At 44.4% G+C, this 144,179-nt stretch overlaps 3 protein-coding genes across 4 annotated transcripts in view; 2 read left to right on the top strand and 1 right to left on the bottom strand.

The window, feature by feature from the left end:
• Positions 1-9,669: 9,669 nt before the first annotated feature.
• On the top strand, positions 9,670-12,519 carry TMEM271 (transmembrane protein 271). Its single transcript, XM_063108486.1, has 5 exons — positions 9,670-10,630; positions 10,705-10,937; positions 11,700-11,752; positions 12,214-12,216; positions 12,342-12,519. The coding sequence occupies exons 1-5, from the start codon at positions 9,670-9,672 to the stop codon at positions 12,517-12,519; spliced, it is 1,428 nt and encodes a 475-aa protein (XP_062964556.1).
• Positions 12,520-41,761: 29,242 nt separating this feature from the next.
• Positions 41,762-91,835, bottom strand: PIGG (phosphatidylinositol glycan anchor biosynthesis class G (EMM blood group)). Of its 2 annotated transcripts, none has more exons than XM_063107993.1 (13): positions 91,616-91,835; positions 90,794-90,999; positions 84,858-85,067; positions 83,171-83,359; positions 82,826-82,967; positions 69,674-69,886; positions 65,660-65,877; positions 64,915-65,196; positions 62,468-62,922; positions 61,343-61,534; positions 50,417-50,726; positions 47,213-47,376; positions 41,762-42,279 (listed from the first exon to the last, which is right to left on the bottom strand). In XM_063107993.1, exons 1-13 carry the CDS (start codon positions 91,767-91,769, stop codon positions 42,063-42,065), a joined length of 2,952 nt encoding a protein of 983 aa, XP_062964063.1. In that variant the 5' UTR covers positions 91,770-91,835; the 3' UTR covers positions 41,762-42,062. The 2 variants fall into 2 exon arrangements, with proteins under 2 accessions (XP_062964063.1, XP_062964064.1); XM_063107994.1 differs by lacking the exon at positions 91,616-91,835 and adding an exon at positions 91,391-91,470.
• Positions 91,836-128,834: 36,999 nt separating this feature from the next.
• The window catches only part of LOC134386359 (zinc finger protein 420-like), a 19,575-nt gene continuing 4,230 nt past the window's right edge, over positions 128,835-144,179 (top strand). The window contains 4 exon segments of the mRNA XM_063108485.1: positions 128,835-128,965; positions 132,575-132,747; positions 134,917-134,975; positions 142,978-143,104. Coding sequence (XP_062964555.1) covers positions 128,835-128,965; positions 132,575-132,747; positions 134,917-134,975; positions 142,978-143,104 — 490 coding nt within the window.

The following is a 144,179-nucleotide window of genomic DNA, read 5'->3' as shown; positions in this document are numbered from 1 at the left end:
AAATGGATAAATTTCTGGACACACATAAGCTCCCAAAACTGAGCTATGAAGACGTAGAAAATCAGAACAGACTAATAACAATAAAGGAGATTGAAGCTGTTATCAGAAGGCTCCCAACAAAGAAAAGCCCAGGACCAGATGGATTCACAGCAGAATTTTACCAAACATTCAAAGAGGAATTGACACCGATTCTTTACAAACTATTCCAAAAGATCGAAACGGACGCAAATCTCCCAAACTCATTCTATGAAGCAAACATCATCCTGATACCAAAACCAGGTAAAGATATAACCAAAAAAGAAAACTACAGGCCGATATCCTTGATGAATATAGATGCAAAAATCCTCACTAAAATACTAGCAAACAGAATACAGCAACACATACGTAAAATTATTCACCACGATCAAGTGGGATTCATCCCAGGGATGCAAGGTTGGTTCAACATACGCAAATCAATAAATGTGATACACCATATTAATAAGGTCAAACACAAGGACCATATGATCATCTCTATAGATGCTGAAAAAGCATTTGATAAAGTTCAGCACTCGTTCATGACAAAGACCCTCTATAAGTTAGGTATAGAGGGAAAGTATCTCAACATAATTAAAGCCATATATGACAAACCCACTGCCAATATCATCCTGAATGGGGAAAAGCTGAAAGCTTTTCCTTTAAGAACAGGAACTAGACAAGGATGCCCACTCTAACCACTCCTATTCAACATAGTGTTGGAAGTCCTAGCCAGAGCAATCAGAGAAGAGAAGGAAATAAAGGGCATCCAGATTGGAAAAGATGAAGTCAAACTGTCCCTGTTTCCAGATGACATGATCCTATATATCGAACAGCCTAAAGCCTCTACCAAAAAACTCTTGGAGTTGATAAATGATTTCAGCACAATAGCAGGATACAAAATCAACACACAAAAATCAGTAGCATTTCTATTTGTCAATAGTGAACATGCAGAAAGAGAAATTAAGAAAGCCTGCCCATTTACAATAGCCACCAAAAAAATAAAATACTTCGGAATTGAGTTAACCAAGGATGTGAAAAACCTCTATAATGAGAACTACAAACCACTGCTGAGAGAAATTAGAAAGGATACAAGAAGATGGAAAGATATCCCATGCTCTTGGATTGGAAGAATCAACATAGTGAAAATGTCCATACTACCCAAAGTGATATATAAATTCAATGCAATCCCCATCAAAATTCCAATGACATTTTTCTCAGAAATGGAAAGAACTATCCAGACATTTATATGGAATAACAAAAGACCATGCTTAGCCAAAGCAATTCTGAGCAAAAAAAAAAAAAAAAAAAAGCTGGAGTCATAACACTACCTGACTTTAAACTATACTACAAAGCTATAATAACCAAAACAGCATGGTACTAGCATTAAATACAGACACACTGATCAATGGAATAGAATAGAGAATCCAGAAATCAACCCACACACCTACAGCCATCTGATCTTTGACAAAGGCTCCAAGTTTACACACTGGAGAAGAGACTGCTTCTTCAGCAAATGGTGCTGGGATAACTGAATATAAACATGCAGGAGAATGAAATTAGACCCATACCTCTCACCATATACCAAAATCAATTCAAAATGAATTAAAGAATTAAATATACATCCTGAAACAATAAAACTTCTTAAAGAAAACATAGGAGAAACACTTCAGGAAGTAGGACTGGACACAGACTTCATGAATATGAACCCAAAAGCATGGGCAACCAAAGTAAAAATAAACAAATGGGATTATATCAAACTAAAGAGGTTCTGCACAGCAAAAGAAACAATTAACAGAGTTAAAAGACAACCAACAGAGTGGGAGAAACTATTTGCAAAATATACATCTGACAAAGGATTAATATCCAGAATATACAAGGAACTCAACTTTACAGCAAAAAAGCAAATAAGCCAATTAAAAAATGGGCAAAGAGCTAAATAGGCATTTCTCAAAGGAAGATATACAAATGGCCAACAGACACATGAAAAAATGCTCAACATCACTCAGCATTCGGGAAATGCAAATCAAAACCACACTGAGATACCATCTCACCCCAGTGAGGATGGCTAAAATCCAAAAGACTCTGAATGATAAATGCTGGTGAGGTTGCGGAGAAAAAGGAACTCTCATACATTGTTGATGGGACTGCAAAATGGTGCAGCCTCTATGGAAAATGGAATGAAGGTTTCTCAGACAATTGCAGATAGATCTACCATACGACCCAGCTATCCCACTGCTGGGAATATACCCAGAGGAATGGAAATCATCAAGTCGAAGGTATACCTGTTCCCCAATGCTCATCGTAGCACTCTTTACAATAACCAAGAGTTGGAACCAGCCCAAATGTCCATCATCAGATGAGTGGATATGGAAAATGTGGTACATCTACACAATGGAATACTACTCAGCTATAAAAACGAATGAAATACTGCCATTTGCAACAACATGGATGGACCTTGAGAGAATTATATTAAGTGAAACAAGTCAGGCACAGAAAGAGAAATACCACATGTTCTCACTTATTGGTGGGAGCTAAAAATAAATAAATAAATTCACACACACACACACACACACACACACACACACAAAAAAAAAATCAGGCGGGGGGGAAGAAGACATAACAACTACAATTCCTTGAATTTGATATGACAAGTAAACAGAAAGGACATTGTAGGGTGGGAGGGAGGAGAGGGAGGAGGGAGGGAGGTTTCGGTGAGGGGCAACAATAATCAACCACAATGTATATCGTCAAAATAAAATTTAAAAAAAAGGGGGGGGGGCAAATGAGCCGAATAGACATTTCTCAAAAGAAGACATAGAAATGGTCAACAGGTACATGAGAAAGTGCTCAGTGCCCACTAACCATCAGGGAAATGCAAATCCAAACCACGAGTATCATCTCACCGGTTAGACTGGCTATTGTCAAAAAGAGAAAAAATCGCAAATGCTGGTGAGGATGCAGAGAAAGGGGAAAACTTATACATTGTTGGTGGGAATGTAAATTAGAACAGCCTTTATGGGAAACAGTATGGAGGTTTCTAAAACATTTACAAATGGAAGCAGCATATGATCCAGCAATCCCACTACTAGGTATATTTCCAAAGGACAGGAAATCAACCAGTTGTAGAGATGCTCGCACTCCCGTGTTTATCACAGCTATGTTCACAACAGCCAAAATTTGGAACCAACCTAAATGCCCATCAGTGGATGCCTGGATAAAGAAACTGTGGTATACATACGCAATGGAATACTACTCGGCCATAAAAAAGATGGAAATTTGCCACTTGCAGCAACACAGATGAGCTTGGAGAAAATTATGTAAGTGAAATAGCCAGGCACAGAGACAGAAATACCACATGTTCTCACTCTTATGTGGAAGCTAAAAAAGTTGATCTCATAGAAGTAGAGAGTAGAATGTGGGTACTGAAGGCTGGTAAGGAGAGGGAAGGGGAGATGGGGAGAGGGTGGTCAATGAATACAAACTTGTAGAGACATGAAGAATAAGATCAGGTGTTCTATAGGAATAAAGGGAGACTACAGTCAACAACAATTTACTGTGTAACTGCAAGTAGCTGGTTGAGAGGATGTAGAATGTTCCCAACAGAAAGAGGTGACAAATGTCTGAGGTGATAGATTCCTAAATACCCTGATATGATCATTGCACATTGGTATAAGTGTACCCAAATAGCAGATAGGACTCCAGAAATATATACAATTATCTGGATGGATTAAGAAAACGAAAAAGAAAAAATTTCAGAGTCAGAAGGAGATTAGTGGTTAACGGGAATTGGGGGCGGGGGAATAGCAAGAAGTTGCTGTTCCGTGGGTGCAGAGTCTGTGTTTAGTGTGGCAACAACGCTACAGATACAGACGTCGAAGTCACACAGCACTGTGAGTGTAATTAATTAAATGCAACTGTATGTTTAATAATGCTTAAATGGCAATCCTTATGTTACATGTTTCACAATTAAAAAAATGCCAACATTAACAATTGCTTGCAAGTAAGTCACAGTAAAAGCTGAGTAAACATTTCTCAGAAAGACAAATGTCACAGGATCCGCAGGACTGGCATGGGGTATGGGGGTGGGGTACCAAGTTTCTGTGATAGGTCTCCGAGGGGGTGGGGTGGCTGGCAGCCTTGCCTTGGATGAGCCACTGCCGGTGGTGTTGGGCATCCTCACTGCCCGCCCCCAGGAGAGGGCATAAAAGGTCCAGACTCGGGCCGGCCCGTGGTGCACTCGGGAGAGTGCGGCGCTTGGGAGCACAGCGGCGCTCCCGCTGCGTGTTCGGATCCTATATAGGGATGGCCGGTGCACTCACTGGCTGAGTGCGGTGCAGACGACACCAAGCCAAGGGTTGTGATCCCCTTACCAGTCACACACACAAAAAGACCAAAAAAAAAAAAAAAAAAAAAAAGGTCCAGACTCATCTGCCTCTCCAAGCAGAAACCTTGTAGGAAAATCCCTCTTCACTCCCCTCCACAAATTTTGGTGGAATTCTACTCAGCAATAAAAACAAATGATCCATTGATTCATGCAACAAAACATCATGTCAAGAGAAAGAAGCCAGACATAAAAGACTACAAAGTGTATGAGTCTAGTACATGAAATTCTGTACTAAAACTATAGTGACAGAAAGCAGATTAACATGGAGGGAAAGGACACTGAAAAGGGGAACTTTGGGGGAAGGAGGAACAGTCTTGTACCATGACAGTGACGGTGACATACTGATGTTTACAGTTGTCTAAAATCACTGAATTGCACACTTAATATTAGTGACCGTCACTGTACATAAGTTGTGTCTCAATACAAAAGGGCACAAAAAGCTAAGGTAGGTATTACTCATGACCCAGCAATTTCACTCTTAAGTACACCCCCCGCCCAAATGCATGCCAAGTGCATCAGGGCACACAGATAAAAAGGCTCACAATTTATTCGTAATATTCTCAAACTAGAAACAACCAGATATTTCTCATCAGCAAAATGGATGCATAGTTGTGGCACATTCACACAACGGATTAATACCCAGTGATGAATGAACTACAGTTACATACAACAACATGGATACATTTCAGACTTAAAGTTGAGTGAAAGGCGCCAGACATGTAAGAATCACGCTCTATGACTCTCTTTGTATCAGTTCAAAGAACAGGCAAAACCAAATTATAATGGTTAGGGATGCATGTCAGGGTGATAGAAGTATAAATAATTGCAAAGAAGAGATTTCATATGAAGTCAGCAGACCTCTGGCCGGAGAGAGGCTGTAGCTGGGTACAATCTTGTACTCGGGTCCTGCAATATTCTGTTTCTTGGGTGGCAGGTGTACAGACACTCATAAGTCATTGAGATATTACATGTATATTTTATGTTTTCTTCCTGTGGGTCTATTATATTTCACAAGACAAAAGCTTTTAAAATAATAATTAAGGTGCATTATTGAGTCTTTGAGAACTCACTGGCTGTGGTTTTACGAGAGTAAGTTCCTTAGATTGACCATCAGCTGAGCGCACATGGCACCTGTAAGAGAAAAATCAATAGTGATTGTTCTCGGGAAAGAAGGGTGTGAAGATTAATAATAAAAGAAACTTCTGAGTATTTAGCCAAAAGATAAAGTTAAAAAAGATAAAGGGTAAAAACACCAAAAAGTTAAGTGATAAACAAATTTTTAAAAAATGTTTAGAATCAGCCAAATTAATTGAAGTCACTAAGAGATTGAATTTTAAATGTTAATAAATATGTAAATATTGAAATAAGATTTAATGGTGATAGGCAAATATTCTTCAATCAACTCATGGTTACTGTTATAATCAGATAAAAACATATGATTGTTTTTCATATGTTACCTCTGGACTTCGGGTTCCTTGTCTTTAGAGTGGGACGGTGCTGTCCTAGCACAGAGGGGTCCACCGGGGTGGCACCCAGTGCTTGTGTGGACTTGCTTGGGTTCTGTGATTTTTAAAATAACTCTCTTTTCCTGACAACCTGGAGCAATGCCATTTCTCACTAGCATGGGCACCTCCCTCCCTGACCCCTGTCCCCCCAAATCACCCTACTGGACTGCAGCTGCTCCAGGGTCCCCGCTGTGGCCATACTGAGGAAAGGCAGGGGACAAATGATGCAGGGTGGTGGGGAGGGAAGAGGTTTCACTGGTGAGCCTGGCAGGGTCTTGGGGGAAAGGATTTCTGCCAGAAAGCAGTTGAATCTGCTTTCCAAACGTGTATGGGTTTGTTCTAATTTCCACGTCTGGTTTTAGGTGTCAGAAATCAGCGCAAGAGCAGAGGCCGTCACTGTGAGTGAGGGGCGGCTGAAGTCTGTGTGAGCTCAACAGACACCCTAAAAGGAAGCTCTGTATGACCAGGACCACAGAGTACCCTTTCCTCTCTCTGCCAACCCAGTGTCCTTCGTTCACTCAGAAGGACCTCTGACCATCTGCTGAGTGCCAGGCAGCGACCAGGGAGGGGTGGGGGAGGCAGGCACATCTGTGGCTACAGCACCTGTGATGCACACCACGCTGGGGCAGGGACCCCTCCAGCTCGCAGACCAGGCTCCAGTGGCAGCGCTCCTAAACACACACCAGGGCATCCTCCTGCAGCTCTCAGTTCTCCCTTATCCTCAGGATCAAGTCTGATTCCTGGCAGGACTCAAAGACCCTTCTCGATAGGGCACCTGCTGCCTTATCGTCTCATGCTCTCTCTGCCCTCCAACCACCGGGACTTGTCTGTGACTGAGTTCCGAGCCCTCTCTTCAGGGGCCTTTGCTCTTGCTGCAAGCCCCTTCCCTACCCCAACATGGAGGTGTCACCTCTCCTGCACCTGGCCTGCCCTGTGTCACATGGCCTTGTGCTCCTCATAAGCAGAGCCAGACTGACATTTGTATTCTGCCATAGGACAGAGTGACCCACTCACTCATTCCATGCAGCTGGGGGGTGGGGGGGGCATGTCCTGACGGGGAGGGAAGGGGGCCTAGTAGGACAGGACCCTTCTTGCACTGAGCTCCAAGACAGACCTCTGGACCAGAGGGAAATCCTGGCTGTTATGGGGGACTGTCTGCCAGGGGCTGGGGGTGGCAGGGGGATGGGGGCAGAGAGGCAGTGCACAGAGCCTGGCTCTCCAGTCACTGACTTATTTAGGATAAGGGGGCCCCTGCCTCAGGGCTTGTTGCAAGGACTGAACAAAAAAGTCATGGAAAGAACTCGGTATAGCGTCTAGGTGACAGAAGGCACCCAACGAAACTGAGTTACTACTAAGGGAGGTGAAGCTAAGATCTGAGAAATGAGAAGGCAGATGCCAGGTGAGGACGTGGGGAGGGAACATACCCCAGGAAGAGGGGACAGCGTGTGCACAGGCCTTGTGGCAGGAAGAGGCGGGTGAAGGGGCATGGAAGTGTCCAGTGCCAGGCAGGGACAAGCTGGAGGCGGAGGAAGGAGAAATGCTTCCTCCAGGACTTCTGATGCCAGCCGCTGCCCGCGCAGCCCTGCCCAGCTCGGTCTTCCCGGGCCTAGGAGGGCACAGCCCGGCCCTCCAAGGGCGGGGGGAGGAGCGACGTCACTCACTTCCTCCCCCTAAGCCCCTCAATCTGGCTGCGGCGTCACCGCACGCGAGAGGCGGCCGAAACCCTCGTTTCCCTGGAAACCGAAGAATCATTGGCAGTCGGCGCATGGCAACTCCGTTCGCGCGTGGGTGCCACGGTTACCACACGAGCCCCATCACACGCCGTCCTTCTAAAACCTGTGCGCCACGAAAGCGAGGGCAGGGTCCCCGTCCCCACCTACGGGCAGGTCTCCACGCACGAGGCGCAGCGCCGTCCCGCTGATGCTCTCAAATCTGCGCTCGCTGCTAAAAATACAGAGGAACACGCTCGCTGTCCTCGCAACTGTCGCAGTTGCCTTCACGCGTGTTCACGCTGGGCGGACGGTGTCCGGGAGACGTGGGCGAGGGTCCCCTGCGCGCGCGGCCCTGAGCATGTGGCGCCCACATGCCTTCTGCAGACGCGGGGTCTCTGGGGTCTTCTGCGCCCGCTCACCGGGCCCAGGGGACACCTGTGCCCTTTAGGGGCGCGCAGCTGCACCCGCTGGGTGACGTCTGCACAGAGCAGAACTTGCTAAGGTGGGTGACAGGAACGCAGGTGCGTTCTCAACGCTCCCCTGCACACACCCCACCCCGCCCCCACCCCAGAGCGCCCTCGCTGGCTGCAGCCACCGAATCCAGCTCAAAGTCATTTAATGCAGCAATTAGCTGGCGGGTGAGTCAGGCGGCTCCCGGGGCCTCAGTGCTGCAGCAGAGACCAAGTGCAAGGACCAGGGCGCAGGCCCAGCCGCTCCGCCCGGGGGACCTCAGGGGCCTTCCGGGGACGCGCCCCACCCCCGCGGGTCTCCCTGGGGCCGAGGAAGAGGGAGCCCAGGGAGGCCTGGGGGAAGGCGACCCTGCCCGCCCGCCCCCTGCTGCGTCTTCCTGTCACCCACCTGGGGTCCTCCCGGTCGGAGTGAGGCGATTTGCCGCCCCCACGCCCCGTTCCCTCGGCCGTGAACCGCCTTCTGATGGATTAATTCACGTGCGCACGCGTCTGGGGGAAATTCCGGTGTGACCTTGCAGAAGGGCTTTTTAACCACGACCCACACGACACTCGTCCAAGCTTCTGCCCAAGGCTTCACCTCCAGCTCGGTTCACATCGCTGGTCCTAAGGGTCAGCCCCTGTCCCCAATGCGCACACCCTCGTATGCCACGCACAGGTGCACGCAGCACAGGTGCACGCAGCACAGGTGCACGCAGCACAGGTGCACGCAGCACAGGTGCACGCAGCACAGGTGCACGCAGCACAGGTGCACGCAGCACAGGTGCACGCAGCACAGGTGCACGCAGCACAGGTGCACGCAGCACAGGTGCACGCAGCACAGGTGCACGCAGCACAGGTGCACGCAGCACAGGTGCACGCAGCACAGGTGCACGCAGCACAGGTGCACGCAGCACAGGTGCACGCAGCACAGGTGCACGCAGCACAGGTGCACGCAGCACAGGTGCACGCAGCACAGGTGCACGCAGCACAGGTGCACGCAGCACGCGCGCGCGTGAGCCCTTCTCAGCGACCCAGACTCCGTCGCCCTACCCCCCCCCCCGGGCCTCCCGTCCCCCTCGCCCCGCACCCTCAGCGCGCTTCTCCGGGTTTCCCGGCCGCCGGGACCCTGCTGAGAGCTAAGCGCAGACACCGGGGCACCGGGAGGAAGGAGGTGCTGGGGGTGGGGCCCGGGGGTCCGGGAGGGAGCGCCCGGGGGTGGGGCGGGGCCGGGCGGGGGTGGCGTTCCCAAGGCGGCCGGCGCTGGATCGGGGACCCACCGGGAGGAAGGCGGGGAGACGCGCCGCGCCGAGGGGGCCCCTCTCCTGGGGAGGCGGCGCCAGGGCGGGGGTGGCCGAGCGTCCTGGGAGGGGCGCCGCGGGCTGGGCAGGGGGCGCGCGCCCTGCGGTCCCCGGCGCGGGGTCGCGGCGGCGGCGGCGGGAGGCGGAGGATGCGGGCTCCGGCGGCGGCGCGGGCCCGGCAGGACGCGGGAGGATGAGGAGGAGGCCGCGGGTCCGGCCGCGCGGCGCCGGGAGGAGGCGCAGGCGGCGGGGGCGGCGGCGGGCGGCGGCGGGCGCGCGGGGCGCGGGCCGGCTCGGGCGCGGAGGATGAAGTGGAGCGTCCGCGGGGCCTGCGCCGCGCTCTGCTCCTGCCTCCTGCTCGCCTGCGCGCTCAGCGCCGCCGCCGTCGGCCTCAAGTGCTTCTCGCTGGGCGCGGAGCTGCGCGGGGAGCCGTTCCGCCTGGGGGCCGCGGCCGGCGCCTTCTACTCGGGGCTGCTGCTGGCCGCCGGCCTCTCGCTGCTCGGCGCCGCCCTGCTGTGCTGCGGGCCGCGGGCCGCTCGGCTCGCGGGCCCGGGCGCGGGGGCTCCGGAGGCCGCTGCGGGCGAGCCGGGCGCCGCGGCCGGGCCCCCGGGGCCGGCGCGCAGCCAGAACCTGCTGCTGCTCGGCGTCCTGGTCTTCATGCTCGGGGTGCTGAGCGCCTTCGCGGGCGCGGTCATCGACGGCGACACCGTGGCCCTGGTGGAGCGCAAGTACTCGCACTTCTGCCTGCCCCCGCGCGCCCCGGACGGCGCCTCGGCCGCGGGCTGCCGCCGGCTCAAGGACTACCAGCGCGGCCTGGTGCTGTCCACCGTCTTCAACGCGCTCGAGTGCCTGCTGGGCCTGCTCAGCCTCCTGCTGGTCAAGAGCTACCGCTCGTCGCAGGCCCGGCGCGGCCGGCGCGCCCGGCGGAGGGGAGGCCGGGCCCCGGCGCGGCCCCGCGGCGGCCCCGGGCTCCGGGCGCGGCGGGGCCGGCGGGGCCGGCGCGGGCGAAGGCTGCAGCCGCGGCCGAGCGAGGCCCCCATCCTGTCCCCGGAGGAGGCCGACCTCGCGGGCCCGGGGGACTGCGCGGGGCTCGCGGCGCTCCAGGCCGTCTCCTACATCAACGTGGGCGGCTTCGGCGCGCTGGACGAGGCGGGCGCCGAGGTGCGCTGCGGCGGGCACCCGTCGGTGGAGCTGCCGGGCTACGCGCCCTCGGACCCCGACCTCGACGCCTCCTACCCCTACTGCTGCCGGCCGCCCTGGGAGCCGAGCCGGGGCCGCTGAGCCCCGGGCCCGAGTGGCCGCAGGACGGGTCCCCGCTGCCACCGAGTCTGCGTCCGGGAGGTTTCTGTCCCGCGTCGTTCGTGCCCGGGCTCCGCTTCAAGTTCACGGCCAGTGTTTGGGGCCGGCCGCCCCCTCCGCACCTCGCCCGGGCGAGCCCCATCGCTGGGGCCGCGCTCGCGACGGTCCGGTCCGAGGCGGGCGACCGCACGCGAAGGACAGAAACACAAAGCGGCTGGCACTTCGGGAATGACAGACTCGGGGACACAGCCAGCTGCGACACTTGGCCCGCGGATGTGCCTGCTTTTGTTGGTACCTTTTTACTGTAAAGCTCTCCATAAACAGTGAAAGTGTTTGGTAAATTTATTGCAATTTAAAGTCGGTGAGTTCTTTTGCTAAGTTAATGGCTGTGTTATCGGAGAATATTCATCACGTTGGAATTAGAGGACGTCCACACACAGCCACTTGGGGGCAAGTGGTCGAACGTGGCCAGACGAATGCCAAGCGCGCACAGTTGTGCCCCGCCAGCTAGTCCGCCCGGCCCAGCCTCTTCTGAAGCTGACTGTGTGTGTGTAGAGACACTGACGCCAGGTCCCCTACCTTTCTTTCTTTTGAAACTGGCTGCGTGGTTTCTACTGCAAAGCAGAGCTTATTTTTGGTTATACATATGAACAGTCTAATCCTATTTTGGAAAATCACAGTCATAGTTTTTCTGGCAAAGATCATTTTCCTGTTGATTAATTCATTAATCTGGTAATTTTGAATATTATAGCACTTCACTTAAAATATACCCTTAAATAGCCTTAACTGATGTGAGGATCATAATTGTAAACCATCAGGATGTGTGTGCATGTTTACACACAGTGTGACACGAGTTCCCTACAATGGTGCAGTGTGTTTCCATCTGCCTGGTGGGCCGGCTGGGAGCCGGGCAGGCTCCGAGTCTTGGGAAAATGTGATCTGATTCCCATGTGCCTGGAATCGTGGTGCCGGGCATGTAGCTGGTGACTCTGGACAGCGGGGGCCCCACCTGGCTGAAAGGTGTGTACCTCCTGTAGATGGATGTGGGGACGCGGTCAGAGCTCTGCCAGGGTGAGCGCAAGTACTTGAGGTGAGAGAAGCTATAGAAATCGTGTGCAATGCCTGTATAGTGTAGAGGAGTTCGCTTCTCACTGTGAAAAAGTACCCAAATTGAGGGATGGGAGCGTAGTTTCCAGGTGCAGGCTCTGGGGTGAGACTTATCCTCAGTCCCCAGGTGTCCAGACCAAAGCCAGAGCTTCCCTGCACCCCAGAGACCTGGCCAGGCTGCCCTAGAGCAGCAGAGGCCAGTGGAGGGGAAGTGAGACCTGTCACCAGCCAGTGGGCTGATCTGTGGAGGTGCGAACCCGTCCCTGCTGGTGGCTCGGACAATCACTATGAAACTCGGGAGTCTCATCAGAGCAATGGGCCATTGTCCTCTCCCTGCTGTGTGGGTGCCGCCCAAAGAAAAAGAATCAGCATGGCCAATGTGCTAGGTTCTCATCCACGGGCCTCCTCAGACACTGGTCCATATTGGGCCTTCGCTCTCCCCAGGCGGTGAGGTCCTTATGGCCCCACCCCTCCTGCCCCAGGACAGCCAGCCTGCTGACCACCAACCTGAGCGGAAATGTGGTAAGAGGCAGCACAAAGTGACTGTTAAAACACTTTCCTTGTCCACCTAGATCCAACCGTGTGGCATTGCCAGGGGCTTCCTGCTCCCTGGGCAGAGACCTCAGTGGCGGCTGCAAGACTGACCTCCCAGAGCCGCACAGCAGGGGCGGCCTGGCCGGTCTGAACGGGGTGAACACGGGCAGCAGAGTTGCAAGCATTCCAACCTCCCGTGTGCTTTTTGTTCTCTGAGGTGTTTAGTCTTACACATTTTGTACAGCTTAAAAGTGTAGATGCCTTATGAGTCTTTCAAATTTGTGATCAAAATCAGTGACCTCTCTAAACTTCCAGGCTTTTCTTGGACTAGATCAGAAGGCAGAACTGGGTGGGGGTGGGTCATCTGTGTGAGGCAGGGAGAATCTGGAGGTGCCCCAGGCAGCTGCTGTGCCCCCAGCCCCAGTCGGGGTGAACAAGCCTCTTCTAAGCCCAACAAACTGGAGAATTTGTTTGAAAGTCCAGTGTTCCTTACTCCACGCACACTGTCACCTCTGCTTTTGTAGAGGTCGATATAATGATGTGGGACACCAGGGTTTAAATTTTTAGGTTTACTAGAGGAAATAGAATCCCACGTATCCCTAAACTCAGATTGTTCCAAAGACCAGTTCTCAGGGAAACGAGTGGAGGGTCCTGAAGGTGCCAGCCTCCCTCCCTGGGGGAGTGACGGGGACTGACTGCCTATATACCACTACAGTTCCAAACTTCATGTCATCCAACCCATGGCAGCAATTTTTTGTCATGCTCATTCTACTTTTTTGAAACTTTAAGCTTGTTCAGAACTCATTCTTTGTGCTATTTGGAAAATAATGCCAGTCCCTGGGCCTTTCTAAAGCTGGGCCTCACCCTGCTTCCCTGCCACGAGTTTATTCAATGCTGAGGCAAAACTGAGCTGCACCCATTTCCCATTTTTACACGGGTTCGCTATCATTTTAAACAGGAAGGTGTGACTTGGCTCAGCAGTACGAGCTCGCTGCTCACATGGCTGGGTGTTTGCTTTTGAGGGAATGATGTGATAAGGATAACGTGTGATGCTGTGTACAGAATTGGGCGGTGTAGTCGCCAAACAAGCCACGTCCCCTTAGCGTTGATAAGCGGGTGCTCCAGGGCCCCAGAGGTCTGGGTGTTCACATCTTTCCTTAGCCAGAGGGAGTGCTCTGTCCTTGGCAACAAGAATCTGAACCACACAACTGAGCTTTTGACTGAAAAGTCAATTAAACAATTGTTTAACTTTTAAAAATCAGTCAGATGGTTATTTGCTGTGAAGATCAAATTGCTGGTGACTGAAGTTTTTACTCCTGGCTGGTGTTCTGATGCAATGCAGGAGGAAGCCTTGAGTGTGTGCGCACACATGCACAAATGTGCACATGAACATGCACATGTGTGCACACAGGTACACACGTGCACAACCTACATACCTGCACACACATGCACATACACTCGTGTGCATGTACTACACACCTGCATACATATGCACATGTGCACACACACGGCCTCCAGCAGCCCTGCCTGGGGTACTCAGGATCCAGGTGGAACCCATCGGGGCATCATGGCCTAGCTATGTAGCTGGGCTGCCCTGACCTGGCCATCCCTTTGCTGCAGCATTGTGGGACAAGCACGCAGGACGCATGCCCCCAGGAGGGCAGCTTGTTAGCACTGAGCTGCATGTAGGCCCTGAGCGCCGTGTCACACCTGGGTGGGGCAGGCTGGTGGGGCTGCCTGTCTGCAAGTCGGCAAGCTCAGGGAGCCATGTGGGAGGTGTTCAGGGGTCCGAGAGAGTGGTGGGTTCCAGGTTGAGTTCCCGGGCTCCGAGGCAGGTCTGCGTGGCTCAATCTTGCCATGGCTGGACTCTGGCATGGACCTGCTGGGCACCCTCCTGTGTCTCCCATGGCCCGGCTCCTCTGCTGAGTGGTGGCAGCCAGCTTCCCACCATCAAAGTCATTATCACCCCAAAGTATTTTTTTTCTCGTTAAGATATGAGAGAAAATTAATACATGACAGAGACCTTAGAACATGAATTCTGGCCTATAAACTGGTTGTCTCTATACCTGCGTGCCTGTCTTTTTATATGGGACAGGCAGCAGCTAAGGTCAGCGTTTGATTTCCTGATGATCCAGTCCCTTTGCTTAACTTGCTGCCTTTCAGTACTGCACCTGACGGAAAACACTAGCAAAGTGGAAAAAGAAAATAAATTTAGGAAAATAGTATACAGATATCGTTATATCGCCAAATTTGAACTCTCCTAAGGACTTCGTGGGGTGGCAGGGGAAAGCCTGGTGGTCCCCATGACAGAGCTGTGTCTACAGTTTTCTTAAACTCTCCGTGTATAGGAGGGAATCGACTCACACATGTGGGCTTCACCTAGAGAAGCCCCAATCCTTATAATCTCTATTTTTGCCTTTTATCTGCCATTGATACTCAACGGAATGTCACTTTCGGGTCAATAAAATCTGTTTTAAAATACACGGTACTCCACAAAACAATCCTTTGCTCCCCATCTGGGTGGCCACCGTCCTGTTTCTGGCACACTGTGTGGCAGGAGTGGCCGGATCGGCCAGGGGCTGAGGGCAGGGCGGCTGCTCGTGGTGAGTGGAGGCTGCGCTGGGTGCTTCGCTCTCCCTGGGCTCGACAGTGGCGCCCAGGCTGTCGTTTCCATGGTGCCTGGAGGGGCCACCCACCTCCTCTGGCCTCTTCCCGGCGCCAGGGCCCCGGATTTGGCCCTTGTGCCCCCTGCACGGCCCTACCAGGGAACACTCTTCCCTTTTCCTCTATTTCTAGGTTGTCAGCCTGATCTCTTCATCTCCTCTCCTGATGCAACATTTTCCTAAAATACAGGCTCATGTTATCCTACTCAGAAATGTTCAAGAGCTGCTGTTTTTATGAAGAAAGAAAAACTAAAACCACATGGGCCCCTGGGCTGATCCTTCAGCCCTCACTGTGGAGGAGCCAGCAAGGGGCTCCCATCTGGGGGGCTGTGGAAGAGGGGACCCCAACAGCAGGGCGTGGGTGCAGCATTGGGGGAGCTGAGGGATGAAGCCAGACAGGTGGACCAGGATGGAGGTGTCACTGAGGGTGAGGCCAAGACCACATGGCATTTTCAGGTGATTGTTCTGTCTTTCTCTGTGAGAGGCATGGGTTGGAGGCAGAGAGACTGATTGGGAGGTGAAGGCAGCTATGCAGGGAGAAGGGACGCCGCGGTCTCAGGGCAGGCGGGGCCTGTGGGGATGACTGAGCAACAATTCTAGTAGCAGCAGCAGCGGACGGACCCACCACTCTGGGTGCTTCACCATGTACCCCGTCTACCCTCACAAGGGCTCCAGAGGCAGACCTGGCTACTGCCCCCTTTGTAGATGAGAAGATAGAGTAGTTAAGGGACCAGCCCTGCTGGGCACCAGGCACAGACAACCGCAGCAGAAGCGGGACCACGATGCCCCAGCAATGTCTCCACCTGGTTGTGCATTTTTGTAAACTTTGCAACAGTAGGACACTTTTGACTCTGCTTCTTAGAGGATCCTCCAGGCCCATCCTCCCTGGCTCCCCACCCCCTGGAATCACACAGAGGACCGGCCCCCCACATCTCACCCTAGCTCCCAGACTCTGCAGTGCAGCCCCTAAGCCCTCCCAGGCTGTTCCCTTGGCTCAGAGCCCCCTCCCCTCCCTTGTTGTCAGGCACACCAACATTGTACTCACAGTAGGGCCTGCGAGTACCTCCCGCAGAGACTTGTGGTCCCCGTATCCATGTGTTCATCTGCACCTCAGCCTGTGGCGATTGTAGCTGTCACTCTTTGACAGGGAGAACTGGCTGATACCCTTGCCTGGCACCAGAGCAGCCCCCGAACCTCTGAGAACAGGACTGAACCCCCCCTTACCTTTGTAGCAATAGCACCAACCACGCAGAGGCTAGGATGCCTGTGAAAAGAACTAGCGCTTAGGATGCAGGTGCTGGGACGTATGTGGTAGGTGCAGGTGTGGCTGTAGGTGGTGGGTGCAGCTGTGGCTGTAGGTGGTGGGTGCAGGTGGTCCAGCACAGGAGATACACATCTGTCCCCACCACTGTGAGAATGGCTGATAGGATGGCGGGTGTGGGAGGCCCCAGGGAGGGCAGGGCTCCCTGCAGGGAGGAGCAGCACACACATCTGGAGGGTTCTAGAGCCCGTGAAAGCTTGAAGGGAGAGAGGATCCCTGGAGAAAGGCAGAGAGAGCCTCTGAGGGGCTTTGGAGCCTTCAAAGGTCACTGCAGCCACAGGGAGGAGAGGGAGATAGACTCCCAGAGACACGTAGGAGCAAAACCACTGCTGCTGACTAGGCAAGGAGGAGGAGGGAAAAGGAGCGAGGACATGCTGGGCATCCTGGCAACACGACGGGCTGGAAGCAAGGATCCAGACTGCCCCAGGGGCTTGGACTACCTACCTCAGCGGCCTGGACATTATAGGAGCTTGTAGTTGTTTCCTAAGGCTGCCATAACAAAGTACCACAAACTGGGTGGCTTAAGACAGCAAACATTATACCCTTGCAGTTCTGGAGGCCAGAAGTCTGAGATCAGGGTGTTGGCAGGGCTGGTTCCTCCGGGGCCCTGAGGAGGAACCGGTCCCAGGCCTCTCTCCCGCTCTGGGTGGCTGCAGACAGGCTCTGCATTCCTTGGCTTGTAGACTCACCACTCCAGCATCTGCCCACCTGTGTCTCCTGCATCCTTTGATGCTTCTTATAAGGAGACTCTTGTTTGGGTTTAGGTCTGCAAAGACCCTGTTTCCAAACAAGACCCCATTCTGAGGTTCTGGGAGACAAAGCTTTGGGGGGCAATATTGAATGCAGCTGAGAGCTCAGCCGTGGCTCTGGTTTGGCTGGTCCTTTCTCTGGGACAAACTCCCTCCTTTCTGTGGTGTGTGCACCGAGGCCATTAGGTAACAGGTGAGAGGCAGCCATCCCTGATGGTGACAAGGCCAGTTGCACAGGAGTCCACGGACCTGAATAGATCTGTCAGATGAATATTCTCTAAAAAAGCTGAAACTTTAAAATTAATTGCCCAAGGGAAAAACTTTTTGAAAATAAAGTACATTTGACTTATTTGCAAATATTTTCAGATAACTGAGTTGTTTTGCAAATCCCGACTGGGGCATGTCACTCTCCTCTGTGTGGCTGCCCCGTGCAGCTGGGCAGAAGGCCTCAGGGCACTGAGCTCCTCTGAGGGACTGTCTCCCTCTGGTGGCCGAGCCCGCTCATTTTGGGAGCTTTTCTCTCCTGCTCTCTCCCCCCAGCCTCCCAGCCTTGGTCCGGCTGCTCCTTCCTTCCTGGCCCAGGCGGAGGTCCCCTCTGCCAGAGCCTCCCTGGAACTCCCCCAGGACAGGTCTGTTCTGCGTGGTGCTTCCCACACCTTTCCGGGCCCTCCTGGCCCCTGTACCACCCCCAGGCCCCTTTTGGGACAGAATGACCCCTGGAGAAGGGTCTGCGAGGGCCAGCCTGTGACAGCCCCTCCTGCCTTTTTAAGCGTAACTCAGGTTATTTTTTCCCTTAAATGAGTGATTTGGTGCCGTAGGGCAGCCACTGCGTGCCCGCCGTGGGGAGGGCGGGAGCCTCGTGCCCCCCATCCCGCTGCTCCCCCATCTTCAAGGCTCAGCTAGGAAAAGGCTCTGAGGCCTTGACAGGCTGCAGGTGGCCACACCCTTTGGTGCTTGTCACCTGGTAAAGGTGACGAGAGCACATTCAACAAGGATCTGTGGAGGTCGCTGCCTGAGCCCCTGGGATTCTGAGCTGGACAGTGCTGCCCCCACCCACCCCCAACCTTTACTGGCATCAGCACCACCTCACCAAGGCTAATTTGTCTTGAGGGTGTGTCATGTGCCAGGCCCTGTATGCCAAGTGCTTTAGGTTCTCTGCCTCGCTTATCCTGAAAACAGTCACAAGTGGGAAGGCGGCTTAGGAAGTTCTGCATGCAAGGATGGAGCCCGCTCAGATGCTGGGCTGCAAGCCCGGGGAAGCTCAGTCACTCTCCTGGGGTCTGGGACCCCTGCCACATTCCAGCCGCAAGGCTGGACCAATATTCTGTTGCTCAGCGTCATTTGTGGGAGTTTTATAAGCCCGGGCATCAGGTGGGCAGCGTGACAACCTCAGCCTCCCTCCAGACCTCCGGGCATTGATGTCTGTCTGGCTAGGGCAATTGTCAGAATCCCGCCAACATAGCCGATTGTATTGTCGGGTTAGGGCCCACAGACCCTTAAAACTCGTGGTACGGACTAGGTCATGGTCCCCTCACATGCCAGGCTGGGTCGCCAGACCCCTCAGATGCAGGTCCATGGCTAGGTAATTGGCAAAGATCCTGAGAACTCTCGGCAGACGACACGAGCTCAGTCCTCAGCTCCCTCAGCAGCAGCCTCCAGCAGCAGTAGTGGCCTCCCTATGGCCCCCCGGGGCATCCTGGGGACAGGGGGCCCTATGGATCAGAGCTATTCATCCTTTATACTCAAGTCCGATAACCCAGGACACCCCAGTGCAAGTCAGACAACCAAAGAACACCTGGGCGCACATGCGCAGTTACATTAGAGACTAAGCAGGGAACTCCTGGGCACACACACGTACTTACATCAAATGCCTGGCAAGACTCCGAACATCTGAGGGGCCCTGACCATTTCCCTATATTTTCTCCACAATGTCCAACACCTGCTCAGCAGCCCTTCAGGGGCCCGCAAGACCCTGGACTCAGCGTTTATCTCAAACTTGACATCTTCCCTTTTTTGGGTGGGTGGATCCCTCTCTGTCCACCAAGCCCCAATCCTGTGCCACATGTCCCACACACCTGTCCCTATACAACTGTCCGATGGGTCAGGCACTGCCAGGTGCTGGGAATACTAGAGTCTGCCCATCTGCTCAGCCCCCACCGCTGGCCCTAATGCAAGCCCTGTGCTGACTCTTTGGCAGAAGTGGGACAGAGATTCTACATCCTTTTTCCATACTAAGTCTGGAAATCTGGTTGTAGTTACACTTAGAGCACATCTCAGTATGGACCGACCACACTTCAGACGCGCAAAGCCGCATGTGGCTAGTGATCAGGTCTGACTTAGAACAGCCTCTTTCCCTACATGCTTCTTTTATTTTGAATTAGGAAAATTGTTAAGTACCAAGTACCACATCATACAGCACGTGTGTATTTACCACTGAGATTCAGTTTGCATGGTCATCAAAATTGAAACAAAAATTTTAATTTTAACACTTTAAAATTAAAAATTAAAAAAATTTTTAATTAAAGAAATTAAAAAAATTTTTTTTCCATACTTGGCCCACAGTTCTCTCTTATTTTTAAAGACATAAACTTACAGGAATAGCAGAGCTTCCCCCTCACCCTTCCCTGGCCCTTTGGGGCACACATGACGTTGTATTGTTTTGTGCATTTTAAAATGGTGCATAAATCCTCCTGCGATGTGCTTTCTTGCACTCATTCTGTTTGTGGTGACGGTGTTAATCTAACTGATAAACTATTCCGCTGTGCAGACAAGCCGGTCTGCTCAGCCTTCCCCCGCTGAGGTGCTCCCAGCTTATCTCCTTTTCCGCTGCGGTGCTCAGCGCTGCCTTCCTGCTCCCAGACCTCGTCCAGGCCCCGCGTGCAGGCCTGGGTGAGGGGCACGCACACTGCAGCAGCACAGCAGCCGTCCTCCCGGCCTCGCAGGGCTGGGTGTCCCCTGTCTCAGGAATTTTGTCATTTTGTGGGTTGCCGTGAAGTGGCTCCTGGTCCCCGTCTGCTTTTCCACAACCACTGGTGAGGCTCCTTTACTGATCGTTGAGCGTTCCTATTCTCCAGCTTTCAAAGAAACTGCTTGTGTTTTTACTTTTTGATTGATGTTGGGAGTTCAGTGCACTTACTCCTCCTCCAGGTTTGCAAATACATTTTCCTGGACTGTTGTTGTCTTTCCTCCCGAGAAAAGTAAACCACATTTGTTAATCTTTTCCTTTAAGGCGTGTGCCTCCTGTTTCTGGCTTTCAAAACCTTCCCCTCTCCTGATGTTTCTCTTTCTTGTAAAAGTTTCATGGTTTTGCTTTTATATTTAGGTCTTTAATCCATCTGGGAGGAGTTATTTTTTGGTTTTTGTTTGTTTTTTAATAATGTGAGTTAGGGATCTAATTTCATCCTTCTGTATTAACATGCACGTGAGTGCGTCTGTATCTCGATCTACAGCTGTCCATGTATCTTTTATACCTTTCTCCTTTACTGTAAGGAGAGCCAATTATCCAAGCACCTTTTCTTTTTATCATATGTTGAGCTGATTATTTCAGTGCCTACATTTTTTATTTTAGTTTTTTGAAAGAGACTGACTTTTACTAAGGATGCCACCAAGTTAGAAGCAATCAAATAGCATCCCCACACAGTTAAACTATTTACATGTACCCAATTACTTTTTTAGTGTTTTTCAACTTTTCTTTTATCGCACTTCTAAATTGTGTAACACTGAGGCTTTGTAATCTTAAAATGTGAGATTATGTGATACTTAATATCTCAAACTTTTTTTTGATTTAAAAAACATATAGTCATTGTAGAACACTTTTTAAAAACACAGAAACATACGAAAAAGAAAATAAAACCCATTCATAATCCCATCCCCTGTTTATGGTACCTGTTTTTCAAAAAAATTTAAATGTATATTTAAATTTAATTGAAACGTATTGACTATACATATTTATGGGATACAGAGTTATATTTCATTACATGTATACAATGTGTAATGATCAAATCAAGGTAGTTAGCAAATGTATCATCAAGAAAAATGATCATTTCTTTGTGATGAGAACATTTAAGCTCCTGTCTTTTAGCCACTTGACAACATACAAGTAAATTACTGGTGGCTGCAGATGCCTAGCACCACTGCACACCAGTAGAACCTACTTTTCCCGTCCACCTGTAATTCGTGTCCACAAACCAACCTCTCATTACCCCCCTCCCCACTTCCAGTAAACACAGTTCCACTCTCTACTTCTAAAAGTTAAACATTATTATTATTATTATTTATTTTCAGCTCCCACGTATGAGTGAGAACATGTGGTATTTCTCTTTCTGTACCTGGCTTAGTTTGCTTAACATAAGTTTCTCCAAGCTCATCCACGTTGCTGCAAATGGCAGAATTTCATTCTTTTTCATGGCTGAGTAGTATTCCATCGTGTAGATGCACCACAGTTTCTGTATCCAGTCATCTGTCAATGGACATTCAGGCTGGTTCCAAATCTTGGCTGTTGTGAATAGAGCTGTCAGCGCCATTATTAAATCTGTTATTTCTAAGCTGTTTGTGATATCACCTCCCACATATGCCAATATTCCATATTCACACTATTGTTTCTGTTCCTCGTTTTCTTCTGTTGATGGCCCATGTCATCCTTCAGAACGTTCTCAGCTGCTCCAAGCACTTTCCATGTGCATTTAGATACAACCTTCACGTGCCCTCCAGGGCCCAGACTGGAACTGCACTGGGTTTGCAGATTCATTTGAGTGGGATTCCATCTCAACAATTTTGAGTCCTTCTATCTTTGAACAGGTCTCTCCCTCCACTTACTTAGGTCTTCTTTTATGTTTTTCAATGGAGTTTAATACTTTTCTCTGTAAAGGCCTTGCATGACTTTTGTTAGATGTTCCCTGAGATGCATTCTAGTTGTAAATGTTGTCTTTTTGTATTTTTGTTGTCTTTCGTAAAAGCAATTACATTTTGTGTTTGCTTGTCGCTGACCTGGTATACTGATTTTGTACCCAGCAACATCGCTAAAATTTCTTCTCAGTTCTAATAATTTGTATTTCTGATTTCCAGTATCATCCGTGGCTAATGACAGTTTTGTTTCTTGCTTTGCAAACCCCCTCTGTGTTTTCTGGTCTAATCTTCTTGCTGGGATCTCCAGCAAAACTTTGAGCAGAGGTGGGGATGCTTCCGAGCTTGTTCATTAGGACGAGTTTACTGGGGATCTTGGTACCTGCCTTTTAACAGATTAAGGAAGTTTTCTTCAATTTTTAGCTTGATGAGTTTTTTGTTACTCAGAAATGGGTATCGATTTTCTTAATATTTCTTTTTTTAAGTCTGTTGGTAAGATAATTTGTTTTCTCTCTGTTAATCTGTTAATGTGGTAAATTACACTAACACGTATTTTGATTTTAAATCAGGCTAATAATACATACGGCTTAAAAGTCAACTGTACTGTTGTTTCACTTTTCTCATTCCTTCTTTCCACCCTCATAAGCAACCAGTTTCTTTGGGAATGTGCCTCCATGTTTACAGAAAAGATGATGATATTGCTATTCTGGTTATTTCCATTTTAGGCATGTTTACTGATTTCTTACTATTGAGCCTCTTATACTCCTAGCTCAACACAGCACCTTCTCTCCCATCCTCCCAGTACAGTTATGGCGTATATATATATATACACACACTTGTCAAATGAGTGTTCAGTGTGTATTATGATTATAAACACCGTCCACAGGTGCGGTATATAGTGTTCCCTGACTATATTTTCTTTCTTAGACACCTCCTATTTTCCTCAAAATTAACAACTGACTGATTTTTCCTATGGACCTGTTAAGTCATCCCAAATTTTTGACAGAAGCTAGAACATTGTCTCAGTGTTCAAAGGTGCCAGGTGGTCCAGGATTTCTTTCCTCACAGACCTCCCTCCTGAGCCCTCATCCCCTCCAGATGTGCACTCCGTGGCCTCTGCACAGTCAGTCCTGGGAGGCCTCCTTTTGCTCCTTTCAGGTTCCTGCACACAGCTGTCCACTGTGTCCCAAGATGTGGGCTGAGACAGCCTTGCCAGCGACACTCCCTGGACCGTGTCTGCCCTCAGCAACGTAGAACTGCAGCGTGTCCTCCCCACAGCGATGTCCTCTGCCCTCCCGGCCACTTTCCTGCACCTGCCTAGAGGAGGCGGCCACCTGAGGTGTGAGAGCTGCTGTGTCCCTCCTGTGCTGGGTCTGGCTGCCTGGACCGTCCCTCTTTCTGCTTGTGGATCACGTCCTTGGTGTGAGAAAGGCACGCTGGGAGATCCTGCTTGTCTGCAAATGATTCTCTACTCTTAGACTTGATTTTGACTGGGTTGTGTCAAAGCCAAGTAAAAATACAGAGATGAATCTCTAAACCAAATGTTTTGTTTGGGAGAACAGAATTGCAACTCAGGGCATACACACAGACTGGGGTGGTCTCTGGTATGTCTGAACAAAGAAAGGGATAGCAGTTTTATTAGAGAGAGAAATGCTGTTTTATTTTGAGAGAAAGCTTGTTGGCACTAGTGACATTTTTTGGAGTTGGCAGGCTCTGATTGGTGAGAGTGACCGTGGCAGGTAAAACTAGTGTTTGAGTCATGGCCGTCTGTTTCAGCAGCTTCGAGGTAAAACTGGTCTTAGGGTTACAGCAGCCTGTCTCGGCAGCTGGGCTCACAGAAAATTCTTCTTGGAGCAGGTGCTATGTGCCCTGAGTATTTTTCGCCCAGCCCCTCGACTCTGATTTAGTTTGGGTACAACAAGAATGACCCAATTTGTATAACCAACTTTCATGGTTGCAAAGTATTTTTCCTTGGAATGTAGAGCTTGCTGTTCCTTTGACTTGCAGCGTTCAGTTCTGCTGTTGAGAATTCTAATGACATGTTGAGTCCTCCTCCTTCGTGAGCTTTTCCTTTCTCTTGATGTTTGTGGGGTGTGTGTTTAATTCATTTAAATGGGCATTCCATGAACCCTGTCAACCTGGAAACTTGCAGGCTTCAGTTCTGGGAATGTTCCCATTTTATTTCTTTGACAGTTCTTTCCCCTGTTTTCTCTGTTCTACGCTCTGGGAACTCCTGTTTTGGGATGTGGAAGCTTGTGGTCTCAACCTAGTTTCCTTTTTTCCTCTCTCCTATTTTCCTTATATTGATCTTTTTTTTTCTATTTTGTAGGATATTTTCACAGCTTTATATTCCAATCCATTTGTTAATTTAAAAAATTCCTGCTTTCATATTTTTAAGTAACAATTAACAAATTCTTGTTCTCTAAATGTTCTAAAAATAAAGCACCTCATTCTTTTTTTTTTAATTTAATTTTATTTTGTCAACATACAATGTGGTTGATTATTGTGGCCCATTACCAAAACCTCCCTCCCAACAACCTCATATCTGTTCGCTTGTGTCAACTTCAAGGAATTGTCATTGTTCTGTCTTCTTCCCTCCCCCCCCAGGTTTTTGTGCATTTATTTACTTATTTTTAGCTCCCACAAATAAGTGAGAACATGTGATATTTCTCTTTCTGTGCCTGACTCATTTCACTTAATGCAATTCTCTCTAGGTCCATCCATGTTGTTGAAAATGGCAGTATTTCATTCGTTTTTATAGCTGAGTAGTATTCCCTTGTGTAGATGTACCACATTTTCCGGATCCACTCATCTGATGATGGACGTTTGGGCTGGTTCCAACTCTTGGCTATTGTAAAGAGTGCTGCGATGAACATTGGGGGAACAGGTATACCTTCGACTTGATGATTTCCATTCCTCTGGGTATATTCCCAGCAGTGGGATAGCTGGGTCATAAGGTAGGTCTATCTGCAATTGTCTGAGGAACCTCCATACCATTTTCCATAGAGGCTGCACCATTTTGCAGTCCCACCAACAATGTATGAGAGTTCCTTTTTCTCTACAGCCTCACCAGCATTTATCGTTCAGAGTCTTTTGGATTTTAGCCATCCTAACTGGGATGAGATGGTATCTCAGTGTGGTTTTGATTTGCATTTCCCGAATGTTGAGTGATGTTGAGCATTTTTTCATGTGTCTGTTGGCCATTCGTATATCTTCCTTTGAGAAATGCCTATTTAGCTCTTTTGCCCATTTTTTAATTGGCTTATTTGCTTTTTTGCTGTAAAGTTGAGTTCCTTGTATATTCTGGATATTAATCCTTTGTCAGATGTATATTTTGCAAATAGTTTCTCCCACTCTGTTGGTTGTCTTTTAACTCTGTTAATTGTTTCTTTTGCTGTGCAGAAGCTTTTTAGTTTGATATAATCCCATTTGTTTATTTTTCCTTTGGTTGCCCATGCTTTTGGGTTCGTATTCATGAAGTCTGTGTCCAGTCCTATTTCCTGAAGTGTTTCTCCTATGTTTTCTTTAAGAAGTTTTATTGTTTCAGGATGTATATTTAATTCTTTAATTCATTTTGAATTGATTTTGGTACATGGTGAGAGGTATGGGTCTAGTTTCACTCTCCTGCATGTGTATATTCAGTTATCTCAGCACCATTTGCTGAAGAGGCAGTCTCTTCTCCAGTGTGTAAACTTGGGGCCTTTGTCAAAGATCAGATGGCTGTAGGTGTGTGGGTTGATTTCTGGATTCTCTATTCTATTCCATTGATCAGTGTGTCTGTATTTAATGCCAGTACCATGCTGTTTTGGTAATTATAGCTTTGTAGTATAGTTTAAAGTCAGGTAGTGTTATGACTCCAGCTTTATTTTTTTTTTTTTGCTCAGAATTGCTTTGGCTAAGCATGGTCTTTTGTTATTCCATATAAATGTCTGGATAGTTCTTTCCATTTCTGAGAAAAATGTCATTGGAATTTTGATGGGGATTGCATTGAATTTGTATATCACTTTGGGTAGTATGGACATTTTCACTATGTTAATTCTTCCAATCCAAGAGCATGGGATATCTTTCCATCTTCTTGTACCCTTTCTAATTTCTCTCAGCAGTGGTTTGTAGTTCTCATTATAGAGATTTTTCACATCCTTGGTTAACTCTATTCCTAAGTATTTTATTTTTTTGGTAGCTATTGTAATTGGGCAGGCTTTCTTAATTTCTCTTTCTGCATGTTCACTATTGACAAATAGAAATGCTACTGATTTTTGTGTGTTGATTTTGTATCCTGCTACTTTGCTGAAATCATTTATCAACTCCAAGAGTTTTTTGGTAGAGGCTTTAGGCTGTTTGATATATAGGATCATGTCATCTGCAAACAGGGACAGTTTGACTTCATCTTTTCCAATCTGGATGCCCTTTATTTCCTTCTCTTCTCTGATTGCTCTGGCTAGGACTTCCAACACTATGTTGAATAGGAGTGGTGAGAGTGGGCATCCTTGTCTAGTTCCTGTTCTTAAATGAAAAGCTTTCAGGTTTTCCCCATTCAGGATGATATTGGCAGTGGGTTTATCATATATGGCTTTAATTATGTTGAGGTACTTTCCATCTATACCTAACTTGTAGAGAGTCTTTATCATGAATGAGTGTTGAATTTTATCAAACGCTTTTTCAGCATCTATTGAGATGACCATATGGTCCTTGTGTTTGATTTTATTAATATGGTGTATCACATTTATTGATTTGCATATGTTGAACCAACCTTGCATCCCTGGGATGAATCCACTTGATCATGGTGTATAATTTTGCATATGCATTGCTGTATTCTGTTAGCTAGTATTTTATTGAGGATTTTTGCATCTATATTCATCAAGATGTTGGCCTGTAGTTTTCTATTTTAAGTTGTATCTTTACCTGGTTTTGGTATCAGGGTGATGTTTGTTTCATACAATGAGTTTGAGAGAATTGCCTCTGTTTCGATCTTTTGGAATAGTTTGTAGAGAATTGGTGTCTATTCCTCTTTGAGTGTTTGGTAGAATTCTGCTGTGAATCCATCCAGTCCTGGGCTTTTTTTTGTTGGGAGCCTTCTAATAACAGCTTCAATCTCTGTTGCTGTTATTGGTCTGTTCAGATTTTCTACATCATATTGGCTCAGTTTTGGTAGATTTTGTGTGTCCAGAAATTTATCCATTTCCTCTAGATTTTCAAATTTGTTGGCATATAGTTGTTTATAGTAGTCACTAATGATCTTGTATTTCTGAGGTATCAGTTGTAATATCACCTTTTTCATTTCTAATTTTTGTTATTTGGGTCTTCTCTTTTTTTAGTTAGCCATGCTAATGGTTTGTCAATTTTATTTATCTTTTCAAAAAACCAACTTTTTGATTCATTGATCTTTTGTATTGTTTTTTGGGTTTCAATTTCATTAAGTTCTGCTCTGATCTTAATGATTTCTTTCCATCTGCTAACTTTAGGTTTGGATTGTTCTTGTTTTTCTAGTTCTTTAAGGTGAAGTGCTAGGTTGTTCACTTGCCATCTTTCCATTCTTCTGAAGTAAGCATTTAATACAATAAATTTCCCTGTTAGTATTGCTTTTGCAGTATCCCACATGTTTTGGTATGATGTATCACTGTTTTTATTAGTTTCAATAAATTTTTTGACTTCCTGTTTGATTTCTTCTTGGACCCATATGTCATTAAGTAGAATGCTGTTTAATTTCCATGTGTTTGTATAGTTTCCAGAATTTCGTTTGTTACTGATTTCTAATTTTAATCCATTGTAGTCTGAAAAAATGCATGTGATAATTCCAATTTTTTTGAATTTGTTGAGACTTGATTTGTGACCTAACATGTGATCTATCCTGAAGAATTATTCATGTGCTGATGAGAAGAATGAATATTCTGAGGTTGTTGGATGGAATGTTCTGTAGATATCTGCCAAGTCCAATTGGTCTAGAGTGTTGTTTAGATCTTGTGTTTCTCTGCTGATTCTTTGCCTACATGATCTGTCCAATATTGATAGTGGGGTGTTCAGGTCCCCTTCTATTATGGTATTAGTGTCTATTTCCTTCTTTAGGTCTAATAGAGTTTGCTTTATAAATCTGGCTGCTCCAACATTGGGTGCATATATATTTATGACTGTTATGTCTTCTTGATGTATGAATCCTTTTATCATTATGTCGTGGCCCTCATTATCTCTTTATGGTTTTTAGTTTAAAGTCTATTTTATCAGATATAAGAATAGCTACTCCAGCTCATTTTTCATTTCTGTTTTCATGGTAAATCTTTTTCCATCCTTTCACTCTTAGTCTATGTGAGTCTTTATAGGTGAAGTGGGTCTCTTGAAGGCAGCATATAGTTGGGTCCTCCTTTTTAATCCAGTCAGCCAGTCTGTATCTTTTGATTGGGGAATTTAATCATTTTACATTAAGAGTTGTTATTGAAAAGTGTTGATTTACTCCTAGCATTTTATTGATTTTTTTTGGATGTCTTAAGTGTCTTTTGTTCCTTTCTTTCTGATTTACTGTTTATCTTCTGTATTTGTTGGTTCTTTGGGTTGTAGATTAACTTTTTTTTCTCTTCATTGTTGGCATTTTTATTTTTCTAGTGGGTTTTGATTTTTCTTGGGTTTTTATGGCAGTGGTAGTTATTTTTCAGGTACTAAACCCAGTACTGCCTTGAGAATATCTTGTAAGGGTGGTCGTGTGGTAGTGAACTCCTGCAGTTTTTGTTTGAGAAATATACTATTTGCCCTTCATTTCGGAAGGATAGCCTTGTGGGGTAGAGTATTCTTGGGTGGAAATCTCTGTCTTTTAGTATTTTGAATATATCATCCCATTCTTTTCTGGCTTTTAGGGTTTGTGATGAAAAGTCTGATGTTAGTCTGATTGGGGCTCCCTTATAGGTGATTTGATGCTTCTCTCTTGTAGCTTTTAAGATTCTCTCTTTATCTTTGAATTTTGCCAGTTCGACTATAACATGTCTTGGAGAAAACCTTTTTGGGTTGAATACATTTGGGGATCTTAGAGCTTCCTGAATCTGAAGATCTGTGTCTTTTCCTATACCTGGGACGTTTTCTGGCACTATTTTGTTGAATATATTTTCAGTGCAATCTCCTCCCCCCCCCTTTCTGGAATACCCATGACTTGGATATTTGAGTGCTTAAGGTTGTCTGATATCTCTGTCAGATTTTCTTCAATGTTTTTAATTCTTTTTTCTTTTCCTTTCTTTCTTTTCTTTCTTTCTTTCTTTCTTTTTTTTTTTTTTTTTTTGCCTGACTGTGTTATTTCAAACAGCCCATCTTCAAGGTCAGAAGTTCTCTCTTCTGTTCTGCAAGCTTGCTGGTTAAAGTCTCTGTTGTGTTTTTTATTTCGTTGAATGAATTCTTCAGCTTGGCAAGCTCTGCTGCATTCTTTTTCAGGGCATTGGTTTCCTTGTACATTTCCTCTTTCAGGTCCTGTATACTTTTTCTCATTTCGTCATGTTGTCTAGCTGAGTTTTCTTGTATCTCATTTAGTTTCCTTTGAATTATCACTCAAAATTTCTTGTCAGACATTTCAAGGGCTGCTTGTTTTATAGGATCTAGAGCTTGAGAGTTATTACCCTTTGGTGGTGTACTTTCTTGATTTTTCATATTTCTGGTATCTTTTCTTTGATGTTTAGTCATTGTGGCAAGGGATTTCATGGTCACTGGTTTGACACTATTGTCTCCCTAGGATCCTGCCAGGGCTACCAATTTGGCACAGCTGCCTCAGTGTCTGTTTGGTTGCCCGCTGGTGTCTCAGGTTCATGGTCTCCACAGGACTTGGGCCTCTCTGGCGGGGTGTCTCTCTGGTCAGCGTGCACTTGGCCAGGCTCAAGCACCTCATTCTTTTGATGTCTCTGATGATATTTATGTTGTTTTGCCTCCCATGGATTTGTCACCCCTTCTCCCCTGCATGACAGAGCTGTAAAAGATTATTCAAAGCCCATCTCTTTTGAGCAATGAGAAACCCCAAAAGGGGTTAATCTCCCAGAACCCTCAAGAGAGAGGCATTTCTTCCATTTGGGAAATTAACCCCGAATTGTGTAGGAAACTACTTCAATATATGGCCTCAATAAAAGCCATATATGAAAAACCCATAGTGAACATCATATTCAATGGTGAAAGACTGGAAGCTTTTCTTCTAAGATCAGGAAAAAAATCAAGGATGACTACTTTCACTATTACTATTCAATATAGTACTGGAAGTTCTAGACAGAGCAATTAGACAAGAAAAACCAATAAAAGGCATCCAAATCAGAAAGGAAAGAGTAAAATTATCTTTGCATATAATATGATTTTATACGCAAAAAACTCTAAAGAGTCCACAAGAAAAAAACACTGTTAGAACTAATAACTGGATTCAGCAAAGTAGCAGGATACGATGTCTACACACAAAAATGTTACATTTATATATATTAACAATGAATAATCTGAAAAGGAAATTATAAAAACAATTCCTTTACAATAGCATCAAAAAGAATAAAATACTTTGAATTAACCAAAGAAGTGAAAAATTTGTACAATAAAAACTAAAAAACATTGCTAGAAGAAATTAAGAAAGACACAAATGGAAGCATATCCACATTCACAGATTAAAAGATTTAATATTGTTAAGATGTCAATAGTACCCCAAAGTGATCTACAGATTCAATACAATCACTGTCAAGTCTCAAAGTCTTTTTCTTTGCAGAAATAGAAAAAATTCATATGGTGTACTAATCCATTTTTGTGCTGCTGTAACAGAATACCTGAGACTGGGTAATTTATAAAGAAAAGGGGTTTAGTTGGCTCATGATTCTAGGACAGCTGCATCTGACATGGGCCTCAGGCTGTTTCTACTCATGGCAGAAAGTGGCAGGCAGTTGGTGGGTATAAGATCACGTGGTGAGAGGAAGAGAGAGAGAGAGGAGAGGTGCCAGGATCCTTTTAAACAACCAGCTCTCATGGGAGCGAATAGAGCAAGAACTCACTCACTTACCCCTCCCCCCCAGGAAGGTATTAATCTATTCATGAAGGATCCAGACCCCCAACTCAAACACCTCCCAACACTGCCACACTGGGAATCAGATTTTGACATGAGATTTGGGGGGACAACACATCCATACTCTATCATATGGAATCTCAAGGGACCCTGAATAGCCAAAACAATCTTGAAAATAAACAAAGATGAAGGAGTAGTACTTCTCGATTTCAAAACTTACAACAAAGCCACAGTAATCAAAAGAGTGTGGTACTGGCACAAAGACAGACATATCGACACGTGGAATAGAATAGAGAGCTCACAAATAAACCCTCACATATATGATCAAATGATTTTCACAAGGGTTCCAAGACCATTCAGTGCAGAAAAAACAGTCTTTTCAAAAAATGGTTTGGGAAAAATTGGATATCCACATGCAAAAGAATAAAGTTGGACCTTTACCTAACACCACACTCAAAAATTAACTCAAAATGAACCAAAGGCCTAAATGTAAGACCTAAAACTCAATGCTGATAAAGACATATAACTCTCAAAAGAAAACATAGGGCAAAAGCTTCATGACATTGGATTTGGCAATAATTTCTTGGATATGACACCAAAGGCACAGGCAACCAAAGAAAAAATAGAAAAATTGGGCTTCCTGAAAATTAAAATTTTTGTTCATCAAAAGAAAATATCAACAGAGTGAAAAGGCAAAGCATAAACTGGGAGAAAATATTTGCAAATCATGTGTCTAGTAAGGGATTAATATCTAGCACATACAGAAAACTCCTAAAACTCAACAACAAAAAAACCACAACCCAATTTAAAAATGCACAAAGGACTGGAACAGACATTTCTCCGAAGAAGATATACAAATGGCCAGTAAGCACATAAAAAGATGCTCAACATCACTAATCATTAAAGAAATGCAAATCAAAACCACAATGAGATACCACCTAATACCCATTATGATGCCTACTATAAAAAAAAAAAAACAGAAAATAATGTGTTGGTGAAGATGTGGATAAATTGTAGCCCTTGTGCACTGTTGTTGGGAACGTAGAATGGTACAGCTGCTGTGGAAAACAGTATGGCAGTTCCTCCAAAAATTAAAAGTTGAATTACCATATGATTCAGCAATTCCACTTCTGAGTATATACCCAAAAGAACTGAAAGCAGAATCTACAAGAGATATTTGTACACCCGTGTTCTTAGCAGCATTACTCACAACAGCCGAGATGAGGAAGCAACACACGTCCAATGCAAGTGTCCATCAGCAGATGAACGGATAAACAAAATGTAGTGTGTCCACACAGTGGAACATTACTCAGCCTGAAGAGAGAAGGGAATTCTGCCATGTGCTCCAACATGGATAAGCTTGAGCACATTATGCTAAGTGAAGTAGACCAGTCACAAAGAAACAAATGCTGTGTGATTCCACTAATATGAGGTACTTAGCACAGTCAAAATCATGGAGACAGACAGTAGTATGGTGTCTTCCAGGGGCTGGGAGGAGGGGGAAATGGGGAGGTGTTTAATAGAAGCAGAGTTCCAGCTTTACAATATAAGAAGAGTCATGGAGGTGAATGGTGGACATGGCTGCACAACATTATGAATGTATCTAATACCACTAAACTGAACACTTAAAAATGGTTACAGTGGTAAATGTTATGTCATGTGTATTTTAATACACAAAAAATTGAGAGAAAAAAATTCCAGCAAGCTCTTATTTGGATATTGACAAACTGATCCTAAAGTTTATATTGAAAGGCAAAAGACCCAGAATTATCAGCTCAATATTGAAGGTAAAGAATAGAGCTGGGAGACTGATACCACCAGGCTTCAAAACTTAATATAAAGCAACAATAATCAAGACAGTGTGGTATTAGCCAAAGAAAAGACAAACAAGTCAATGCAACAGAATAAAGAACACAGAAAAAGACTCAAATACAATCAACTGATGTTTGACAAAAGATTAAAGGCAATTCGACAAGATGTTCTTTTCAACAAATGGTATTGAAAAACTGGTCACCTGCACATTAAAAAAAATGACTCTAGACTCAGACCTTACATCTTTCACAGAAATTAACTCAAAATGGATCAAAGACCCAAATGTAAATCTCAAATGTAACACTGCTACAAGATAACATAGAAGAAAACCTAGATGGCCTTGGGTTTGGTGATGACACCAAAAGCCAGATCCATGAAAGAAAGAGTTAATGAGCTGGACTTTATTAAAATTAAAAACTTCTGCTCTGTAAAAGATACTGTCAAGAGAATGAAAAGACAAGTGACAGACTGGGAGAAAGTATTTGCAAATCACACATCTGACAAAGGACTAGTGTCCAAACTATGCAAGGAAATCTTAACACCCAACAATGACAACATAACCCAGTTATAAAATGGGTAAAGATCTGAACAGAGAGCCCTCAGAGAAGATACACTGATGGCAAATAAGCATGAGAAAAGATGATCAAAATCGTCATTAGGGAACCATAAATTAAAACAACAATGAGATGCCACTACAAACCTATTACAATGGCTAAAAATCAAAACGTGGAAAACACCAAGTGCTGGCAAGGATGTGGAGCAGCAGGAGCTCTCATTCACTGCTGGTGGGATACAAAATGGCACAGCCACTTCGGAAGACAGTTTGGTAGTTTCTTACAAAACTAAACATACTCTTACCATATGATCCAGCAATTGTGTTCCTTGGTATTTACCCAAATATCAAGTTCAAAGGAGTGGAAACTTATGTCCACACAATAACCTACACACAGATGTTAACAGAAGCTTTATTCATAATTGCCAAAATGTGGAAGCAACCAATTATGTCCTTTAGGAGGTGAATAGATAAACAAACTGGTGTACATTCAGACAATGGAATACTATCAGTGCTAAAAAGAAATGAGCTATCAAGCCATGAAAGGACATGGAAAAACCTTAAATATATATTGCTGAGTGAAAGAAGCAAATCTGAAAAGGCTACAGACTATGATTCCAATGACATGATATTCTGGAAAAGGCAAAACTGTAGAGACAATAAAAAGGTCAGTGGTTGCCAGGGGTTCAGTGGATGTAGGGGGAGGGATGAATAGGTGGAGCACAGGGGATTTTTAGGGTAGTGAAACTATTCTGTATGATACTGTAATGGTGGACAGGTTCATTACACATTTCTCAAAATCCATAGGATGCACAACAGAAAGAGTGAACCCTAGAGTAAACTGGATTTTGGTTAATAATAATATACCATTTGGCTCATCGATTGTAACACGTGTACCACTCTAACGCAAAATGTTAATAATTGCGAAAACTGTGCAGGGGGCTGAAGGTGGGTATACAAGAATTCTTTATGCATTTTACAATTTTTCTGTAAACCTAAAACTTCTCTAAAAAATAAAGTCTATTTACTAAAAAGACATTGGCAAGGATAAAATGGAATAGTACAAAATTATTAAAGTAACCCAAAGAAGGCAAGAAAGGAGGTACAGATGAACAACAATGACAAAAATGAGACAAATAGGAAAAACAGTAGCTCAGCTGGCTGGAGTGTGGTGCTTGTACCACCAAGGCCAGGGTTCCATTCCTGTACTGGCCAGCTGCCAAATAATACAAAAATAAAAATAAAAATAATAATTACATTAAATGTAAACGAACGAAATACTTCAACTAGAGGGTAGAAATTGTCAGACTTGTAAAAAGTAGGAACCAAGTATGTAAAGTTACAAGACTCATACTCTAAATATAAAGATACAGTAGGTTGAAATTAAAAGGGTGGAAAGAGATATATCATGCAAACAGATATGCAAGTTGATGTGGCTGTTTTAATACCAGACAAATCGACTTTATGACAAGGAGTATTACCAGAGACAAAGAGGGATATTTTATAATGATAGAAATTCAGTATATCAGAAAGATAAAGCAAACATCAAGGTATATGTGGTCTAATAGAGTTTTGCAATACACAAAGCAAAAACTAACATATCTAAGAGTGAAACACATAAATCCACAATCGTAGTTGGAAATTTTAGCAACTCTTAGTAAAATAAAGATAAGTAGACAAAGAAAATCAGTAAGGGTACAGAAGATCTGGTTGACATCAACTATTTTGGTCAAATTGATAGTTACAGAACATCACACCAAAGAAGTACTGAATCTACTTTTTTTTCCTGTTGCACGTGGAATGCTCACCAAGATAGACCAAATGCTGGGCCATAAAATATCAGGAAATATTTTAAACTGAATGATAATAAAAATGCAGCACATGAAATCTGTAAATGCAGTGAAAAAATCCTTACAAGATATGGTACAATATGAATTATGTTTGGTCTTTGTTCCCAGTTACTGTCAGGCAGCTCCTAAAATCGTTGAGAGTTCCATAGCGATGGGATTGTCTTTGGTTTCAAGCCCTTTCAATCACACCTGACTTTATGCTAATGAGATGACTTGGTGTGGCCCCCACATAGCCTCAGCATGGCGCTGATCCCAAGAAAGACCCAGTGATTAGAGGGTTGTGGCTTTCAGCTCAGCCCTGCCCACTGGCCTCTGGGAAAGAGGAGAGGCTGGAGATCAAGTTCTACAAAAACTCTTGAACAAGATGTGACAGGCTTCTGGGCTGCTGAACCTGTGCAAGTGCTGTGAGGGTGTTGTGCCAGAGAGGGCACGGAAGATCTGTGCCCCCCACACCTCACCCTACCGATCTCTTCTTCTGGCTGTTCATCTGTATCCTTTATAACATCCTTTATCATAAACTATTAACTGTAAGTAAAGTGCTCTAGCAAATTATCAAACCCAAGGAGGTGGGGTCATGAAAATCCTGAATTTTAGCTGGTCAGTCAGAAGCACAGGTCACAACCTGGGACTTGTGATTGGCGTCTGAAGTGGGGCCAGTCCTGTGGAATTGAGCACTTAACCTGTGGCATCTGACACTGTCTCTAGGTAGAGAGGGTCAGTATTGAATTGAATTAGAAGATGCCCAGTTGGTGTCCAGTAGACAATTGCTTGATGTGTGGGGAACCCCCCCCACATCTGGTTACAGAAGTGTACTGTGTTGTGACAGGACAGCAAAAAGGAAAAAGCAGGTTTCCCCCCTCATACAGGGAAATTTATAGCTCTGAATGCTTACATGGAAAGAAAAAAAGGCTTAAAATGGATCTGTTTCTATTTTAAGAAGCTAGAAAAAACAAGTTGATTAAAATCAAAGTAAGGAGAAAACAGGAACTTATATACGGTTAATAGCAGAAATTAGTGAGATGGAAATGAGCAATGGAGGGGACAGGGACGTTGACTTGGGTCCAGTCCAGGCACCTAGAACAGAGCTGAGCGTCAGGCACGTCCTGACTGAGACCTCTGAGACCCTGCACCCACCTGTGTGCGGCCGTCCTGGACGAACAGCTGCCACCATCTGTCGATCACTATTTTCTGCTACTTCCTACCAAACCGGAAGGTCCCTGACTAAAGCCTGCTTCAAGTAACCATTAGGACCAGCCTGATGGACAAGGCTGCTTGACCAGTGCAGGACCGGCCACAGCTGCAACTGCCACTCCTTCCCGCCGGCTTTCCCCTCCAAATGCCCTTTAAAATCCCTCCGGGCCGCAGTCCTAAGGAGCTCTCAGACACTCTTTGCTCTGTACCTGGGCTGGGCGGTTAATTTACTTTCCTTGACAGAGGAAAGTTGATTCTTTGAAAAGGTTAACTCCTAGAAAAACCAGTAAAGATGAAAGAGAGACAGAAATACCAAAATGAAGATGAAAGAGAAGGTATTACAGATCCTAGAGATAACATCGAAAAGATAACGAGATATTATGAACAAATCGATGCCAATTTGGATGAAATGGAAAAAACTCTTGAAAAATACAACTCACTAAAATGGGCACAAGATAAAATAGAAAATCTTAATACAGTAGCTATCAAATACCAAAATTGTTATTAAAAACGTCCCCACAAAGAAAACTCCAGGTCCAGATGGTTTCACAAGTAAATTGTATCAAATATATTGGAAAAAACGAAATTTACTTAAACTCTGTCAGAAAACAGAGAAGCAAATGTTTCTTTATGATGCCAGAATAACTCTCATGCCAAACATTTTAAGGGATTGAAGACATCACAAGAAAGGAAAACTATAAAAAAAAAAAAGAAAAAAAAAAAAAAAAAAAAAAGGAAAACTATAGACCAATATCCCTCATGAATATGCAAAAATTCTTAAGTAAATATTAGTGAGTCAAATCCATCAATATATAAAAAAGATAATACATCCCAACCATGTGAGGTTTATTCTAGGAATTCAGGTTCTTTAAAAATTTTTAAAAATCAAAGTAATTTACCGTATTAACAGAACAAAGGAGAACTATCATGTGATCAACTTAATGACAGTAGGAAAAAACATTTGACAAAAATCTAATAATGACTCATGATAAAAACAAATCAAAACTCTGGGGCCAGCCCGTGGCTCACTTGGGAGAGCGTGGTGCTGACAACACCACCTCAAGGGTTAAGATCCCCTTACCGGTCATCTTTTTTTTTTTTAAGAAAAACCAACAACAAAAAAACAAAACTCTCAGCAAACTAGGAACAGAATGGAGCTTTCTTAATCTGATAAACCAAGGTCATATTTACTGGTGAGATACCTAACACTTTTGCCCCAAGACTGGGAATAAGGCTGGAATGTCTATTCTCGACACCTGCACTCACCACTGTACTGGAGGTTTTGCCCAGTACAATAAGGCAATAAATAAATAAATAAATAAACAAAAGGCATAAAGGAAGGAGTAAAACTGTTCTATTCAGAGACGATATGATTGTTTATGTAGAAAATCCAAAGGAATCATCAAAACTATTAGTGAAACCATAAGTGAGTTTAGTAAGGTCTCGGGATACAAGGCCAACATATACAAAAATCAGCTGTTTTTGGATTCAGTCAACAAACTATTGGAAAACAAAAGTAAAAAGACAACTGCATTTACAACAGCATGAAATACCAGAAAAAATGCCACGAATAAATTTAACATAGGACCTTGTTTTAGTCCGTTTTGTGTTGCTATAACAGAATACCTGAAACTGGGTAATTTATAAAGAAGAGAGGTTTATTTGTCTTACGATTCTGGGACAGCTGCATCTGGCACGGGCCTCAGGCTGCTTCTACTCATGGCGGAAAGTGTCAGGCAGCCGGCGGGTAAAAGCAGATCACATGGCGAGAGGAAGCAAGAGAGAGAGAGAGAGAAAGAGGAGGTGACAGGGTCCTATAAACAATCAGGTCTCACGGGAACTAACAGAGCAAGAACTCAGTCATTAATCCCCCTTCCCCCAGGGAGAGCATTAATCCGTTCATGAGGGATCCACCCCCATAACTCAATCAGTTTCCAACACTGCCACATTGGAGGTCAAATTTCCACATGAGTTTTGGAGGGGACAGCACACCCAAACTCCATCAGACCTGCAAATATCTGGGCTGAAAACTATAAAACATTATTGAGAGGAATTACCAAAGACCTACATAACTTGAGAAATATATCATGTTCATAGACTGAAAGACTATATTGAGAATCTGTTCTTTCCAAATTTATCTATGGATTTAATGTAATCCCAGTCATAATACAGCAGGTTAAAAAAAACTGATAAACCGATTGTAAAATATATATGGAAATTCAAAGGACTGAGAATAGCCAAAACAATCCTGAAAAAGAATAAAGCTGGAGAACTTGTACTATTTAAGAACTAATGTAAAGTGACAGTAATGAGAATAGTCTGGTCCTGCCATAAAGACAGAAAAAAAGATCCATGGAACAGACTGGAGTCCAGAAGAAGACCCCACACATACTAGATCAACCGATTTTTTTTTTTTAAGTTTATTATTTTTTTTACATGCTAAGATGTTGTTGCGGAGCAGTTGGGGGGAGGTTGCATTTACTACAGAACCAAAACTGACCAACTATGTAAATTACAGAACAAAATATACATGTTACAAATCATGATAATTCTATAGAAAATTTGGTAAGTGGGGGAAGGAAAAATGTGTGATAACTTTGTCATCTTTTATATTACAGAGTCAACAGATAGGAACTAAAATAAAAAATAGTTAATTTTCAAAAACCAGCATTACTCCAGTCTTTCAACCTTTTTAATAAACTTTTTTCTTAATTTTATAGGAATATTTTATAAACTAATATTTCTTGTAGTGAAAAAACATTTATCAAAAATTCAGCATTTTCTTTGGTTTCACTTTAATTTCTTTTCCTGTTAAATTCAGAGTAACTGCAGTAGATACTTTTTATATCCTCATACAGAATGGCCCTCACGCATGCACCTTTCTATCCACGCAGCTTCCATCCCTCTCTCCCTCCTCCTTCCACCCAGAATGTCATGAGCTGTATTTAATGGCTGTTGCTTCTCCATGGTGAGATTTTAAATGTTTGAGTTTAATTTCCTAATTCCTGACACAGCTGCAGCATCCGCTGAGGTGAGCCAAGACCTGCGTGGTCCTGGGGGCTCAGTCTTAGGCACTGGAGGGAAGTGCCCACAGGCCCAGCAGGTCCTGAGGTGAGCTGGGACCCGCGTGGCACCAGGTCTCACTCTAAGGCCTTGGAGGGAAGCACTCACAGGCCCAGCAGGAGCCAAGGTGAGCCAAGACCCATGCCACACCAGGGACTCAGTCTATGGCCATGGACAGTTGGAACAGGAGCCAAGGTGGTGTAATATAGACACCATCATACCTTCTGTCACCACAAGGACAGTTCACCACCACAGCCGCAGCCAGGGCCACTCTATAGGCAACCAGACTCTCATCTGACTACACTGATATGAGAAGTCGCCAGTGGAGCCTGCAAATAGAGAAAGAAATCTTTATCCTCATAGCCAACCCCAGAGAAATAGAAGAAGCAAGTCCTTTACCAGATGACCAAACATCAATGAAAAAATACTAGAACTACAAAAAAACAAGAAGAAAGATATGACACCACAAATTTCAGACCCCATTGAACAGGGAATCCTTGAAATGTCTGAAAAGGAATTCCGAGCAATGATCTTAAGAAAACTCAAAGAAATAAAAGACTCAATTAGAGAACACAAGGAAACCAGAAAAAATATCCAGAACACGAAGGAGGATATTTACAAAGAGATTAATACCTTAAAAAAAGACTGTAGCAGAACTCCTAGAAATGACAGATTCACTCAATGAAATAAAAAACACAACAGAGAGTTTGAGCAGCAGGGTAGAGCAAGCAGAAGAACTTCAGATTTTGAAGATGGTCTTTTTGAAGTAACCCAGGCAGACAAAAAACAAAAAAGGAAAAAAGAATTAAAAGTAATGAAGAAAATCTAAGAGAGACAGCAGACAACCTCGAGTGCTCTAACATCTGAATTGTGGGTATTCCAGGAGGGGAGGAGAAAGGGAAAGGTATTAAAAACCTACTCAAGGAAATAATAACAGAAAACTTCCCATGTGTACAGAGAGATGCAGACCTTCAGATCCAGGAAGCTCGAAGGTCCCCAAACAGATTCAATCCGAGAAGATGCTCCCCAGGACACGCTATAGTCAAATTTGCAAAGCTCAAAGACAAATTTCCTAATTCCTTTTAGATTACATTATTTTTCTGAATCAGAAGTTTTAAAGGCAAAGGCAGGGAGGCTGTCTCCAGGACGAGGGCTCGTGGGAGCTGGGCTGAATCAGCCCTTGGCCAATGAGTGCCATTTGTACCGGAAAGAATGATAAACTGCATATTTGGATGTGCGTAATTGGCAGACATTTCCTTCAAAATGAACAAACAGACAATTCAAGGGAAAAAACACTATGTGCTGTTAACCATAAAATTAAAATTTAATTAATTAAATTAAAGTTTTGGGAAACTTGTATCTCCCACTGTGCGAGTCCCCATATTTAAAGACTTTTCTGATGAGACTGGTGTGATATAACAAGTGATTTTTGGTATTGCATAATTTATTATGTCAACATTGGGACAGCCATACAGCTCAGTGAACTGTTATTTTCCAAACAATAAAGGAGATGTTACAGAATAACATCTGGATGAAAGATCCATTCAGAGTGCAAGACAGATCAATGAGTTTTAACATAACAGCATGAAAGTTCACTGATACAGTTTCAGATCCCATATTACAACTATTCTTTTTATTTTTAAAATAACTTTTATTTTGACATAGCTTAAGACTTTCAAGAAGTTGAAAAAACAGTACAGATTTCTTGTACCCCTCACCCAGCTTCCCCCAAAGACAGCATCTTCTGAAGCCACACCCATTGTCAAAACCAGGAAAACAACATGGGTACATCCTATGAACTCAGGCACAGACCACAGTAGGATTTCACCAGTTTTTACTGTACTCATTTCTTTTCTTTTTGTCCAACTAACTTTTAAGAAATGACCATTTGTCAAGTTTTGGTGCTGGTATCAAAAAAAGAACATCCACAATGATCAGAAAAAGGTTATTAAATTACTCCTCCCTTTTCCAAATGTGTGAGGTTGGATTTTCTTCTTACACACCAAGCAGAGACACAGATAGCAATAGATGGAGCTTAGAACTCAACTGCCTTCAATTAAGCCAGACATTAAGGAGATTTGCAAAAATGTAAAACAACCCCATCCTTCTCACTAAGTATTTTTGTTTTGGAAACATAGTTATTTTTCTTAAAAATGTTATATTAATCTGCAACAGATTATTTTTAAATGAATAAATTTTTGAAAGGTCTTAGTTTTCATTTCAAATGCCACAGACGCTGGTACATGTCATCCAGATAAAACAAAGTTCCCTGGGGCCCTCTGTGGATTTTAGGATTGCTAGAGAGCTGAGCTCCATGAGATCTATCCTGGAAGCTGAGGCACCTGCTCCCACGGGGCTTCTGGGTTCTCTGAAATTCATACACACCAAGACAGAGGTCGGAACTTTTTATTCATCACTTTAAACACACATATTTGGGTCATATCATAACTTATCCAGAGGAAAAGTTCAAAAGCTTCTGGAGTGATTGTCAATATGGAAAATATGATACATACTGTAAGTATTTTACAGTGACCTTGTATTAAAGTACTTACTATTTAATCTAAATTCAAATACAGTTGTCAAAGAAATTAAAGCCATTCATCAACTCTGTAGAAATCACATGATTTTAGAATCTTGCATTTAAACAGATTTTTCAATACTCAAACCCACAAAGTAAACAGCAGACTTAAAAAATATATTATTTTTCCAGTGTCCAACTTAATCTAAGACTTTGTGAGGCTTGTTTGGTCCATGGCTGTGAAGAATGCACAGATAGCAGCTGTAATGAGGAGATGCATTCCCTCATAGAGAAGTTTTGGAGAAAATACACTCCATATAAACAAATGATAACGCAGGGATGTTACCAGAATGATATATGTTGAAACTGGAATAGAACAAATCAGTGCGTAGCAGAAGCAAGCGTGACTCAGCGCTGAACTGCTGTTAATAACAAAGAAAATGTGTATTAGCAAAGTCACTTATGCATCATGTAGAGCAAGTCACTTATAAGTGACTACGTAATCCTCGCTCCTGGACTAGAGGGTGGTGCATTTTTTTCCCATACACTTACTCGCAGTCACTACAATACTACGCCAGCTAGTGCTAGCATTCCTCCACATGCCCCGGGGAAGGGAAAACCACTCCCTGCTCCCAGGCAGCCTAGGTTCCAGTGAAGACAAGAAAATCAGACGAATATGTAATATGCCAGGAAGTGATAAATTCTATGAAGAAAAATAAAGCAGAGTAAACAGTGCTGGGTGAGGGCTACCATTTTCCATTCATGTGCCTGAGCTCTCTAGAAATTCTTCTGAAACTTCACTAGGTGAAATTGACCTATGTGTTTAAAAAAATGTCACTCTGGGACCCCTCTCCCACAGATATCCGAACCTGCGGGTCTGAGACGTGTAGGCGTCTGCCTTCCTAACAGGCACAGAAGTGCCCAGAGGAGACAGAAGCAGTGAGCCACCACAATCTGTGAAATATTTTCGAAAAATGCCGTCACCAAATTTTGCATAAATATTTATTTAAAAATTATATGCATGTCCTATTAGATCAAATATATTATAAAATATAAACACTGAATAGAAAATCACAAAAAGATGAGAGACAAGTAAATATAACTACAAGTTTGAACTTCTCTTCCTACTGTCCAGTGGAGCACCTTGTCAGTCTGGTCTGGGGACACTGGCCCCACAGCATTTGCTGAGCTTATGAACAGCAAAGAACAGCATTCTTGAGATAAGAACCATTGTCAAAGCACGTTTATGTCCTCCCTTAACACAACCATTAGGTAAATCTGACCTGTTCCTTAAAGCTCCTTCCCGTGAGTCCGTGATTATTTCAGAACCACAAGTTCTGCCATCCAGGCTTCTTCCATGCCTCACCGGTGACCTCTGATCCATCATGAGTCCTATCTGAAAGGGCCCATGGGGCACTTTGCGAATGCTCAGAGGTCAGGCTTTGTCTCCTCACCTTGAGCACTGTGATGAACTTTTAGCTGGCTGGTCTGTGGTCTTGCCACTTTGGCCAGTCCACATCCCTTGTCCCTGCTGCCTGGCCTCCCTAACGCAGGGACTCCATCACTCATGGGGCAACCTTCTCTTGCTGTGCACGCACTCCTGTGAGCACTGTGGTGTACAGAGATCTGGATGGGGACTCCTGACATGAAGTGAGGCACTTCCAGCTCAGAGCGGGGTGGGTGTGAGCAGCTCCAGGACAGGGTGGCTCCTCTGGCTCAGAAGTGTTCATGCTGTGAAGGACCTGCACATGGGAAGTGAGCAGGAAGGTGCTCTTCGTAGGGATAGAAAAGGTTCAGAGCAGAGCAGCAAGGCATGTGTCCACATGGGAAGTGAGCAGGAAGGTGCTCTTCGTAGGGATGGAAAAGGTTCAGAGCAGAGCAGCAAGGCATGTGTCGTGGATGCATGTGCATGTGTGTGTACCTGCATGCGTGCATTCTGTAAAGGGGCCCTTTAGCCCTGTCAACCAGGCATCTCCACCAGGTCCCACTTTAGGATGCTCACAAAGGTGTCCTGCTTTGGTGTTCACTCTCCAGTGAAGGGCACCTACAGGCATTCGGGTTGGCCTCGGGGCCCAGTGCCTCAACCCCCCAGCAGCTGTCCCTGGTGGGCTGACCAAGGTGACCACCCTCCACAGCCTCCCTTCAGGCCCTCAGTGGCTCCACACCTCGGACCTCGCTGCACCCCCTCCTTCCTGCCGGGCTCTCCAGCTGCTCATCACCGTGGGTGCGCCCTCCCTGCAGGTGGGCCCCAGCTCCTTCATTTCATTTCTTTCACTGCTCTTCCCCGCAGACTGTGGCTCTAGGGGGGATCCTTGTGCCTGCACCGCTGGACCCCACTCATTATCCAGCCCAGCAGGCAGAGGACCCCATGGGGAGCTGGATAGGGATGACAAGACCTGGTAAAAGGTAAACACTTGGCAGAAAGCTTCGTGGGTACTTGGGCAGTGGGCCCTGAGGCTCCATCTGCCCCTCTCCTGGTTAGTATAAGTGGTGTTTGTGAGGAACCTCCTCCTTACCCAGACAGCATGTGGAAGGTGGAGCTTTGACACAGCACTGCCCTCACCTTGCACTTCGATTTAAGAGTTTTTAACGTTTCCATTTAGAAAACAGTGATTTGGGTCTTTCCATAACAACCACTAGTGGGTTTACTCTTCATACATCTCAGCCAAGGACTGTTTGTGCCACTGGGGACAGGCAGACCCCTGCCACCCATGACCACCAGGTCCCTCCCCAGGTCAGTGCCTACACAGAGGGTCACCGACCACTCAGGGCCTAACTTTTGACCGGTAGGAAACATGCTTTCTCTATCTACCATTTAGATCTGGTTAGTTTTCTTACTTTCTGAAAGAAAATACAAACAATGAGTAAAACGATGTTTTAAGCTTTCAAAAATGGAGAAAAACCTTTTCTAAAATGGAGAAACACTCTAATTAGGGAACCATCATGTAATACTCTCCAGCTGATTGAAATGCTTTCAATTCACTTTTTAGAAACTGCTTTCACTTGTCTTTTTTCTCTCTAATACAAATGTGCCTGGTTACAAGAGATGAAAGATGCCAGGCACATCAAACTGTCATTTCAAAGAACCAGGGAAGCTGCTCTCCATGGAACCTGCAGAGTGACGGCTGAACTTGTACTCTGACCCTCCCCTCACAGCGCGTCTGCAGTCACAAGCAAAGTGTGCCTGACAGGGTGTGCACACTGCAACACATCAGGTCTGCATGGCACAGGCAGATGCCCCCCACCAGCTCCCACCCGTTTGCTTCCTGAGCCCTGATCGCAGATGTGCTGATGCCCTGCCCCACAGCTAAGGACAACGTTTCCTGTCTCTCTAAGTGCAGCACCAACGTACAGCCACCTCAGAACCGGCTCACAGAAGAACGCCCTAGATGAACTGCTGAAAGGAGGGCAGCTGAGTGGTGGTCTTGAGGTAGGTGTTTTTTGTATGCAAAATTAGTCTGGAAGGAGGTTTCCACACTGTGCTGCCACACGGTACGTTTTCCAGATTTGTCTGCAGCCTTCAGGGCTGACATGACATCAGCGGTCACTGTAAATTAAGGAGGTCTGTCCACAGACTGCCCCAAAGAACAATGTTGAGTACCCTCGGGCAACTGAGGAAAACACAGGTGAACTTCAGGACTCCGTGTCCCCAGAAAGCTTTATGGTCTGGCTGCACAGATGAGATTCTCACCTTTGAAGAGCCGAGTGTCAACTGAATGTCCTCGGGTGGGCGGGAACAGGCCCTCCACCATTACCTGACACAAGGCCAGGAGGCCTGCACAGTGGGAAGCCTCTCTCCACAGCTGAGGCTATCACCCGGCTTTCTTGCTCTAAAATAAGGCTGGAGGGTCTCATGTGGCTAGCGCCCACGTGGAACAAGCCAGTGAGAGTCCAGGCCCGGGCCTGCCTAGTTTGCAATGCTGCACAGACACCTCTGTGGAGATGTCAGAGCAGAGGCCATGGGGATGTGAAGACAGCTCCAAAGAGTCCCTGAAGGGTTAGTGGGAGGGCTAGCACAGGAGTCAACAGGCACTGCAGCAGAATTACTCTTTTTAATAAGGTGTGGGAAATGGGAATGGGGAAGAGAAAGCCTCTAATCTCACCTCTGAGCCTCAGCAGGCTCCCAGGGGGCTCCCAGGGGTCTGGGGGCCTCTGGGCACAGTGGGATGCCCATGATGCTCTGGCTGACCTGGCCACACCCACCTAGAGTGTGCAGGAGACTGATCCGGCACCTCAGACATAAGTTCGCTGTCTGGGGAGGAGGCCACGCCATCGGTGGTGTGATTTAAGTATATTAAGAATCTCATGGGGCTCCTGGGATTCATGAGCATGCCTGGCAGTGGGATGGAGCCAGGTAAGGAGGGGCAGAGCACAGGGGAGGACCCTGGCAGGTGTCATCTGTGGGCACTTCCAAGTGACCCCTCACTTAACCCCCAGCAACTCCCATTTACAGATGGGAAAACCAGGCACAGATGGACAACATAGCTTTCTGGGCCCCAGAAGCACCCCCAGGCCAGCCTGGAAGGCACAGATCAGAGGAGCCCAGACACAGAGGCTACTGCGGTGAACAGAGCCAGTAAAGTGCATGCCTCCTGAAGCCTCCTTTCTGGGGGAAACGAGATAGGAACAAAAGATAAGGAAGCTGCAATGTGCAACAGCGGGAATGCTGTGGAGAACACAGGCAGGGCAGGGGATGGTGCTGCAGGGCAGGCGTGCGGTCTTGGCATACCGCAAGGGGCACATTTGCACAAAGCCCCAAAGGAGGTGAGGCCATGAGCAACGTAGGTGATGGTGAGGAGACTCCAGGCTGGCTGGAGGGAATAAGCGCTGAGGCTGGATTGGGCAGGGCAGCCTGGTGGGCAAGGTACATGCAGCCTGAGGGACCTCTCAGTGGCAGGGGATGGTGCTCTCTTGTCCCTGACTGTCTGCGTGCACTGCACTCATGTCCCCACCTCAACTGTCACCCTCCATGCGCATGGCAAGGAACATGCACGGCCCGGCCAGTAGTCCCATCCAAACCCTCCCACTCTCCAGTTTCTGGAGGCCAAGAGCCAGCATCTTTTGTCTTCATGTCCCCAAAGGGCAAGAACTACCCTCTGACCAACCTGGCCCCCAACAAGCAGAAAACCCAGGGTGGTGGGAGAACTTCCCTCCCTGTGCCTCCAGAAACCAAGTGCCGTTATCAGCTGGGGGAGACCTGCCTCAGGCCCTTGAGCTGTGGACTGTTCCTTCTTACTTAACAAAAAGAAAATCTATGAAGACTGTTGGACACACTGTATATGGAATAAGGTAATACTCTTAAGATCAGTCACACTACCATCAGACTTCTGCTGAAAGACAGAGGAGGCATCGCACCTGCTTGTTTCTGAGCTCAGGAAGTGCACTAAGTGGCTGGCCCACAGCACGGGCCCCGCATATGTCCCAAATGCAGTCAGGAACATGGCTGGGATTTCCACGTAGGTGTTTAAGCCCACAAAGCCTGCTGAGATGTCCACGGTGGCGATATTATTGGAGTTGCCCTGGAACACAGGAGGACAGAGCTGATATAGTCTCACAACACATGGCACCCACAACCAACAAGTACTACATTAGTGTGAACCATGAACTGCCCAGACCACCTCACCAGCATGGACACACGGTCAGGGGGGCCAGAGGCCCTGGTCACAGCCAGCCACCCAGCTGCTCCACCAGGTCACAGGCTGGCCCTGGACAAGTCAACCCTCCAGCTGCCTGTTTCCTCTCAGGCCTGGGACGAGCAAGTGAAATGTCTGGTCCCTTTTAAAGAACATGTGCATGAAAGTCTGCTGACTGACCGCGGCCAGTGTCACACCTTTGTCCAGATTCATCGACTTAGGACAAGGAAGTGGACCTCCTATCTGAGTGCATGTGGCCCTGGGAGGTACAACTGCCTGGCTGGGGGTTTGGGGGTAAGGTGAGGACTAAGTGCTGGCCCCGTAGCTGGGCCCTGTCCAACGGTCAGATGTGGCAATGCTACCGTGAGTTACAGGCTGGAGGGAGGGCCAGCCCTGGGGAGCACAGCCCCTCTGTGCAGATCAGTAACTGGCATCTGGCTCACGTATCCAGACCTGGCTTCATCCAACTGCGGCTGAGATTCTGGTCAGTTACGGCAAGCTGTGGCAGTAATTCACTGTGGGATGTGAGGGTCGATGCCACGAGACGTATCCTGCATGTGAGTGGTGGGATTTCGGATCCAAGAAGAGGGTCTCCTGAGACTGCCTCTCAGGAGAAGAAAAACCATGTGCCTGGGTGCTTGCTGACTCTGCAAACCCAACACTCAAGCCCTACTCCCTGCCTTGGCCACTGCCGCTCCCCGTGGACACTGGCGGATCAGGTGGTCACCGTGCCAGGTGGACACTGCCCCCAGACATCTCGGAGGCGTGCTGGCCCCCACTCTTGCTGTCCTGACAGAGGCCCCATCCTTTGATTTAACCTCCATCACAGCTTCCTTTTGAACCCACTTTACTCACAGACTCTCCTGGGAGCTGCTACTCTGATTACATAATTCCTCTGTTTAGAAGCCCTTCCCCAGGGAGACTGAGGAGAAGCAAAGAGGCAGATCCAGCAGGAGTCCCTGGCACTGCTGAGGAGGGGAGGGAGGACAGAGTCCAAGTGCTAGATGAAGGGAGCGAGGGGAGGCTGGAAGCAGGTCTGACACCCAGGAGGAGACTGGCTTGGCCAGGCACAAGGAGGGCTGCCGCTCCAGCAGCTGAACAGCATGTGCCACGTGTTCTGAGGCTTTACTCCTGTGATCTCATTGAACCCCCAGCAGTCCTCACGTGGTGCATTATCCTCCTCACACGGAGGAGACTGAGGCAGAGAGACCCAGGGTCTGAGTGCAAGCGGAGGGCCAGCAGATGAGAGACAGGCATCCCTGCTCCCGACCCCCATGCCGTGAAGAGCTGCCAGGCTGAGAGCAGGAAGCGGGAAGCAGGGCAGCAAACCCACAGGCTCTTCTCTCAGGAAACCTGACAGTGAAGGGAGAGACTCTCTCTGAAGGGCGGGGGCCATGGGGAGGGCAGCAGGGCCTGCTCTGCTGCTCAGGCCCCAACACAATGTGGGACCTTCTATGGCCCATCTCACGGGACCCCCATCTGCGCTGACTCCACTTGCTCACCAATACCCGGCACTTGGAGGCTGGTGCAGGAACACCAGTGGGCATGACACGCTATGCTGCAGCCTCACGACCACGTAGAACCATGGCCACACCCCACAGAGGAGCAAAGGGAACTCCAGAGGCTGTTTCCTCGTCCAGGGTCATAACTGCTCAGTGGCACAGCTGAGGCACAGTCAGGCTTCCTGACCCTCCTCAGATAACAGCCCTAGGAGAAGGATTTGTCATCCCCCTTTTATAGATAAAGAAACTAAGGCACAGCAGGAGCCTGCCAGAGGCTCCCTGGCTTGGAAGAGCTGGACACCGGGGTCCAGGCCTGTGGCCACTGGCAGTTCTGCTGAGGACACCCCACTCTGATGCCCCATGTGCCTCTGTTCCCCACACAAGTGCAGAGCCCGATGATGGGAGAGCTGTGGCAGGTGTACAAAGGCGATGGAGGGATGAGTAGTTTAGAAGGGTCAGGGAAGCTGAGTGCTGGTGTTGGTCTAGTAACATTACTCAAGGACTTAGGATTTCTGTAACTTCACTCTACCACACCTTTGGGCTTCAGAGTGAGAGGGACAGACAAAAGCTGTACAACTGTGAGCTGCTCTGTGGGTAAGGTCAGGAGCTCCAAGAAACCAGGAAAAGGAAGATAGGGGAGGAAAGAGGCCAGATTTCAGGACACATGGAACCACACACGCTTCCTGGGGACTGGACAGAGGAGAGGGGAGAAGCCAGTGTACACAGAGAAAACACAGAGCCTCAAGGTAAAAACAAGAAAATGCAAACAAGATGTTCAGTAGCTGGTGCAGAGTTGCTCAGCCAGGGAGTCAGAGCAAGAGGAGAACCACAGGGAGCCACAACCACCCTCCTGTGATGGCTGGATGGGACTGGATCCCTCAGAGGCCTGTCTACCCATCCAGGCGCTGTTCTGTCTACACCTGTGCATAACCAAGGTGGGCTTGGGCTTGTCTCTGATGGGTCTTTAAAGACTGGAGAGCAGATCTGACAATCCACCAAGCCCCCTGGGGACTAACAACCAAATGGCAACACCAAATGGTCCCTAGTACAGACAATCCCGACACCAGGGGCAAAGTGCACGAAGAGGCACAATCGTTATTCATCAAATAAACGAAGTGAGAAACATGAGTGTTTCCCTAACTGCTTGTAATAAATAAATCCACGCCTGACCCCGCACAGCAATAATCCATTGTCTTAAGCACCCTGAACCCATACTTAGGACATCTGACTTAAATGACTAACTACTTTATCTTATAAAATACACGAGATTTAAGCACAATTCACCCTGCCATACTGACAGTTCTTTCACTGAACAAAATTATAACTTTCAAACTTACGGTAAAATTTTCTCAAAGGACAACTAAAAGATATGCAGCATATAAAGAGTTAATAGTCTTCTACCCATGATAATAATGAAAACCTACCTGAAAATAGAAGAATGCTTGACCGAACCAATAATGCATTATAGTAATCTCAGCTGCATCATGTCTCAGGGGCTTCCAGATGAATTTAGTCATTATGGTCTGAATCAAGAGACTAAACGCTAAGACCGGAAGATTATGTGGTCTAAAGAGCAATGCTGCCAGAAGAACTAATCCACTATACATCTCCCATAAACCTACAGTCTTGATTTTGAAGTCTGCAGGAATGACTTGAGATTTAAGTAAGTCTTTGGTGCCCGTGAACAGAATGCCAAGGACAAAGACATAAACAAAACGAGCTTCAACAATACCCCTAAAAAAAAAGCAAAACAGGTTAGATTCATTGGCACCAGCTACAAAAGTTCAAATACATATTTTCCCATGAAAAAAACACACGTCTAATTAGGGAATGCGCACCTAGAGTAGCTGCTGAACCAGTGTGGCTCCCTCCCCGCCCTCCAGGCAACTCCACAGGCGTGGTGTGTCAGCACCCTCAGGAGCACCTGCCAAAGGCCACAGGCCTGTCCTGGTGTGCACTTTTCTGATGGAGTCAGCTTTGGAGAAATCTTGCTCACTTGATCCTAGGATCACCTGGTGGCCAGACCTGAGCCACGTGCTTGCAGAATGCCAGGAAAACCACCCACTGCTTGGCACAGTTAACGTGAAAAACCACTGCACCAGTAAAAGACACCACTGTCAGAAACTTCGTATGTCCACATGCTGACTGCGCAACTGAGCATGTTCTTTACCAAATGGATTTAAATAAGCACCTGCGCATTTATGCGCATACACATAGACAGTGGTGCAGGGATGGCTCTGGGGACAGGCAGAGCTATGTTCAGCCTGGGCTCTGCCGCTTTCTAGCTCTGTAAATGAAGAGAACATGGTATCTACACCTCACATAGTTACCTGCGGAATTAAGCAAGAGGATGCATGTGAAGTGTCTGGACTCAGTGATGCTCAGTAAACACTAAGTACTATATAAATTAAGTATCCTAGCACTTCATTTCGTCATCTTAAAGAATAGAACTTATAATACCATACTGAAGAATTTCATCTTATAAAACACATGTATTTGCAAAACTTAATTTCTTTTATAGCAGTCTTTTTTATAATAAACTTTTAAATAGGAATAATTTTCCATAGTCTCTTTTTGTATATGTGCTTCCTTAATTATCATTATTATTTTTTATATTCTATGATGTTGTGGAGCGGTTGGGAGGGAAGGGGACAGGGAAAAGGGGAAGGAGACGGGACAGAAGGAGGAGAAAGGAGGAGGGGTGGGTACTGAGGCTTATGGCACCTCCCATTCCCACAGGGGAGACTGGGGGCTTCCAGCGGCGGCTTGGTCATTACCACGCTGGTTGCAGATGTCAGGGGGGTGTGGCAAAAGCCCTCACCCCCAACAACTCCAACTCGGGAACCCGGGGCCCTTCTTGCTGCAGCTCGGTGGTCATTGCTGGGCTGGTTGCATGAGTCGGGGGGGCGTGGCTGAGTCCCTCGGCCCGCCACTGCCCTGGCTCGGGGGAGCCCAGGGTGGGCTCTTCCTGTGGCAGCTTGGTGGTCATTGCTGACCTGGCTGTGCATCATGGGGCATAGCCAAGGTCCTAGGCCCCTCATCACCCTGGCTCAGGAGAGCTCAGGGCACTTCCTACAGCAGTTTGCTGTTCATTCCTGGGGTGGTTGTGCATGTTGGGGAGTGTGGCTGAGGCCCTTGGCCCCCCCCCCCCCTCAGGACTGGTTGTGGGTGTTGGGGAGCATGGCTGAGGCCCCTGGCCCTCCCCCCTTTCTAGCTTGGTAGCCCAGGGGACTTCTGGTCCTTCTGGGTGTTATAGGTGTTCTTTGGTGAAATGGGACCTTGACTAGTTAATATCAAACTTTGTCTCTGCTTGTGGGTACTTTGGTTTTTTCAGTTCTATGTTGGATTATTTGCTGTTCCCACCACTTAAATTCTGCACTGGAACTAATTTGTTGTCCATTGCTTACTTCCAAAATGGGGGAACTTCTTGTGGGGACCAGTACTTGAGCTCTGTGGTTGAGCTAAATTGCTGCTGATTCCCTGGGGAAGGCTTTTTGTGCAGTTCAGACTTTAATGGTTGACTTTATAGGTACTTCTGGTTCTAGTGAAATCTGGTGTACCTGGGTTGTGTAGAAACACTGGTCTGGGCCTGAGTCTTTTCAGCAAACTGCACCCCATGCAATTCTATATTCCTGACCAGTCTCCTCTGAGTGGTCCTATGCTGACTGGGGGGCAGATCAGCTGTCCTTGCTGTGCCCCAGTGTTCTCCTGGTGGGCCTACCTCCCCCGCCTGTGCTCCAAACACTTCCCATGGGATGGGCCATGCTCTGGTCCCTTGCAATGACTCACTGGCCTCTGAGTGGCTTTTTTTCAGTCATTGTGGCTCCTTGCTCCTATGTGCATCCACGGGAACGCTATTAGCTGTCTTGCTGGCCTGGGGGCCACCAAGGCCCTCTTCTCCCATGCCATCTCCAAGCAACTTCATCCGAAGGGCACAGGTGCAGCTTTTGCCAGCTCCTGCTCCATGCACTCAGCAGCTCTAGCCTGGAAGTGGCCAGGATTCGAAACGGTTGGAGCAGTTTTTTCTTTCTCTCATCATGGCTTCTCCCACCTTCATGCACTCTGCAGGTCTCTCCTCTTCTTCCCCTGAGCTCTAGTGGCCCCAGCTTGGCTGCTGTTATTTTTTTATAGTTGTAAATTGGTTTGATTTGTGGGAGAGAGTAACGCTGGGGACCATCTAGTTTGCCATCTTGACCAGAAGTTCGCAAAACATAATATTTTAAACAAACTTTAAAATGAAATATTTTCTATTCACTACAAAAGCTGATCATTGAAAGCTAACTAAATACATTTTAAAATGAAATATCACCATAATAATGTATCTGTTTTAAAAACTGAATTGTCCTAAATCTGAGTTTCTTAGAAAGGTTTATGTATTTAAAAAAAAATTAAACTTTGATCAGTTTAATTCGAACTGTCTGAACAACATGTGCCATGTGCCTGGCAGTGTATCCTGCCTTGAGGGGCCATGCTCTGGCTGAGGAGCTGGGTAGGTACCCAACAACTCCCACAAGCCAAGGTGTGGGCTGTGTTGACAGTTAATGACAGGCCCACATGGGTTCAAAGAAGGGAGAAATCAGCAAAGATTGGAGTCATTGGAGAAGTTTCAAAGGAGAAAAGGGACTGGGCTCTATAACAAGAGAAGATGCCAGGGCAGGCTGGACAAAGGACAGGAGGGAGCCTTTGATGAGTCCTCCCCCTCACCCTACCCAGGCAGTGCCCTCCTGCATGTCCAGGACCTCCCCAACTCAAGCTTCCTCTCCAGCCACACATGGGCTTCTGAGTGTGGAAGAAAGTTAGGAGTTAACACAAAGGGTTTTCAAATATCCATGGATGGCAGCACCTGAGGGGCTGAAAGGAGAGAAGCAGCTGTTATGGCGATCCAGAGCCAGGGTGGATCCAGAGCCAGGGTAGATCTGGAACCAGGATGTATTTAGAATCCAGACAGATGGGGTGAGGAACAGAAGCATTTTACAGAAACAATGTGAACCAAGCAGAGCATGTTGAAAGAAAAAGCATGGCTGTTTTTTGGACACTAACAAAGTACATGCTGCAGTAAGCTGGTAGGTAAAGTAAGATGATCAAAATCTTGAAATGAGTGATCCTAAAATTAGATGCTTAGATCTGAGACGAAATGAGAATTTAATCACATGCTTCATTCTGAGATTTAAATAAACACCCTCACTTGTAACATCCAGGCTTGACATCTGCCCAAAGCCTCAGACTCCCAGTCAGCAGCCTTTGGGACATCTCCACAGAACACCCCACACCTCCAGCTTACCATCTTCTCCCCACCTGGCCTCTCTGCCTCAGGTGAAGGCCGACATGCTGTTGTTACCTAAGCCAGGTCCTTGGCATCACCTCCACCCCCCACCACTCCCACACCGGTCAGCAGGTGTTTACAGGTGGGCTCTGAGGCCCACAGCCACTCACATGGTATGGCCACAGCCCTCAGCTCTCACCTGGACCGTTTCTCTGATTAGAAAAGCAATACTGGCAGTCTGCACCCAGAGGGAAGCGCCAGTTCCCTGCAGCATGCCCCACTGAAAGGTGAGCTGATCCAAGGAGCCCCGCACATGGTGGCATGGTCTGCCCCTCCCCCTTGGACCCAGAGGGAAGTACTAGCACCCGCAGCACACCTCACCTCACCTCACCTGCTGAGAGGTGAGTCACGTGGATCATTCTATGGCCACAGATTCTGGAACAGGACCCAAGCTGGTGTAATATAGCCACTACCACACCTACTCTCAAGCAAGGAACATTCATCTCTATAGTAGCGGCCAGGACCACTCTACAGGTAATGTACTGCCCACCCGACCACACTGATAGAAGAAGAGTCACCAGTAAAGCCTGCAAATAGAGGAAGAAATCTTTATCTTCATAGTCAACCTCAGTGTAACAGAAGAAGCAAACCCTCTACCAAATGACCAAACATCAACAAAAAAACACTAGAACTACCAATAAACAAGAAGATATGACACCACTGAAGGAATACAGTAATGCTCAAATTTCAGAGTCCATGGAACAGGGAATCCTTGAAATGTCTGAAAAAGAATTCAGAGCAATGATCTTAAGAAAATTTGAAGAAATAAAAGAAGACTCAGTTAGAGAACACAAAGAAACAAGAAAAAATATCCAGAATATGAAGGAGGAAATCTACAAAGAGATTAATACCTTAAAAAAGAGTGTAGCAGAACTCCTAGAAATGAAAGATTCACTCAGTGAAATAAAAAACACCACAGAGAGTTTGAGCAGCAGGGTAGAGCAAGCAGAAGAAAGAATTTCAGAGCTTGAAGATGGTCTTTTTGAAATAACGCAGGCAGACAAAAAAAAAAGGAAAAAAAGAATTAAAAATAATGAGGAAAATCTAAGAGAGACAGCAGACAACCTCAAGTGCTCTAACATCCGAACTGTGGGTATTCCAGAAGGGAAGGAGAAAGGAAAAGGTATTAAAAACCTACTCAAGGAAATAACAACAGAAAACTTCCCATGTGTACAGAGAGATGCAGACCTTCAGATCCAGGAAAGTCAAAGGTCTCCAAACAGATTCAATCCAAGAAGATCCTCCCCAGGACACATTATAGTCAAATTTGCAAAGCTCAAAGGCAAAGAGGTAATTCTAAAAGCAGCAAGAGAAAAGCATCAAGTCACCTACAGGGGAGCCTCCATCAGACTAACAGCAGACTTCTCAACCAAGACCCTACAGGCCAGAAGAAAGTGGAATGATATATTCAAAATACTAAAAGAAAAAAATTGCCAGCCAAGAATTCTTTACTCACCAAGGCTCTCCTTCAGAAATGAGGTAGAAATAGTGTATTTTCCAGATAAACAAGTTGTGGGAGTTGACCACCACACGACCAGCCCTGCAAGAAATTCTCAAGGGAGTCCTTCATCTGGAATCTGAATAATGATGACCACTATCACGAATAGACAAGAAAGAGCAAAACCCACCAATAAAACAAAACTGCCAACAAGAAAGAGAAAGAAACTAAATCACACTACATTAAATCTCCAACTAACGCTGGAGAAAAGAAATAAATGGAGAAGTAATGATCAAAAGATATTTAAATCATCTAAACAAAAAGCAATTAAATGACAGGAATTAAATAATACTTGTCAATAACTACCCTAAATGTGAATGGACTAAACTCCCCATTCAAAAGACACAGACTGACTGATTGGATTAAAAAGCTAGACCCAAGTATATTCTGTCTTCAAGAGACCCACCTCACCTGTAGAGACACACGCAGACTAAAAGTGAAGGGATGGAAAAAGATATACTATGCAAATGGAAAACAAAAATGAGCAGAGTAGCTATTCTTATATCAGACAAAATAGACTTTAAACCAAAAAAACATAAAAAACAAAAAAGGCCACTATATAATGATAAAAGGATCTACCCTGCTAGAAGACATAACAATCATAAATATGTATGCACCCAATACTGGAGCATCCAGATATACAAAGCAAACACTCTTAGACCTAAAGAAAGAAATAGGCCTTAATATGTTAAAAGTGGGTGCTCTCTCAGTATGGGACAGATCTTCCAGGCAACAAATCAACAGAGACACAGGATTTAATCCACACCCTAGACCAAGCAACTGGACCTTGCAGATATATACAGAACATTTCACCCAGTTACTAAAGAATATACTTTCTTCTCATCAGCTCATGGAACATTATCCAAGATAGATCACGTATTAGGTCACAAATCTAGTCTCAGCAAATTTAAAGAAACTGAAATCATTCCAACTATCTTTTCAGACCACAATGGACTAAAACTGGAAATTAATAATAAGCAAAACCCTGGAAACTATACAAATACATGAAAACTAAACAATAGGCTCCTGAACAACCTATGGATCCAAGAAGAAATTAAACAGGAAATCAAAAAATTTCTTCAAAGTAATGAAAATAAACATACATCATAACAAAACCTGTGGGATACTGCAAAAGCAGAGCTGAATTTATTGCAATAAGTGCTTACATCAAAAGAATGGAAAGACTTCCAATAAACGACCTAACACTACACCTCAAAGGACTTGAAAAGCAACAACAATCCAAACGTAAAGGTAGTAGACAGAAAGAAATAATTAAGATCAGAGCAGAACTAAATGAAATAGAGACTGAAAAAAAAAACAACAAAACATCAACAAAACAAAAAGTCAGTTTTTCAAGAAGATAAACAAAATAGACAAACCATTAGCTAGGTTAACAAAAAAAAGGAGAGAGAAGATCTAAATAACAAAAATCAGAAATGAAAAGGGAGACATTACAACTGACACCACAGAAATACAAAGATCCACTAGAGACTATTATAAACAACTGTATGACAACAAATATGAAAATCTGGATGATATGGATAAGTTTCTGGACACATACAAACTACCCAGACTGAACCAAGGATAGATAGAAAACCTGAACATACCAATAACTAGCAACGAGATTGAAGCGGTAATCAGCAATCTTCCAACAAAGAAAAGTCCAGGTCCCGATGGCTTTACAGCTGAATTCTATCAAACCTTTCAAGAGAAGTTAATATGATTTCTCCTCAAACTATTCCAAAAAACTGAAGCAGAAGCCACTCTCCCAAACTCATTCTATGAGGCCAACATAACTCTAATACCAAAACCAGATAAAGACACAACAAAAAAAGAAAATTACTGGCCAATATCCTTGATGAACATAGATACAAAAATCTTCAACAAAATATTAGCAATTAGAATACAGCAACACATCAAAAAAATTAGACACCATGATCAAGTGGGATTCACCCCAGGGATGCAAGGATGGTTCAACATATGAAAGTCAATAAATGTGATACATCACATGGACAAACTCAAGGACAAAGACCATATGAATATCTCAAATAGATGCCGAAAAAGCATTTGACAAAATTCAACATCACTTCATGATGAAGACTCTCAACAAATTAGGTATAGAAGGAGAGAATCTCAATACAATATAAGCCATTTAAGACAACCCCACTGCCAGCACCATTCTGAATGGGGAAAAGCTGAGGACCTTTCCCTTAACAACAGGAACAAGACAAGGATGCCCACTCTCACCACTTCTATTTAACATAGTGGTGGAAGTACTAGCCAGAGCAATCAGGCAAGAGAAAGAAATAAAAGAAAATCCAGATTGGAAAAGATGAAGTCAAACTGTCTCTATTTGCAGACGACATGATACTATATATAGAAAAACCTAAAGACTCTATCAAAAAACTCCTAGAGCTGGTTAATAACTTCAGCAACACTGCAGGATACAAAATAATTGTCCCCAAATCAGTCACATTTATATACTCAAATAATGAACTAATAGAAAGAGAAATAAAGAAAGTAAGCCAATTTACAATTGTCACAAAAATAATAAAATACCTAGGGATCAATTTAAAGGAGTTGAAAGATCTCTACAATGAGAACTACAAACCACTACCTGAAAGAAATTAAAGAAGATGCAAAAAGATGGAAAGATATTCCATCCTTTTGGATTGGAAGAATTAACATTGTGAAAATGTCTATATTACCCAAAGTGATCTACAGATTCAATGCAATTCCCATCAAAATACCAATGAAATTCTTCACAGAAATGAAAAGACAATCTTAACTTTCATATGGAACAACAAAAGACCCTGAATTGCCAAAGCAATCCTGAGCAAAATAAATAAAGCTGGAGGCATAATACTACCTGACTTCAAATTATACTACAAAACGATTGTAACCAAAACAGCATGGTACTGGTATTTAAAAAGACATTCAGACCAGTGGAGCAGAATTGAGAACCCAGAAATCACCCCTCAGGCTTACAGCCATCTGATATTGGACAAAGCCAACAAAAATCTACATTAGGGAAAAGACTGCCTCTTCAACAAGTGGTGCTGGGAGAAAATTGGATATCCATATGCAGAAGAATGAAACTAGATATGCACCTCTCACCATATACTAAAATCAACTCAAAATGGATTAAAGACTTAAGTATGAGACCTGAAACTGTAAAATAACTAAGGGAAAATATAGGTAAAACACTTCAGGAATTAGGTCTGGGCACAGACTTTATGAACATGAGACCAAAAGCACAAGCAGCAAAAGAAAAAATAAACAAATGGGACTACATCAAACTAAAAAGCTTCTGCACAGCAAAGGAAACAACCAAGAGAGTGAAATGACAACCTACAGAGTGGGAGAAAAGTTTTGCTAACTATGCATCCAACAAGGGATTAATATCCATAATATACAAGGAACTCAAAATTACACAGTAAAAAAACAAATAACCCAATTAAAAAATGGGCAAAGGAGCTGAATAGACATTTTTCAAAGGAAGACATACAAATGGACAACAGGTACATGGAAAAATGCTCAACATCACTAGTCATCAGGGAAATGCAAATTAAATCTACATTGAGATAACATCTCACCCCAGTTAGACCGGCTATAATCAAAAAGACAGTGAATAACAAATGCTGGCGAGGGTGTTGAGAGAAGGGAACGCTCCTGCACTGCTGGTGGGACTGTAAATTAGTACAACCACTATGGAAAACAATATGGAGGTTTCTCAAACAACTACAGATAGAGCTTCCATATGATCCAGCAATCCCACTTCTGGGTATATACCCAGAGGAATGGAAATCATCATGTCGAAGGGATACCTGCACTTCCATGTTCACCGCAGCTCTGTTTACAACAGCCAAGATATGGAACCAACCTAAATGTCCATCAATGGATGATTGGATAAGGAAACTGTGGTATATAAACACCATGGAATACTACTCTGCCATAAAAAAGAATGAAATTCTTCCATTTGCAAGAACATGGATGAACCTGGAGAAACTTATGTTGAGTGAAATAAGCAAAGCACAGAGGGATAAATACCGCATGTGCTCACTCATATGCGGGAGCCAAGAGAAAAGAAGGAAGGAAAGAAATTCCACAGTGGTGTGTTGGACTTGCAGAGGGAGAGAACATACCTTGGGATACAAAGCGGAGTGGGGAGGAAAGGGGGAGGGGGAGGGGGGTTGGGAATAATTGGGTGGGGGACATGGAGTACAAACACAATGTGTGGTAATGGGCATGCTGCTGGTATGGATCTGGCCTTCACATCTTGGGCACGAGGGGTGACGATCAGCTTTGTATCTCATGAATATTTATAACCAATAAAATAAATAAATACCGCCCCCCCCCCTCAAAAAAAAAGAACTCCACAGTAAATCTGAGTCTTTGAGATGGTTTTCGCCTGGCCATTCTCTTTCAGGTTTAAAGGAGAGATGGGTTAGCCCAGCATCTCTCCGCAGGTCATCAATATTCCTTAATAAAAGCTGACTTCCATTGGCAAAAAAGAAAAGCAATACTTGCTAACTCTAGAAATCTGTAAGATACAAAAATGAGTAAAAAGGAAATCCCTGTCCTAAACATAATCTCAACCCATATTTAACGTACTTAGTCTTTCATATAAACATGAAGAAACGTACACACTTGATAAGTTGCTACAGTTTTACAGCCTATTGTTCCACAACATCTTCCAGTCTTCTATGAAGCACACCACGTGACGCTGCAGGAGTCCATTCTAGAGCTTTCCTATAATTGAGAGGATGCCCCTACTGTTGTTGGACAATTACCCTGTTTTGTACTTTTTGCAATTGTAAATGATGCTTCAGTAAGCATGTCTGTATCCCAAACCCAGGCTACCTCTGTATTTTTGAGACAAGTCTTGTCGGAAAGGTTGGCCATATTTTACAAACTGCCCTCCAGAAGGAGGGAGCCTGTTTCAGCACCATCTCACCATTAAAAACAGGAGAGCAGCTGCTTTGCACACAAGAAATGGTATTCAAGAGGGAGCCCTCCCAGTCAGTGCTCATGCACTCAATCTACGTGCACTCTGGCCCCTTGCAGGAGCTCGCTGAAAATTATGGGGACAGTTTTACTTGCCAGCGTGCTTTGTCTCCCAGCTGCTAGGAAGCACCCCCTCATAATCATCATCCTCATTACTCTAGTCACTCCCGAGCTGAGCAAAATAGTCCTGGCTGCTACGTGTTGCCATTAACATAGACACCAATCCACACCTCATCTGTTTGTCCCATGATATACTCTGGAGGTTTTATTTGTTAACTTAAAAAATAAATTTCTGTGACCTGACTTCCAAGTTATTTGCCTCTCTCCTTAAAAAAAAAAAAAAAAAAAAAAGGGCTAACAAAATGACTGAGGCTTTCTTAGTTAAGGCTCTAGTAGCTATTGATGAAATTACAATTCACAAAAACAAATTCCAGTGTTCTAAAAGATTGGGACACATTTTTCAGTACATAAACTATTAAAACAGAACCACAAGCAAATCGTCGTGTCTACCAGTGAACTTACTTTGAAATGTCTTTGTTGTCCTGCTGCCACAAGGACAGCACATTTCCAATGGCCGCCCTGTAGCAATAGATGCCCAGCAGCCCAAGCGCCAAGGCCACCTTGGACACGGGGGAGCACCCTCTCTGAATCAACACGAAAATCACAAGGAGGGAAAGGGCAGCCAAGACAGAGAGCTCAGCTTTGTGATCAGAGCTGAAACAAGATGGAAAATGCCAAAATTACTACCAAATTGGGCCAGTGATGCTATGAATCTACACCAGTGGCTTTCAAAGAACAGTATTAAAAATAACTGACTGAAAAAAAAGGGTAAAAAAAGAAAGAAAATGGTTATTTAAATTCAAACAAAGGTCTTAAAATGCAACGAATAAAAGACTGTCAACCTAAAATCCCACTTTTCATTCACAAATCAGCAGCAACCATCCTCTTGTTCCACTGATGTCCTCTTCTGGGACCTTGTATCTGCCAGCACACAGATACCTGCATACCTGTCTCTGACTGGCCCTGTCCTGTTTGCTCATTAACACAGATGAACTCACTTGACCCTCCCAGCCCCTTGCAGGATCTGCTGTCCCCCACTCCTGGGTGAGGAGATGGTGCAGAGGTTGCCTGAGAGAAGAGCCCAGAGCCTCAGCCTGGTCCTGCCCACCAGCCTGCCACCTGGGGGCACTGAGAAGGCTGGGCTTCCTTGTTTTATTCACCACAGCCACACTTATGCCTTCCCAGCCCTGTCCCACCCAGCCCTTGCTCCACAGCTGCCCCAGGGAGCACTGGCAGTGGAGTCTGGCAGTCAGGGAGCCACTGAGTGAGGGTGGGGGCCTGGAGCAGGGCAGTGGCAGTTGGGAAGAAACCACCAGTGAGCCTGAACATTTTAAAACACACAGGTTTTCAATCGTGAACAACTACAGTGACTGAGCACTAATAAATAAAACCTATCAGGGTAGCCTCAAAATAAATTCACCTTTCAATACCGATTCATGAGTTATGGTACCTTTTCCTGTTACTTCAGATCTCAAATACTATCCTATTCTTAAAAGAAAAATAGGTTTAAATTCAGAAAAAGAAGAGCTTGGCATGTGACCAATCAGCTGTGGAAGGTCCAGCCTTGGCCACAGCTCATGCTCTCACCTGGTAAGCCAGTGGCCAAGGTCAGGCCGGTGGGCCCACTGCACGCCTGTCTGGTTTAGCGACCGCAGCAGCCGGCAGCAGGTCAGTATCAGCCACGGACTTGCCAGCACCATCCACTTGTCCCGGCCTCTCAGCACTTCACGGGGAGAGGGGCTCTCACATTCTTTGTTGTGCCTGGACGCCTTGCAGCCTGTCCTGTCTTGCAACGCTGGGATCGCGCTGTCAAGACCTTGCCCAATGTGGAAGCAACACTGAGGCTCACAGTCATCTTGCAGAAAGTAGTTTCTGTAGATTTCTTGACTCAGGACTAGACACAGGGTGTTAACAAGGAAGTACCAGGTCTGGTGCTCCTCCTCCACGAAGCTGCTGGCACCCAGACTCAAGACGTGGCCTACCGTCCCTAACAAAATAAGAAGGTCTAACTCTGACCACCTTGAGTTGGAAGGATCTGGATTCTGTAAAAAGGAAAATGTATTTTGAAAGGAATAATCTGAAAACTATACACATCCTGCTGCATGTACTTAAAGTCCTTGCTTACAACAAATCATCCCCCATGACAGACACCTGTGTTCCCCATGCGCAGCACCTGCTTCCCTAACCTGGATCAGCCCCCTCTACTTCAGTGGGATGACCCTTCCTCCTGGGACACAGACTGGGGGAGTCAAGACAACTCGCCCCAACCAGGGGGCAAGGACAGTGTGGTCATCAGCTGTCCCTGCCCTGGACTGCAAGTCCCAGGCTGACTGGCAAAGAAGCTGAAAATGGCTAGAACCCTCTGGGTAGTGCTGGAACCCCAAAAGCTCGCCTGGCAGCTTCTGGCGCTGACCCTCCACGCACCCCCTTCCATGTCCTTGTGAAGCCTGGGTCTTCAGTCAGCTACAGCCAGTTCTGCTGCTTGAAACCAAAGAACCCCGATGACACATTCCACCAAACCAGACATCTAATTTCTCCATGAACTTTCTAGAAATCCAGTTTCCAATAAAAGGGTGAATTCTGTTGAAATGACAAAATTGGCATCAAGCACTATCCCTTAAATACATTAACTTATAACATTTAAAATGAAAGATGAGGACTCTAATACTGTCATGTACTCTTTGATAACCATGTGTGCTGTGCAGCTCGGTACAGCACAGAGGGAGACACCATGAGCCCAGACTGGCCCTGGGGGTGCAGATGTGGATGAAGTCAAGCCTGATGATGACACAGGGAGCACCTCAGACATACAGGAAAGGGCCTCTGATTGTCCTGACGGGGCAGGCAGATGGGAAGCTGCACAGGGTGACGTTCCAGTGTGTCCCGGAGTCACTGCACTGGGTCTCTTGATAGTGGGCACTGTGGGCCTGACTGCAACTGTCCACCCATTCCACACCACCCACCACCACCACCAAGTAATGAATGAAGGTGTCAGGGGACAAAGACTCTTAACAACTCCTATGGAAAATGTCAGCTATGAAAAGACAACTGCACTTCACGTGGCAGGACAGATTCCTGAGACGGTAGGGTGAGCAGAGGGACTGATGTAGTTTGGATGTGTTCATCCCCCAAAGCTCAGGTTAGAAACTTAATCCCCACAGTGACAGTGTTAACAGGGTGGAAAATCCTATAAGATAATTGAAAGATGGGAGCTTTGGGAGGTGATTAGATTTTGAGGACTGTGCCCCTGTGAATGGACTGATCCATTGATAGTGTCATGGGTGGTTCTGATGGCTTTAAAAGGAGAGCCCGAGCCCGTGGCTCACTCGGGAGAGTGTGGTGCTGATAAAAGGAGAGCCCGTGAGGAGGTCAGGCTCTCTCTGCTCCTGCCATTCCTGCCAGGTGACACCCTGCCTCACTGTGTACAGTCACCACCACCAAGAACAAGGCCCTCACCAGGTGTGCTCTCTGGACTTTGGAACTCCCAGTCTCTGAAACTTAAGCAATAAATATTGTTTCTTTACAAATTACCCAGTTTTGGGTATTTCCACTACAGGCGATAGAAATGGACTAATAACACAGGGACCTCCTGATCCTCCTGAGTGTCTAATTAATTGACTATTTCTCCTCTCAACTGTTCTTTGCTTGGTTGCAGCTCAAATGTCTCTTCTGGGAGACAGTCTGGTGCACACACTCTCCATCGCCTGGGTTCCTGTTCCTTTGTGACCAGCAGCTCTTTACAATCTCTCCTGTCACAGTCACAGGAACCCTGTCTTTCCCACCAATTAAAGCATATGACCTGACACACAGACCCAAACATCTTTAGTCCAAACTCCAGAGGCCTGGGATAAGGCTACTCAAAATACTTCCCCACCATCCCCCTCACAGCATGTGCTCCTTTTAGAGTATCACCAGCAACATGCCTGGCACACACCAAGTGTTCAACCAATGTCTGATGAATAAAAGACTGGCTGAAATAACAAAAACCAGCTTATACAAGAAGACGAAGTCATATTCCCAACAACCAGTTGTACCTTACTCAGGAGATCTCCACTGACGAACATCCTGGTAGCGGCAGAAACAATCGCACACAGCAGCGCAGAAATCAACAACATCATTCCACCTGCTGCCAGCCATGAGAGGCTGCAGAAATAGCAGGAGCTCTCGGCTGAGGTGCACACGATAACATGAATGGCCAAAGAAACCAGAAACACCAAATAAAAGAGCAGAGAAAACACAGGGGATGACAGTGGAACCTCCAGCTCAGCCTTTCTGCACAGTGCCTGTGGGATGCTGAGTAGCAGCAGGGTGAGAACCTGGAATAGAAAAGTAACAACAGTGTCCTTGACTGCTGGGCTTGCAGAAACCTATTCAAATATACACCTGCCTCCCAAACTTGTGTCATGTGCTCAAACAGTGAAAACAGAAAAGAAAATCCAATAAAAGACTATTTCTAATTAACTGCCAAAAATGCGGGGTCTGATGTTTTTATCACCTGCTGCAATGCTGGGCGAAGCCACTTGACACTTGACAATACTTTGTGTATTGTCACAAATCAGGCCACTCAATGGAAGAGTTAAACTAGAAAATATTTTTCCATTTTCTGCAACAACTATACGAGGGTACTTCAAAAGGTTCACAGAAAAATAGAACTAAAAGATAACACGAATCGTTCCATGAACTTTTTACCCCTTGTATACATATTTTAAACTGCTATATTTTGGCTGAGTTATCAAATCAATTTAACACCTTAGCCATGACTCTTGTGAGTATCTGTACCTCCAAAACCACGACAGTCCCCACAAGCATGGAGTAGAGGTCGTACTGGGCCACTTGTGTGCTCAGGGACAGACTCAGGGTCTTCAGAGCATCCAGGTACTGCCTGAGAACCTTGGTTCCCAGATTGAAAAGGACTTCTGAATGATTTTCCTGCAAGTACAGTTTAATCCAGTTCCCATGCAACCGTTCTGACATTTTAAACTGCTCATATCCAGGATCTATCGAGAAGACAAAAAAGTTATATACGCATGCATATACACACACACACACACATCCATCATACACATAACTTCAAGGTATTCAGCTGTTCATGGCAATTGGAACAGCCTTCATTTTTTAGAACTGATACCTAATAAGGATGAACTACTCCTTTGAGGCAGGAGGGGAGAAGAGGAAGGGGGTCAGCAACACCTTCAGTAAAACTGTAAAAGCCCCCAGCACTGTCAGGGCCCTTGGTCCTAGCACACACAGCATGGATAACAGCGTCTGCCCACTGCGCTGCCCAGTCTCTTTCTCTACTTCCCTGTCTGGCCTTACTTCCTCCTTCCCCTTCTCTCTTTATCTCTTTCCACTCTTCTCTTCCTCTTCAGTGTGCAATATAAAAACAGTCCTGAAATGCATTATGTTAACAGGCTTTACAGATCTGTGGGGACTAGGCGGGCAGCAGCCTGACCCTGTACACATGCCCACTTCCCCAGCGCAGGTTGGCCTTTCCTCCCTAACACTGATATTACCCATTCTTTCAGCTGGGTTCCCTTCTTTGAAAAGGCCGGGTAGTTTCCCAGCCCCTTCCTGCTCATGATGGTGAGTATGTCACTAACGTGAAATGCCCTGCTTACTGATGCTGGCTCTAGATGACAGTGACCTGCTGCTCAAAGTTGGGGGCCGATGTCTTTCCTTTCCAGAGCTGGCTGGCCTGTGAGTCTCTGCCTGGACCACACTCTCTTGTGACTAGACTGGTCTGCAAACCAAGAACTTCCTTTCCAAGACTCCCTGGTATTTAATATGTGCTTCCGACTCTAGCAGAGCCATTCCCAGGGTGGCCTCAGCTGTGCCTTCCAGTGGCCTTGCCCCACTGACAGGTCTGCACCAGGATGCTGTGAGCATGCCCCAGGCCTTTCTTCACTGCAGCAATGATAGAACCATCGTAGGCATTCCAGCTGCTGAGGTCCAGGGCCCTGAGCACATGTCCCTGAGCTGAGCCCAAACTTACCAGCCCACCCCATTGTTCCTGGCGCTAAGTGACCTGCATTAAGCACCACTGCTGTCACCACTCTGAACAGCTCACCACTTCAACTCTTTAACAATCCTGTGAGGCAGGCTGAGTGTCATACCTGTTCTCCAGGGGAGGTGACTGAGACACAGACGGCGAATCACTCACCAGGCCACAGAGCTAGTGGGTGACAGCCGGCAACTAAACTCAGGCTGGCTCTGGGGCTGGCTCCTTGAACTGCTACATCCCTACCTGGTGTTACAGAGACATGGGGCGTGTACATGTGCATGCATCCAAATGAACATTTACTGAGCACTGTACTACTTGCCAGGTGCTGTGCCAGGGCAAAAAAGACAACACCAAGCAAACAGATATGGTCCTGCCTCCTCAGGCCTGGACCCAGCAGGTGCACACACACATAATTACAAATTGTGAAAAATGCTATGCGGGGAAAGTAGAGGGTATAATGAGAGACTTTGGGTTATTGGGAGGAACCAATTTTAGAGTGAGAGCAGGGGGCAGGAGACAAGGAAGGTCTGTCATTGAAGCTGAAATATAAAGGATGCCCAGGAATTAACCAGGTGGAAAACTGAGAAAGAGCATTCAGTTATGAGAACAGCATGTGCAAAGGTCCTGGGGTGAGAAAAAGTTGGTTCCACTGAACTGAAAGAAAGTCAGGTAGATGAGTTGTATGAGAATTGGCTGGACACCATGGAAGGGCCTTGTAGGACTTTTTGTGGGTTCTAAAATGTATTTCAATGTCAGAACATTTTCCCAATTTTGTTTCAGGAAACATGATCACTGACAGTGTAGAGAATGGGCCTCCTAAGAGAGTGAGAACCCTCGAATGTATTCTTATCCCACGGACTGTCCTAAGTTCATTTAACAGGCTCATTTCCTCTCACATCCATCACAGTTCTCAAGTTCTCCCTATCCTGCTACTTCTGAAATAGGCAAACAACCCTGCCATTGTTTCTTTGTTTTTTTGCTGGTGTGTTTATTGCTTGTTAGGACACATTAACTTTAACAACAAATATGCAAAAGCTACCAAGCTAAGTCATTTTTGAAAAAAATAAGTAAAAGTAACAGCTGTCCCTGGTCTTAACTGAAATGTGCACTGTAGCCAGGCCTCAGCTTTAACAAAGTCCCTCACCTGGGCCATCTCACAGACTTTCTAAGTTCTGCTACCAATTCCACCTGGTTTCCAACCATTCCCCAGCTGGCAAGGTTCGTCCACCACAAGTGACTCAAGGAGGGCAGTTTACATCTCAGTGCAAACTTACAGGTGTTTACTCTACTGGAGAATATCTCACTACTTCAAGTAGCAAAACCGGCCAACATCGTATTACATGCTGCCTCAAAATAGGGACTGACCTCTAGACCCTCCAAGGAGTCCCAGTGTAAACATGTTATTCTTTGATTTACCTGGATGTGTCAGAGCAAACAATTTGAAAACATGGTCCCTGGGAGGTGCACTCTCCTCTACTGGATCATACCTACCAGCATGTAAACATCCCCTGGCATCTCCCAGCTGAACAATAAACACAAAGACATCCTCTTCTCTTGGCCCCACACCCACCTCAGCCAACGGTCCACGTTCCTACTCCCATCAGAGCTGCTGCATCTGTCGACCCCAGCTCCTCACTGGCACCCACACCAGGCTTTCTCCCAATGCCCCACGTGGGCTGCTCCTGACAAAGTCACTAATAACCCCACAGTGCCAGATCCAACGGTCAATTCTCAGTTCCTCATTTTATCTTACCAGCATTTGATGCAGCTGCTCACTCCCTCCCTCTTGAATTCTTTCTTTACAGGCTTCCTGGACACCGTCCCCCCACCCCATGAGCACCCTGCCTTACCAACTTACTCCTCCTGCATTCTACCCACCTCAGTGAATGGTCATTCTGTCCTTCCACTGTTCAGCTGAAAACCCTGGAGTCATTCCTTATACCTCTGAGCTGCTCCTTCCTTAAATCCCAGTGCACCAGCAAACTGTATGAGCACTACTCTCAAAATACATCCAGAATGCAACCACTTCTCCTGGACTCCACCGCCATTGCATGCTCCCTCACTCTAACTCTCACCAAAGTACTGCAGCTGCCTACTTCAAAGTACTGGTCTCCCCTACATGTCCCTGAGAGAGCCTCTGAAAATGAAGCTGAAGATTGCAGGCTCTGCATAAAACCCTGCAGCACCTCCCCACTTACTCAGAATGCAAGTGAAAGCCCCTCACACCTCCCTGATGTCATCTCCTTCTGTCCTCCCCTAGCCTCTCTCTCACCCCTCGTCATTCCCTGAATGGGCAGGCACAGCCCCACTGCTGGACCCCGTGTCTGCTGCTCCCTCCCAGACATTAGCTCAAAGGCCAGGCCTGCCTGATGGCCCCCACCCACCTGCAGTCCCTTCGCTTTCCTGTTCATTCTTGTCCCAAGGTTCTCATGACCACCTAGCATCTACCCCTGTACTTTTTCTCTCCTCCCTCTGGGAAGTTCCATGAGGGCAGATCCGTTGCTCTGCTCAGTGCTTTATCTCCAGAGCTTTCAGCAGTTACTGGTTCATATCAAGAACTTGGTAAATATGTATTGAATGAATAAATTTATAAAAGAACTTCATTTAGATAATTACATCTCTGGGTGTTGCTAATGGTGACAGTCAAGGTTCTAAGAAAGCAAGAACACAATCTGCATCATCAAGTGGTGATGACAAAATATTCCTGTGACAAACTGCACACCACAAAAATACAATAGGAAAACACTAGGCTCAATGAAAACATACAGTCTAAATATAAGTCAGAAACTTACCTTTTTCATACGATGGTACGTTCTCTTGCAACAATTTGCTAAGCTGCACTGTATTTAACTGTAAAAATCTCAACTGTTCTCTCATTGGTTTTCCTTCTACAACTGGGAATAAAAGACTCCCTACACTGTCTTTTGGAATCGGCAAACCAAGTCCTATTGCTAGTGTTGCAGCCAAGTCAGTCTGTTGGACGTGCTTTGGATGTCGGAGGTCACCTAGAAAAAAGCAAATGTTTTAAGGAGAGTGGGGGATGGCAGTCATTTTTGAATCTGACCTCCTACAACTAATGGAAGTCAAATTACCCATCTCTTGAAACCATTCCATGTAGATTCATACAGAAATCACCCCACTGCTTTTTGTGTTGATAGGTTTACTGAATGACCATTCTACACTGAGGACACACTCTTCCCTAAAGTACCTTGCAACACACTGAGAAAGAGACTAACACAATACGGTGTGGGTTACAGGGCATGGGGTGGACATGAAGGCAGCAAGTAGTTCAGCAGATGCTGAGGGATGTTTGATAGCCAGCCCTGAGAGTGTGGGATCTCTGGTGGCCCTGCCCTTATGGATTCAGAACATCCCATGCTCTGCTCTCTGTGCATTCACACACTCTGATGGAGGAACCTTAACCTCTCAGTGCCTTCTGAGCGGTAGAAGGTGCTTCTACTAGGGAAAGCAGAAGGAAGCTGTGTTCAGCTTGGCCAGATGCTACAATCAACTTGGACAAGCCAGACACCTGCCTTTCAACCAAAGCTCTTCAACCCCAACAGTGGCTGGCCATCCTACTACCTTCTTGCAAGGAGTATGACTGTGGTGTCAGGACACTGTGCTCAAGCCACTGCTCTGCCACCATCCAGTACGACCTTGAATGAGAAACTCAACTTAGTGGGAGTTTTCTCAACTGTAAAGAGAACCAGCCCCACACCACAGAAGCTACAGTGCAGTTCTGCAGGGTGACAAGGGGACACCAGGAGGTATTCCATATGAATCTCTCAGATACTCAAGGGGGAGTCTGTGGAGATTGTACTTTGTGGTGAATTTCTGTTGTACAAAATTTTTCTTTTTAATTTGGTCAAATTTATTAATCGTTTCTTGACCAACCCTCTAATGATGGCTTTTGGGTTATGATTAGAAAAAACTTCCCACTCCAATGTTGTTTTCTTCCAGTACATCTTTCTTCAAGAATTTACTTAAGTGTTCTGAGCTGAAAAAACAAAACACCAAAACAAACCCACCTTAAACTGCTTTTGGCACTGCACTGTAATGCTGGCATCGTTATTCTGAGGCTGTTGTGTGTCTACTGAGGGATGAAGCAAGAGTCATTATGTGATATCCTATCCTATCTGGGGCTGTGACAACCAGGATTCTAAGCTTGAGAGGAAGAAAGTACAGATGTAAGATCTAAGAATGTTAAATTCACAGTTTTGAATGTGAATTGAAAATATCAATACAAAGTCAAGATCATTTTATCTTTTTTTTGCGAAGATCATTTTATCTTAAAAAAATTTCCTCGCTCTGTCCAGAAAATGACTAACCCAGTATCAGTGAGCACCTCTGGTCTTCAAATACCCCTTTCCACTAAAAGGAGCCAGGCCTCTTGGAGAAGTAGCTGATCAAAGGTCTCAAGAAGAAACTGCATGACAGCCTGAAACACCTTGTAGACCAGAGAACAGTAAAGCTAGCAAAGACAACTAAGATCTACCAAAAGGACTCAGGCACTAATATGAAGATGCTCCCACTGGCCAAAGATGGGACAATACGAATATTAACAAGCATACTATCTACAGTGAACTGAAACAAACTAAATATCCTTAAATCCATGAGTTCACAATGTTTTTAAAAGAAAGAACAAACTTAACTGGTCAGAGTTGAAGGATGCTAGAGAACTTATTCATTCATTGATTTGAAACTGGTAATTAAGTGGGAAGAATAATCTCTTGTTTATCCTGCCTGTCTAATATAAATGGCACCAGTGGGTAACCAAAAAGTAGATGGGGGAAGATTTTCTTTGTAGAATTATTCTGGCTGCTATGGTTTGAATGTGTCCACCCAAATTCGTGTGTTAAAAATTTGATTCATGGAGATCCAATCAAGATGGCAGAACAGACGGTCTGCAGCGTCACTCTCTCTCAGAAATCAAACAAATTTACAACTTTAAAAATGTAACATCAGCCAAGCCAGCGCTGCTGGAGCTCAGGGGAAGAGGAGGAGAGACCTCCAGAGTTCATGAAGGCGGGAGAAACTACGAAGAGAGAAAGAAAAAGCTGCTTTGAGCGTTTCAGGCCGCGGCTGCTTTAAGGCTTGAGCTGCTGAGCGCATAGAGCAGGAGCCGGCAGAAGCCGCAGCTGTGCCCTTCAGATGGAGTTGCTTGGAGGTGGCAGGGGAGAAGAGGGCCTTGGCGGCCCCAGGACAACAAGACCACTAACAGGGCTCACATGGACCCACGCAGGAGCAAGGAACCAGAAAAACTGAAAAAAGGGAGCCACTCAGAGGCCAGTGAGTCATAGCAAGGGACTGGCACAGGGTCCGTCCCATGGGAAGTGTTTGCAGCACGGGCAGTGGGGGAGATGTGCCCACCAGGGGAACACCAGGACACAGCAAGAACAGCTGATCTGCCCCCCAATCAGCACAGGACCAGTCAGAGGAGACTGGTCAGGAATGCAGAATTGTATGGGGTGCAGTTCGATGAAAAAACTCAGGCCCAGATCAGAGATTCTACAGAACACAGATCCCCCGGGTCTCTGGAGAAGCAGAAGTACCTATAAGGTCAACCATTAAACCCTGAGCTGCACAAAAAGCCTTCCCTAGGGAAACAACAGTAAAGTAGCAATTTAAACAACCACACACTCAAGTACTGGTTCCCACAGGCAGTTCCCATGTTAGAAGCAAAGGACAAAAAATTAGTTCCGGCCCAGGCACACCACCAGCACCTTGGGGCCTGCCTAGGAACCGGAGGCTTGGATGTGGGGACCAGACCCCACTCCCACTACCAGGCAAACTGCACCAGTGCCTCAGGGCCAGCCTGGGGACCTGAAGCATGGAGAAGGGGACTAGACCCCCCTCCCACAACCAGGCACACTGAGCCAGCACCTTAGGGCTCACCCAGGGACCCGGGGTATGGAGTTGGGGAACAGACCACCCTACCACAACCAGGCACAACATGCCAGCACCTCGGAGCCCACTCAGGGACCCAGGGCTTGGAGAAGGGGACCGGACCTCTCTCCCACAACCAGGCACAACATGCCAGCACCTCAGAGCCTACACAGAGACCTGGGACAAGGAGAAGGGGTATGGTATGGTCTTCTCTCCCACAAGCAGGCACACCATGCCAGCACCTTGGGGCCTGCCTGGGGACCCGAGGCAAGGAGAAGGGGAACAGACCTCTCTCCCACAACCAGGCACACTGAGCCAGCGCTTCAGGGCCCACCTGGGGAACCGAAGCGTGGAGAAGGGTACTGGAGCTCTCTCCCACAACCAGGCACATGCCAGCACCTTGGGGCACACCCAGGGACCCAGGATATGGAGTCAGGGACAGGACCTCTCTCCCACAACCAGGCACACCAAGCCAGCGCCTTGGGTCCCGCCCAGTGACCCGAGGCATGGGGCCAGGAACCAGACCCTCCTCACACAAGGCACACCACTCCAGCACCTTGGGGCCCACCTGGGTACCCGAGGCATAGAGAAGGGGACCAAGCACACCCCACAACCAGGCATACCGCCAGTGCCAAGGAGCATGCTAAAAACATCACCTCCACGTGGGTAGCCCACCACAGCCACCACAATAACCATGGCTGCTGCAAAAGCAGCTAGATGCCACAGCCACCATGCAGATGGTCCGCAAACCACTGGAGTGCATTCACACAACAAGAGTCACCAGCAGATACAAAGAAAAGAAGAGGATGTCTCTTTCCACAAAACCCATTTCAGAGTGACAGAAGAAGCATGTGCTCTATGATAATATTGGGGGACCTGATCACATCTCTCAGCATTGGACAGATCATCTAGGCAACAAATTAACAGAGTAACCATTATTCTTTCAGAAGAAGAGAAGAAATCTAGGGCAATTAGAGGCGGGAGGGGGAGGGAATGGGGGATGGGGAGAGATTGGACAAGGGGCGTAAAGAATATAATTACGATTTGTAACAATATATATGCTAGTGATATTGATTTAATCAACATATCTCAATGTTCAACCCCCAAAATATGTATAATCGATTTTGATTCAATAAATAAAATTAAAAATAAAATAAAATAAAATAAAATAAAAAAATGTGATCCCCAATGCAACAGTGTTGGGGGTGGGGCCTTTGGGGAGGTGTTTAGCTCATGAGGACTCTGCTCTCATAAATGGACTGATACTGTTATAAAAGGGCTTGACAGAAGGAGTTTGATTCTTTTTACACTTCTGCCTTCCACTATGTTAAGACGCAGCATTCCTTCTTTCTGGAGGACGCTCAAGGCACCACCTTCTGCATGGAAGTAGAAGGCCTTACCAGATGCCAGCATCTTGATCTTGGACTTCCCAGCCTCTGTAACTGTAAAAAACAAATTTCTATTTTCTAGAAATTACCCAGTCTCTGGCATTCTGTTATAACAGCAGAGACTAAGACACTGGCTAATTAATGAAAAGAGAATTATAGAATTAAAACATCACCATTTGCAACATCTACTGAATTAATAGAACCAGTTGATCAATGGTTACTAACATTACAGCAAAGCAGACAGCCAGATGTTATGTCCTTCCTGCTAGAAGTAGCCTTGCCCTGCCCAGCCCAAACCAAACCAAACTGAACCAACAGAATATGAATCTGCTCAAGCCCTTGGGTCATAGGAAATTTACAGGATGGAGAGGAGATCTTAGCAGACAGTGCCGAGAGCAAGAGGCAAAATTAAGACTATTGCGGACTCCATAGGACAAATTACTAGGTTTCTCCAACAAATAAATTGTGGTAAAATAAGAGGTGGGGAACTATACATTAACAAAGACTTAAAAGACACATCAACAAATCAGTGTATGGATCTTATCTGTATCCTAATTCAAACAAACTAAAGACAGAGAGAGACAGACAATGGAAATTTAATACTATTTGATGATATTAATGTCATTTTAAAAATGTGACAATGGTATCAAGATTATTGGGGAGGTGGGGGGAATGTTCATATCTTTTAGAGATCTGCATCCAAACAATAAGAAGGAAAATGAGTGTGGGCACAGATGAAATAACATTGGTCATAACTGGCAATAACTGGTGAAGCTGGGTGGTGAACACGGGGGTTATGATGCTATTGTGTCTACTTTTACATGCCTGAAATTTTCTATAATAAAGAGTCTTTTAAAGAGATTGAATGTTTTGATCTAGAATTTATGCTGATTTCAAGAGTGAGGTGGAAACAAAGCACTGCTTTTTCCAAAAGGTTAGACAGGTGTGCTGCTATTTATTGACTACCCTATTTTTTCTCCACTAATCTGAGATGCTGCCATTATCACCAAATCCCCATGTACGCTGGGGTCTATTTTCGGCTTCTGGATTTTGCTCCAGTGAATGGTCTGACTAGTTCTTGCCAGCAAAAACTGTTTTAGAAACTGTAATTCTGTGATGCAAACACAGGGTAGGCCACATGACAGAACGGATTTTATCCTATAGGCAATGGTACACCATTAAAAAAGTGTAAGCATTTCAGAAACCTTCCTTGTAGGCCAGCAGCAGTCCTTCCACCACCTGTCTCCACCTCAGCAATCTTTTAAAACATGCAGTCAACAAATATCAATGAAACATCCACTATGTGCCAGGCACTATTCTAGGCTTGGGCACAGAACAGCATGTTATATAACAAAACCGGCAAAATCCCTACCCTCATGGAGCTTACATTCTAGTAGCAAGAGGTGGACAATAAAAGACATCTGCTCTGCCCTTCACGGAAGCCCAGGAAGAGTCACGCTCTACTTCCCAGACCCATGCTTCTCACACGAGGTGAGGACTCTGGCAGTGGCACTAGCTGGCTGGGGGGTCTATGAAATCACATAGTACACGATCCAAGACTATTCTTTTTCAGAATAATAAACACCTTAACCCTTATTTTTATTAAAATAAGTGACAAAAATCTCCATGCATCTGTAAGACCAACCCTTCAAGGAACAACCAGGACTCGTGGTGAGCAGATCTAAGGGCCAGCCTGACGATGGGACAGGTGTCACAGGTGAAAACCATAAAACAGCCACAACCACTGTTCACACCCTCAGAAACTGTCTAGGGGCATATAGCAAAGGAAGAAATCTTTAGTCAAGAAAATCTACTAAACTTCGGTATGAAATGCAAGAGTCTATGGCACTTGAACCATGACCTGCTGCCTCCCCCCCGCCCCCCGTCCCAGGTCTGTGCTGGGTGTGGTCAAGAATGCAGGGCTCTCTCTCCAGCTGCCTCCTTCTCATCATCCCCTGGAAAACAAAAGCAATGGGCTGGCAATTAGTGGGGTTTAACAGCTGGCTGTAATAGCAAAAGAGGCAACAGCTACACAGAGCAATCAGAGAAAGGGACAGTCAACAGCCACCCTGCTAACACCACTATCATCTCAGGGAGTCTGCGCACATGCCCCCGGCTCGGTGCTCAGGAAAGCGACAGCAGAGACTTCCCTAGAATAGCCCAGTCACGTCACTAGGCAAATACGCAAGCAATAACAACAAGCTCTGGAGCGGGAGGGAGATCAGCACCCACAGTCACGACAATATGTGATTTAAACTGTGCAGTTTTCACCAAAAAATTATGAACAAGTAAAGAAACAGGAAAGTGTGACTGAAACACAGGAAAAAGCAGGCAACAGAACCTTCCTGTGAGAGGGCCCAGATGTCAGATTTCATAGACGAAGACTTCAAAGTAGCCATCATGAACATATTCAAAGAATATTTCTCATCAAATAGAGAATATCAATAAAGAGATAAAAATTATAAAAAAACAAACAAATGCAAACTCCAGAGTTGAAAAACACAATAATTAAGATGAAACATTCACTGCAGGGGCTCAACAGCAAGATCTGAGCTGAACCAGCAGAAGGAAGAATCAGCAAACTTAAAAACAGATCAATGAAAATTACACGATCTGAAGAACAGAAAGGAAAATGTCCCAAATTTATTGAAAAACATTAATCTACACATCCAAGAAACTTAATGAACTCCAAACTGGATACACACGAAATACACAGACACATTACAGTAAAAATGCTAAAAGACATAGAGATTAGAACCCCAGTTAGATTAACAGTTGACTTCTCATCAGAAACCATGGAGACCAGAAGGCAGGGGGACAGCATATTCAAAGCGCTGAAAGAAAAAGACCATCAATCAAGAATCTTGTATCCAGCAAAACTATTTTCCAAAAGACGTGAAAATAAAGACATCCCCAGATAAAAGCAAACAAACAAACAACAATTTGATTCTAACAAACCTGCCTTACAAGAAATACTAAAGGAAGTTCTTTAGGCTGAAAGCAAGTGACTCCAGGTAGTAAGTTGGATAATTAAAAAAAAAAAAAAGAGCATCATCAGTGCAGGTAATTGCATAATCATAAAAGACAGTATAAAAGCATATTTCTTCTCCTTTCTTCTCTGAACTGATTTAAAAAGCAATTACATAAAACCGCATATATATTAATTATATTGTCATCATATAACATATAGAAATTCAATACATTCGACAATAACAGCACAGAGGAGGTAGGTGGGGGCACTGATCTATTGGAGTGAGAAAATGACACCATATGGAAACATCTGCCAATACAAATACTTGTACACAAACGTTCACAGCAGCATTATTCATAATAACCAAAAAGTGAAAACAACCCAAATGTCACCAACTGATAAATGGCAAATAAACATGGTAAATCCATGCAATGGAATATCTTTCAGCAACAAAAAGCAATGAAGTCCTGACACATGCTACAACTTGGAAGAACCTGGAAAAACATCACTGTATTAATCTGTTTCTGTTCCTTAAAATATTAATATTATATATTTATATATATATATTAATATTAACATAATATAACTGCTTCTGCAGTGCCTTCAGGCCTATTTCTCCTTCTCTTGATAATCCCTTCATTTTGTGCTAATCTTCTTAGCATCACTGCATTTTTCATCTGAAAATGCTCTCTGCTTCTCTAACACATGGCCAGGCTGAAAATATTCCAAATCTTTATGCTCTGCTTTCCTTTTAAATTCTGGCTTTACATCATGCCTTTTCTGCTATAGCTCAGTATTGCCTGTTGCAGGTGGCTGTGCAGCACCCTGAATGTTTTGCTGCTTAGAAATTTCTTCCATCAAATACCCTGAGTCAGCATTTTTAAGTTCCACAATCCATAATACTTTGGTGCATGAACAGAATGTGGCCATATCCCTTGCCAGCTCATAGAAGGGGTGATCTTTGCCCCAGTTTCCAATAAGTCCCTTCTCGTTTATGTCTCAAAGCTTCTCAGAGTGGCCTTTACTGTCCATACTTCTATCAGAATTCTGCTCACCACCATTTGACCAGTCTAAAACATCCCAAACTTTCTCTGGTTTTCTTGTCTTCTGAACTCTCTCCAGCAGCGAGGCTTTTTCTAGCCTGTTCCTACAAATTCCTCCAGCCTCTCTTGAATACCTAGGTCCAAAACCTTTTCCACATTTTCAACTATAAGCAACATACAACTCTCAGTACCAATTCTCTGGATTAGTCCATTTCTGCTACTTATAACATAAATACCTGAAACTGGGTGATTTATAAAGAAAACAAAATTTATTGCTTACAGTTTCAGAGGCTGGGAAGTCCAAAGTGCAGGGAACACTCCTGATGAAGGCTTTCTTTGGTGGTGACTTCAGTGACAGCAGAGTATCACATTGCGAAAATGGAAGGACAGAGTGACAGAGTCTAACCTCGTCATTCACTCTCTTTTTTAAGCCCTCAGAACAATGCCCATGACCACCATTTTTAATCCATTCACTAGGCATGCTCCTCAAAATCTAATCACCAATTCAAGGTCCCACCTTTCAATTGGTTTAATAGGATTTCCCACCCTCTTAAGACTGTCACAATGGGGGTCAGATTTTGTGGGACACTCAATCCAAGGCAATCATCCTAAGTGAAAGAAATCAGACATACAAGACCATGTATCATATGGCTCCACTTATACAAAATGTCCAGAAGAAGCAAATATATAGACATAAAAAGCAGACTAATGATTGCCGAGGGCTAGGGGCAGTGGAAGGTGACTGCTAAAGAATATGAGATTTCTTTCTGAGCTAATGAAAATGTCCTAAAATTGACAGTGACAGTGAGAACTGGGAAGCCCTATGAATGTACTAAATAGGACAGTCCTGGCTTATAAAATGGGCATCATGAGGATAAGGAATACAGCTGTTCATAAAAAACAAAACAGAATGAACCATCAGAACAGAGGTTGGGGCTTCCAGTCAAGATGGTGGAAAAGACGGTTCTCAGCATCACTCTCTCCCACAAATCAACCAATTTACAACTATTAAAAAGCAACAACAGTCAAGCTCGGGCTGCTAGAGCTCAGGGGAAGAGGAGAAGAGACCTATGGAGTTCACGAAGGCAGGACAAGCCATGATGAGAAAAAGAAAGGACTGCTTCCACCATTTGGAGCCCCGGTCACTTTAACGCTGGAGCAGGTGAATGCAGAGCAAGAGCTGGCAAAATCCACAACTGTGCCCTTCCTATAAGCTGCCTGGAGGTGGCAGGGAAAAAGAGTGCTTTGGTGGCCCCCAAGCCAGCAAGACCACCAATGGGGTTTCTGTGGACCCACATAGGAAGAGCCACAGACAACTGAAAAAAGGAACCACTCAGAGGCCAGTGAGTCATTGCAAGGAACTGGCACACGGCCCATCCCATGAGAAGTGTTTGGAGTGTGGGCGGTGGGGGAGAGAGGCCCACCAGGAGAGCACTGGGGCAGATTTGTCACCTGATCGGCCCTCCAATCAGTACAGGACCACTCAGTGAAGACTGGTGAGGAATACAGAATTGCAGGGGGAGCAGTTTGCTGAAAGACTCAGGCCCAGATGAGAATTTCCACACAACCTATGTGTACCAGACCTCACAAGATCCAGAAGTACATATAAGGTCAAGAATGAAAACCTTAGCTGCACAAAAAGCCTTCCCTAGGGAATCAGGAGCAAAGTAGCAATTTAGCTCAACCATGTGGCTCAAGTGCTGGTCCCCACAGGAAGTTCCTCCATTTTAGAAGTACTCAAAGGACAACAAATTAGTTCCAGTGCAAAGTTTAAGTGGCAGGAACAGCAAATAATCCAACACAGAACTGAGAGAGAAACCAAAATACCCAAGATCAGAGACAAAGTTTGATATTAGCTAGTAAAGGTCTAACACCACCAAAGAACACCTATAAATCCTAAGAGGACTAGGGCCAGCCTGTGCCTCACTTGGGAGAGTGCAGTGTTGATAACAACAAGGCCACGGGTTTGGATCCCTATATGGGGATGGCCGGTTGGCTCACGTGGAGAGCGTGGTGCTGACAACACCAAGTCAAGGGTTAAGATCCCTTTACCGGTCATCTTAAAAAAAAAAACAAAAAACCTAAGAGGACTGGAAGCACCCTGGCCTCCCAAGCTAGGCAGTGGGGAGGACTGTAGGCCTCAGCCATGCCCCAACACAACCACACCCAGCCCAGCAACAACAACCAGGCTGCTGCCAGAAGCACCCCAGGCTCCCAGGCTAGGGAGGTGGGGAGATTACAGCCTCAGCCATACCCCCCTGACATCTACAACCAGCCCAGTGATGACCACTGAGCCCTGGGCTCCTGAGCCAGGGTGATGGGGGCTTATAGCCTCCACCACACCCCAATGTCCACGAACAGCCCACTGATGACCACTGAGCTCCACCAGAAGCACCCTAGGCTCCCAAGCTGGGGCAGTGGTGGGCCGAAGGCCTCAGCCATGCCCCCCACCCGACATCTGCAACCAGCCCAGCGATGACCACTGAACCACCACTGGAAACAACCTGGGCTCCTCAGGTGGGGAGGTGGAGGGCCAAGGGCTTCAGCCACACACCCGACATCTGCATCCAGCCCAGCAACAACTGAGCTGCTGCTGGAAGCCTGCTGTAATGAGGGGGGCACCACAGGCCTTGACCACTGCCCTTCCCACCATATTTCCCTCCCCTTTCACCCTCTTCCTCCCTCCCAACTGCTCTGCAAAAACATCTTAGAATGTTAAAAAAAAAAAAATAATAATAATAATAAATAAAGAAATTAACAAAAATAAAATGAAAGGGGCTGGATCACTAGTAGAAAGAAAATTTAAAAAAGAACTGAGGCTGGCTGCTTGAACAACACCTGCAGGCAGTCTGCACATATGCAGCTGCCTTCAACCTTCCTGGCTCTGGTTTTTTAAATACACATTTTAGAGATGAAAACATCAGCACTTTGGTTAAACAGCCCTAACGTTCCTGTACTTAAAAAAAAAAAGTCAACTTAATTATCTCTTTTCTTCCCTAGATTATAAGTACCTCAAGGACAAAGGCTGAGTCTGGCTCACTCTTTGATTCATCAGCCGAGCCTAACACACACTGCCTGGCTTAGTATAGGTGCTCAGGAAACCTCTGCTGGATGACGGATGGATGGAAGAAAGGGTGTTTCCCATGTGGGGCCCTCACACACCGATGTTGCTCTGGATAGTGTTTGGTGAAATGCAGGTGGAATAAGCTGGGTGCCATTGCTCGATATGTACACACACTGTAAGACAGGCTTCCAGCCTGGGCACCCGGGAAAGGGTTCGGTTATAAGAGCCCAATAACATATCTTCGGAGTCAGACATCCAAGAGGAGGAAGCTGTGTAAAAGGATAGAAGGAAAAAGGTGGAGATACTTCTTCAACCAATCCTTACTGAAATGGAAGAGTCACTCACTCAGCAAATATTCTTTTGGCACCTCTCATGCATGTAGTGATGAGAAAACAGATGTGGCCCTGCTCTCACCTGGCCTAAGGTGTTATGAGGAGGCAGATATCACATGAAGCCCATAAATAAGTCTGTAATGATAAGTGCCAACAGAATGCATGGAGTGCTAAGGAAGAGACTGACAGGGGAATGTAATTCAGTCTCATAGGTGAGCAAGTGAAATTAGCTGATGCCTGCAGGAGGGCAGAGGTCAGGACCCAGTGGGGGACAAAGAGTGTGGCTCAAGACAATGCCTCACACAGGATTTCTCACCTTATCCTAAGTCCAGCTACTGAAAGCCTTTCTGTAAGGGGAGAACAGTGATGGCACAGAACGTGGGGAGCCAGGGAGCTGGGCAGACAGGGGTGTAGGTCGGAGAAGTGAGACAGCTGCAGGATGACTTGATGGGTGTAGAGCCACTCACGGCGGTTACAGCCATGGAAGCAGATGAGACCACCTCAGGAGGGAATGCAGAATGAAACAAAAAGGGAGCCCACAAAAACTGACCAGAAGAGCCAGCTAAGCCAGCAAAGAGGGTTAACAGAGCAAAAAGAGAGAGGACAGAGGAAAGCCAGAAGAATGGGGGGTCCCAGAAGCTACGGGGCCAGCAGTACTAAATGGTTCTGAAGGGTTGGTGACAACAGAGCCAGAAAGTATCCGCTGGGCTCGACAGTGTTGCAGAAACAAGTGCTGAGCCCACTGTGAGCATGTCAGTAAAGTGCGGAAGGTGAGGAAGCTTGACAGGACCACACACAGATGGCCACAAGGGAAGGAGTGTCAGGGCACAGGCCTTGGAGATGGCGGTGTGTGGGCTGCATGTGAAGACTGCAGAGGAGCCCAGACAATCCTGCTCCACTGGATCCTGTGAGCCTTGTTGACACCGCTATTCAATACGTGGGTTTGAATAATAAACACTTTTTTAAAAGTTTAAGTATTTATGTTTCCTGCAGTTCATATATGTGATTCAGATAACCCTAAGTTACTGGCAATATTTTCTTAACAGTTCCAGATAGCCAGGCAGTAACATTCATGTAACAAAATTCCTACAAAGAATATTTGTATTCTAAGAATCTGGGAAAGGGCTGTAAACTCCAAATCCTGACTGCCCCTCGCCCCACTAATTCTCGTTCTCACATTGCTCAGGATATTGAAACCAGACTACAGAAAACAAATAAAATACAGTTTCAAAAGGTTATTATACATTTCTAAATTCTCACCAGGTTTCCTTTCAAATGCAGAACTGATTAAAATCAGAGGTGTGTTCACTTCCCCTATGGAAGAGGCCCCGTGACTTCCTGTTTCAGACATGCCATGATCACCACAAAGAACCAGCAAATTGGGCAAAACAGTATCTCTCTCCTACAAGGCAAAGGAAAAGTATTTCAACTACATTCAGACAGAAGAGAACACACAACCTTGTTAAGAAAACAACTTAAGAATTTACCTTTACTTTACAAATAGCAGCTCTTAGTGGACCTGAGCTCACATAGGCTGTCTCACTTGTTCTAGCAAACATGGGCAATGTGAAATTCCACCCCCATAGCACACTCTAAGCGCCTCACCTTGGAGAGCAGTGAGGTATGGATCTTCATCAGGACACTGTCCATCTCGCTGAGCTTGCGCCCAATCAGGGGGCTGTTGGGCCCGAAAATGTGGCCGATGTGGTCCAGTCCTAGGTAGTGGAGGATTAACATGTCCCAGTCTCCTCTTTTCAGTACTTTATCCAAATGCCGTGTGACATTGTTATCCACCTTTAATGGGGAAAAGAACATATAAATGGCTCACTTATTTTCCTTTGATCTTCACTCCCCAAGAAAAAAGTGACAGTCACTAAATCTAGGTGTTTATTTTAGGCAATAGACTCATGGAAGTTAAAAGACATTAAATTAAAACACAGAACTATGTCATTAAAAATAAATCAGCATTAGATTAAGCCTTTACTAATACCCTATGGATAGAACGTGTTACACAGACAGACGGCTGATTAGCTCAGTTGATTAGAGCGTAGTCATATAACACCAAGGTCATGGGTTCAGATCCCTGTACTGGCCAGCCACAGGAAAAAAAGAATGTTATACAGATAATTTAAATGAGTAAGGACTGTTCTGACAAGAAATTTTTTTCTGTGGGATCACTGCTGGGCTTAACTAAAGCTGAGCAAAGGAGCCAGTTAAATAGTCCCAAGTTGTCATGAGGTAACTAAGGGCGAAGGGCAATTAACTAAAAACAGACAGTACCCAGAGTTAAAGCAACCAGCAGGACAGGGAAGCTGAGGCCATCTACGTGTATCCTACAAGGAGGCTGTTCTGGGAAGGAAAGAGACAGCACTCAGTGATCACATTTATTTCTGACATAAACACAGCATGGAGAGATTAACAGTTGAGCAGCCCAAGATAGAGCCATTAGTCTGGTCAGCCCTGACCCCTCAGCTAGCCCATCTCCCTCCCACTAAAAAATCTACTACAAAGAGAAATGTTTCTGAATGATGCCATTTATAATATGGGGAAACTCAGTCATTACTGAAAAGTAACTGCTGTGTCTGCACAGGCTGATGTACCCTTACAAACTGCAGAAAACGGCATCACTGCAGACAGGACCAGCAGGACTGCAGATGCTTGCCAGGCCCAGCAAACTGAGAGGGGAGGATGTCCATCCCAATATCAAACGTACACAAGCTGGTGAGCTCCTGCCTCTGCCCCAGCGCCAACTTTCTAACATGTGAGTCTAATCCTGCTCTTTCCCTTGCTGGAAACTGCAACTGCGAGGATAGGGCTGGTGCCTTCAGGACCAGGCTCTGCCCAGCTCACTGCCTGCCCTCACTGCAGGATGATGCCCCACTTCCAGGAGAACCAAAAGCTCCAAATATCCCACACAGGCTGTGGAATCCTACAGTTCTGCTACGTACAGATGCTGCCACCCTGTTTTGTCCGCTTGGGAAGTCCCCACTCACTCGTCACAACTTGGCTCAAATAGCTCCTCTGTTGTGACGCCCTTCCTGATCCTTTGTACCCCACAGTGGGTGCTCATCTGTTCTGTGATTTGGGCTCCATACAACTGTGCTCACATCTGGATCAGGGTTTATATCTCTGGGTTGTAATTGATTACGTGTGTGAACAAATTTTGCAATCTCTCTGTACCACTTCCCATAAATTAATAAAAGCCATATACAAAATAATATTGCCTCTTACTAAGTAATGGCGGTGCCAGATTCTACCTAGTATGACATATTTCTCTTATTTAAAAACTGACCTCTGTGTAATCTGACACAAAAAATGAGGTTGTTCCATCATATTCCACAAAATGCTTTGGGAATAATTTAACCCATGTTTCATCTCCATAAAAGATTATTCTTTTCCCAGCTGCTTTTGCTTGTCTTATCACGTTGTCTTCCAGTAGTGCAGGAGAATTGAGGTTCCTGACAACATCGATAAAGCCAGGGAGGCTCCCTGTCATTAAAGCCTGTGGGAGGAAACATTCAAGAATTAAACCACAGAATCCAAAAGTGCAGCACAAGAGAGGTGCTGAAGATCATTTTACGGATGAATCAGGTGAGCATAAAACTAGGGGCATCCCCAATACTGGAGGCTGAGTCAATCCTAGGATAGCAATTAGAGTAAAGGAGGGAAAGCTACACACAGATTCTGGGAAAAAACAGCAAACTCAATAATGAAGACTTAACCATATGTAAGAATTCTCATGGCTCACAGCAACCCTCTCAGCTGATGAGAAGATGGAGGAAGAGGCCAGGGAGGGCCAGGTGGCAGCAGGAGCCAGAGAAGCAGCCGTGGATTCATAACAGAGTTGAAGGAAATGGTGAAGCACCATATACATTGAGAACACGAACCTGTGTGTTCAAACCCACTTAAGCCTCAAATCAGCTGTGCACGACAAGCAACTCCAAACTCTTAACAATCTAGCAATTCTAATGTCCACCAGAAGTGAAAAACAGGAGGAAACGACAGAGTAAGAAAACAGGAGGGAAGCAGTCTCTAAATGTTGCACCATGTTTTCTGGGAGGTGAGGTGGGTAGGACATGTCCTCATACCCTTCTCATACAGAACTGAGTCAATAATCTCCCTAATTTTAGTATAAAACCTAAGAGGCCATAGTACTGGGTAATGGATCTCCATGATCTGAGTTATACAACCACCCATAGCACTGGCACCCCGGATCTGTGCAATGAAAATAAGCAGAAATCTGGGTAATGCCAACAGATGTAATAATTTTGCCAAGACATCTTTAACAGCAAATAAATGCAAATATGAGTTAACCAGACTTCCAGAATGTCAGAGTGAGGAGTTAAGCAAATCCTCTCCCCAAAAGCAACCATAAAACTGGACAAAACTGTAAAAAACAACCAGTTCAGAACTTTGGACATTCACCAAAGTATACAACAAAGTGAGAACTTCTTATTCAAGAAAAACTGCTGAACCTCAGTAAGGACATTGAGTACCTGTGGTATTTCTGCATAGGGCTGTTCCCATCTCCTGCCCCTGCCAGCTCCATGATGCAGCAGCCATGGAGGGCCTGACCTCCATGATGTGGAACTCACAGAAAAGTCCACGCCCAGGGAGCTTGTGAAGACACGACAGGGAAGGACAGCATCACAGCCGAGCCCTTGACGCTGGTTGGGGCACGCAAGAGTCCAGCCCGAAATTCAAAAAGGAGATCTGGGCAATGAGACAGCTATGGCAGACTTTTGTAAGCTCCCACATATTCCTGGGAATCTGGAAGGCACTCAGGAGAGACCAGAGAGGGCCCCAGTTACCCACTCATCTGGCTGAGCAGGAGGCCCTACTTAAACAAAAAGCAAGTCGGGGCAGGCAGGGAAGCTGTCTGAACAGAGAATATGTGTCCCAACCTACACAGACCCCCTGGCAGAGGGTTGATGTCTTACTGCATAAACGTCTGACCAATCACTAGCTGACCACTAAGCTATGCTGAGCTGGGCCAACCCTCAGAACAGGCTTAAAAGTAAGAATAAGAATTAAAACAACAATAACAACAACAACAAAAAAAACCCTAAGCAGAAACATCAGTTGCTGCACACTCTGGGCTACAGAAATTAGTTCAGACAAGTCACCATACAAACAAACAGCAACAACCACCGCCACTCCTGGGGTCAGGGATCAGAATCCAGAGTTGAGGTGGGGGTTGCCTGGATACAGAGATTTTTAAGTCTTATCAAACTATGTACACAAACGTGTGCATTGGATTGTATGAAAATTATTATCTCAATAAAGTAATTTTTAAAAATGTCTCTCACCCCAAAATTCTATTCCTTAAATGTAACCACTTACTTTTGATGAGTTTTCCTTTAGACTCTTTCTGTATGTAAATATACAAATATATAAAGGTACACATTTTTATGTTTTATATACAAAGTAAAATTTGTGTATTTTACATACAAAGGTACATTTTATATTAGTACACAAACATACAAAGGTACACATTTTTTACTGAAATGGTAACAGACTATACAAATTACTCTGCAACTTGCTTTTGTTTTTCAATTAATAACAAACAAATTATGGTCCTCTTTCCCCAGGAAACATACAGCTACTTTATCTTTTTAAAAATAGCTACAAAGCATTCCAGTGTGTGAATATACAACAATACCTTTAACCAAGGCCATTTCAATGGACATTAATTTAAAAAGCTTCCTACGTAAGTGCCATGTGAGCTGAGACCTGAAGGTTGAAAAGTGCTGGAGGTGAGGTGGGCTTTCCAGGGGGAAACACAGCAAACAGTAAAGGTCCCAGGCAGAAAAGAGAGCAGCCTGCTAGAGGAACTGAGCTATGTGTGATCTGTGCAGAAGAAGGACATAGGAAGAGGGAAAGCAGCTTAGATGTGGAGGGAGAAGTAAACAGGTACAAGACCGCACAGAGCTCCGAGGTCTGGGGTGAGGAGCTAAGTGTTCAAACTAGACAGAGGAAAGGCCACTGAAGGGTTTAAAAAGGGTGGCATGGTCTGATTTGTGTCCAGACGGGATCTGGGCAGGAAGAGATGCTGGGAGACTTTTACAGTCCAGGCTGGAGACCCGGCAGACTGGACTAAGTGGTGGCGGTGGAATGTTGGTTCAGTTTATGTTCACATCCAAGTACTTAAGAGCACCTGTTCACCTCATTTCTTGTGAAGAGCAGATATCATCAATCTTTAAATTTTTACAATACGATAGACAAAAACTGGCCTACAGATTGTTTTTAGTTTGCCTTGCTCTGATTACTAAAGTTAAGAATCTTTGCATATGTGGACTGGCATTTCACTTTCTTCCTTTGTGGATTTCTGTATATCCTTTGCCAGCTTCCACTGGACTGTTGTCCTTGATCTGATCTTCTTTACACATCATGGACTTCACATCTTGTTTTTCATGTCCACTGTAAACAATTTTTCAGTTTATCATCTGTTGGCTGACTTGTTTATAATGTCTCCACCATATAGAAGTTTTCTGTTTTTATGTATTTGAGTCTGCCTATCCTTTCTTTTGTGGCTTTTATAATGTATTTTCTTCCTTGTCACACTAGCTTGGGTTCCCCCTGATATTTTTACAGAGGGCTGGGACTACTTGGTATCCCCTCATCCCAGGAAGCATGCATGCAGCAACGGGGCTGCAGCTGGCAGTCCCAGCAAATCAAAGGAGAGGCCAAGTCTGTCATCTCCTTAGAGATTTTCTCATGATTGCTGTAGCCTTGGAAACAGTAGTTTCTTGACTTCTTAGAATTAAGGTGGGCTCTGCAGACACTATTTAAGGAGGGTTTACGTGATCATTCTATTTTGCCATAGTTGCATGAAAGTGTGGCCAACAGAGGCTCTGGAATCAGACAAATGTAGGGTTTTGCTTGGTTTCTGATGCCAATTCTGTGATCTTACCCTTCAAGTCTCCATTTCCCCATGTGGAAAATGGAGAAGACAGTAGTGCCTACTTCACAGGACCTAGCTCATGCAGCTGTCATGAGAGTGCATGAGATTATGCCTGTGCTCTGTGCTCACCACAGTGCCTGGCACTGAGTCGATGGTCAGTAACTCCTTTTTATTATGACTATAAATTCCCTGAGGAAAGCATTAGGAAACTACTCAGTGATCAATAAATGTCAGCTATCATTGTGGCTATAAATTTCCTTCAGAAAGAAAAGGCATTCAAAAATCTGTTCCACAATTTTAAAACAAAGCTGACGTAAGATCTTCGCAAGTGAAAGCACACTGGGCATATCAGTCTTGAGATGTCAGGATCCGTGTTTAGTGTTGATTGTATCAACGCAAGGAAGATTAACTATGACTGAAGGCAGGGCAGGGGACACTTTCCTTAACCAGCACTACCTGATTCTACCAAATTCCAGACTGTAAACCTAACTCCAGTTATGCACTTCCTGATCTATCTCCTCCATGGTGGGGAATGAGGAGCAAGAATCTGAAAAGGACTAATAACAAAATACTGGCTTTGGGGTGAGGGTCCTTAGCAAAGGTGAAAAGAAACAAATGGGCTGGAGACGAGAAGCCCTAAGAACTGCCCTGCCAATGTGCTGTTCTGAATAGAACCTGGAGCCTACACACTCACTTACACACTTTCTCAAATCTGCCCGGAGTCCTAATAACATTTTCCTTAACAGAACAAAGGAGAGAAGGGTTCCTTCCATAGTTCTGTGATAGAGTAGACAAAGAAAATGCTGTTCCTGATGATCAGGAACTTGATACCCTTCTTCTAACTTTTACAGGACTAGTTTCAGCAGAATGGCAACTCTTTAGAGGCCGTCCCGGAGCAGTGTGACTAAAGGTGTCCTCCACCACTGCCCATCACTCTCTATCACCTTCCCCTCTTGATTCCTTCCAAAGCTTTCATCCCTCACTGAAACTATCTTGATTAATGATTTGTACACTTACATATTTTCTGTCCCCCCAATTGGAAAGTAAGCTCCATGAGGACATTGCTGTCTTGTTCTTCCTGAACCCTGTGTGGTACATAGAACACTGTGTGGTACATAGCAGATGATCAATAAGTATTGCTGAATGAAGGACACACCACATCCAAAAATGGCAGAGAGTAGGAAACTCAAAGAAAAATTAGTGAATGATATGGCACTGACCTTCCTCCAATCCCAGACTGTTCTATTCATCCAGTGAACATTTACTAAGCACCTACAAATGCTGCCCCCAAGCCTTAAATCAATACGTAGCAGCTCCTTCTTGCCAAATAATAAGGTGTCACATGGTCAGCCATAAATGTGAGGCATCATCAGACTTTATACCTTACTAAAATGCAATGTATCCTGGAATAAACTTTTAAACTCCTCTGCTCCTTTCTGCCCTGACACCTTTACTCATCCTTCCAGTCTCAGCATGAACATAATTTTCTCAGACAGGCTTTCTGACCCTCTCATCTAAACTGTACCTCCCCACCCAGCATTAAGCATCACATCCTGTTCTTTTCCATCATGTGCTAATCACACTTGATAACCGCACATTTATTGGTATGCTCATTTGTTTAATAGCTTTGAATCTCACTGGAGACTGAAAGCTCCATGAGGCAGTGATACTGTTTCTCCACAACTGTATACGCATTACAGTATCAGCACACAGTAGTTGCTTGATAAGTAGTTTTTGACCCAATCAATAAAGCTTTACCTTTTTCTTTACCCGTGGTTTTTAAGTAAAGCACTATGCACCTCAAAGCCAATCTCACTAGGTTTAACACCTGAAGGTTTATATAACAGAAACATTGATAATGCTGAGGCTAGATCATATTAGTTTGATCATTATGTATACTACAATTTTGGACAAGTCATTTAATTTATCTGAGTTTGTTTCCTTATCTATGAAGTTGAGTCTGGGCTAGATAATCCTAAAGGTTCCTTCCAGGATTTTAATGGACCCACTGAAAAAAAAGGAAAGCAGGTTACTAAGGAGGATGATATCTTAGGTTAGACTGGCCTAGATGATCTGGATCTAAACCCTTTATACTTCCTATGAAGCAAGAACTGTGCCTACTTGACAAGGGGCACAAATGACGGGTCTTAGCTGCATCTTATCTATGAGGTTCCTTTAGCATTCTATTGTCCCAGGCAAAGTGACAGCACCAAACGAATTTCCACTTAGTTAAAATTGGGATTTCAAGTAGAAGACTACAGAGAACCCTTCCACACCTTTGAAAGAGCCAAACCACGATTCATAAAACATTAAGTCAAACTTACCTTGATTCGAGGCATCGTAACTGTAGGGGGCTTTGCTTCAGCCACAAAACTGTGAGATGCTCCTTTTTCCACGAGATAAGTTGTGTAGGGCATAAATTTCACACCCTTTGACCCAAACACAAAATCATCTCTCAAAGCGTCTATCAGCACGATAACAACTTTACTGAAGAGAGGCGGTGGGAGTTTGGTCCGGTTGGAACTGGCCCCTAAAATTGAAAGAAAAAAAGAAAATTTGATTTTAAACTCTATTTAGCATTCTAGCATCTCCACGGTCTAGTTCTACCGACTTCTCCAGCACATATCTACATATCCCAAACCAAAAGAAGGTAGTGTTCTTGGTAGGCAATGCTGGGGGCAGGAGGTGTTAAAAGTGTGTAAGCTCAGGAAGCTCCAGTAGTTAAGTAACGAATTGCCCTTACTATGGTGAGGAGTACTAGGGAAGGGGAGTTCCTACGTGGAGGTTCTGGAATGGGACATTTAAAGATCCTGACCTAAAACACAGAGCTGCACGTAGGATGGACGGGCTCTTACGAACCGTGTTTCCATGGCCAGTGGCTGGTGTTGTGTGAACCTGGTCTAGTACTTGAGAGCCTTTACCTAGTGTGTATTTCTGGGCAGGTGTGTGACAGGAACAGGTTGTCACAAAGTTTAAAACCATGAAAACGCTGGAACGGTAAAAAAAAAAAAAAAAAAAAAAACTAAACTAAAAACCACATTTTCTGGGGGCAGGGGCCACAACGGACGAGACCGGAGAGCGCTGGAAGGAAGGGCCTCTGGAGAAGTGGAGCTCCGGGAGCGGGGCGCCCGCGGAGGGAGCCGTACCGGCCCAGGGCTCCGGCGCCGCGCCTTCTGCTCGGCGCTCCGTCCTCGAAGAGGAGCGAACAGGCGCCGGGAAGAATCCCCGAAGGAAGAGCGCGACCCCGAGCACCTCGATCGTCACGCAACCGGCAGCAAAGGTCCCGGAGCCCAGCCGCATCGTGCGCACCCACCGGGTGGGACGCGGGGTCCCGACCCCACCTCAGGGTTCGCTCAGGGCAGCCAATCCCGGCTCCAGGAAGCAGCCTCTGAGCGAGGGCCACCGACTACAGCGACAGACGCCGACTCCCACCGTGGCGTCACGTCCGCCCGCGCGCCGGAAATACGCAGTAGGTGGGCGGGCACTTCCGGGTGCTAGGGCCGCGCTGCGGTGTTTCGCTGCTACTGGGGTCTGGTGTGTGTGGAACAGCCTCCAGGTGTCCTTCCTCGTGCCAGGAGCGCCCACACCCGTCACCTTATCCATTCCTCACGTCAGCCTTGTGTTGTCGCCCCACTGTCCTCAGAGACCTGGTATTTCTTGGGCAGGTGTGTGCGGCAGACGCTGTCTCTGGGCTTGGAGTTGGGCTTGTCCTTACATCGAAGGTCACCCTGACTTCCTGGGACTGAATTCCCGGAGGTTGTTGGTGACCCACCCCAACCCCCTTTACTGGCTGGAACGTCTGTCCCTAGCTCCTGGGCGTGTTGGGGTGTAACAGCTCACAGCTGCCCCTTTTTGGGAGATCGCTCTTGGCTGGTGGGACTGCTAAGCACTGGAGGTCATGCACCCCTACCCCACAACACTCTTCAAGTGTCTTTTTTAGGTTTTAATGTCAGGGCAATACTGGCCTCCTAAAATGAGTTTAGAAGTATTCTCTCTCTTTTTCTTCTTTATGGCTTTTTTGGAAGTATTGAACAAGAATGGGTATTGGGGGACTGTAGGCAACACAAAAGTATTTTATAGTTTTAAATAGCCAGAAGAAAGAATATTGAACGTTCCCGTCACACACATAAAAATGGTACATAAGGTGACGAATACACTAATCATCCTGACTTGATCATTCCATTTTTTGTTTAGGTATCCAAATACCAGACTGTGCCCTAAAATGTGTACAATTATTACTTGTGAATAAAAAGAAATAAAACATAATGATAATTATTATTATTTCTTTGGGTGTTGGTAGAATTGACCTACGAAGTTACCTGGTCCTGAGCTCTTTTTGATGGGAAGATTTGTAGCACTAATTCAGTCACTTTATTTGTTGCTGGTACACTCAGACTTTTTTTTTTTCTTCTTGGTTCAGTTCTGGTAGGTTGTATGTCAGTAAAAAAGTACTTATTCTTGCTCTGTTATCAACTTTGTTGTCACATACTTTAAATTGTCCGCTATGATTTTGTGAACATTTTGAAGTCTCTTGTTATGTCTCTTTTCAGTTTCTGACGTTATTTTCTTCTCTTTTTAACTTATTATACTAAGGGGTTTGTTGATTTTGTCTTTTCTGTTTGTTTGTTTGTATTGGGGAAGTGGAAACATTTTTTCTCATTATTCATGTCTATCCTAATCTTATTATTTTCTGTCTTTTGTTGACTTTGTGCTCCATTTGTTCTTATTCTGCTAACTTGAAGTTTAAAGTAACATTGTTTATTTGAGTTTTTTAAATGTATAATGTGGTTGTTCATAAACTTCCCTCATAATACTGTTTTGACGGCATCTTAAAGGTTTTAATATTTTACGTTTTTATTTTCCTTCAGCTGAGATATGTTCTACAGATTATATACTGTTTACCAGGTACCAAGTAATGTCCAAATCATTTTAGTTATCTAGCGTACTTCTCCCAAAAACCCTTTGAGGCAGGCTCTTTTGTTACTCCTTTATTTAACATAAAAATCAGAAGCCCAGAGAGGTCAGAGCTAATGTTGTACACAAGTGGACCCAGAATTTACTGTGTTGCCCTTTTGGTGGCAAGACACACACGTGGCACTCCATCACTGCAAATGGAGCCTCAGTTACACAGCACGTGGTGCAGACGCTCCTGATAATGCAGCTGTCACATTTAAAGAAATGAGAAATAGGAACAAAAGGAAATTTTTTTTCACAGAGATGGCTTTTCACTGACTAGAATGAAATGAGTAATATTGTTCACAGCTGTTTACATTAATTCAGACTCAAGCTGTTGCCAATTAGGTGCCTGGTTTGTCCATTTGTATGAAAACAATGTTTCTACTACGCCCACTGGCAGGCTTTGTATTGCCTTCAAATTTTAGAATAAAATTATTTTCTTAACTGAAGAGGAAGTTTGGTAGTAAAGGTCATACAAATTTACAAATTCTTAGAATAAGAAAAAAGTATGTACTGCAATACTTCTTTGACTTCTTTTTAACAAGCTATAAAGAGGCCAGGGTGGCATTTAATGTGATAAATACAAATGTAAGTCACAATATACATTATGTCAAGTGTATATATTTCCTACGTGCATTTATGCTGGGTTCCACTAAGGAAAACTCCTGTTCACATAGAACACATATATGTATAAAACCTACACACTTGGTGGGGGCTGTTCTGTGCATCTGAGGCTGTTGAGAAGCACCCCTGGCCTCTGACCACTGGATGCACTAACTCCTTCCAGCCTCCAGTTATGACAACCAAAAACGTCTCCAGACATAGCCAAATGTTTCTGGGCAGACAATATCAACAATTATATTTAACTATTGGTAGGTGATAAAATATTTTATATAGTTTAATGCTACAACTAACATATCTGTTTGGAAATTTACATCCATATTACATAACTTGATAGTTTTCCCTTCATTTCAAATTCTCTGATATATAGTACACTTGGAAGTTTTGTTGAAAGCCTTGACATATTAAAGAAATCTATAAAGATTCACTTTATTCTCCGCAATCAGTGAGACCTCCCTCCTGATATGGAATTCCCAATTTGTTGCATTGTTTCTCCCATGACTTCTTTGATTTTTCGATAAATTGACCTGGGGATCAAAGGTGGCAGCACAGGTTTCTCTTCTGTGTGAATCTTCTCATATACAAGGACATGTATCTTCTGTCATAAAGTTCATCAGACAAATTAGCTACAGTGGGCCAATTGTGTTGTAATGCAAACAGATCGCTCATACAATGGCTCAACAAAGTTAAGTCTTTATTTCTCACTCATGTAAAGTACAAATAGACGGTCTGAGATAGAAGCGAGAAGATCGGCCCTCTGAAATCTATCTCTTCTGTCTTAACTTATGGAGGCCTATTCTCACCAATGGCTCTCAAGACCATCCTGAGGGTCATCTGCAGTTCGGTCCCAGAGGGCACGAGAAACTAGGAAAAACTTCATAGACATGTGTTTGTGCCAGGCCTTAAAGTAATGTTCACCACTTGTATTCATATTCCCCTGAACAGAGCCCAGTTACCTGGTTCCACACAAAGGCTGAGTGGGCAGGCTACCTGTGTGTATGAGAGAAAAGAGGGTGGTTTTTGGACAACTGTTTTAGTCCGTTTTGTGCTGCTATAACAGAATTACCTGAGACTGGGTAATTTATAAAAAACAGAGGTGTATTTGGCTTATGTTTCTGGGACAGCTACATCTGGCGCAGGCCTCAGGCTGCTTCTACTCATGGTGGAAAGTGGCAGGGAGCAGCAGGTACAAGCAGATCACACGGCAAGAGAGGAAGCAAGAGAGAGAGAGAGAGAAGGTGCCATGGTCTTTTTAAGCAACCAGCTGTCACGGGAACTAACAGAGCGAGAACTCACTCATTAATCCCCCCTCCCATCAGGGAGAGCATTAATCCATTCATGAGGGATCCGCCCCCATGACTCAATCAGTTTCCAACACTGCCACACTGGGCATCAAATTTCCACATGAGTTTTGGAGGGGACAACACATCCAAACTCCATCAACAACACATAGCCAGTCTCTGCCATAAAGTCTTTCTACCCTGTGTAAATTCTCTGCTGCCTTCTGAGGATGACTTGTGATGAAAGATGTTTCCACATTTATTACAGTCATCCTCCCATATTTGTGGGTTCCACATGTGTGGATTTAACCAACCATGAGTCAAAAACATCTGAAAAAAATGAAAAGTGAAAAATAATAATATAACAACAAAGTAATACAAATAAAGAAGAACACAGTTTAAAACTATTTACATGCTATCTATGTTGTATTCAGTATTATAAGCAATTTACACAAGATGCAAATTATAAACCAGTAAATGCATAGATTATACACAAATACTACACCATTTTATATTAGTGGCTTGAGAATCCACAAATTTTGGTAACCACAGGTGGTCTTGGCACATATACCCTGTGGTTAACAAAGGACAGCTGTCCATTCCTAAGATTTCACTTTTAGGAGAGTTCTCTAATGCATCCTGAGGTGTGACATCCAATGAAAGGTTTGTCCGCATTTATTACATTTATGGGGCTTTCCTCCTGTGTGAATTCTCTGAGGCATAGTAAGCCCCCACTTCTGAAAAAAATTCACATTCGTTACATGCATAGGGCTTCTCCCTTGTACGTGTTTTCTGATGTATTCTAAGAGATAATTTCTTTTTGGAGAATTTGTAACATTCACCCCATTTGTAGGGTTTCTCTTTTGTGTGTATTATCTAATGTTTAATGAGTTTAGACTTTTTATAGAATGTTTTCCCACATATTTTACATTGCAAAGTTTCTCCTAATACCTGAATTGTCTCTTGGGCAATGAAATTTGCCTTATCAAAATATTTCCTATATTGATTATATTTACAGGAGGTCTCTCCCATATGAGCCTTCTTATGTGTAAATAATATTGGCTTATGTGTAAATAATAATATGTTGTAGGCTTTCCCTCATCCACGATGTTCAAAAGGCTGTTGCACAGTTTTAATCTTGTTATGCTCACTAAGATGCTTGTGAGGTCTGCCAATTTTCCAGGTATGTTATGGTCATCAGATTTCTCTGCGGCATATGTCTCATCAGACCAGGAGGAAGTGCATTCTGACATATGTTAAACTCCTCGGGCCTCATTCCTGAATAGATTTCAGTATTTATAGTTAGATTTGAAACATGGCTTCAGCTGAAATTAAACGTTTTTTTTTTTAACTCAACTCTCTTCTCAGTTGAAGTGTTCCTGTTGGTGAAGACAACATGCCACAAAATCTATCATGATTTTCTTGACTCCTCTCAATTACATTATCAACTATCTGGACATCTGAAATGAAAAAAATAAATATATCCAGGAACTACACATAAATATACCTTATTGAATGCTCATTTAAAGGTGAAGAAGATTCTATCCTAGTGGCATGAGATTCTGTAAAAACCAGTAATGGGGATTGATTTATGAATACATAGATTTTCTTCCAATTGACTTAATGTAATAAATTATATTAATAGATATTCTAATGCTAAATTAAGTTTTCCTCATTTTGTTTACTTTCTTTTTTAATTCATGAAGAAATATGTATTTGTTTATTTGTTTGTTTGTTTGTTTATTGGTGGCTGGCCACTATGGGGATCCAAACCCTTGACCTTGATGTTATAACACTGAGCTCTGATCACCTGAGCTAACTGGCCAGCCTCATAAAGAAATATTTAATAAAAATATTCACCCACTGCTTATTCATAATTTTCAACTAAGTGTTAATCACCAGCTATTTGTTTATCCTGTTCTTTCTCTATATTTTATTTTTATAACAACAGTGGGTGTCTCATGCTGCTTTTCTCATTATTCTGCTTTGTGGATAGCAAAGATTATTTGGTTCATCTACTTTTATGTGCAGAAGATATTCCTGTCACATAAGCAGGAATGTCACTTAGGTTTGGGATTTTCACCCATGTTTCATTAGTTTCACTCTTCCCTGGAGAATGCCTACAGGCATCTGGGGGGCTTTATAATATAAATCTCCTCTTCCTTACAGTACAGGAAGACAGTTTCCTTCAGAATCCTCATTTAACATTATTTCCTCTGCTTCTCACAACCATGACAGGTACAGGAAGCTCCAGCCCACCACCCTGGGACACTCCTCCCTGGTGGGTCTAATACTTGGTTCTGCAACTCAGGCTGTGCCCACCATCTCTGAAAAATGTTTTTCTGGCTTCTTCCGAGATTGACTGCCACTCTCCCCACATTTCATGGTACTCACACCCCTGGCTTGATGAGTCACTGTTTCTGAAGGCTTTTATTGTATGCAATAGAGTTTCAGATGTCTTTTAGTTTCAAAGCAAATGGAGTCTCCTGAACATTACTCATTCTCTTTGTTGTTTTAGAATAATTTCCACAAAGAGAAAGGGGAAATGCTAAATTTAAACTTTATTACTGCTGTAGATTGATTGAATTTTATCCTCCAAAGTTCATATTTTAGAAGCTTAATTTCCATTGTAACAGTTGAGGGTGGGAAGCTCTATAATGGTAATTGAAAGGTGGGGCCTTAAAGGCGTGATTGGATTGTAGGACTATGCCAGAGTGAATGGATTAATAATGGTGTTCAGGGGCATGGTTCTGAGGGCTTTAAAAAAGGGCACATGAGAGTCTATCTCTGTCTCTGCTCTAACATTCTCTGCCACATGAGACCCCTGCATTGCTGTAAAGCCATCACCAAAGATCACCCTCACCAGGTGTGTTCCTTGGACTTTGAACTTCCCAGCCTCTGAAACTGTAAATAATAAAATTCCATTTTCTTACAAATCACTCAGTTCCAAGTGTTTTGTTATAAGCAACAGAGATGCACTAACACAACTCTCAAACAGAAATCTGAGCATTTCAACATGAAAACCTTGGTTCACTTGGTCTCAGGACCCTGAATCACGTTTCTCCTGCCAAGTCCAGAACCATCCCTTGCTCATTCCTATGCTGGGACTTCCTCAGCTTCATGATTTCTGATGTGGTACACAAGACTCACTCCTGGGCCTCTTATTACACTTTTTGGTCAATGCCCTAGCAGACAACCTCTGTAAGTATGACATTAAATACCAGCTTTAGGACTCTGATTTCCAAATTTGTATCTGCAACCGTGCTGTTCACTCTCAAATCTGTATTTTATATTCATATATGTATTATATGTCAAAATCGAAAAATAGTTCATTCAAACTGCAGCTACATCAAAGTAAATGCTTAATAAACTTTCTAAAGCTGCCTTCTCTAAAAATTCTTCCTAAATTCTTATTCCCATTTCTCTCTCTCTCACTTTGGTTAAATATTCCATATGAATTCAACACAAGTTAACTTGATTTCTTGTTTCTCTGGTCAGAATGTAAAGTCTATTAAAAATGCACATTATTTAGATCATTTCTGTTATAGGAACAAGTAGAAAATCACAAGTGCTTATAACCTGCATGATAAAGACATGTCAAAAGAATAAATGTATGAATAAATGTCTGTGGTATAGTTTGAATGTCCCTCCAAAACTCATATTGAGTATTGATCCGCACTGTAACTGTTAAGTGGGTGGGATATCCAGCTATGGTATTTGAAAAGTAGGGCTTTGGGGAGGTGATGGATAGGGAGGGCTAAGCCCTCGTGATGCATTGATCCATTCATAGATTAATAGCTTAATGATTTAATGGGTTGTAAGTAAGTAGACTGGGGGCTTTATACAGAGAGTAAGAAACCATGTGGACACGCTACTCTCCCTGTGATACCCTGTACCACCTCCAGACTCTGCTAAGAGTCCCCACCATGTAGAAGGCCCTCACCAGATGCATCTCTTTGACCTTGGTCTTCTCTGTCTCCGAACTGTAAGAAACACATTTTGGTTCCTTATAAATTACCAAGCATCAGCATCAGGTGTTCTGTTTTAAGCAATGGAAAACAAATAGAGAGTCTGAGAAACTATGTCCATGAGAATGGAGGACACAGGGCAAGTGAGAATATTGAAAAGTTAATAGCAAAAATAAATACCAAAGGAGAAATGTAGGGATTTGATTTTAAGTATATATAAAAATGTATTCAGCAAAATAGGAGGTGAAATTATGCATGTGAGAGCCCTCCTTGGAGATTATACAATGTATGTGTTTGATTCATGCAAATAAGCCATTCTCAGGTTTGGGAGCTGGGGGATAATGGTGTAAACAGCTGAACGTGGCAAACATCCACTGGGATTTTATACTTTCCAGCCTCCCTGCCATGTGTGCACTGGCTGACCTGGAAGGCTCTGGTTTGGGTGTTCTTCTACACGCCAGGACACGCACATTCTCCATGAAATGGAATTATAATTAAATAGCATTAATTATAAATTAAAATGGCTTATTTGTTTAGTAACACAGAAAGTGTTGCTCCTGGAGTTACTGGAAAGTAACTCACCCAACTATGCACCCAATGACACCAGGCTACTGGAGGCCTCCAGGACTGTGTCCCTGTATAGGGTCCTCTAAGCAGTGTACAGGTCCTGCTACTCCTCCCAGAGAAATTCCACAGCCATGTTTTCAAATGACACCAGTCCATGTAAATCCACATTTCTTCTCAAATTGAGTCACCAGCCCTGGGTCACAGGTCAGAAACCTGAATGTCAACCCTTCCCTGTGTGCATGTGTCTTACATTTATCTTACCCAAGATGCTGCTTCCTTGTAGCCCACGTGAGTGGAGGAAAAAAATCACAGTAGAAGACTCCTGGGACTGGAATAACTTATTAGTTACTGAAATTTCTGTTACAAGGCTGACATTATAGAACTAGAATCATTCTTCTTGCTAGAGATAAGAGTATGAATAAGATTTTGTTCTTCCAATAAGCTCATAATTTGTTATGAAGACATAAGTGTGAATCATAGGAGAAATAATGTGTTAGATGAACTAATTTAGATGCGTGTTCAATGTGCATTGGAATAAAAAAGAAGTAGAAAATATGGTTCTGCTTTGTGAATGGTTTGCGATTTGCTGAAATGCCAAAGATGTTTAGCTCTTCCATGGGAACACGTTTTCTCATGAAAATGAGGCAACACGGCCGAGCCTGTGGCGCACTCGGTAGAGTGCGGCGCTGGGAGCGCCGCGACGCTCCCGCCGCAGGTTCGGATCCTATATAGGAATGACCGGTGCACTCACTGGCTGAGTGCCTGTCACGAAAAACCACCACCACCACCACCACCACCACCACCACCACCAACAACAACAACAAAAAAAAAAAAAAAAGAAAATGAGGCAACAGCCAAAGTGCAGTCACAAGAGCAAAAAGAACACCCCCCCCCACGTTAATGGAACCACACGCAGCACCATGTCTAGGTAAATGATTTGGGGCGGTGATGAGATATAAATGCAATATTGAAGCAACTGATTACAAAGTAATTATGTATTTAAATATTTTACTTAATTCAAACAACAAATTATTTAATGCACTTATTGTTGATTTTTAATTATGTATAAATTAAAAGCACTTATACGGGCATCCCCAAATTCCCTTCCTACACACAAAAATGTTCCTGGTGCTCACCCCAGGGTGAACACTGCCACTTCCAAATCCACAAAATCTAAAAAATTAGGTCCTGTAAAAGCAGGTAAGTTATGTGACCAGATCTGCATTTTGTCATTCACTAGGAGAATGCGGAAGGGCTGAAGGTAGAGGGGAAGAAAGCAGAGTGACAAATGACCACCTACATAAAAACACAGAGCAGTAAGCACACAGAAGAGGGTAGTAATACTATAAAAGGCAAAAGAAAAAGCAAGAAAAAATGTGGTTGTGCCAATTTTGCACATCAAAACAAATTTGTTGTGCAGAGAGTAAAAATGGAATTTTACCTACAGGCTGTCTACCTGAATGCAGCTAATTAGGTACTGGTGCAGTAAAGAAAAATTTAAAAAATGAAAGAAAAATATAATGGGCAGAAGTAATACAGACTTGACACGTGGACACATCATATTTGAAATATCTGTGGGAATGTCCACATGTTGCATAGATTATGATGCCACAGTTCAAGAGAGAGCTGTAAGCTGAAGATACAAATTTGAAAAGTATCAGAATTTCACAAGTACCTGAAGCTATAAGAGTAAATGAACTTAAAATATTTGGGGGGGAAAAACACAACAGAAGACAAGTACACAATTTGCAGGAACACCAAAGTTTAAAGATAGAGGGAAATAAGCAAAGCACAGAGGGATAAATACCTTGTGCTCACTCATATGTGGGAGCTAAAAGAGAAAGGAAGGCAGGAAAGAAAGACCACAGTAGTGCCGTGGACTTACAGAGGGAGGGAACATTCCTAGGGCTCCAAAGAGGACTGAGGGAGAAAGGGGTAGCAGGAGGGAGGTTGGGAGATAATTAGGGGGTACAAGGGGTAAAAAAGTAATTTCTGGTTTGAATCTGGCCCTCACATCATGGGCAGGAGTGGTAACAATTAGCTTTGTATCTCATGAATATTCTCAATTTAAAAAATAATAAAATAAAGATAGAGGAAGATAAATGAGTGTAAAGGCTGAAGAAATTTTTTTCTGAGTTTACTTCATGAATAAAGAAAGCTCAACTTTAAGACGACTACCAATGTAATTTATCATGTCCACAGAGTTATAGAGAAAAAGCCTTTTTTTTTGACCGGTAAAGGGATCACAACCCTTGGCACGGTGTCGTCAGCCAGTGAGCGCACCGGCCATCCCTATATAGGATCCAAACCCACGGCCTCGGCGCTACCAGCGCTGCACACTCCCGAGTGAGCCACGGGGCCAGCCTAGAGAGAGAAAAAGCCTTTGATAATCAATACAGACATCTAGATGGTACTTTTAGAAATACACTACAGATTTTTACTGTTGCCATAAAAAAGCTAGGAAGCCATCAACTCATCCTAACAACAATTTAAAAGGTAAAAAGGCTGAAAAATCAAGAACTCTTCTGAGATCACTAAGAGAGAAGAGGTCACAAGGTAAGCTGCAGCCCCCGAGATTAGAGAGGCAGAGAGGCAAGCACAGAGTCCTGGCTTATAGGAGTAGGGACCTACTAGCAGAAACTGCCTTGGGAACCTGTGCCTGAGCAAGAAAACCTAAAGTGTGACTGACAAGTTGCCAGAGGCTCAGTGGGGACAACACTGAGGGTTAAAATCTCCAAGGGAACCCAGTTATAGGTGGACACCACAATATTGTGAAATTTACCTCCAAGAGCTGGCCCAGGTTCCTACAGAAAAGTGTAAAGAAAACTCCCTCTTCTTTCCACCTGTGATAGGGGACAAAGAAAATCCTTTTGAAACATGCCAGAGCACTCAGTTCTTCTTAACAAGACATACCCTCAGGGGAAACTACTTAACCAGAGCCTAACCTGCTGTACCATTATCAGAGCCTAACTGACCCGGGTGCAGGAAACTACCCAACTCAAATCCATTCTAGGATTCCACATGTAAGAAGAGAATTATCCAAATTCAGCTTACTCCAGCCACCCTGTCTCATCTAAGGGAAAGAAAATAAATAAATAAATTGAGAAACAGTTGTGGATTTCAGTCAAAAGAGAGAAGCTCGTTAAGACATGGAGTCCATTTTTGTTGTTTATAACAAAATACTTGGAACTGGGTAATATATAAAGAAAAGCAAAATTTATTGCTTACAGTTTCTGAGGCTGGGAAGTCCAAAGTCCATCTGGTGGTGGCAACAGTGACCCAGTGGTCTCACACTGCAAGATGGTGGAAGCAGAGAGAGGGGAGAGAGAGAGAGAGAGAGAGAGAGAGATTGAGATTGAGACAGACAGACCCTCCTCTTCTTTTAAAGCCGTAAGAACCACGCCCCTGATCACCATTTTTAATCCATTCACTACTGCGTGGTCCTACAATCTAATCACCTTTCAAGGCTCCACCTTTCAATCACCATAATAGGATTTCCCACCATCACAGTGGGGGCTAAGTTTCTAATACGTAAAACTTGAAGGACACAATTCAAGCTTCAGGGAGTTTTGTGGGGACATAATTCAATCCACTGCAAAGACTTAATCATATATCTAAACATTTCCGCTATGGTCTGAATGTTTGTGTCCCCTTATGATTTATATGTTGAAACCTAATCCCCAATGCACTAGAAGTAAGAAGTGATGCCTTTGAAAGGTGATTAAGTCATTAGACAGATTAGTGCCCTACAAAGGCCAAGAAAAGCTTCATTGTTCCTCTCACCATATGAGGACACATGGCAGGTGCAATCTGTAAGAAATAAGTCATCACCAGACACTAAATCTCCTGGAGCATTGATCTTAGACCTTCCAGCCTCTAGAACTGGGAGCAGTATATATCTGTTGCTTTTATATTACCCACTCTAAGGTATTTTGTTAAGCAGCTTAAGCAGACCAAGATAACTTCTCATTCTACACATCTTATGAACACATTACTGAATTCATATTTGCAGCACTTCCTTTTACCTACTCCATCAACATCTGATTATAAGGCAAAAGATTACTGGATATTCTGAAAGACAAAAAACAAAACAAAACAAAAAATAAAAAAAAAAACAATTTGAGTGAGTGAGCAAGAATAAAAACCAGACATGGCTATGATTTTGGAATTATCAGACGAAAAATTTTCAGAAACACTGATTAATATGCTAAGAATTCAAGTGGTTAAAGTAGAAAACATTCAGCAACAGATGGGCAATGTAAGGAGACAGTTTTTCAAAAGAACTAAAAGGAAATGCACAAATAAAAAATACTGTAACAGGGTTCCAGATGGCTGACTAGGGGCATGAAGCTTTCACCTCTGACACAAAAACAGTTCAAAAGAACATATAGATAATCACATGTTGAATAGAGTGTCTAGGAGAAAACATCAGAATTAAGGAAAATAGTAAAAAAGACCCCTGAGGTCAAACCTCGAGATGTCAGTACAGAAGGAAAAGTGTCCAACCCCAACAACTTTGCTGAAAGTGGGTAACCCCATCTGAGAAGCTGCAGGGTCTGTCTCTGGAGTCTGAATATCCAGCTGTGGCACCAGAGACCCTCCTCAGGATCGCCAACACTGGTTGAAAAACCGCAAAACACCCCAGATCCTCTCCTGAAGGTGCAGGGTCTCACTTGAATTCCTTGTGACCCTACCCAGTGTGCCCACTTCTGCTGAGGAGCTGCTGAGCACCTGATTGTCTCAAAATCCAAAGTCCCGGTCAAGACCCCAATTCCTCTAGTGTTGCACATATAAACTGAGGAACTTCAAAAATACCCAGCACCTCCCTCAGGGGCACAGATCCTAGATGCAGCATCAGCAAGCCCACCTGGGGTCACTCACTCCAACTGAGCAGCTTCAGAACACGCCAATGCCTCTGCAGAGAGTCTGAGGTGCCAGCTGCAGCCTCAGCAACCTTCCCTAAGATTGGTCACTCCAGATAAAGAGCTGAAGACTGCTCTGGTGCTTTTCCCAGAGGTCTGAAGTCCCACCCAATTACCCTGCAGATCCCACCCACTTTAGCTGATGAACAGCCAATTGCCACATCACCTCTCCTGGAACACAAAGTTTAAAGGCAACACTAGCCACCTTGTCAAGTGTCACACACTTCATCTGAGGAAGCACTGAGCACACTAGCACATCTCCCAGGAGTTCGAGTTTCCACCTGCAGCCTCAGGGCCCACACCCCGTGTCACCTGCTCCAGCAATAAGCTGGTAAGCACCCTGAAAGAAAGTGAGCTGAGATGCCAGGTACCACTCAAGCTTTATGAAAGGAAAAGAATCTGCTGGGCTGCACCCAAAGTGCAGGACAAAAATGGAAGGCAGCACCAGGTGTGGGGTGGTAGAGCTTACATAGGGCACCAAGGGCTGGCTGATACCATCAGGGAGGGGCATTATGCTAATGTGGAAACTCTGCAACCAGGGTGGAGAATTGCACCCTTGTAGAAGCAAAAGCGTTTCTATTTAAGTCACGAGTCTTCTTGTAAAGGGAAGGGTGAAGGGTTTGGTGCTGGGGTGGAAGACAAGGCCAGCGGCTATTTTGTGCTCATTGTGTGCGCAATGGCACTGGTCACGTCCAAGATCCCTCAATCCTGCCTCTTAAGTATAGGGTGAAGGGAAAAGAGGTGAAGGTCTTGTTCTTCTGAAGCTACTTCCTTCTGGAGATGGGTGAAGATATGGAAAATGTAGAAGATTTATGTTGGCGGGTAACACAATTAGGTGGTGGGGTACTGGTTTCATGTTGGGAAGTTATATTCCTCCAGGGAAGGGTCGCTGGTTCTGAGGGGCTGATATCCTCTTCGCAGGAACAATTTGGCAGCCTTTTGGGTGGCAAAAGCCTGCATACATTCCAGCAAGAAATTAGAGAAACACCATAAGAGACAGGGACCAAAAAGTAGGCTTAGTCCCAGCACAGTTAGGGGTCCTAGTAGGGGCATAGGCCAGGGTATCCAAGGGTTCAGTGACTGGGGTCACCCCCCAGGTGTGTTTGTGTTTTGTAACCTTTTGCACTGGTGATCAATGCTTGCCTTTAAATGGTTTGAGTTGTTTTGGATCATCCCAGACTCATTTATGTAATGACAGCATTCCTCACCCAAGAAGAGGCAGGTGGCTTCCTTCTCAGGTGTAAGGAAATCAAGGGCCTGAGAGTTCTGTAAAGTGCCTGTCACGAGTGAGGTGACCTGTCACTGGAGGGTGGAGGTGCTGTCTATGCTTAGTTCTTCTGAGAGTTTTTGATAGAATTGGGAGGCAGTAGCAGGGCCCGCTATGCCAGCCCCAGTTGCAGGAAGGACCCCTGCCCCAATTAAAAGGGACAATTAGTACCCTATGGGAGCAGGGGGCACTTCCTGAGAGGGGGGCCCGAAGTTAGTCCCAGTCCTGTCTCCATCCTTCCATCTGTCTGGAGGGTGATGTCAGGGAAGAGCCAAACAAATATGCAAGAAATCACATTAGGGGGCAGGGAACAGGATAACGTAGTTTTATAAAGGGAGTATATTCTGGTTTTAGGGCATGGATGAGGAGGGGGTAGGTGAGAGGTAGCATTTGGTGTTAGTGAGGCAGAGTGTGGGCAGGCCCCGCACAACGCTGACAGTCCCCACTGAGGCGAGATTAGAGGAAAGTGAAGAGACGTTTGTGGAAATGTTGCGGGCTGCCTCAACATGGAGGGCGGTGACCACAAAAAGTTTCTCATGAAGAGGGAGACAGATGAGTTACTCAGGGACTAGTCTCATTCGCTGAGGACTGCATCGTCCCTGCGGACCTGGAACCTCCATGTTCCAGGTAAGGGGGAGCTTGAGATAGGAGGAAAAACACGGGAAGGATGCAAAGGGTTAGGAACCAAAAGAATCTAAAGGGGACATTGTCACAATGAACTTGCTAAGAAGCATCCTACTGATAGGAGGTAAAGGAGTGCAGGAGAAATCTTCCTATAATGTTACACTCCTTTGGGGCAGCACTGGCCAATCCTGTAGCAAGTACTAAAACAGATAGTATAATAAAGGTCAGGGACACGGGGTGGCATATACTTATCATGTCGCACGATGGCAAATCCGCGATAGCAGGTGGGACCAGTCTTGGAGCAGCTCCTGTGTGAAGGACGTGGAGCGGGCCTGCAGGGGTGAGAGGATAATCGCCGGGGAAAGATCATCCTTCTCACAGGATTGGGGGAAGAGCGGGGGTCCTGGAGATTTTCAGTTTTGTGGGTCCTAAAATGGATGAAGTGTGAGGAGATGTTGGGCTGGGAGTTGAGTAGAGGGACCCCTCTGGCTTGGTGTTAACAGATTCTTGGGGTAAAGTCTCAGGTGCTAGTTTTACCAAGGATAAGTGATACCAAGGGGCCTTTCCTAGTACTTTTGCTGCCATGGGAGTAGTGAGAAGTGCTGCATAAGGCCCTTCCCAGCATGATGAGAGGGGCTTTGGGATTTAGGTCTTGCTGTCCTGGGCTCAGTTTAAAGTCTGAGGGGGTGGTGGGGAAAGGATGAGGTAATAGAAGGTTGGCCTGTTCCCTAAGAAGATCCCTAATGAGTGAAAGACTAGGAAGATACTGGCCTAAAGGTGATGAGCTGGAAGGGAGAGGTGCAAGGGTGAAGGGTCTACCGTACATAAGTTTGAGGGGGCTGAGGCCTGTAGGATTGCAGGGGACAGTTCGTAGGTGAGTGGGTAACTGGTGGGGAGGCCAGAACGAGGGATGATTTCTCAGGTGAGATCATGCGTTACTGTCATGGCATCCTCTGAAGTGCAGGAAAAAGCCTCAACACAAAATAAAAATGTATCTACTAAGGTTAGAAGATAGCATGTCCTTTTGTAGGGAGGCATGTGAGTAAAGTCAATTTGCCAATCCTGGCCAGGAGTGTATCCTCTGGCCTGGTGGGTAGGAAAAGACTGAACTTGGAGGCCACCTTGATTGGAGCAACAAGTACACAAAGGACAGTTTTGAATGATTTGTTTTAGTAACTTGGCCATGTGGGGAGAGTAATACAAGGGCTGAAGAAGATGTAATAGGGGTTAACTTTGAAAATCTAAAAGGATTTGCTCAGCTTGTGTGGTAAGGAGGACATAGTGACCAGAGAGAGTATACCAGTTGTCCTTCCTTTGTGCTCCCAAATGTTGGAGGTGTTGTATTTCTTGAGGTGTGTATTGGGATAAGGGCATAGGGGCCATGAGAAGGACCTGAGCAGGAGAGGAAGAGTGGGGTCCTGGTGACTGAGCAGCCCATTTTGTGGTTAGACCCACCACTTTGTTTCCCTGGGCTATGGTGTTGTTGGAGGTTTGGTGTCCTCTGCAGTGTATAACTCCAACCTCCTTTGGGAGTTGTACAGCTTCAGTAGCTTGTGTTAGATTTACTATGGCATAACCTGCCCAGGGGGCAGGCATGGAGGTGGCGCTCCCATCTATGAACCGCATAATGGGATGCAGGGAGATGTGTGAAAGGGATTGAGAAAGAGGTCTAAAGCCTCCATGCAATTATGTTCTAAGGTTTGTGAGTATTTGGGGATGAGAGTGGCTGGATTTAGGGAGGACAGAGTTTGAAGGAAAACTGGGAATTCTCGGTGAAAGTAAGGTGAGGCAGGAAGGGGAGAGAGAACTGACCTGGCTTTATGGCTGAGAAGGTCTTGACTGCTGTCCAAAAGTTAATTTAGAGCTTTCTTGTGCTAAAAGGGTAGCTGCCACCAAGGCCTGTAAACAGGAGGCCCATCCTTAAGCTGTGGTATCTAATTGTTTAGAGAGGTATGCAACTGGGGAGAAAATATCTCCTGCCTCTTGTCCCAAAACCCCAACCACCAGTCCTTGGGTTTTGGTGAGGTACAGGATAAAAAGATGAGATAGGTTTGGAGGGATAGAGCTGGGGCTGTGAGGAGAGCAGCTTTTAATTGCTGGGAGGGAGAATGAATGGGCTTTGTGAGCTCTAAGGGAATGGCAGAATCCCCTTAGGCTGCCACATAAAGTGGTTTGGCTAGCACACCAAAGTTAGGAATTCATAGGCGAAGATACACTGCAAGCCCCCAGAAAGAAAGGATTTCACCCTTTGTGGTAGGAGTAGGGAGTTCAGAAATTAGACTCTTGAGATCCACAATTATTTCTCTGCTGTTAAGGGTGAGTGAAGGAGAAGAAATTTGGGACTTGCTGGGGACACTCGATATCCCCTGGAGGCCAGCAGGAAATTAAGGACAAGGCGGGAAGGGTTAGGTGCTGGGGTGGAAGACAAGGCTGACGGCTATTTCATGCTCATTGTGTGCACAATGGCGCTGGTCACATCCAAGATCCATCATTAAAAAGTGTCTGTGCACATATTTGATAACCCGGATGAAATGGACAAATTCCTGGAAAGACACAATTTACAAAAATTCACACCAAAAAAATACATACAGAATCTAAATAGGCATATGCCGATTAAGGAAATTGGGTAAATAATTAATAAACTTCAAAACAGAGAGCACCCAGCCTAGGTGTGTTCACTGGTGAATTCAACCAAATCTTCTAAAAAAAATTAAATGACTTTCCTACCACATGGAATACTTCCTAATTCTAATTAATAAGAACAGGATTACCTCCATACCAAAACCAGATGAAGGTATTAGAAGAAAAGAAAACTATAGACCATTATCCATCATGGACATACATGCAGAAATCCTCATAAAAATATTAGAAAACCTTATCTAACAATGTGTAAAAATTATGAAAACTACCAAAGTATGATTTATCACAAGGATGCAAAACTGGCTTAACATGTGAACATCAATTAATGTAATCCATCACATAAAAAGATTACCAAAGAAAAGCAGGTGGTCATATCAGTAGAAGCACAAAGACATTTGACAAAACAGAGCACCTAACATGATTAAAAACTCTCAGAAAACGAGGTATAGATGGAAAGTTCTTCAACTTGAGAATGACTATCTACATCAAACTACAACTGATATCCTTAATGGTGAGAAACTAAAAGTTTTCCCACAAAATCAGAAAGAATACAAGAATGTACCTTCTCACCACTCCTTTCAATATCACACTGAAAGTACTGGCTTGTGTAATAACACAATAAAATAAAATAAAATGTATAAATATTGGGAAGAATTAAATAAAATTGTCATTGTTTCTGGGTGTCATGATAGCCTATGTAGAACAAAAAAGACAAAAAAAAAAAAAAACCCCAACAAAAACAAAATAACCATTTGGAACTAATAACTGATCATAGCAATATTGCAGAAAACATAGTTAATATACAAAAGGCAGCCACTTTTCTATATACCAGTGGTGATCAAGTTAATTTTGAAATGAAAAACACAATATTATTTACATTAGCACTCAAAAAGTAAAATTGTAAATCTTTAGAAGATAACGTTCAGAATACTTAAAGAATTCCTACGACTCAACAACAACAAAAACAACTAAGACAGAAGATAACCTCCTTAAAAACTGGAAAAATGACTTGGATAGATATTACTCCAAAGATGATATTCAAATGGCTAACAAACTTATGCAAAGATGCCTAACATCACTAATCATTAGAAAAATGAAAATCAAAACCTCAATGAGATATCACTTTACACCAAATAGAAAATAACAAGTGTTGGTGAAATTAGAACATTTCTGCAGTGTTCATAGGAATATAAAATGGTGCAGCCACTATGGAAAATAGTACAATGGCTTCTCAAAAAATTAAATGTAGAATTAGTATAGTATCTATAAATATAAATTCTTTTTTTTTTTTTTTGTCTTTTTGTGACCAGCCGCACCGTGCTCAGCCAGTGAGCACATCGGCCATCCTTATATAGGATCCGAACCCATGGCGGGAGCACTGCTGCGCTCCCAGCACTGCGCTCTCCCGAGTGCGCCACGGGGTCGGCCCTATAAATATAACTTCTATGTACGAGGGTACTTCAAGTCATTCATTTAAAAATAGAAGTAAACTATAACATGAATCTTTTCATGAACTTCTGAAGTGTCCTTGTATATATCCAAACTAATTGGTAGCATGATCTCAAATTATATTTGCACACCCATGTTCATATCATCATTACTCACATAGCCAAGAGAAGAAATCTAAATGTCAATCGATGAAAGAACAGATGAGCAAAATGTGGTATATACATACACAAGAATATTAGTTCATCTTAAATACAAAGAAAATCCTGACAAATGCAACAACGTGAAAATGTGAGGACGTTAGAGTGAGAAAGACTGAAGCCATGATGGGACCTAAAAAACTGCTAAGGCTTTAGAAAATTTTTAAAAAGACAGAGTTTTCCTATTCTCTTTCCTTCAACCCCCTAACTTTCTTACCTTTCTTGCTAAGCAGGAAAACAAGGCTGCTAAAAGCTAATCAGTGCCTTGAAAAACTAACAAGGCTTCTTTAAAATTTGCAGAATTCTGAGAAAAAGCTGAACAGAGGCACCAACAAGGAAACACCCGACCAACTATGAGATAACAGCTCGCTGGACTGTGCAAAAAAGGGGTCTGGCTCTCTACTAAAACTTCCCACTGTTCACTCCCCTCACCTCCTCCCCAAAACCCCTTTGGTAAATCTGAGTCTTTGAGAAGGGTTAGCCGACCATCTCCTCAGGTCCCTGGTGTTCCTGAATAAAGCTTCCTTCCCTTTTCAACAACATTTGACTTTTGAGTATGTTGTTTCTGTTTAGTAGAAGGCAGCCAGACTTGGGCTTGGCAACAAGGAAAATTGTCAAACTAAAATAAGCAACTCTCCAAATGACAATATTCTGTAGTCTCACTGATATAAGTCAAATTTTAATAAACAAAAAGTAGAATGGTGGGTGCCATGTGCTAGGAGAAGGGAAAATTTGAACGTTGTCACTTAACGGGTACAAAGTTTTTGTTTAAGACCAAATAGTTAGGGGAGCTGGCCAGTTAGCTCAGCTGGCTAGAGTATGTTGTTATGACACTAAGGCTGAGAGATCAGATCCCTTTGAAAACCAGCCACCCTCCACCCAAAAAAAGTTCTGAATATCTGCTGCGCAATAGTGTGAGTATATGTAACACTACTTAAAGATAAAGAAATGTTTAAGATGGTAAATTTTATCTTATGTGTTTTTTACAAAATTAAAATTATTTTAATTATTTTAAAAAATTATTTATAAAAGCTAATAAGAAATCAAAATGAAATATTAGAAAAATTGATTAACAGAAAATAAGTTAGAAAAGGAACAACAAATGATGAAAAGGAAAGTGAGACAAATAGAAAATGGCAAACCAAAATCCAACCTTGTTAATAATTAGTTCAAATAAAATTAAACTGAATATTGTACATAAGGCAGAGACTGTCATACTTGATAGGAAAGTAATACGGAACAGCATGCTACCCACACAGACACACCTTAAACACAAAGTTCACCACCACACAGCCAGCCCTGCAAGAAATTCTCAAGGGAGTCCTGCATGTGGAATCTGAAAAATGATAATCACTACCATGAATACACAAGAAAGAACAAAACCCACTGGTAGAACAAAAACGCAAACAAGAAAGAGAAAAAAAACCTAAATCTTGCCAACACAAAAACAAAACAAAAACATAATGACAAGGAAACAAAAGCAAACAAACTCTCAGTCTCTTTGGAAGATGAAAAGGAAACAATTCATGTTTCTAAAACCAGTAAATAAATGAGAATAGTCAAGAATTTATCTTGTCCTTTCTACGTGAATTTTTCCTCAGGGTGACCATAAATAGCTGAGTAAACATTTCTGTTTATTGAAGCCTCCTAGCTAGTAAATAAAGAGGCAATAAAATAATTAGAATATGGTATTGTGCAACCCCCTATTGAAATAATGGAACTAGCAAGTGATCACCAGTGTCTGCTAACGTCATAGATGGTGAGACACCACGGGCCTCCTGCTGTCAGAACATGCACCTCTGAAGCCAAATCTAACCTGAGTGAGACGAAGCCTCAAGAATCAGCAACTAATCATCAGGAAATGCAGGGATGGTGGAACACGGTAAATGACACTACTGGGATGGAGCCAGCAAATTCAGACTTTGGGCAACTTTATGAGGTAAAGGGGTAAAATTAGATGAAGAGAGAACCTAGAGATTAAAAGAAACATTAGAGACACGGGACATAGCAACCAATGCAACAAGCAGAACTTATTTGGATCCACATGTAAAAAAATCAATTGTAATAAATGGAGACAGGGGGAGAGAATTGGAGAAATTTAAACGTATTTAATATTTGGTCATATTAAGTAATTATTATTGATTTTAAAATGTGATTATATATGGCAGTTACGTATTTTATGAAAGAAGTCTTCTCTTTCAGAGACACATACTGAAATATACACAGATGCATCCTATGATACTGGGATTTACTCCACATAATCCAAGGGGAAGGCAGAAAGTGGGCAGGGGGTACAAATAAGATAAAATGGCCATGAGTTGTTGATTGCTGTAGCCAGATTTATTGCATACATATTAATTTTTCATAGTAAAAAGTTAAAAAAATAGGTCAAGAATCAATAGATGCCGAATCCATGGGGAATTTTGGTGAGGAGTAGGATATTTGCATGGGCTTAAAGTGTCTCCCCACAGACTCCTTATTACTTGTAAGTGTAAGAACCCAAATGCCCCAAGGGATCACACCCTGATCACATAAGCCCTTCTCGGCCACACCCCATCATGGCGCTGGTTGCCCTTCTCTTCCGCATTCTCCTTCCCGCCAGCGTGAATCGCACGCCAATCAACACCCCACCAAGACCCATTCGGTATGCTAAATAGGGATTGTATTTTAAACCAATCAGCTTTCCCTTAAAACCCTATATATATGTGTGTGTGCTGCCTAATAAAATGAGCTCTGTCTGGTGGATCGTCAACTGGTGTCGACTCGTCCTTTTCATTGGTGCTGAAACCTGGGACGGAGTTCCCCTCAAGTGGCAACACTTTTCGGATCACAGAGGCAACATTTTCCGAGTCGCCCCTCAGGGCTCCCTCGAGCGGCAACACTTTTCAAATCGCAGTGGCAATACTTTTCGAGTCGCCCCTTGGGAACTCCGTCCCACCAGGACTGCCCTCCCTTCCACCGCTCAACACTGACGGTCCACCCTCGTCCATTCTTTTCAGCGCTGGCTCCTTCCGCTCACCACCAGCTCATCATTAGGTAAGCCCTCTTTCCTAAAGGGCACGAGCCCTTTTTCAGGCTACCGCAGGGAGTCTAGCTGTGATCGTCCGGTAACCCCTAACGCCCATACCCCACCCCACCACGGTCTTCATGACCACCATTAATTCCCAAACTACAACAGGTTCCAAAGCCCTGGTAAACTTTTACTTTCATTTTTGGAGGTTAAAAGCCCCATTCTGTTCTCTCCTTCTCTCTTTCACCCTCCTGTCCACCACTCTCTTCTCTCCACTTCCCGGGTCCGGGACCCGACCAGAAATTCCTAGCGCTAGGTTCCTTCAGGCACCGGGCTTTTGCCCTAGAGAAGTGAAGGTCTGAGTGATGACCCACACCTCCCTTCTCTCCTCCTGGTTCATACCTGAACCTGCCGGGACTGATGTGACCTACTGGGGATGCCCTCTAGGATCCCGCCTTTCCCAACTGGCCGAAGGATCTGTCTTATCACTAATCTCTGTCCTATTTCTGTCTAAATTCCCATTAAGAGACCAGAATGGGTGCTTCCTCCTCCTCCCTAGGGGACTCCCCACTTCAATGCCTTCTGAAAAACCTCACCAACCTTTCCCTCAGGCTGGATATTAAGCCCAAACTCCTCACCAAATTCTGCACACAAGATTGGCCTTATTATCCTTTAGATAATCAAAACACATGGCCCCCTGAGGGCACACTAGATCCTAACATTCTACGAGACCTCTTTAACTACTGCCAGTGCCTAAAAAAATGGAAGGAGATCCCCTACATCGAGGCTTTTCACCTCTTGGCTCAGAACCCCACCCTCTGCTCCTCCTGTGCTCCCTCTCAAGTCCTTTTAGCCTGTAAACCATCTTCAAAGTCACCCCTCGATTTTGACCCTGCTGATGAACCCCCACCCTACTGACCTCATCCTCCCCCAGTGCCTCCGGTGCCTGCTCCTCCTCCACCGTCATCCGCGTCACCTTCTGCACCTCCTGCACCATCCTCTCCTCCATCTTTACCCTCCCCTACTCCTGACCCACTAAGCCCCCCTTTCACCCATTCCCGAGGACCCCCCACACACCTTTAACAATCGCCCCATTACATGAGGTAGCTGGGGCTGAAGGAGTAGTTAGGGTCCATGTTCTCTTTTCCCTAGCTGACCTTACAGAATTAGAAAAAAGACTAGGCTCTTTCTCTACCGACCATACCACCTACATTAAAGAATTCCAATGGATCCTTCAGGCCTACAGCCTCACACATCATGACATCTTCATGCTCCTAGCCAATACCCTCCTCCCTGAGAAATGCTGCAGGGTCTGGGATACAGCCCAAACCCATGCCACTGACACCCATCATACCAATCCGAATCACCCGCCAGGCCCCCAAGCAGTCCCAGAACAGAAACCTAATTGGGATTATAACACAGCCCAGGGAATCCAGGCTCGAGTCCGTTTTGCCTCTTGCTTCATGTCCTTATCACCTATTTCCTGGCCCAATCCTACCCCGACATTAAAACTAAACTTAAAAAATTAGAGCAGGGTCCTGCAACCCCTCAGACCAAAATCCTGTCAGTGGCCTTCAAGGTTTTTCATAATTGGGAGGAGGAAAAGGAACGTCGAAAACAAAAGGCCGACCACACCAACTTCCAGATGTTGGCCCAGCTTATCAAACCCCCGGGCACCCTCCCACAGCCTCCACCTCTAAGCCTCCAGCTGGAGCCTGCTTTAAATGTGGAAATGAAGGGCATTGGGCAAAGGCTTGCCCCACCCCTAGGCCACCCACCACTCCTTGTCCAAAATGCAAAAAGAAGGGACATTGGGGATCTGATTGCCCCCTCGCCTGAAGTGGTGAGGGACCAACTGCCCCACAGTCCCCCGAACCGTGGACACCACCTATGGTGGGCCTCACTGAGGAGGACCAACAGAGCCTTGGGCCCTTCCCGACCATCTCTATAACAAAGCAGGAGCCCAGGGTATCCATGGTTGTGGATGGCCACCCAATATCTTTCCTCCTGGACACTGAAGCCACCTTTTCGGTCTTAAGGGAATATAAAGGCCCCACCACCTCCAGAAGTTCTCCTGTAGTCGGGGTAGGAGGTAAACAAATCTTTCCCCCAAAAACCCCTCTTTTAACCTGCTGCCTTCAAGGCACTCATTCCTTTTTCTCCCATTCCTTCCTAGTCAGAGCATGGATCCCCAATTTCTCTTTGCTAGCCCGACCTCTCTATAATATGAGTAAGTGTCCTCCTGAAGAACCTTTACTCTCCTCACCTCAGTGCCCTTTTCTCAAGCTTTGGCAGGCCCTTCTAACAGCCCCTGCACTTCATCTCCCTGATATACGGGACAAGCTCTAGGCATCCTAGGACAGAATTATGCCCCCTCCTTTGCCCCTGTAGCATACCTATCAAAACAGTTGGACCCCACTGTATGAGACTGGGCACCCTGTCTAAGAGCCCTAGCAGCGGGGCAGTTACTGCATAAAGAAGCATCTAAATTAACACTTTGGGCACCTCTCACCGTTCTCTCACCACATCACCTCAAAGACCTCCTTACCTATAAGGCTCTCCAATCCCTCCCATCTTCCAGAATCCTAATCCTCCTATCCTCGTTTCTGGAAAATCCTACCCTATCCTTCACTACCTGCCCACCCCTAAATCTGGCTACCCTACTGCCTATACCAGATTCCCCCAACACCCCTTTGCACAGCTGCATAGAAAGCCTTCAAAATTTTATACCTTACCGCTCTTCCATCACTGAGGGACCCCTATCTCATGCTGATCTCACATGGTTCACGGAAGGGTCCTCATTCAAGGAAGGAAACACTCATTACGCAGGGTATGCCATAGTCTCCCTTGATTCGGCTATAGAGGCCCAACCTTTACCCAAGGGTACTACCAACCAGCAGGCCAAACTTTTCGCCACCACATGAGCCTGCATTCTAGCTGAAGGAAGAACTCTTAACTTATACACTGACTCCAAATATGTCTTTCATATACTTCTCTCTCATGCCACCATATGGAAAGAACACGGTCTGCTTAATACCAAGGGTAACACAATCACCAACTCAGCTTTAATCTCCACATTAATTGAGGCATCCCATTTACCTTGTGAATTAGGAGTCATTCATTGCAGAGCCCACCATAGGGACGATTCCCCAATCACTCGCGAGAATTGTAAGGCTGACCTCACTGCACACACTGTGGCAGTGCACCCACAGACACAAAACCAACTTCCCATTCTTCCATATGGCTCCCAAGGTTCACAGACACCCTCTCAGCCTCAACCACCTAATGATGATAAGTCCTCTCTCTTTCGCTTGCTCCATGACTTGTTTCACTCTAGCCCCCAAGCTTTATCCCAGTTTTTACAAGCCTTCTCCTCAATCACCCCATCTGACAAAGCCCTCTTGCAAAAAATTTCCTCCTCATGCACAATCTGCCAGCATACCAATCCTAACACCCCTCTCAAACCTGGGCCATACCCCTCCCACCAGGCCAGAGGTCTCACACCCGCGGCCAACTGGCAAGCCGATTTTACGCACATGCCTTCTGTCTGGCGCCTCAAATACCTCTTGGTGTTTGTTGATACCTTGTCAGGATGGGTAGAGGCATTCCCAACATCCAATAAAAAGGCCTCCACCATAGCCCAGATGATTTGGGATGCCCACTTCCATTCAATCTGACAATGGACCTGAATTTACTGCCCAGATAATACAAAAACTCTCCCAGTCACTCTCTCTCCCCTGGCACCTACATTGCCCTTACTGACCTCAGGCATCTGGAAAGGTAGAGAGAACCAACAGAACCTTAAAGGACATACTAACTAAATTGTCTCTGGAATTACACCTTGATTTGGTCCATCTTCTACCTCTCGCTCTACTCAAGACCAGAGCTCTCCCAAAAAGGCCCTCCAATCTTTCCCCTTTTGAAGTCATGTATGGTAGGCCCCTCCTACTCCCGGGGATCACAGCAACTGAAGGACCCATACCACCCACCATGGCCTTACCCTTGCTCTCCCACCTTCGCACCGAATTATGGAAGTACCAGGACTGGCTACTTCCAGATCCATCACTTTCCAAAAATAACCTTTCACTCAGCCCAGGCCAATTAGTATTCTACACTTCCCCGGAACCCAACCCCCCCCAACCCCTAAGTGGCAAGGCCCATGTCCTGTCATCCTTTGCACTCCAACTGCTGCCAAACTTGCCCTGCCAGGTAATCATGTTACTCCATGGATTCATATTTCCAGGCTGAAGCCTTACACTCAGGATCTGCCCTCAGCCACCGAGAACTCCAATAACAAGCTGCAAAAGAACTTAACACACCATTCTTTTAAGTGTATCCCTCATCCTACCGACCCTTTCAAACTCCGCCTATCCCGGACCTCAGCCTTACCCCCAATTCCAGAGACATGAACCTTCTCTTTGGCCTTCTCCTGTTCTTTTCATTTCACCCAGGGAGCTTTCAGGCCCCTCTGCTAGCTCCCCAGGGTCACCCATTTACACCTGGCAACAGATCATTTCTGAAACACTCATCTTTCTCTCTCTCTCCCGGAAATTGTTTTCTCTCATAAGACCGCTCCTGGCGGCTGTCCCCTTAAACGCTTCCATCCAGTCTAATCTTACTGTCCCATGCCTTCTTGTCACCATCGTCCCTCAACTCACTCTGTACTCCAATTCAGAACTGTTCTATCTTCTTCATCCACCCTCAAAACAAAAAGGGGCCGCCTTCCTCCCGATCATGGTTGGTATTTCCCTAACAACATCAGTGGTCAGAGCCCGCCTGTCGGGAGGAGCCTTAGGACACAGTTTATGGGTGGTCAAAGACATCAATACTAAACATGAAGGGGCTCTAACTTCCACTGCTGAATCTCTTTCCTCTCTACAGAGACAAATCACCTCTTTAGCTCAGGTCACCCTCAAAAACCTTAGAGCACTAGACCTCCTCACTGCAGAAAAAGGAGGTACTTGCATCTTCCTTGGAGAAGAATGCTGTTATTCCTCATAACCTGCCTTTTCTTGCCCTGCATCATTCTTCAAGCCCAAGTGGGAAAAATTTCTAATCAGGACTTTAACCAGCTTTTACTTAGAAACTACCAGCTCCTAGATATCGATGAACCTCTTGCCTCATCTCGTGAGTGCCTCAGCCAATGCTGAAGAGGTACGACCTTACAGAGGAAATGCATTCCGACACACCCTCGCCACCGACACCTGGTTGCCCCCTCCAGTCTCTGACTACAAACAATGGAACGAGTGCATGTGCGACTTGTGGCTTCAAGGAACGTTTATGGACTTCTCCCCTTTTGAAATTACTTGTTTCTCCACCCTCCTTTGGGGTTTCATAATGGGTATTTATGTACCTTCCTCCCTTTGCCTCCCCCCCACAATGCCCCAGTTCAGCAGGAAGTAGCTCGATGACTTCAACGTCCCCTTTCCTAAAACAAGAAAAAGGGAGGAATGTAAGAACCCAAATGCCCCAAGGGATCACACCCTGATCACATAAGCCCTTCTCGGCCGCACCCCGTCATGGTGCTTGTTGCCCTTCTCTTCCGCATTCTCCTTCCCACCGGCGCGAATCACAGGCCAATCAGCTCCCCCCCAAACCCCATGCGGTATGCTAAATAGGGATTGTATTTTAAACCAATAAGCTTTCCCTTAAAACCCTATATATATGTGTGTGTGCTGCCTAATAAAATGAGCTCTCTCCGGTCGTCAACTGGTGTCGACTCATCCTTTTCAGTAAGGGAGGAAAAAACAACAACGCTGGTTATACGGTGGAGAAATTAGACAATACCTTGACTGGTGATCAAAATAAACTCACCAGTTAAAGTGAGGGACAGATCAACACTGTGTACCTCCAGATGTGATCCCGAGGAGGACACACTGTCATCCATGAAGCTTTCTTCATTCCAAAGCATCACCTCAATCTAATCATGAGGAAAAATCAGGTTAACACAAAACAAAAACTATCTTATGAAAACAGAGCGGCCGTATTCTTTGGACATGTCAGTATTGTAAGAGACAAAGAAAGATTGTGGAAATGTTTCATGTTAAAAGAAGCAAAAGAGAAACGACAAGTAAACCCAAGACTGGGTCCTGTACTGGAGGAGAACAATGCTCTGAAGGACACGACTGGGTCAACTGAGGAAACTGAACTGTGGCTGTATAAGAGACTGTCCCTATTCTTAGGAAAGTCACTTTAAGTATTTAGGGGTAGGAGGCCATGAGGTGTGTAAGTTACACTCACATGGTTCAGAGAAAACATTGCGTGCATGAGAGAAACAGAGCAGGCACAAATGATAAAGCAAATGGGGTAAAATATTAACAGTTGGTCAATGTTAACAATCAGGTAAAGGGGACACCAATGTTCTTTGTACTGTTCTTGCAAATTTTTTATAACTTTGAAATAATTTCCAAATAGAAATTTTAAAAATTATGTTTTTTAATAATATTTAATGACATTGGGATATGTTCAATTGTAAATTTTCAAAGAATTCAATTTTGTCTTAAATAAAAATTTTAAATGTAAAAAAAATTTGAAAAAAATAAAGATATACTACACACACACTAATTACAAAAGCTTAAATGAAGAAACAAATACTACTCAAATGAGACTTCAGGACAGTATATATTACCAGAAATAAGAGGAGAAATTTCATAACCACAGAAAGATCATATGTGAGGATGATACAGCAATTATCAACGTGGCTGTACCTAAACACAGAGCTTCAAAGTGCTGTCATGTGCTGCTTAACGACTGGAATACAATCCGTGAAATGCATCATTAGGCAGTTTCCTTTTTGTGTCATCATCGCAGAGTGTACTTAACAAACCTGGATGGTACAGACTACTGCACACCTAAGATATATACTACAGACTATTGCTCACACCGCTGTCAAGTGTATGGTCTGTTGCTGACCAAAATGTCATTAGGGGGAACATGACTGTACCTGAAACAACAGCAACAGCAATAAACAACAGAACTAAAGCAGGAAATTGGTGAATCCACAAGCAGAGTTGGAGGATTAATACTCCTCTCAGTAACTGATGAAACCATTAGATAAAAAATCAGAAAAAAAACCCAGATCTAAATGTCAAAATCTTTACCTACTTGATATTTATAAGCCACAATGCAGAGCCGTCATCAAAACAGAGCATACAGTGAGCTGTAAAACACGTCTCAAGAATGAAATCTTATAGAGTATGTTTGCTGATCACAATGGAATTAGATTAGAAACCAACAACACAAAGACATCCAGAAAAGCCTCAAAAATTTAATCATCCGATGACAAACTTCCAAATAAACTGTGAGTAAAAGAAGCACTCACAAAATAATTGAAGTGTTTTTGTAACAAAAATATCGTAACGATAATATTTCTGGCAAATTAAAGGTGGCCGCAACTGCTTTCCTACTTTTCACTATGTGGTAGAAATTAATTCCCCTTGAAACTTGCCTCGACATGTCGATTTCTTTGGCCAACAGAATGTAGCAAAACTGTCATTTTGAGACTTCACAGGATGGCTGCAACAGCTCCTGCAGCTTCACTTGTGTCTCTAGGAATGTTAATTTTGGAAATCATCTTGTAAGAAACCCAACCAAACTGGTGGAGGAGCACATGGAAAGACCATGAGCAGCTGTGCTCACTGACAGCCCCATGAGTCTCCAGCAGCCCCTGCAGCCACCAGTGACCCTTCATGGACAGAAGCCCAGCTGTGCTTCCACAGGATCCACCCCAGCTGCCACCTCACTGCACCTGTGTGAGAGACAAACCTGCCAGCCAGACTACCTAAGCCAAAGCAGAAATAATAGTAAATTGTTTTAAGCATTCAAGGTTTGGGCATCAACTTTTAAGCACAATAAACAACTGAAACAGAATTTGGTGCCTGGAAATTGGGTGCTGTGGTGATAAAAAAAAAAAAAAGCTGAAATGTGGCATTGTCTGTGAGACTGAGCAGAAGCTGCGCCTTGAGGAGAATGTACCAGCTGGAAGGCACCAAGACTCTTGGTGAAGCCTGAGAGACAGTGAGATAAATGGGATTGGAAATGAGAAAAAAGCATGTGGGCTTTAGGTACTGGAGGCTTTTGATCCTCACTGTTGCTTCCCATAACATGGAAAATTGATGGGGTGTCTCACCATCCGAGGGTTGCTGGAGGACAGTTCTGGGAAGAATGTGTGGAATTTGCTATCTGATCTCCCCTTTTTGCCATTAAGAAAATATGAGAGGAGAGAGATGAACTAAAATAAAATTCATTTTTGAACAGAATTTAGAGAAAATATAAATGAGCCAGGGGGCCTACTGTTTAGCTCAGTTGGTTAGAGCATGGTGCTGATAACATTAAGGTTCGGAGTTTGATCCCTGTACTGGCAAGCCACCAAAAAAAACCCCAAAACAAAACAAAACACACAAACAAACAAAAACAAAACAAAACAAAATGAAAAAATGGAATAGGACTGGCTGGGTTTGAAATAAAACTGTTTATCAAGACCAGCTTCTCCTCAGAAAAGTTTTCAAAGTAAGAAATGGCTTTGTGGCAAGGATCCACAACAGTGTTTTGAAAAGCAATATAAAACATGAAAAATATTTTCAGTCTTCTAAGGATCTTAGGGTGTGAATGAGAGACAGTGCCTGGTAAACAATAGGGCTTCTGAGGACATTGTTTCATCACAGCCTTGGAGAGAAGGGGAGGCCAGAGAACAAAGGGTTTGCTTCAGAGTGCGTGGGAGTAGGTTTCATTGAATGGATTTCGGTACACAGGAAGCCCGTGCTTTATGAAGAAATGATTACACTAAATCATTTCTGTATCAAAAGGCAACAGTCAGAAAAAATAATAAGAAATAGGACATTGGATCCCCAACTTCCTATAAGCAAGAAATAGGCAAACAACATCTCTTGCCTTTACATACATAAGCTTTGTGCAAAGTATGCATCTTGAAACCTAATTTTGGTCAATGATATATAGAAAACAATGTACATAATATACATTTATTGTAGTACACTTTTCCAGTAGTGGTTCCCGACAAAACGCCTTTCTGTGTCCATGTCTTCATGAATTTCCCTCCCCAAATGACCATGGGCTTTGCCATTGCACTTACTTTGGCCAATGGGACACCAGTAAATGAAACACAAACATAGTTTTGAAAAGTATTTGCCCAAACAGAGTTTCCCCTCTTGGAATACTATCATCTTGGGAAGAAGCTTGGTACTTGCCTGTTGGATTCACAGGGATCAACCAAGAGTCAGCACAAACCACCAGACATGTGAATGAAGTCCTCTTCCAGGAACCAGCCTCATTCAAGGCACCAGAAGACTCCAGCCTTAGCTGTGCTCCAGGTGACACCAGCACAGGTACTGCTCAGCCAAGCCCAGCCCAAAAGGCTGACTCAGAATCATGAGCAAATGAAATGGTGGTTTTTAAAACCAGGAAGTTCTGGTTGATTTGACATACATCAAATGCTGGTAGCTCTAATTTCCCAGAATTCAGTATGTTTTTATCATATTGGTGAGTAGGAGAAATAAGTAACTTCATGCCACTTACAATCAATAGAGCTTCACAATCACACATGGAGGTTTTCATAAGCATGATAAGTGTCACTAAGATGGACATCAGTGAGGTGCTGGCACTAAAGCAGGTCATGTGAGTCACACAAAGAAACTGTCCTGAGATCATTGCGACTATGTTTTAAATGTGTACATCATAAGTCTCTTACTTATACATGAGCCTGGTATTATTTTATTTATATTTTTAAAAAGTAAGTAGGAGTAACAATGTGATTCAGTCTAATTTTCTCATTTTAAGTAGTGGAAATAAGCTTCTAGTAGTCTGCTGTAAAATTTATGGTTTTCCACAACAGATTACTGACATTAAGTGAGAAAAAACTTGTATTATTAACCCCCTGAGCTCATACAATCCACAGAAAGCACTGGGGAAAAATAGAAATGTTCAAGGCAAAGTTTTGTAAAACAACATTTGTTCTAAGTTGACTGTAGTTTTTCAAATTGATCTCAAAAACAAACATGAGGGCCGAGCCCGTGGCGCACTCGGGAGAGTGCGGCACTGGGAGCGCAACGACGCTCCGTCACGGGTTCGGATCCTATATAGGAATGGCCGGTGCACTCGCTGGCTGAGTACCGGTCACGAAAAGGACAAAAAAACAAAACAAAACATGAGCTTTGATTTAATTGTGTAGAAGCAGAGAACACTAGTCAAAAAGTCAGGATGCCTGACATCTACAAATCACGTGACTTTGGGCAACTCACTCCTCCGTTTATTTACTTATTAATGTTGCTTATGCAGCAGAAAGACCCTGGCAAACCCTTCCTGAAGCGCCTGGAAGAGCTATCAGGACAGAGGAAGCATCAGCACATCTCTAGATACAAAACGTGGTGCCAGAGTAGGTTTGCAAGAGCTCCAATTCTGGAAAAAATGAGGATAGACTGAGGTAATGGGAGTGTGCTAGGAAGCAATGTAGTCACACCTTCTCAGCTGTGACATGTCATTCCTCCATCCCAGACCACATCCTGAAGACCCCTCCAGTGAGTCGTGTTTTCTAGGCCCTTGTCTATCCCTCAACCAACTCACATCTCCCTTCTAAAAGTCAGTCTTAATGTTCCAATATGACCCAGTCTCTGGCAGCTTCTGCACAAGGCCGTCACACTCACGTCCTGCTCACTCTAGGCAGGAGGCTCAGTCATTACTTGGGCCATGAGAAGATAAGATCTTCACCTTTCTGCAGTTCTTCATCTGCTCTGAGGGCTGGTGAGAGGGCTCAGCTCAGAGAGATGTTCTCTCGGGTGGAATTCTTACCCACAGAGTCCCCCTTCACAAATAAATATGGCCTGGGTCAGGAGGCCCTGGTCAGTGCCCACAGACGTGGTGGGGATTGGGGCAGTGCTGGCTGTGAACTCCTGTGGCACTGTGTCCCTTTAGCACCTGTCAGAGAACGGGGCACCCTAAAAGGAGCGGCCAGACAGCAACCTCCCTGCTTCAGGGCCCCCCAGAAATAAAACTGGTCCTCACATGTGTGACCTGAGATTTGCCCCTGGCTGGGCCTCATGGCTTCAGTGTCCCCAGGGACAGCTCCTCTGCTTAGCATCTGATGGGGTCCTGGAGACCTATGGACAATTCCTGATTCCCTGTTCTCAGGTGAGGCCCAGCAAAGATGGGGTCTCTTGATCCACTGAGAGGGTGCCCTGGTGGGAGCATGTTGGTTCATGTGCCCTGCAGCAAGCCTGCTGGGGACCAGGAGTTGGGTGATGGTGTCAAGACTTGGTTTTTTAGACCCTCCCAGCATCCCCTCAGGTAAAGGCCAGGACATCTGAGTCCACAGGGTCTGGTCTGCCTGCTTCTGGAGGCTCCACTGTGTGGTCCAGTCCTGTCCCCTCATCACATGCTCACGTGCACCTTCCCTAGCCCTCTTGCCCATCTTGCTCTGCCTCTGCATTCCCTGGAGCTGCAGCAAGGCAAGAAGGAGGTGCGCACGGTGCTGCAGGCCCACATTGGGCATGTTGAGCTGGAGTAGGTCACTTGCATCTGAAGGCAGGGGAGCTGGGGACAGAGAGACACCTTCCAGGTCCTGGTTCAGCCAACACCCAGGATAGAGAGTTGGTGCTGTGGGTGGTGGGTGGGTAGCACAGTCAAAGACCTGGGCTCTCCTTCCCTACAGCCCCACATGACAACTATTGTGGGGGCTGTGCCTGCCCCACCCAACCACTGTCCAGCCCTCCACTCTAGCCCATGGGCTGTCCTGGCAATGGCAGGGCTGGCCACATGCCAGGGGGGTTAGCAGATAACCTCCATCGAGGGAGTGCTCCATCAGTGGCCACCTCTCCCCATCATCAGGGTAGCCTGCCACACTCCTGTCTGTCTCCTGGACAAGGAGGGGCAGTGCCTGCTCTGTTCCTTCACTATCTGCACACAGTAGGCACTTTGTCACTCTTCTGAGAAAGAAAACAAGCAGAGTCCATCCCTATCCACCCTTCACAGGGACCCAGAGGCATCTCAACATGCAGTTGATGCACCAAAGTGCTCCCTATTATGTAGATTCTCATCTTCCCGCTGAGGAGATTCTCAGCACTGGTGGGTGCAGCCACCCCAGCCCCATGTGCAGCTGGGCACAAAGGACTGAGATGCATGGCTGATGTGAGAGGAGGAAGCTCACCATGTCCCTGTCCTGGGCCCCACATCAAGTCATGGGTGGGGATGGATACTGACAGGGCCCGGCTGTCCTCCCCACGGTGCCTGTGGCCCCATTCTTAGGTCTATGACTCCTTCCTTCCTGCAGGGAGCCCCAGACCTTGGCCCTCCAGTGGGAATGACAAGGTGTGTGGGGCCAGGGTACTGTCAGGACCCTCAATCATGACCCAGAGTCCACTCACATTTCCAGCTGGTCCTGGTGTTGGAGTGAGCAGGACTGAAGCCGTGTCATCTAAAACCCCCTGGGCTGCAAGGGGCAGGGGATTTTTTAAAAGGGTGGTTTTTTCCTTTCTCTCTCCACTCCTTCTTCCCATTCCCTGACTTTCTTATCTTGCTTGTTAAAGAGGAGAACAAAGCTGGTTAGAAACTAATCACTACTTTACAAAGCTAACTAACAGTTCTTTCACTGACCCTTGTAGAGTTTTGAGAAATGATTAAGGCTAAATGAGTGGAAGCTGACCTTGGGCACCAAGTCAACCAGAGCTCTGTGAAGTGGAACTGTGCAAAAGACTGCAGAAAAGATGATTCTACACTGGAGCAAATCAAAATCTTGCAGGGTCCCAAGATAACAGTGAAGGTGAGAACAGAAACCAGAAGAAGCCTTGGTGAGACCTCCTGACTCAGAGACTTGGACCCCTCGTGGCTCAGGTACCCTTCTCTCCTGCTTTTCACCTCCCACATTCCATTCCCTCAAGCCATCATTTAGGAACCTCTCAGTAAATCTAAATCTTTCAGATGGGATGGCCTACCATCTCCTTCAGCTGAATACATCTGCTTTTCTAACACCAACCATTTGACTTCTGAGGTTTTTTCTCCTCCAGGGAGTGGGCAGGTGGACCTGAGTTCAGTAACACTGAGGTCAGCCATCCCTGTGGCAACAGGGAAGGCTGCATCCAAATCTACAGGAGGGCGGCACATCTGTGGTCTTGACAAGACCTGCTATGACCCTTACAGGGACTGGCTGACTCCCAACTACAGGGAAAGCCCAAGATGACAGGAATTTGGTCTGTTCTGTTTGATGGATTATGCTCAGCGCTTTCAAAAGTGACTGTACATGGCAGGCACTTCATATACGCTTGTTGAATGAATAACCTCCAACCAGCACCTCTCCAGATACCTGAGTGGGCTTGGGCCCCTCTGCCTGCCCCCAGGAACCTCTAGATGGAATCCCAAACCTCTTACAAATGAAAAACCTATTCTAACCAAACCCAGGGGCCAGTGAGAGCTGAGGCAGGGGCTGCTTCACGGGGGAGAGGGAAATAGTTAACATGAGCAACCTTCCAGTCCTTTCTGCAGGGTCAGACACTGGGTAGGCATTTTCCATGGCTCATTCCATCTGGTCCCTGCAATGACCTTCTTGGTCTGGTCCTTCTGGCACCCACTTTTCAGAGGTGGGTGCAGTGACATTCTTAAGCCACAGCTAGTTGGAGCTGGTTCACCTCTGTGCCATAGAGGAGTGTGCTCACCCTCCCACAGCAGGTCCAGCACCCAGTGGCTGGAGGTGAGGGCTCAGCAGGAGCACAGGAAGGTGGGGGTGTGGGAGGGGTCACTACCCAGGTGGCTGCTCCAGCAGCTTCTCCAGTGTGTCTGCCTGGACCATCCCCACACAGCAGGCCTCCCCTCTCTGGGGTGGGACAAGTTGGGGTCACACAATCAAGGCAATTTGGATGCCCAACCTCCTCCATGGGAACAGAGTCACTGACCCAATGTCATAGAGGGCACCGAGGCTCCAAGAGGTCTTGATGTGAGCTGACTTGTCACAGGGCTGAGATATGGCCAGCTGTGAGCTGCAAGAGTAATACAACCAACCACACTTGTGTCACTTCATGTGATGTGCAGCTAAAGCCAGAACATTCGCACGAGTTGAAGTGAGGGAAATTTAGCTTTAATTACAAGACCAAGTAATGGAGTCCAGGTGGCTAAAGCTCAGAAACATCCTGATCTTTGAGAACATGTACAGGCAGGGAGTTTTAAAGAAAGTGTTGGGGGTTGGGGAAGGGGCTGCGTGAGTCACCAGTTGACTGTTCTGAGTGGCTGCGCCTCTGAGCACAAAGAAACAGGATCTCCATGAACAAAGACACAACTCTGAGTTTCCTTTATCACTTACCAGGCTCCTATCAGTCTGGGTTCTTGACAGCTCACCTCCTCAGCAAATTCCGAGGGCTGGGAATGTTCTGGATTTTGTCCTATAAAGACATCTTGGGGCTGTGTGTCAAGATAATGTCTCCTGTCCCTGGAGCTCAGCGACTCTGTTTCATGGTCCTTCTCATCACTTAGGTAACATCCCATCCTGCCCAGCTGTCTTCTTTGTGCTCCCTTACTCATTTGCTAGTTGTATATCCTAACTCCTTAATTAGATAGTCTGTTCCCAGATTCTAAGTCACATCAGCTTGAGGGACCAAGGCCACAGGTCACTTTCATTAAACTTTTGGGAGGGATTTACCCAAATGGGGTGTCCACTCAGTTATAGAACCCAGGATAACTTGACCACAAGGCTGCGTTCAATAATTGTTCAACAATGACAAAAATGAAAATGGTAATAATTACAACAGTGATGATTTTAACAATGGCAATGACCATGTTGGTGATAATAACAGGAATAAGTGTAAACCCAAGGACGTGGCAGAGGAGCACAGACCTCCCCGAGTGAACGAGCAGGTGCTCATGTCGGGACCATGGGTGCCCTGCGGCCAGAGCAGAAAGAATGCAGCGTGAACGGGTTCTGTGTAGGTGAAGGACAGAAGGTAGGTGGGAAAGAACGCAGGAGGGTGGGGCCAGCAGGAGACTCATGTGTGGAAAACTTAGGGTGAGCCTTGGGAAAAGAGGAAACCGATGCTGCTCCAAGAGCCCAGCACCACCCAGGTAGAGTGAGGGTTAGGGTTGGTGTTGATGTTGAAGTTCAGGTTCAAGTTGAATTAGGGATAGAGGTTGGAACTAGGATTAGGGGGTAGGGTTAGGATTAGAGGTTATAGTTGGTTTAAGGGAGTAGGGTTAGGATTAGTGGTTAGGGGTTAGGTAGGTTGGGGTTAGAGATTAATGTTACAGCTGTGGTAGGGCTAAGTGCTAGGGTTAATGTTATTGGTTAAGGATAGGCTTGCTGTTGGGGCTAGATTTAGAGGTTAGGGTTAAGGCTCATTATTACAGTTCAAGGTTTAGATTTTAGGGTTAGGGTAAGGTTAGGGTTAGGTTTCAGTTTAGGGGAAAGAGTTGGGTTTAGGGGTTAGAAGGGATTGGAGTTAAGTGGTAGGGTTTAGGGATAGGTAATGTGTATAACACATTAGGGGTTAAGGATTATGGTAATAGGGCTTGTTTATGGTTTAGGGCTTAGGCTCAGTGTATACAGTTGAGGATAATGGTGTGTTAGGGAAAGGGTTAGGGGTTAAATATTAGGTGTCGGAGGTTAGGGTTAAGAATTAATATAAGGGGCTGGCTAGTTAGCTCTGTTGGTTACAGCATTTTGCTGATAACACCGAGGTCCAGGGTTTGATCCTTTTACTGGCCAGCTGCCAAGAAAAAAAAAAAGAATTAGATGCAATGCCAGTTGGAAGTTGGTATCATCCCAACCTCCAAAGACAGTTGCCAAAATGAGAAATTTATGGATGGAAAGAAAGCCCTTTAGGGCAGAACTTGTGACTATACAGGTGTGGGCAGTGAGGATAAAGGAGATGTTGGAGATAAAATCTGGACATCTGTCTCCACTGAGTGATTAGATTCTGGTCCTGCTGTCTGAAGAAGGGGATACTGACAAGGTCAGATTGAGGTAAAGAGCTTGAGGGTCAGTTTAGTCACACTGAGGTCCAGGTATCCTCAGAGCACAGATTCCCATTCTAGAAAGAGCCAGTTAGACAGGCTCTGTTCTTGGACCCAAGGGCATGTTTAATTCATGGTGAGAGGCACTCAGGACTTCTGCACCCCACCATGCCTGATGTAATCACTGTCCAGTGAAGTCCAGGCTGAGCACATCCACAGTGTAGGTGGAAACTCCACTGCCCAACTGGCCACCATTGTCCTGCATATCCAGGACTGAAGTCTTCTGGGGCACCAGAACCTTCCAAGTGTAGAAGGGTGTGGAGTTTGAAGCGACCACTGTGCAGTGGTATATGTAGACAAGGAGAGATGCTTAGGGGGAAGCCCCTATTTATGTATACCATGATGGTCCTTTTCAAGACACAGAGTATGACTCTGGGTCAAGGGCACCTGGTTGCAGGGAACCCAAAGAGAGTAGGTTCTGAAGGGCAGGGCCACCAATCCTCCCAGGCAGCAGTCCTGCCCAATAGAACCCTCCACCCCCCTCTAAGATCTTGTTAGACCAGGGTATCATGAACTTCTCAGAGCACAGACAGTTTGTACAAAAAGAAAAAAGAGGAGACATTTGTCTAGTGAGAAACTTAGCAGCAACCACTAGGTGGGAGGTAGGGAAGTGAGGCAATCTGGGTTTACAAGACTTCTGCTTGAGAGGGGAGTGCTACCTCCAGGAGAGGGGTCACAAGAAAAGTGTGTGTCTGAGTCCAGCATATGACCTGCCGGCCTGAGATGCCTGGCAGGTATCTGAGTGGATGGGCATAGTTATAATCTATCTAAATATTAGTAATGACACGGACACCACCCTGACTACTGCGTGGGCTAATTTCTGTCCTCTTCTCCCCCCAAACTAATTATTTTGCAATCTAAAACCCAGGAACTTCAAAAGGTGATTGCATTTGGAGATAGGGTCTTTAATGAGGTGGTTAGGTTAAAATGAGTCTGGGCCCTAAAACAATCTGACTGTTGTCCTTACAACAAGAGGAGATTAGGACATATGTAGACACACCAGGGGTGACTGTCCACAGAGGATGACCATGTGAAGAGGAAGAGAGAAGGCAAACATCTGCCAGTCAAGGAGAGAGCCTTAGAGAAAACCAATCCTGCCAGCACCTTGATCTTCAACATCCAGCCTCCAGAACTGGGAGAAAACACATGTCTGTTGTTTAAGCTGCCCAATCTGTGGTGTTGTGTATGGCAGCCCAAGCAAACCCATACAAGTAGCGAACATGAAATCTACAGTAATGTGATGGGCTCTCTCTGTTCATACCAACAGGAGACTTGTTATACTCCATTTAGTGAGGAGGTGCTATCATTCATAGCTTCTGCTGAAGTTAGTGATAAGTTTCCAATATGAGTTAAATTGTGTTTGCCCTTCCCCCAAATTTATATGTTAAGGTCCTAAACCACACTACCACTGAATGTGATATTATTTTGCAGTACTGCCATTGCAGTTGTAATTAGTTAATCCAGTATGACTAATGTCCTTATAAATAGGGGGAATTTGTGCACAGACCACACAGGGAGAACGTTATGGGAAGATGAAGGCAAACATCAGGGTGATGATTCTACAAGCAAAGGAATGTCGAAGATTGTCAGTACACTGCCAGAAGCTAGAAGAGAGACACGAACCAGATTCTCTAAGGTCAGAATGATCGAGGTGACCTCCTTTTGGAACTCCCATCTGAATCTTAATTACCAGCCTTGCCGATTTATAGAATTAAAACTTCTGCGTACAGACAAGACTCAAAACATGAATCCTAAAGTGCATGAGGTGTTAATCTGAAACACACTGTATCAGGTGCCCTAGCTGCAAAAGAGATTGTATCTAGTAAGAATATAGGGAGACCCAGGAGAAAAGGGGGTGTTCACAACGTGAGACAGAAACCAATACCTCATGTTAACTGGGTTACTATGAGTCTGGTTAGTATTAGTCTACTTCAGGTGGCAAATACATGGCTCGTTGCCCTACAATGGCTGTAGGATTAAAATTTAGAATTTAATAGGGTCACATCAATAGATTGTAATAATAACCCATTCTTTATCTGGGAGAGAGGGACAAACCTTCACAACTCTGTAGTACAATCCATTGAAGACAGACAAATTAGTTTATTGGATGAGAATAAACATTTTCTAATGGCTTGGAAGAGAGCTACCATATTAATTTCTCACTTGTTTAACCATTTAAAGTAAAATAGATGCACGATTTTTTCATCCTCTAAAATGCATCTGCAAAAATAAACGTGGGTTCTATAATAGCAATACCTATATGACAACTAAAAAAAGTGAAATTACTTATTAATATCATGCGGTAATTGGCCCACATTCGAATTTCCCTGTTATTCTCACAATGCCTCAGGTTGTCAAACCAGGATTTAGTAAAGAATCAGAATTCTACTTCGTAATAACGTGGAAAGAGGCCAGTCTTGATCCATCAGGTCTGAGAAAATAAACAAAATCTTCTCCTTCCGTCCCTAAATGATGATGGCAGAGACTTGTGGGAAATGTAGTCTCACCCTCCAGTGACGTCAGCAGCACAGGCGCACTAAACAGCTGCTCCAAGTTCCTTCTGTACTTGTGGGGCTCTGCTTGCTCTGCCATCTGGGAAATGTAGTTTCGCCTGCAGTGAGGACAGCAGCGCGGGACTACGGGAAGGGCTTTTCCGGGTTCCTTGTGCGCATGTGCGGCTCCGCCCACCTCGCCATCTTTTGTCTGGAAATTCCGGGAGGTTTTGGCTGTCCTCAGGCTGCTCCTCAGATCCTGGGTTTGGATCGTGCGTCCGCGAAGGTGTGTGCCAGGGTGAAAAGAGGAGCCCCGCGGGCCTCGGGGGTCCCTGGGGAGCGGGACGGCGTCCCAGCACTTGGCGGGGAGAAGCGCCGCGGGCCTGGGCCGGGCCGGGGAAGGGACTCCTGGGCTGCGCTTTCCAGATGGTTACAGACGTTCCGTCAGAGGACGGCGGTGCTCGAAGGCGGGCGGGTGCTGCCGGGTGTGCAGAAGCCGGTTCCAGATGTCCCAGGACGGGTGCTCAGGTCCCAGGTGGCGACGGGAATGTGGGTGGGGGTGTCTGAAGACAGCGAGCCTGGGAGGTGTGGAGAGGTCACGTTCCAGCTCCGCCATCAGGAACCTGGTACCGACCTGTGGGACACTCACTTCACCCATCCGTAACGTGAGCGTGTGGACATTAGTGTGATGCCCCAGGTTTCAGAGGTGAATCTGGGATCGTGAGGTGTGTGCAGACTGTCACTCTGTGGCTGCTGTGCTCGTGGGGTGTCTCCGTGTCTCTTCAGCAAGTCAAGTTTCTGGTCCCTCCTGCACTGTGTGGCCTGCCTAGAGCTCCTGGTTTGAATTTACAGAAGTTGATACACAACCTTGTTTCCAGGACAGTGACTTCTAGGAAGGAGATTGGGGCGCTGGATGTCGGTCCCCTTTTCTTTAGAGTGAAGGTGTGACAGACTTTGATGGACGGTGTCCTGTGAATAGGAATCCCACCTGGTGGGGCATCATTGTGGCTGGAGCCCACTCAGTACTGCTTCAGGGCAGAGGCAAGAGAGTCCCAGAAAGGTGAAGATCCCAGCTTTGCACAGACTAAACAATGATTGTGTCTAGTGCTTAGAGCGCACCAGGGTTGGCTGATAATACCTCATTCAATGGGTATCTAAGACTGGATGATATCAGAAGGCTTGGGCCAAATTTCAGAAGGGAGAAGTGAATTACACTGAGAAAGAGAGGCAAGGACCCAGGAGGTGTTACTTATTGAAGAAGGTTTGAAGGTGTTCTGTGGGGTGCAGGAATAACCTGTCACAGCTGAGAAGATCTGTCTGCAGTGCTCTCTGAACACACTCCCTTCAATCTTCCCTCATTGTTCCCTGTGTCTGTGCTCTCTCAAACCCAGCCTATGGCCAAATTTGGCATCTAGAGATGTGCTGATAGTTCTCTGTTTTCATTGTTCTTTTCTGGTCATTCAGGAATGGTTTTCCCCATATTTCTACCTTGTAAGAAAAGTGAAAATAATTGGATATGAGGAAATGTGACTTGCCCAGGGTTACATGATTACATGAAAACCCAGCCATCTTATTTTTTCTGAAGTTCTAAGGATCCACGTCTTGGGGTGCATTTAGTTGGGCAGTTCTCATCTATTGTTACAAATGTGGATTTAGTCACCTGGTACCTCGACTGAGGCTGTTTGGTTAAAGATGGCTTCACTCACATGTCCTGTGGTTTGTGCTGACCCTTGGATGGGCCCTGTGTCTCCCCAGCCTTCTTCACAGTATGACTGTGTTTAAGAGGCAAGCACCAATGGCCAGTACTTTTCAAACCTATGTTTGCATGACATTTTCTAATGGGCCATTGTCTAAAGCAGGTCACATGACAAAGAATAGTTTATCGTCAGAGCATGCTATATGAGGGCTTGGGTACAGGGAGATCATGTACCAGAAGAAATATAGATCATGTGTATTTTGTTTACCTATGTAATCATGGGCAATGTGTGCTGGGTTACAAGATGCACACTATCCAGATATTTAGGTACGTAAAAGGAAGATGTGTTGTAATGGAAATACTTTTTTGGAGTCATGTGTGAACTTAATATATTAATAGGGTAACAGTTAATACAGCCAAATGATTTCTACAACACTAATCCTATAATGTCACAATGTGTTTTCTTTGGTTTAAGGTATTAAGTTATATGTTTAGGTGATATTGTTTCGTGCTAAGTCAGTAGGCTATGTATGTTTTCATTGACCCCAAAATAAATTGTGTGTGTAATGTGTAGCTATTAATGTACTTGTAGCCGCATCTTTAATGGGGTCTTGTTGCCCCTTACTGAGGCATGAAGGACTGTTCTCTTACAGGAAGGCTTTTTGTTTGTTTGTCTTTTTCACCTAGTAAGGGAAGGAGAATGTAGAGCCAAGCCACAACCGTACTCTCCTTAATCCACTCCATTCTCTTTTCTCCCAGCTATGCTGCCAGAGTGCGCTATGGGTTTACAAGAGCAACAAAAGATGAATAAATCTCTGGTGAGTTTTTTGGTATTTATTACTCAGAATTTTTTATTGTATTATGTGAGCTTTATGGCATGCATAAATTAAAATAGAAAAGTACAGGTGAGTAAAACTCAACTTGAAAGAAATGTACATTCATAAGATAAAGTTGGCATGTAGATATAGCAGTTTGTAAGACCTCAGAGTCATCTAAGTTGGATAAAAATTTTTCTCTGGTCTTTGTGATGTCATGGAAAAAAGGTGGACACCTTGTTTACATGCTTGGAATGGAACCTGAGAAGAGAATCTGCCAAATTCTCTTGGGATGTGAGGACTTGGTGGCACCAAATTCTGAAACACCATCAATATTAGAAAGTTTTTCACTGCTGACCTGGAAATAAACATTTCTCACTTTCTGCAGTGGAAATAGTTACCTCGTTATAGGGCACAAGTTGCTTAGTAAGCTTTTTATAAAGTTCCTAAAACAAATCTAGTTCAAATGGCTTTGGAAGACTGGAAGACTGTACTAGTTCATAGGAAAACGTAGAATGATAACCTAAATTATAATCAAATCCAATGTCTATTCTCTAGTCTTTTTCTAGCTTGAGTCTTCTGCTACATTTTGAACTACTGTTCATGATATTCTCCTGGAAATTCCTCTGTGTTAGTTTATTAGTTTCTCTCATGACTTCACTGATGGTTATTTCTCTGTTCTCCTGAATTCTTCTACTTTCTTTTTTATAATGTAGCTTATCAAAGTGCTTCATCCTGGGCCCTGTTCTTCTCATGTGAAATTCTTTCTCACCGATTCAGTCCTCTGTAGTTTGCACTCTTCTTTGTCTCCAGGTTGTACTTCTTCCCTAGTCTATTGATGTTAGGTTGAACTCTGTTGAATGCTTGTTTGTAGCTATTCAAAATGTGCCTCAAGGGACTGGTTTGTAATCTCAGTTGTTTAGATCATGGTGTTTTAACACCAAGGTCAAGGGTTCAGATCTCTGCACCAGCCACCTGCCAGGGGAAAAAAAAACTATCACCTCAAAGTCAACAATTCTAAAATTAAAACCACTTCCCCTTCTCTTATATGTGTTATCACTACCGCCCCACCACTGACACAAGCCACCAAAATGAGATTTCTCCTGGACTCCTCCCTGTTTCTTGGGCCTAATTTATGTCATGTTACTTCCTGCTACTTTTGTTTGTTTGGTTTTTTCATTTTATTCTAATTTCTATGTACACTGTCAGTATAGGGGGAGATGTTTGTACTCATAAAGACTGTAACTTTGTTCTGCTGGAAATATCATTCTTGTAAAAACCTGAAGGTAATGTTTGCTGGGCTATGAGGTTCAATCCCTGGTGACCTGTGCTTCTAGCCAGCACCTATGGTGACATCCTTAGGAGTCCATGGAGAGAAAGCCTTCAGGAGTGACTGGGACATGTTTGAACAACAGTCAGTAAAAAGACATGGAATAATAAAAACAATGTACAAATTTTTATAATGTCTACCTTTTGCTTCTATAAATTTACATCAGTGATTCTGTTTGTAGTTTTTATTAATATACAGTTACCTGTTTGTAGTTCAATAAGACCCATCATGTTTTTAAACTTTCTTATAGATTGTGTTTTATTCTTCTCCTATTTCAGGTAATTACTTAAAAATGAATGTGGAAAATGTATGTGTGCGTTAGTCTTCAGTATGTTTTTAAAGCAGAACTGTAGCTAACAGCTAGTTAAGAGCAAAAATTGACAAATCAGTTAACCGAACATTTACATTCACAATTGTAGTTTGAGACCTAACATAAGATGTGAAGTGCTTTCATTCTTTGTTTTGAATCTAATATTCATTGTGAACTTACACTCTTCATGTTTCAAGTCAAAGTAGTACTTAAGTTCTCTAATAACTTTTTTGCTGTTCCAGTGATCTGCTGTGCAACAAAGTATCACAAAACTTCAGGGCTTAAAATAAGAACATCTTCTTATTACATGTCACAATGTTTTGGGTCCGTAATCTGGACAGGGTGGTGTGGGTTCACTGCTAGACAAGGTCTCTTCTCTGAGCTGGAAAATCTCTAGTGGCTGGGAACACTGAGCAGACATCCAGCTCTCTCTTTGTGGCCATGTTGGACTTCCTCACAGAGTGGCATTCTCAGGGTAGTCAGATTTATCTGGCTTCTGCCAGAATAAGTGTCCAAGAGGCCCAGGCAGACACTGCAAAGATTCTTGTTATCTCCACTCAGGTACCAAAGCATCTCTTCCAATGTATTCTCTTAGTCAAGCACATCACTAAGACCAGCCTTGATTCAAGGGGAAGGCAATTAGATTCTACCTGTAAATAAGAGGAATAGCAAGACTTTGCAGCACGGTTGAATAGACCACAGTCTGTTCTCTGACCATAAATTTCTACTGCATGCAAAATATACTTTGCCCCTCTCAAGAACCCTAGAAATATTCTGCCACTGTGCAGTTGACAAAAAGCCAAACTAAACAAGCTCCAGTGTCCTGTCATCTTTTTAGCACACATCCAGCTTACAGTGAACAGACAGGCATGGCCATGTGTGCACTTTTCTTCAGACAGGGTTGGTGAGAAGAAGCAGCACCCTGAGGGCACTGGACTGAGTAATTACATATTCCCATCAGGCACCCGCTTTAGTATTTCATTAGGGCCTAGTCCTGGTCCCTGGAAAGGATGCTTTGTGCCTCTTCACTGTGTCCTCTGGGCTCTCAGCATTCTCTGTCAGTATCTCTTTTCCTTGAATGGCTGGGTTTGCAGTCGACTGACTTTCTTTGCCTATTTTTGGTTATTATATGTTGGGGGATTGAACATCCTTCCTTTTTTGCTTTTTTCTGACTCTGGCCTTTTGATACAGGAAATTATCTGGTGTATTCACTGCCATAAAAACATGGGTTTCCATTGTGCTAAAATCCATTAGACCAATGCTACCCTCACATTCTGAGTCAGGCCCATTGTTCTCTGACCTCCCCTTCTCTCTGAGGTGGCTGTTTCCTTAGAAGTTTTATTGTTTACTAGGCACTATCTATGTGTCAGGTCCAATGGTACTTAGAAAGCTAGAAATATTTTTGGTCTTTTATCTTTTTTGGAAAACAACAGATTTGATCCTTGCCACTAAACAGTTTGAAAATATTTTTCTTGGAAAAATGGATGGAAAAATAGTTTTATTTCAAACTCAGCAAGTCCTAGCTCCTTCATATTTTCTCTAAATTTTGTTTGAAAATTGAACATCCTTCTTTTATTTTCCCACTGACAGAGACAGGGGGGCAGGTAGCACTTTTCCTTTTGTGCTCAAAAGTCTCTTTTGGTGAGATACCCTTTCCATGTTTCCATCGGAGGTGGTAGTAGTGTGGCCCAAATCCTTCAGTGTTCCATTTATTTCTAGTAATATAATTTGTCTTGAAGATTCTTTTGCTGGTATTAATATTTCCACTTAAGCTTTTCACAATTTGTGTTGTTATGGTAGATATGTTTTCATTATTTTACTTTTAGTCTGTTTCTTTGTATTTCAGGTGTAGTTCTCTGGACAACATATTGTTGGGTCTTACTTTCCTATCAAATCTGACAGTCTTTGCCTTACGTAGAATATTTAGTGCAATTCCATTTAAACTAATCATCGTTAAGCGTGAGATTTTGCTATTTTCTATTTGTATTTGCCTTATCTGCCTTTTAATTCTCTGCTTTTTATTTTCTAACTTTTTATCAATTATTTAATTTTTAAACAATATTTTATTTTGGTTCATCTATTGGCTTTTAAAATAATTTATTTTTAATTTTGGCAAAAAGCGTATAGCGTAAAATTTACCATTTGAATCATTTCTTAACCTTCATGTAGTTTTACGTATATTGACACTGTTGTACAGGAGATATCCACAAGTTTTTTATCTTGGAAAATTGAAACCCTATATCCATTAAATGGCAACTCCCAATTTACCCCTTTTCCCAGCTTCTGGCAACCACCATTCTAGTTTGTACTTCTAAAAACTTGACTCCTTTCAGTGGGACCATACAATACTTGTCATTTTGTGAGTGTCTTATTTCACTTTTCATAATGTCCTCAAGGTTCCATGTTATAGCATATGTCAAGATTACCTTTCTTCTTAAGGTTGGATATTATTTCTTTGTATGTGTATAGCACATTTTATTGATCCACTCATTCATGGCTGGACATTTGGGTTTCTTTCACATCTTAACTCTGTGAGTAATGCTGCTCTGAACACAGGTGTGGAAATATCTTTTTGAGATTCTGCTATTAATTAGTTCGGATATATACACAAAACTTGGATATATGAATCCTATGGTAATTCTATTTGTAATTTTTTGAGAAGTCACTGTACTATTTCTTTTTTAATACAGGCTGCATCGCTTTATATACTCACATAAAGTGTACAGAGTTTCCAATTTTGCCAGTACTTTTTATTTTCTATTAGGTGTGAAATGATATTTCATTATGGTTTTGCATTTCTCTAGTGATTAATGATGTTAATCATTAATCTTTCCATGAGCTTGGTAGACATTGGTATATCATCTTTGTAGAAATGTCTGTTGAAGCCCTTTGCTTATTTTTTAATGAGATTATTTGCTTTGTTGTTTAGTTGTAGGCATTTTTAAAATGTAGACATTTAAAAAATGTATTCTTGATGCTAATTTCTTATGAGGTAGATGATTTTGAACTTTCTTTTCTCTTTTTTGAGTTGCTAATGTAAATAGTATTGTGTTTTTTGTTTTAAATTTTACTTGGTGATTGCTGGGGTATAGAAAAGTGATTGACTTTTGTATATTAATGTTGTATCCTTCCATCTTGGTGTATCAGTAATTAATTCCAGGAAGTTTTCTATTTACTTTGTAGGATATTTTACACAGATAATCATATCATCTGCAACTAATGACAATTTTATTTATTTATTTCCCAATCTGTAAATCTTTTACTTCCTTGTGTTATTGCACTACCCACTACTTTTAGTATGATGTTGAAGGAGTGATGAGAGGATACATTCTTGCTTTGTTCCTGATTATCTGGGAAAGCTTTGAGTTTCTCACCATTAAGGATGATGTTAGGTGCAGTTTCCTGTAGATAGTCTTTATCGAGTTGTGATGTTCCCCTTTATTCCTAGTTTACTGAGAATTTTTATGATGAATGGATGCTGTATTTTTTCAAATGCTTTTTATGCATCTGTTGATGTGATTGTGATTTTTTGTTTTTTCTTGTTAGTGTTTTCATGTTATCAATTACATTAATTGATGTTCATATGTTGAGCCACCCTTGCCTACCTGGGATAAATACCGCTTGGTCATGGTGCATAATTCTCTTTAGATATTGTTGGATTAGGTTTGCTAATATTTTATTGAGCTTATTTGCATGTATGTTTACATGCAATTTTCACATGCAATTCATTGTATTTTTCTATTCTCATAATATCTTTGGTTTTGGTACTGAGGTAATGCTGTCCTCATACAATGAGCTGGGAAGTAGTTCGTCTTCTATTCTCTGCAATAGATTGTAGGAAGGTGGTATGTTTTCTTCCTTAAATGTTGGCTTCGGTTCTCCTGTAAACATATCTGAGCCAGGTGCTTTCTGTTTTGAACGTTATTATTTGTTTACTCAATTTTCGTAATAGACACAGGCCTATTCACATTGGGCATGCGTGAGTTTTGGTAAACTGTCTTTTAAGGAATTGGTCCATTTCATGTAGGATGTCAAATGTGTGCAGAGTTGTTCATAGTATTTATTATTCGTTTAATGTCCACAAGATCTGTATTGATGTCGTGTCATTCATTTCTGATAATAGTAATTTCTGTCCTGTGTTCATTAGGTTTTTAGTTAGCCTGGCTATAGGCTCATCAATTTTATTGATCTTTTTAAAGAATCAGCTTTTTAGATGTTTATTTTTTCTCCAGATTTTCTTTTTCAATTTTATTTCTGTTCTAGTTTGTATTTATTTTCTTCTGCTTCCTTTCAATGTAATTAGCTCTTTGTTGTCATTTTCTCTTCTTTTTTTTTCTGGTGTCCAGTATGGGAATCGAAATCCTTGACCTTGGCATTACAAGGTGGTGCTCTAAACAAGTGAGATAACTGTTCAGCCCCATTTTCACTTTCATTTATTAAAATTGTTTTAAATTTTTCTTCTGGGTATTTTATTTTTGGGGGTTTTGTTTTTTTAGTCCATGTATTAGTGTGTGTTGTTTAATCCCCCTCTATTTGGGGATCTTGTAGTCATTGCCCTGTTACTGATTTCCATTTCAATTCTTTTGTGGTCTGAGAGCACATATTGTATGATTTCTACTATTTTAATTTTCCTAAAGTGTGTTATGTGAATCTGAATATGGTCTTAGTGATTTTTTTTATGTGAGTTTGAGAAGAATGTCTATTCTGTTGTTGTTGGAAGAAGTAGTCTGTAGATATCCATTATATCCAGATCATGTTATTGAGTTTAACTATGTCTTTTATGGTTTTCTGTATGCTGTATTGGTTCATTTTTGATACAGGGTGTTGAAATCTCCAGTTTTTATGGTGCATTCTTCTATTTCTCCTTGAAGTTCTATTACGTTTCATGTCACATAGTTTGGTGATCTGTTGTAAGGCATGTACACATTAAGAATTATCCTCTGGGGGAACTAACCCCTATATTATGATGTAATGCCACTCCTTCTTCCCCTCTATCCTCTGTTTAACGATAAAGTGTTTCTGCAGATTCTGTACTTCTTTTTTTACTTTCAACCTCAGGTTCATTCACTCTTATGTCTTCAGAGAACATGGAAATTTTGATACTTTTCAAATCTTTGTTGTCAGCTTAACTTTCTCTCTTGAATGCTGGAATTGTACATCCAATTGCCACATGGACATTTCCACAGATATTTCAAGTATTATGTATTCAAGTCTGTTTCACTTTTGCTCTTTATATTTTTCTCCCATTTTTCAAACTTTGCTTTGCAGTTCCAGGACATAACTAGCTTTGCTTATGTAGATAGTCTGAGAGTAAAACTCTTCTTTTAAAATTCTGCACAGCAAATTACTACCACATTCTGTTTCTGCTTTTTCATTACCTTTTTCTTTTTTATAGTGTTAAGTCTATCTTGTGTGTTCTTATTTCTCTACGTTGTAATGTAGTTGGCCTTCTGTCATCCTGTTTTCTTTTTCCCTCTGACTCTCCCTAAAAACCTTTTCCATTCTCCTTGCAGTGGATGATGATTAAAATACAAATAAAGGCATGTACTTACAGGACCACATTATTTGCTCCCTGTGGTTTAGAAAGTTGCAGTGTACACCCTGGTGTGGGCACAAGCAATCCTTTGGCACATAGGAAGGAAATTTTGGAGTGACTTTAATGTACTTTTCATTCATAAGTAGGTAAAAATCAACAATAATTGCATACAATGTTTTACTGATTGAAATAGGTCCCATATTTAAGTGCAGAATCATTCTATAATTAGTTGCCTCAATATTGTTCCCTTATGCTGCCCAAGATCACTCACTCAGACACAGTGCTATGTGTAGTTCCATTAATGTGGGGTGTGTTCTTTGTGTTCTTGTGACTGGACTTTTCCTGTTGCCTCATATTCATGAGACCAAGCAGTTCACGTGGAAGAGTTTAACATCTTTGGCATTTCAAGCTGAATACAAAATAAAACTATATTTTCTATTTCTTTCTTATGCCAGTCTATATTGAACTTGTGTTTAAATTTGTTCATCTAACACAGTATTTCAGGTATGTATTTACACTTATGTCTTCATGTCTGTTTATACTCTCCTTGGAAAAGGAAAATTTTATTCACACTTTTATCACTAGCAACAAGGATATTTCCTAAGGTATAAACTAAGTTTTGAAGTATTATTTTTATTAATTGATAACTTATTACAGTACCAGGATATTTGTCCTTTGATTTTTCTTCCTCCCATTCTATGGCATACAAGAAAGTGGCATCTTATATACGACACATATGACACTTGCACACACAAAGGTGTGAACTCTCAGATTTCTGTCTTGTGACCCAGAAATGCTGACTTTAGTTGAGGACGATGTGTCATTCCAGGAGTTGGTATCATTTGAGGATGTGGCTGTGGACTTCACGTGGGAGGAATGGCAGGACCTGAATGATGCTCAGAGGACTTTGTACAGGGATGTGATGCTGGAGACCTACAGCAACCTCGTGTCACTGAGTGAGTAAACTCCCCAGTAACTTTCAGGAGAAATGTTTCTTTTTGTCCATAAATATAGGAAGCATTTATAGGGTTTCATGCTTTTTTGGTAAGATTACATTTCTTGAAAATGTGGTCTCTCTCTTTCTCACAAGGTTCAAATTGGCCTCTTTGTTGTACAACATCTGAAGCTGAGCTTTTGCCATTCTTCCAAGGATCAGACTTAGCAGTTTTACAAAGTCCTACATTATTTCCCATTAAGAGAACACTGCATTAACAAAGCTGAGGTGACTGTCAAGTTAGAAGAAGGAGCAGAGCCATGGACAATAGAGTGCCCAAAGCAGATCCTGCAAGATTTTTCAGCACATACAGTGCAGAAGCCAAGAAAAGTAAAGCTCATTAGATGTTGGCAGTGTTCAGCTATTTCTAGAAATTTCCCCTGCAAGTACCAGACTTGAGGATGGCTCACCTGCAATCCTGTATTACATAACGTCCAAGGTGGGGTGTCCCATGTACATCCCAATATTTTATTTGGCTGAATCCGTTTTGTATGTACCCATAATCTAATTCCTAAATTTCTCTTGTTTGACCTTTATTTTTCCTATGTGCTTTCTTAACATTTTTAGTTGTGCTTGTTCTTCAATTCTCATGGTCCTTTTTTTCATACTGTATCTGTTTGTTTTCTGTTGTTTCTAACAGAATACCTGCAACTGGGTAATTTATAAAGGAAAAAATCTTTTTTCTTAAAAGTCTGTTCTGGAGGCTCAGCATTCCAAGTTGAAGGGGTTGCATCTGGTGAGGGCCTTTGTTCTGGTGAAGACTTTTCACAGAGTCCCAAAGTAGTGCAGAGTATCACATAGCAATTCACTAATAGGAAAAGAGGTACAGCAGTGAACCTTGTACCACCATGTCAACAATCATGAAGCTGAGGAGAACCCTGCATGGGATTATGGAAAGGGGGGTCCTTGATTTGGGGGAAAACCAGAAGATTCTGGATACCAAGGCTATGTGAACTAAGGGATCCATGTCGTGGGGATGAATGTTGATTAGGAGTGGAGTTCAAAGTTAACATTTTTCTGTTTTCTTTGTGGAAATC

Source organism: Cynocephalus volans, chromosome 9 (assembly GCF_027409185.1).
Source record: "Cynocephalus volans isolate mCynVol1 chromosome 9, mCynVol1.pri, whole genome shotgun sequence".
NCBI lineage: Eukaryota > Metazoa > Chordata > Mammalia > Dermoptera > Cynocephalidae > Cynocephalus > Cynocephalus volans.
This window is presented reverse-complemented; position numbering and strand designations above follow the sequence as displayed.

What these genes read in the sequence shown, in the direction of transcription:
- TMEM271 (XM_063108486.1), top strand. Translation starts at nt 9,670, where the DNA reads ATGAAGTGGAGCGTCCGCGGGGCCTGCGCCGCGCTCTGCTCCTGCCTC. An exon ending in CCGGCCGCCCTGGGAGCCGA is followed by an intron (nt 10,631 to 10,704) that starts GCCGGGGCCGCT and finishes TGCGTCCGGGAG; the next exon opens with GTTTCTGTCCCGCGTCGTTC. An exon ending in GCGACACTTGGCCCGCGGAT is followed by an intron (nt 10,938 to 11,699) that starts GTGCCTGCTTTT and finishes TACCTCCTGTAG; the next exon opens with ATGGATGTGGGGACGCGGTC.
- PIGG (XM_063107993.1), bottom strand. Translation starts at nt 91,769, where the DNA reads ATGCGGCTGGGCTCCGGGACCTTTGCTGCCGGTTGCGTGACGATCGAG. An exon ending in GGACTGTCGTGGTTTTGGAG is followed by an intron (nt 65,197 to 65,659) that starts GTACAGATACTC and finishes TTTCTATTCCAG; the next exon opens with GTTCTCACCCTGCTGCTACT. An exon ending in GACAACAAAGACATTTCAAA is followed by an intron (nt 50,727 to 61,342) that starts GTAAGTTCACTG and finishes CTTTTTTTTTAG; the next exon opens with GGGTATTGTTGAAGCTCGTT.